Source organism: Anguilla rostrata, chromosome 5 (assembly GCF_018555375.3).
Source record: "Anguilla rostrata isolate EN2019 chromosome 5, ASM1855537v3, whole genome shotgun sequence".
In the NCBI taxonomy this organism is placed as follows: domain Eukaryota; kingdom Metazoa; phylum Chordata; class Actinopteri; order Anguilliformes; family Anguillidae; genus Anguilla; species Anguilla rostrata.
The window spans coordinates 6,076,206-6,198,101 of record NC_057937.1 but is presented as its reverse complement, the minus strand read 5'-3'; the positions used below and the strand labels follow the sequence as shown (position 1 = coordinate 6,198,101).

The 121,896-nt window shown below is 45.8% G+C and overlaps 5 protein-coding genes and 2 long non-coding RNA genes across 11 annotated transcripts; 5 read left to right on the top strand and 2 right to left on the bottom strand.

Moving 5' to 3' along the window:
* Positions 1-1,699: 1,699 nt before the first annotated feature.
* On the top strand, positions 1,700-4,071 carry LOC135254549 (uncharacterized). Its single transcript, XR_010329918.1, has 2 exons — positions 1,700-3,877; positions 3,952-4,071. It is a non-coding gene; the product is annotated as an uncharacterized LOC135254549 (long non-coding RNA).
* commd8 (COMM domain containing 8) lies at positions 3,417-13,217 on the bottom strand. Its single transcript, XM_064334800.1, has 5 exons — positions 13,060-13,217; positions 7,811-7,966; positions 7,468-7,620; positions 6,045-6,200; positions 3,417-4,250 (listed from the first exon to the last, which is right to left on the bottom strand). Exons 1-5 carry the CDS (start codon positions 13,102-13,104, stop codon positions 4,230-4,232), a joined length of 531 nt encoding a protein of 176 aa, XP_064190870.1. The 5' UTR covers positions 13,105-13,217; the 3' UTR covers positions 3,417-4,229.
* atp10d (ATPase phospholipid transporting 10D) lies at positions 12,214-40,716 on the top strand. Of its 5 annotated transcripts, none has more exons than XM_064334791.1 (23): positions 12,214-12,256; positions 17,962-18,283; positions 20,235-20,429; positions 23,498-23,702; positions 23,968-24,053; positions 24,598-24,704; positions 25,259-25,390; positions 27,605-27,723; positions 27,856-28,108; positions 28,451-28,659; positions 29,005-29,190; positions 29,997-30,624; positions 32,215-32,303; positions 32,638-32,764; positions 34,631-34,815; positions 35,218-35,488; positions 35,840-35,916; positions 36,167-36,292; positions 37,406-37,606; positions 37,736-37,816; positions 37,999-38,103; positions 38,340-38,527; positions 38,740-40,716. In XM_064334791.1, exons 1-23 carry the CDS (start codon positions 12,229-12,231, stop codon positions 38,960-38,962), a joined length of 4,143 nt encoding a protein of 1,380 aa, XP_064190861.1. In that variant the 5' UTR covers positions 12,214-12,228; the 3' UTR covers positions 38,963-40,716. The 5 variants fall into 5 exon arrangements, with proteins under 5 accessions (XP_064190861.1, XP_064190864.1, XP_064190860.1 ...); XM_064334794.1 differs by lacking the exon at positions 12,214-12,256 and adding an exon at positions 13,164-13,291; XM_064334790.1 differs by lacking the exon at positions 12,214-12,256 and adding an exon at positions 13,421-13,788.
* Positions 40,717-41,586: 870 nt separating this feature from the next.
* Positions 41,587-51,237, top strand: dapp1 (dual adaptor of phosphotyrosine and 3-phosphoinositides). The gene is made up of 9 exons (XM_064334798.1): positions 41,587-41,839; positions 45,010-45,132; positions 45,981-46,114; positions 46,577-46,707; positions 46,820-46,867; positions 47,150-47,212; positions 47,497-47,582; positions 49,309-49,396; positions 50,681-51,237. The coding sequence occupies exons 1-9, from the start codon at positions 41,769-41,771 to the stop codon at positions 50,702-50,704; spliced, it is 768 nt and encodes a 255-aa protein (XP_064190868.1). The 5' UTR covers positions 41,587-41,768; the 3' UTR covers positions 50,705-51,237.
* lamtor3 (late endosomal/lysosomal adaptor, MAPK and MTOR activator 3) lies at positions 51,234-54,306 on the bottom strand. Its single transcript, XM_064334799.1, has 7 exons — positions 54,161-54,306; positions 53,873-53,913; positions 53,344-53,378; positions 53,049-53,107; positions 52,718-52,851; positions 52,151-52,214; positions 51,234-52,015 (listed from the first exon to the last, which is right to left on the bottom strand). Exons 1-7 carry the CDS (start codon positions 54,300-54,302, stop codon positions 51,942-51,944), a joined length of 549 nt encoding a protein of 182 aa, XP_064190869.1. The 5' UTR covers positions 54,303-54,306; the 3' UTR covers positions 51,234-51,941.
* A 1,326-nt stretch (positions 54,307-55,632) lies between these two features.
* On the top strand, positions 55,633-61,641 carry rrh (retinal pigment epithelium-derived rhodopsin homolog). Its single transcript, XM_064334797.1, has 7 exons — positions 55,633-55,945; positions 57,764-57,954; positions 58,618-58,717; positions 59,156-59,309; positions 59,815-59,983; positions 60,266-60,444; positions 60,825-61,641. Exons 1-7 carry the CDS (start codon positions 55,846-55,848, stop codon positions 60,928-60,930), a joined length of 999 nt encoding a protein of 332 aa, XP_064190867.1. The 5' UTR covers positions 55,633-55,845; the 3' UTR covers positions 60,931-61,641.
* Positions 61,642-68,596: 6,955 nt separating this feature from the next.
* Positions 68,597-118,147, top strand: LOC135256077 (uncharacterized). The gene is made up of 2 exons (XR_010330363.1): positions 68,597-68,928; positions 117,669-118,147. It is a non-coding gene; the product is annotated as an uncharacterized LOC135256077 (long non-coding RNA).
* The last annotated feature ends 3,749 nt before the right edge of the window (positions 118,148-121,896 follow it).

Sequence of the window (121,896 nt, the reverse complement as noted above, 5' to 3'; positions counted from 1 at the left end):
GATGCACGCCAGGTGAAAACGCCACGGAGGCGGCGAACGTAACGGAATTTGGGCGCCCGCGTTGACCACGCTCTCTTGCAGACAAGCAGCAAGGCAATTGGAAAAAAAAGAAAAGAAAAAAAAACATTCCATGGCAGCGTCTTTCTTTTCTATTATTTCCCCAGATCACGCGTGGAAAATGCTTGCCTCGCGGCGGGGCGTTAGGTTTGGCATATTTTCGTCCCAGCGCGAGCCAGCCGCCCCACAGTGCAGCGCCTGCTCTGCCGTCCCACCAACGGCTTTCTGACATGGGCAGATGGGCGATCCAGAAGGAGAAGGGACGATCGTCGCTCAGGCGGCTAGTTCCGGAACAGTCTTCTACGACCGCTAACTCACTTATTGAAAAAAAATGTTTCTGCATCAGTGTTGTGGGAATTTTTTTTTTTTTCTCTCATTCTACCAGGGATGGCAGGCATCCCAGCCCTCGTTCCGGAAGGTTCTACGTGTAGAATGACGCTCCTGCCACTCATTGGGTGAGTGACATTCCAGTCGTCTCATCCTTCAACATTGTCCCAGCGTTGGAGGAATTATTGTATTCATAACAGGAAACAGATGCATTGTGAATGACGTAGATTCATTACTCAAATGTAAGTTCAAAGCTCACAGGCCACAGTCCGAGTCAATACGGACCTGACGGGATGCAAATCATATCAATAGATCTGTCTCTGGGGTAACTGACGGACGAAACCAGCACACTGTAACAGATCAATTAAATCTATGCTCAGCCCGCAGTGGCCTTATCAGAGAGTCTTAATTGGATCGTTACCTTGGTTTGTTTTCACCTCTTTAATTGCATGATACCATTTTAGCTCTTTAGAGGCAGCTGGGGGTCCTGGGGTCTGGTCTGCCCGGGGAAGTCTTGGAAAATAGGTCTACAGCTGCTGTATAAGCCCTGTTTTTAGAATGAGCGGACCTTCCTTTCCTGCCTGAGAGCATGTGGACCCTGAAAATAATCACTTATGATCAACAATAAAAATAACAGCCTTATGTTGAAGTCATTTGATCAATCAAAATGTTCACAGTTGTGCATAATGAGTGAAGAAGACTAAATATAACTTTTATCTGATATAAAAAGCCATTATGTACATATTACATATGAAGAATAAAATGAATTATGAAAATACCTTTTTAAAATTTTAGAATGAGACCATTAATATTACTCTGTAATAATAAAAATAATGATAATGGGCCAGTACAGCACAACTCCGGTCCTGGAGTGGTGTTCTGCATGTTGGTTTTTGTTCCAACCAATTGCCTTAGTTTTAGTTTTCTGATGGTTCTTTTAACTACGCTGTTTCAGTCCTAAACTTGAGCACAGTAAAATCTTTAGGATGCACTAGCAGTCTGTGGCTGTAGCTGGTGCTAAAACAAATGTAAGATCAAGACATGATTGAGCCAATTAAATAATTAAGAGCTGAAGTTGGCACAAAATCTTGATCAGCCCTTGTTGTGCACCCCAGTAATAAACTATGGAAGGAAAGCAGATCATCATTACAAAGACGATACTGTGTGAATCGACATTGGCCAAAGTCAGCGTTTGGATTCCACTTAACCAATTAATTGGTTCACTGAGTTCATCACCTGCCCAGGTGTTTCCAGTCAGGTGTGTAACCTATATATGCCTAAACACGTGCATTAAACTCTAGTCTGAAGGCTCTTGCTGCTGTGTGGTGGTAGGTGTTAGATAGCTAGTTTCTGGATTTGAGAGCTCCATGTTCTTATATTCTAAACTAAAGTTTTTCCCCAACATGGATTTGTCTGTTTAAGAAAAGGGTTTTTAAATGCAATGCCTCCAGTAAGCCATGTAGCTTTGAGCTTCACCCTTCCGAATGTTTAGCATTCGAGGAAGACCAGGGCTGCCAGACGGGAAGCCTCCATGCAGGTCAAAGCTCTGTGCTGTGGGAGAGCGCTCCTTTTCATGAACCTTGGGACTGTAGCTGGGCTTGGCCTGCTGCTTTTTGAACTGGCACATCTCCTGCGATGAAGACACATTATGTACACCTATGCAACGGAGTTCAGAAGTACCTTGTTTATTCCTGCTTATATTTTGCCAGTCAGTCAGACTGTCCTTGTTTATGCTGGAAAAACTGGCAGCAGTTGATTGCAGAGTTGAGAGTTGAGTAGCAGCTGGAAAATGGCAGATCCCGTGGCTCTAAAGTACCAGAGCAGCAGAACCTGCCCCCTGCACCTCCTAAACCATACCCTAGGGGGGGGGGAAATGTGCTGGCTGGGTGGCTGGAGGGGTATATTTTACCCCGAAATATGGGGATATTGAAAAGGGGAAACGAAATAAAAACCTGAGTTAAGTTTTGGTTTCCTTTTTGGTATTTTTCCATGAGCAGTGCTGATGAATACTGGACTTTAAGCAGGCTCAGGAACCACAGTCATTCTGTGTGTGCCAACAGAAAGAAAGGCTTGTGGGACATCAAAACGAACCCACAACATTCAAGTTCTGTGCCACGGATACTCGGTGCAATATTTGCTCTAAATCCAAAGAATGCTCCCTCCCGCGACAGAAGCCGATTCACACACGCGATACAGCGCGACACAAACCGCAGTCTGAACCAAGTGTTGAGCTTAGGTCCCAACTTCTCAATAAGGAAATCCTGCCAATTACTACAGGTAGCAAGACCCTTTACTCATCAATAGGCAGTTGTGTGTCTCGCTGACTAAGATTGTACTTTTTGTGTTTGTTCTCTGCTGTACCTCGTAATTGGTCGAAAGTGGACCGATCTGGGGGGGGGGTCACTGTTTTTACCTTTGGTCTGTGGCTGCAGTGATTTACCCCAGGCAGGCTGTAATAAAACGGGGCTGACAGGGTAAAATGGGGCTGTGGGGTGGGGGGGGCTTGCTGTGTCCCAGCCTCAGAGGGGCACCTTGGTTTGGGCGAAGGGGGCGGGTTCAGTTTGGGCCCGGCTCCCGAGGGGAGAGGGCTGAGTCAGACACGCCGCGGCAGGACGCTGACGTCGCTCGATAATCCGCAGTTCACCGAGCGTCGGCACGGCAACCTTCATTACCGTCACACCTGTCCTTCCCAGGCCAGTGCGCGCTGTGGAACAGACCTGTCTCACCAAACGGCCGGGCGTCGCCACAGCCCAAACCAGCTCGTCTGTAGTTCTCTACCCACTCCTGTGATTCCTGCAAGCTCACATTGAGGAAAACAGCCCACTGTCTAAAGAAAGACAGCCAAACTACCAGGGTCCACTCTGCACCCCAACTTATTTTGCCTGTACCCAAACTTTCCCTGCCTCTAACACAACTCACCATGTCTATACCAAAAGTTACTGTCTGTGTTTATCGGGTTAATTATTCTACATTACTACATTCGTGCATTTACTAATTTTAAGTATATGCTTGTGGACCAGAGCCAAGGAACGTGGATTTCAAAAACAATTTTATTAATCGCACACACATAATATGTACAGGTGTACACACACAAAAGTTAACTACAAGTGATTGCAGTTTATTAAGCTTCTTAAACAGGAATGTGTAAAAAAAAAAAAAAAAACTTTTCTTCTTGGCACGGTTCAGGTGCTGCAGTCTGATTGGCTGACACGGCGCTAGGTCAGGGCCCAGCTCCTCTGCACTCCAATAACTCTTCTCTCTGCTGGTTTTTTCTCTCTCTTTCTTTCTCTCTCTCTCTCTCACACACACTCAGGCACATTCTCTCACACTGTCTGTCTCGCAAATACACACACATTCACACATTCTCTCACACACACACTCTCTCACACACACTCCCCCTGTCTGTCTCACACAGTGTGTCTATCTCTGTCTCACACACTCATGCACATTCTCTGTCTGTCTCTCACACACGCTCACTCTCATAAACACTCAGGCTCTCTAGCTCAAACACACTCACACACGCAAGTTCTTTCACAGTCTCTCTATGTCACTCTCACACACACACAGGCTCTCTAGCTCAAACACACTCACACACACACACACGCTCTCTAGCTCAAACACACTCACACACGCACGTTCTTTCACACAATCTCTCTATGTCACTCTCACACACACACAGGCTCTCTAGCTCAAACACACTCACACGTGCACGTTCTTTCACACAGTCTCTCTATGTCTCTCTCACTCACTCCCAGGCTCTCTAAATCAAGCACACTCATGCGCTCTCTCTCTGAAATGCTGAAATGCTGCTCAGTGGCTGCTGCTGCTGATCAGCTCCATCACCCTCATTTGAGCTGGAGGACAACCTGTCAGAGAGAGCGAGAGGGAAAGAGAGGGAGGGAGATGGTGAATGGAGGACAGAAGTGGGCTAATACTTCAGGAGAGCGGGAAGGGAGGGAGGGGGTAACACCTCCTCTGCTTAGCCTTATACGCCCCTTCACTTCCCCAGGGAATTTGAGCTCCTACCCATCACCCACTACACAGTGGTACAATAAGCTCATAACCACCAGCTGACAGCTCCCCCTCCCCCCTCCTCCAAACACCAGCAGACCGCACACAGCCTTGTTACATTCACACATTTTTGTCAACGCCAGGAAAAGAAATAACTGACGAGCCACACAAGGTCTTGAGAGACGTTTATTGTTGCTGCAGGCTGACAGCTGTAACCGTGGAGACTAGCAGCGCCCCCTGGTGGCGCTCTCTCCGCACACGGAAGGCTGTGACTCTGCATTCGTCAAAAGGCAGGTTTAGGTGCCATAGCAACCAGAGGTGTGCGCCTGTGTGCAGCAACCGAGGAGCCGACCTCAGATGATCCCGGAGGTGTGTGTGTGTGTGTGTGTGTGTGTGTGTGCGTGCGTGTGAGAGTGTGTGTGTGCAGCTGACTCCAGATTAGCTCGAGCTCTGACGTCTCGTCATCTCATCAGGAGAAACCTGCAAATTTCACACGGTCGCTGTCGCAGGAACGAGTCTGTGGAACAGCACTGAGGGTGGGTGCACCAGCAACAGGGAGAGGTGAGGTGGAGAGAGGAGGTGACAGAGGGAGGAGAGGTGGAGAGAGGGGGGACAGAGGGAGGAGAGGTGGAGAGAGGGGGGGACAGAGGGAGGAGAGGTGGAGAGAAGAGAGGACAGAGGGTGGAGAGGTGGAGAGATAGAGAGAGGACGTGACTGAGGGAGGAGAGGACATGGAAGATGAATATAATGACAGTGCTGAATTTCTCAGAATAAATGATCCAGGTGTGTTTAGTGTCAGTCAGTCCCTTACAGTCAAAAGCCCAAACCCTTCACCACCCCGGGCACCCCCTCTTTAATGCTTTCAAAAGTGTTCTGGGGTTCAGGTGGAAGTGTTTTACCTCTGGGCAAATGGAGCTTTTCATTCCTGCGAATGGTTTCCTACTTTCCTCTTGAAGAGATCAATGGTGGCCATTGATATTTTGCCCATAGTAATAGCCTCCATACATCATCCCGGTCTCGCACCATCTCCCACCAAAATTCTCTCGATCTCGAACCCACCGCGCGGTAAGACCGTAATCATCACCGACGCGGTGGCAGGGCCAGGGCCGGACTGCCGGAGTCTGATGCTGTTTTTAATTGCTAGAGATGCCCAGCCAACCATCCAGCACAACTTCCTGTTCCCCACCGGGGGACTTCCTGTGCTGTGACAACAGCAAACACGGAATGTCCGTGGGAATTCTCGATCGATCTACAGCGCTCTAACGCCAGCGTAACACTCCACTACATGCATTCAGCAGACACTGGGCACTAAGACACCCATTCAACAGATGGGTTCACACAGAAATCTGTAAAGACAAGATGTGTAGCTGTTTTGTTCTGTTTCAATACCTTATTGGCCAAGTGTAACAAGACACCGTATTGATTTAGTGTAACCCAGTACCTTATTGGCCAAGTGTAACAAGATAGCATATTGATTTAGTGTAACACAGTACCTTACTGGCCGGGTGTAATAAGACACCGTATTGATTTAGTGTAACACAGTACCTTATTGGCTGAGTGTAACAAGACACTGTATTGATTTAGTGTAACACAGTACCTTATTGGCCAAGTGTAATAAGATACTGTATTGATTTAGTGTAACACAGTACCTTATTGGCTGCCTCTAAGGAGTTGATGAGGGTCTGCAGCTCCTCACGGTTCAGCTCGAGGGCCACAGGCTTGAGCACGCCTCCCTGCTTCACATCCAGACTCAGGCTCAGCAGCGCCATCTGCAGGGAGGAGATCTTGTCGCTGGACAGGGCCAACTGCAAGAGAGACAGAGTAGAGAGGTCAGTGTGTGTTCAAGAGCACAGTGTTCAGTGCCCATGTTTGTGAGCACAGCGTTCAGTGTGTGCGTTCACATGGGCACAGCGTTCAGTGTGTGTGTTCACATGGGCACAGCGTTCAGTGTGTGTGTTCTTTGACTTGGTGCAGCTTAGTTTATAGTGGGCCGCGATCTGCATGAGTAGGCCTCAGCAGAACAAATGATCGTTTATTTATAAATCGTTTTTAGAAAAAACCGTTCAGCCTCCCGGTTGTTCTGCATCAGCGACGGCACACGGAGCGCAGTGTACCGGCCCCGCGGGGCCCCAGAACGCTGTGTGAGTGAACGGGCGCTCGTCACACATGGCAAAACGTAATGAGTTTTCATTCGTTACCGCACTTCTTTGAAACCGAGCCATAAATCTCCCATAAAGCTCTAAGCCCTCTCCAAGCCTCGGCCTCTGAAATAAAAGACGCTCGCACGCACCTCCAAACAAATTAAAATGGCCACCACCCCTGAAATGAAAAAGAAATGACCGCGGCCAGGCGAGAGTCCGGCCTTGTGCCATTATGGGCACCAAAAACACCAAAAAACTCAAATTAACAGGTCCCCCTTTACCAAAGAGAACTTTTCAAACTCCTTAAAAAAAATTTAAAAAGAAACTCCCAACATCCTTCACACTAAGTGGGGAAAATCACAGCTTCTTGATGAACAGGAGAACATTAAAAAGTCAGAGGGATTCGCGGGGTTTCGCGATGGCGCGGTAATTAGCGAGGATCGGAATTCAGCTTCAGCACCAGCAGAATCCACTCTAATTAGAGTGCACCCCCCAGGCCATTTCTAAAAAGTTCACATGAGATTTCTCTCCCTCCAAAGCGCGCTACTCAAAGACAAGCCTCTCCAGCACTTGTGTAATACCCTGAATTGAACTCTGTTAATATGCCTGACCATGGCTGTGTCAAAGACAAGATGCCAATTTGTGCACCTCAGCTTCAACAGCTGATGTTAATCACATATTTGTGTGATATTCAGTTAATCTCTAAATCCGATAAACTGAGCGCACATTAGCTTGCATAAGCTTGCAGTTCATCTTGTGATAATATGGACAGCCACAGCAAACCTTATGGCCAGAGCTCCAAATAACAAATTCACGCAGATCAATTGCATTTAGCTTGCCTACAAATTGATTTTGGTGCCACTGATTTTGGGACAGCCCGGCTGTGACCCACCATGGCTAACAGGTGGGAGATGGGTGTCTGGATTGGTACCTTGATCTGCCAGTCAAAGTCCTGGAGCTGGGCAGAGGACACGGCATTGGTCCGCTCCACCAGGGCCTGCCGAAGCTCCTCCCCCCTGCCCTTCAGACACGCCAGGACAGCCTCGCGATGTCCGCCGCCCAGATCCGCCAGCGACTCCTGCACCTGTACGCACACACACGCGTGTACATGTCAACACACACACGTGTACATGTCCACGCACACACACAGGCACACAAACAGCACACGCAAGCACACACAGGCACATAGACACACACATTTTATCCTATATCCCTTGTGTGCAAAAAGGTGCTCAAAGTGTGGTATAGCGGAGACAGGAAGTGATGTAACTCACCTCTTCGTCAGAGCACTTCTTCCCCACCGCGAAGCGGAAGAACGAGGAGAGGCCGTCCAGAATCTCCATCCACTCAGTCAGGCTCCAGACGTTCCCATAATCCCCGAACCGAGGAGGGTCCCGCCCACATACCCCATCCACCACTCTGTGGAGGAACTGAGAGAGAGAGAGAACGAATGAGCGAAAGACAGAGGGAGAGCGAAAGACAGAGGTCTCCTATTTTATACCATACCATACTGTTCTATGTTGTTGAGTACTGAACTATTTCACAGGGAATAGTTGCATTTAGAATCTGCGCTTCAGTTATGTTATGCTCTTTAAAGTACCTTCTCCTTGTTATGAATCTGAAAACAGAACCCACTCCTCAGTCTCTCGCACCTGCAGCCGGTCTCCCCATCACGCCTGAACTCCCACGGGCCCGCCCCAGCAGGGTGACCCCCCTCGCCCGTCCCGCCGGATCACTCCAAATAATTCCCGGCACCTGTGCTCAGCTGCCAATCAGCCCCCTAAAGGTGCGTCTGCAAGTTCTCCTCCCATCACCCCCCTCCCGACTTTGGGACGTTTGCAGTCTCTAAGCTCAGTGACCTCAGGACGTTTACAGTCTGTAATCTCAGTGACCTTGAGAAGCTGACAGTCTCCAAGGTCAGTGATCTCGGCACATTTACTGTCTCTACGCTCAGTGACCTCAGGACGTTTACAGTCTCTAAGGTCAGCCACCTCGAGACATTTACAGTCTCCAAGCTAGGCAAAACTGGGACATTTACAGCCTCTACGCTGGGTGACCTCAGGATGTGCAGTACCCGGTCCTGCAGACAAATGAGTTTTTGTCTTTATTCCTCGTGGTCCCTCTAGCAATCAGGATGGCAAAATGACTCATCGGTTTAACCTTGTTTTTGTTTAGTGCCAAAAAAAAAAAAACAACAAGACTCCAGTAGGGAGGAGATTTGGATTACACGGCAGAGGTGTTGGCCTAAAAGGGTAACTTTTTAGTCTTAAGAAGAAAGCAAAGCATTTTCTATACCTAAATATGTATAGATATCTGGGGAACTATCTTACCATGTGATCTGAGGAATTATCTTATTGGATGATCTGATGAATGATCTTACCACATGCCCTGAGAAACCATCTTACTGTGCGATCTGAGGAAGATCATTTTTAAGCACTGGAGCCTTGAAACTACCACTAGGTCCAAGTTTTGTCATTTTTGGTCCAGCAAGGCAGTCTTGTCCCGTGACTGTAGGATCCTTTTTGGATGTGAGACAGAGAACACTCAGACATTCCTCAGAACCCAGAGATATCACTCAGAACCCTCTGATGTTACTCAAAACCTTTCCAGATTAAATGTGTCCCCAGAACCCGGATGCGAGGCTGAGCTGCGATTTAAATGCAAGGCAAACTTTGGCGCCGCGCTAAACCTCACTAATACATTACACGGCTGTCAGACCCCCTCGCGCACACTGGTGTGATATAAGGCAGCGCTGCTCTCATTAATAAACGTTAGGCGCTGCCGCCTCGCAACGACATCTGGGAATGTTTTTATGATGATTTCGAGCGCCGTTTAGCGTATGCTAATGGTGGCTACGGCCTTGCGCGCGCATCTGCCACGGCTCTAGCGCGATTCTTTATCACTGGCGTGTCACCGGCTGCTCTGAACTGGAGCCTTGTCGCCGCCCTTGGGCCATGCCGATTATCTATAACTGCACTGTAACTCACTGGGAGTGAGGGGGACACATTCGCCGTAATAAGAGACCTCGCACATTAGCGGGTTTCATTTAATAGCGGCGGCTTTCGGTTGCGATGCGGTACTGAATAGAAACGGCTGAATCGCTGCACTTGAAATGTTTATTGTTTTATTTTTCTCCTGAAACATACTTCTCGCAACATTAACATTGTTATTGAAGGTCCCCAGCTCCCCCTAGTGGTTCACCTTTCTATCACACCTCACAATGGCTCTACAATGAACTTAAAAAAGGTTCAGGCCATCTAGACCACCTGAGCACGATGGGGCTAAAGATGCCCAGGATGTTCTATGAATTTCCATTAATTTTGTGCATTACAATGGTTCCCAATTCAGTCAACGTTTTTCCTTAACATAGACTCATAATTAAATACATTTTATTTCTCCCCCCACCCACCATTCTCAACCAAGGTTTAGCTGAAGGCCAAGTTAACCATAAAAAATGAACAGTTACATTTACTCATGAGTTGAAGTTGAGAATGCACATGGTGACTACATTTCCATCAAAGCACTTGATGTAGTGATAGTGGGATGAACTGGAAAACAGCAGGGTCTCTGTGACCTGTGTTCAGAAGCACAGATCTTCTGATGTTGCAAAAACTTTTTAGTCGCTCCAAACACCCTCCAAATGAAGCCGAAAACGCCACAGTGGAGATCCATTTAACCAAACTAATGGGATGATAAATGTCTCATGAGAGTGTAAAACAGTGAGCATACTTCCCAGTAAACTATCAAGGGAAGCTACTTCATTATAAGATCCTGACTTCAAGAAAATAAACGCAATGCTACACAGGGGGATGCACTACACACACCATAAGCGAGTAATAGCCAAGCATTTTATATTCCCTGGCTGCAATGACTTAATGCCAAAATAAGCTAACAATGCTGTCAGTAGTGCCAAATAAGTAAACTGGAATCGGGGAGTCACCGCTACCACGTTTTAACTGACGCTCTGGCTGTATTCCCGAGCATCATAATCAGTATTCCACCGGAGGCTCTACTGTCCAAAGGGGATAACCTTTTATGGAAGATTTCTCCCTTCTCTGTCATGAGCACAAATGGTCCTAAATGAGGGGGAAAAAATGTCCCTGTCATTTTTGTGGCCTCCTGAAGAAGAAAAATGTTGTACTATACACCTCAAATAACGCTACACTTTCTGGCTGTGGTCACATTACTATGCACAGCAGTTGTATTCGAGGAATATAAAAATAAACATGTTCTAAGCTGGGTGTGCATGTGGGAAAATACAATCTATATATATACTCCTCAACCACTAGAGGTCCTCTGTGGTATATATTGGTCTGCAAAATACAATTTAAAAAGAAATTATATGTGCACAGCAGTTATGTTTGATAGACGTAATAAATCTGTTTCAAGTGTTGCGAGTGTGTGTGTGTGTGTGCAGGTGTGGTGTGTGGGTATATGTGTGTGTATGCTGTGTATGTGTGCGTATGCCCACGCGTTGTGTGTGTGTTTGCGTGTATGCCCGCACATTGCATGTGTGTGTGTATTTCCTCATTTTTCCCCATCAGTCTCTGCTCTGAATTACTTAACTAATGCATCAGCGTAATTAATTCACTCAACATTTTTTACATTTCGGGTGGGTATAAATCACAGGCAAAGACTGAAGTTTTGCCAACTTTCTAATAGCATATTTCCGTCTTCAAGATGTACAGGGACACAGACAGTTACAAAGGTATTGCATCATCACAAATGATTATTATTTCAGTCATTATTGCCACATTAGTCATTCATGTGAATGCTCCTCCTATTCAGAATGACCTACAATCCTGTCTCAGGGAAAAAGACTATGCCACAGAATAGAGAGTAACACGTCAGTGACAGAGTGTGTAAAACAGTGAAAGAAAAAAGTAAAGACATGCACGTATGCAAACCTATCACCACGACATTCAAATGATCCTGAGGAAACCGTGCGCTAAGCTCACAGCTGCTTGACGAAGAACACAAACGCTAGCATAAATGCACCACAGTTCAACACTGGTCTGCAACACTTCACTATACAGGTATGGGGAGGTGGGGGGGTGGGGGGGAGGTCAGCCATGAGAAAGGTATGTTACTGCCAATGGTAACTTGAACAGGTAGGCCTAAGCACAAATTATGCCAAAACGTGTCCTTAAATTTGTCTCACTGTTACTTTTCTGTGACAAAGATTTAAAAAAAAAAATTTTTAATGAGAGTAATCATCTGAAAGTCAGTGTGAAAGACTATTTTTTTTGTCTTCTAGTTGGACTGGTAGCAGGAAAGTGGGGGAGAAATCCTTCCAGTAAACCCTGCACGCCTGGTTTAAACGCCTGGCCTTCGCTGTGACTAAAATCGCTCCCGGACAGCTATGAACGGAATGAACCGTGTCTTCAGTGTCACACAGCCAGGCAAGTATGAAGTCCCTAAACCGGTTGAGTCTACCGTGGGGCGCTAAGGAACGAACGCCACACGCAGAACGGGGTCTGAGGGAACAGGTTGGGTAGCAGCCTAGCGCTAAACTCGAGAAGCCTGCTCAGCTGTACCCTTTCATAAACACCCTCATACATTCCAATAAATGATAAATGACATGAGAATTTTTGTGAGAATTGAAAGGAAACCTAGCCTGTGAAGGCTTATCATCCCGTGTGCTGTCTAGATAACATCCAGCATCGTGCCCTGCCTGATCTAGGTCATCCCAATGACTTCTCCATCTGCTTCGAATTCGGGTAAGCCAATGCATGCATTAATAACTCATTGTGAAAATAACATTAATATAATTTCTTATTATTATTATTATTGTTACTTAAGTTTATTTGTATCAGCATAACACCTAGCCTACTGAGAGAAGCCAATGAGAATAGGTGTAATGATTAGAAATACACCTTCTTTACAACTCTACCTTTGCAGAGCCTGAGAACAGCATGTTTTAAGCAGGCCTGTTTCTTCATAACAGGTTTGACACCTGAACTTATCCTTACCCGTACTTTTTTAAAGCCTATCCTTACAATGATATGATACTCCTCATTTGAGAACAGTATTCTACATGTATTCTGTGTGCTTTTTGCAGTAAAATATGTGTTCAACTTAACTAGATAATTGTTACCAGTCTCAATATTAACATATGATACTGAAAAGCATTTTATGTTACCTGCCAACCAGGTCAGCCAACAACCAATATCAAACTGTTTAGCGTTTGTTTACACATTTGTAGGTTGTTGTGGTGTATTAATTTCAAACACATTTTAGTAAAACGTGATTATTTTGCGTTCGAAATTAGCATCCATTTCTAAATAAGATTGGGGCCTCAATCAACATGCCAATACGAACCCCTTATGCACCCATCGCACATTAATATCAGCGATACCTGTTCAGCTACATTAAAGTTAAAGATCTCTTTTGTTAGATATGCTAACTAACGCCGTGAGAAAGTGTCTGCAGTTGGAAAAATCACGATCCGTGATAATCACCACTTCTGTTATGCTCAGTAAAATTACTGTATGTATATTAAAGTGCAGAACTGTGTACTTACTTTTGGACATTCCGTTACAGGCAGTTTTTCAAGTAATTTAATCATAATTCCTGTTAAATAATTCCAGCCCTTTCCGGAACATCAACAGGGAAGCTCGTGTACGTCAGCTGACAAGTACATGAAGTCATGTGATTTGGCTTCTGAGATAATTAAGAGTAGAAAGAAACTCGTAGTTCCGTTCTGTTTCACGTAGAGTTCCGGCCTGAACATAACGTTTTCTGTTCAAGATCAGGTGGGTAGCCTATAATGGAAGTAAATCTCTAGCAACGATGATAAAATATTTGGTTACGTCTTGTTGCTACGGCTGTATGGTTACAAATGTAATACAATTTGATATAGACGCATTTGTTTGTCCTTTTAATCAACCGGCGACCTGAATTTACAAAAATGATGACAATTATTTAGTGTCAGTAGGCTTACATTCAATACTAGGGTTGAATGTCTCTCCAAAATGCAATCAGACCAAGTTACTAAACTTACTAATTAAAGTACGGTCTATGTAGCGGTTTTTCTGTCTATTCCAGTAGGCTAGGAAAGATTTTGCATTTCAATAGTTTACGGATGAATAATAAAATAAAATAAACTCATGTTCATTTGAACTGATTTTAGCCTACTGGATAGATATGGCAAATAGAGCTTGTCCTTGCATCTTGCTAATTACAAGTTGTGCGATGGGCGACGTCCTCGGAACACCGAATGGTAACATGACCACTGTTTATGAGCTTTCAGGTAGGGAAACTGAGAACTGTTAGACGCGTTTTTGCAGCGCACACGTGATTTCGGTTGCAAGGAGGAGGACAGAAAGTGCAGCTTCCTTTGTTTTGCTGAACTGCTTGCTAACGTTGCATATAGCGAATTGGTGGAATTCAGTCGCGTTGCTAGGTATGGTGAAGGCGTTCGTCCAGATGGGGTTGATCGCAAGGCGCTAAATACAATCTTGATTTACATGGACATAAGGTAAGACCATATACCACGCAATAGACCAGCAGTCATCCAAAATGTTGTGATTTTTTTTTGCTTTCATAAAATTAAACCGGTTATCTGTTTCCGGTTCTGCATATATTCGCACGCGTTACGCCTGCATTTCTGAGGGTCTTCTGCGGTTGCGGTTTCAAGCGGTTACATTAAAAAATAACATTGAAAACACACGAATGAATACGCCCTGTGGAATCTCACATGTAAACTGTAAACAGACAATAAAGTGAGTTTGTTGGCTACTGTAGTACAACCATAGCTAATTCTTAATACGAGGTCCCCCATGCGGAAAGTAACACCTGTTTTCATCCGTTTAAAATTCTCAATATGTACTCCCATTTCATACGCGCAGTTTTTAATTTGAGAGGGATGTGTTCTCGACCATGTGAACTCAGTCAGTGCAGGCTGTGTAAGAGACCAGTGGGGGTTGCAGATTTTACTTAAACTGATTAGTTTGGCCACCTCCGAAAACTGTTCGAAACTGAACCGATATTTAAGATAATGGGAAAGAGGAATTTTGAGATGGCTGTTTACAAGAAAAAAAATGCCACCGGACCTGTTTGATTTCACGGGCAGCTATTTGCACAAGGGTGAAATGACCCACTAATCATTTTATTGTGCCATGATTTACCGCACTCATTGGGCTAGGTAGGCTACTGTATCATATAACTTTGAATAAGTGGTTGACCAACTGTGACCTTGTGCAACTAGAGCAACACAACTCTTTTATTAGCGTACTTACTGGTCTCAAAGTAAGTTGAGGACAGATGGGGAGGTGGTAGTTTTGTTTGTCATTATCTACACTTGTAACCTTTTAAACCAGACTTCAAAAGATATGAATGCTCTTTTGTAAGATCTGTAATATCGTATTAGTAGTGTATGAGTACTTGCATTAAGTTCCAAAGGGTCAGCAGAGGGCAAAACTATTTTGTTTACTGTCCTTGTCACTTGGAAATAGCTTTGGTCTTTTTTCCCCCCGATTTGACTCTCATAATTATGGGCAACCCGTGTTTACGCACGCATCAGTTTTTAGTGAGCACTGTGTTAAGTGTGAAGTAATGAAAGGAATTCTAAGTGCATTTGACTAGAGATGATGCAGGATCATTTGAGGTTCTCTGTGTTTTTGCACTGTAGCATTCGGCTAGGGGTGGCTGGGTGTCTGGGTTTTTGAGGTATGAGGGGTTTTTTTTAGGTCTGAGGTTTATCTCTCAAATGGCAGCCAGTTTTGGCCCTCGGAAAAAGGTCTGTGGCACTTCCTGCCTTCTGGTAAGTAAAGTTAGGCCTATGTGCTTAAATGCCACAACGCTCCACAAACAAGCAGATACTGCGACCGTCCGGTACTTGAGCCTGATACCCCTTCATTAAGTATGCAGACAGCACACATCCAAGGCTGTTCTCTCGGTAAAGACAGTCCTCAGATAGTACGCAGAGCCGAGCGCTGTTACGCGACCTTGAATGTCGTCAGCTCGGGTGAACGCTTTGGATCATGGGATCACAACGGAGTGTTTGGTAGCGTAACATAGGCCTAATTGTCAGGGCAGCGTTTTCCAAACTTTTCCCTTCCGTGGCCCGTAAAGAATGTGAGCTGTGTAAGTCATTCTAAAGAAGAGCATCTGGTAAAGGCCCACATAGTATTCTAGCCTAAACCTTAAAATGAATGGCATTCATTAAAAAAAAAACAACATCACAAACAAAATAAATACAGTTCAAGTTCCCTGAAATGCAGCTAAGTAGCCTGACCTGGTTGAAGTTGTGTACCTTTATCCAGTCTCAGAAGGCAGAAAAATTATTTGAAGGCTTAAAAGTCAAATGATAACCCAAGATTTACAGGGGAACAAAAGAAACAAGCAACATCCTTTTTCTCTATAGAACCAGTAGAAATGCTAAAATGTGCTACTGTGCGGAAGTGCCGCTGAAAGGTACTTAAAAGTGTTTTGATTGTGGCGATGCGTTTCTAAAGGAGCTGATCGTGTTCTCTGAGCAGTCTGTACCATTGCCTGGTACAGGCTGAATGTGCTGTTAGCTTCCCAGCATGCATCTCTCTTTCTCCCTCTCTCTTTCTTCCCCTCTCCCCCTGGTTAGGGTGGTATTTCACAGGAACGTTTCACCCTGGTGTGCAATTGCTGGGACCCAGATATGCCTCAACAAAGTCTCTGTGTTTGTGTGTCCTCCGTTATGCTCTCTCTCTCTCTTTCTGCCTCTCTCTCTCTCTTTCTCTATCTCTCTGTCTCTGTCTGTCTGTCTGTCTTTCTCTATCTCTCTGTCTCTGTCTGTCTGTCTGTCTGTCTCTCTCTCTGTCTCTCCCTCTCTCTGTCTTTCCCTCTCTCAAGTGTATCCTCGTATCAGTTTGTAATTTTCCAAATGAATGAAATGTGACCCTTCTGACTTTTTAATGTTTTTTTTTTGGACGTGTTTTGTAAATGCAGCCCATATTGTTACAGTTCTGCTTCTCAGAATGCTTTCTGTTTCGGTCCCCGCCCCCCCCCCCCAAAAAAAAGAGAAACAGATTAGGTTCTAAACAGAAACATTTCCTTTGCCGCATGATCGCTCACTGTTTAATGTGTTTCAGATCCTGACTGCCTTATTATTGCCTCTAAAACAATGGCTGGCCTGTTCTGGTGTATCTGTTCTTTGACTTGGTTATTTAAGAAATGTAAAATAAAAAGCACATACGTAAATGATAGCGTTTGTCCTTGCCCTATACTGGAAGCAATCTCGGCAGTTTGAAAAATCGCACCAGTACCTTGAGGGTTAATGGTTTGCGAAGTGTTAGAGAAATTCCCCTGCCGTGTTTTGCCTTCTCGTGAGACGTAGCCTTAGAGCGTACTGTAAGCCTGCCGAGAAGTGCTCTAATTTCACTTTGCCATGGCAACGGGCCTTTCTCGCTCGCGGCGTGTCACGGGGGCCCCACAGACGTCCCGCTGTCCACCGCACGAGCTCCGGTCCGGTTGCCACGGTGCCCTGACACCCGGGGCCGCATCGGTGACGGTGGGGGGGCGGGGTTGGGGGCAGCGGCTGAGACCTGTTGTGAACCGTACCCTGCTAGGCAGAGATTAGTCAGTCAAATAACCCCCCCCACACACACACCACAGGCCTTTATTTGTTGAGGCTTGCTTTTCTTCAGCCTTTCCCTGTCATCTGTTATGCAACTTCTGTGTCTCATCTAAGAACTCGATGCTTTCTAATGTGCGACAAAATGATAAAAACCAGGCTAAAACATTGAACAACATGGGTAAAGGGGTAAATGTTTCGTTTCGGTTGGCACTGGCTCTACCTATTTGTTCATGCATGGTTTTCATGAGGACAATGCAGGATTGTTCAGAAAAGGATAAACCAGGTGAATCATATCTGGAACAGGCGGACTAGCACTAGCTTAGTGATCCACATCACTGCTGCCTCGTCTAGTAATGGTGGCAGTTATGATGTTAATCGGAGATTGTGGGATTTCCGGGGGTCTGCGGTTGACGCAATAGCGAAGTACAGTCCGTTTTCCTGCCGTACGCAGAATTCTGGGCGTTGGCAGCAGTGTCCTGCCACTCTAAATAAATCCCTAAGCGTTGTGCTGTGAGATTCCTCCAGGTGTCCAGACAAAGGTGGAAGTCGGTTCCTGTCTTTTCATTAATCGCAATTTATTAAAAATGTATTATTCAGTTTTTAATTATACCGCATTGAATTTAATTAGAAGTTGTGTTTCTTTCATCCTTATTGTATTACAAGGGCACCAGTATGTTTGTTTTCTGAATTTTAGTCGTGTTTACGATAAAATTAACTAAAAGAAACTTCTCAGCAAATTTCTTCCAGAACGGTCAACTTAAATTTCCTTAACCCCCACATACGTGTGGTGGACTGGGAGAATTAAGTGTGGGTGGCAGGGGGGACGCAGGCATGTTTAAAATTTGTGTCTTTGTCTCCGCGTGGCCCTCTCAGGTGGGGAGCAGTGTGCTGAGCAGGACAGGCCAGAGGGGGGCGCTATGGAGCGACTGCGCCAGGTGCAGTGGAGGCTGCTCCCCTCGGAGTCGGGGCGTGGCTGGTACACGACCCCTCCGGTCCCCCCTAAAAGCGCGCCCGGTCCGGCGGACCCTCCGCTGCACAAGATCCCGGGCAAGCGGCGAATCGTCATCGCCCGGCACGGCCCCTACCACGACGAGTACCACGCCATCTCCAAGGGTTACCAGGGCAACGCCATCCGCACCACCAAGTACACCCTGATCAACTTCATCCCCATGAATCTGTTTGAGCAGTTCCACAGGTGAGCCCTCCATGCCTGGTGTAAGGGCCACATCAGCGCACACACACTCACTGACTCACCCAATCAGGCCAGGTGCTTGAAGGTGTGTTCCTCTCCACAGTACTGGGCAGAGACCGGGAGCACACACAGAGAGAGAAAGTTTTTGGCAGCACACTGAGAAATAAAACGCCACTCTAAAGTGGAGGAGCTGGGCAGCTCTGTTTTGCTTTCTTTTGTCTTTGTTTTTTTTATTATTTATCCCTGGAACCTGTGGAACCTGTGAGAGGAAAGGAGGAAGGGTGAAGGGGGAAGGGTGAAGGGTGTTCATTTATTTGTTTTTGTGTTGGTGTGGGTGTGCTCTCTCTCCATATGGGAAACTAGGGTGCGTACATGGAACTGCCACTTCTCCCCAAAGGCGTGACAATCAGGTTTTATTTAATATAGCGCCTTGCTGACTGTGGCACGTTTTGCATCGAGCCGAGCATGAGTCTAAAGTGACTCTGCGCGCCCTTGAACAGTGATTAAGCTGGACTGGGAAAAGTGGTGGTACTGAGAATGGAATGTCGCAAGTACACACAGAACTGGCCAAAAAAAAAAAGGTTAAGTAGATCAGCATTTTAAGTGAGACAAATTCACCCGAGTCCTCTGATCAGGGAAACGTTGACACGCCTGCCAGGCCACTCCCACCTGTATCCAGTAGCCACCTTACTGCTACCCCTACTACCTCTCCTTAAAGGGGCCTCCTCTTGAACCTGTCTCACCTGACACTGAGCATTTCACCTGGGATTATTAGCACTAGCTATGCTAAATCTACCACTGCAGCCCCTGACCCATCTGCTTCCCAATACTATTTTCCTTCTATCCATCTTACCCATAATATGGCATCTAACTTCATGTTGTAAGGTTATGAATTCACTACTATCTGTTATGACCCTGATGAATTGGCATCAGCGCTGTTTGTTGTCTAAACCTGTGTGTATGCGCTTGTGTAAGTGATTCTTGGTAAGAGCATCTGCTCTTATAAGACCTGCTCTTGTCTGCTTGTCCTGTGCCAAAATAAAGCATTTGCATGGATGCCAGGCGTTGCGCACGACTGGTCTGGTGCTCTTTAGTTCTGTCAGTATGCCAGACGGGCTGAATTTTATCAAACCTTTAAGCGCTCGAGTTCACAGATGAACAAGCTAATACTTGTCCTCAGCAGGGAAGTGCTTGTGAACAGGCCCTTTGCACTCATTTTGCTTCAGTTTTTTTATAGGTAGTTGGAACTCTGTGTCGGTTTTCATTTGCTTGCTTAAAGGGGAACATTTTTAAAAATGATCTGACAATGTTGGTTGGCAACAATTGTATCATAGGCCTCCTCCTACGTGTGATTGGTAGAGAGACCGGCACGCCTGATTGGGCGATATCATGTGTGTGCGTGATAGGTATTCTGACAACTTTATCTAACTCAAACAATCACTGTTTACCCGATTAAACGGATCAACGAAACAAAGCTGATTTCCATAGCTGCCGGTGAGAGCTTCAGATATAATCTGTAAACATAAAACATGCTCACGCACACACGCATATACACACTCACACACGCATGCCCACACATGCACATACTCGCACAGACCCATATACACACACGCGCACACACACACGCTCGCCCACATAGTTCCCATATATTTCTAGGAACATCAAGCACCAACGTGTTCTCATGAAGCAAGGGCAGAACTTGAAGTCCCATCAGTTTGGTCTGATCAATGACACCGATACAATATTAAGTCAGTTTTTTCATAAATTTCAGTCTCACTGTGTACATGTCTGTTCAACACTCAACACTCAAAACTCGAAGAGCTAATTTCTCATTTGGGGACGCCCAGTGAAGTGGATCATTTTGAGGTTCATTGAAAAAAAAAAAAAAAAAAAATCTCTACTACTGTCAGGGATCCAATTGTGTGTCTGTGTTTGGTCATGTGACCCCCCCCAGGGCAGCCAATCTGTACTTCCTGTTCCTGGTGGTGCTGAACTGGGTCCCAGTGGTGGAGGCCTTCCAGAAGGAGATCACCATGATCCCCCTGCTGGTGGTGCTCACCGTCATCGCCTTCAAGGACGCCCTGGAGGACTACCGCCGGTACCGCTTTGACAAGAAGATCAACAACCTCGTCGTCAAGGTGTACAGCGGGTGAGCCCCATTTGCCTTTCGTTTAAACAGAAGGAGCCCCCAAACTACCCCCAACCCTCCCCCCCCCCCCAAAAAAAAAACACCACTGATCCAGAATCGGTGGTATGTTACTGGTGCTTCTGTAGTCGATTGAACCATGTTGTGCTGAAAAGAGGTGACTGACCCTGGATCAGCAATGGGGCGGGGGGGGGTTGGAGGGCATCCCATAAGTGTTCCGTGAGATCAGCACTACAAGTATGCTTTATCTCGCTCACTCACAGTAAAAATGGCTGTCCCTGAACCCACAGTACTAATACGCTCGTGTTCAAAGTGAAGACAAGGCAGACGTTAGCCTTCTCAGCCAGTTCGCAGTTCATCGAACCTTGGGCGCGTGATGTCGAGGCTGTGGGGCCCAGCCTCTGTTTCTGGGAGTACCTCGTGTTTTAAGGTCAGCCTGAAATGGGTGAAGTAAAGTGGTCGCGGGCCGGTTATGTTCCCCTGGGGCGTGCTGTCCAGGCTCCTTGTTCTCTTTCTTTGCTTATTCCTCTGCTTTTTCTGAGGTGAATATTCTGCAGAGCGCTGCTTGTAAAAGTAATACACACCAAAAGGTCCAAAGATAATTAAAACGCTTATTTTAGCTGTCTCGGAGGGAAATGAGCGCTTGTTTTTTTTTCAAGATGACTGACCCTGGGAAGCTTAGTGTATTATTTACTGATCTATTTTTATGTCAGTTAAATGTCCTTCCTTCTCAGCGGGAAGTTGTAAAAGTTGGACTTTGAGTTTGTGATGCAAGAGCGTACTGTCACTGCAAGCTAAGGAGGTGGCCAGTAGGTATTCAGGCACATTAGGTAACAAGGCGTTTCAGAAGACCGAGGCTTCGTGTGAAGTGGTGGGAGGGGGCAGAATCTTAGACAGAAACCTTTTTCAGCGCTAACCTAGAAAAAGAAACACTGGCCAACGGTGAGAAAATGGTGTGGAAGCCACACGGACAACATCTGCGCTCCTTACCGGAAAAAACGAGGAGAAATGTCCACTGAATTAACGCTGCTCGTTTTTCGTGACCTCTGAGCACCACATTCTTCCAGTAAGGGGTGCGAACGGGCGCACGTCACTGTGCCTTTAAGACACGCTTATCAGGAAGCGGGCTAGCCTACCGGGACGCTCTCTGACGTTTCTCCCGTATCCTGTGCGGACTCAATTTGGGAGCTGGCTGGACTACAGGCAGGGATCCGATGGATTACATTGAGACCTCCGGAGAGGGTTTGTAGCTTTGCGCGGTGCGACCCGTTTGACACGTCGCCATGGCGTCGGCGCTGAAGCTGAACACCTGGCCCTGGCGGAGGAAGTGGCCGTTTGCCAGGGAGAGCCGGCGGAGGAAGAGGAGGCTTGTGGTCTCCTCGCTGACCGAGGACGAGGAGCTGGGGGAGGCGCTGCGCTCGTACGCCGGCAACGAGATCACCACCACCAAGTACACCCCGCTGTCCTTCGTGCCACGGAACCTGTTCGAGCAGCTCCACCGCTTCGCCAACGTCTACTTCGTCTTCCTGGCCGCGCTGAACTTCGCGCCGGTGGTGAACGCCTTCCAGCCGCAGCTCGGGGTCATCCCCGTCGTGCTCGTGCTCGCCATCACCGCCGTGAAGGACCTCTACGAGGACCTCAGGAGGCTGAAGGCGGACAGAGCCGTCAATAACCGGTTATGTGATGTCTACAGCAGGTACCCCGCGCGCTGTAGCCCTGTGCGATGCGTATACGGCAGCTATGCCGGACATCATCGCGTAGCCTAGGACAGGGTTTCTCAAACTGTGGGTCGGGATCCACAATGGGTCACGGGAGTGTATGAGGTGGGTACCAGAATGAGTCTGTAGTGCACTAGGCTGTCCTAGTAGGCCTATGTGCATCTGACTGGTCCCTGAAAGGTACTAAAGTTCTAATTTGGCTCCAGATTTTCACGAAAGTGTTTCTAATTTGGATCTCGATATTGAAAAGTGTAAGAACCAGTGGGATATGAGGTCTGTAGCATGTACATCACACGTTTATGCAATAGCCTGGTATATGAGGTCTGTAGCGGGTATACCACGCAAACGTGTCAACCTAACGCCTGTTGTATGACATTTCCGATTCCATCATGCACATTTAGCACCTAAGAATGGATGGTGCATTATAGACGTAATGTTGCATATTATTCTCTTTTTTTCAGTAGGGTTTGTTTTGTCATTTAACCAGCTGGGATTTTCAGTGCCATTTCACCCATTTCATAATGTGTGACCTCATTGTGGACCTTTTACATCAGAATAATACGTCTATTATGTTCCAAATGGAAAGATTATTTCCACCCTCCCACCCCCTGTCATGTTTTTAATATGATTGCCTTCGGTCCATGAAGAAAGTGACACGAGATGAGTGTTCCACACTTGGGGCATTGTTACTTTCATTAACCTGATTGTTAGGGGCTCTTCAGAAACAGTAGGTGACTGTAACTGAAACCTGTACATGTTAGTCAGCTCTCTGTGACTGTTCAGTAACCACGGTACAATGCTCTCCCCTGGACCCTACCATAAGCTGACTTTAAAGGGAGTTCAAAGGTCGCCAGTTATTTATAACCGTAGCGCTATTGCGGAGCTCGCTCAATCTGTTCGTGAAAAGGTCTCGTCTTTGAACCCGCGCCATCAATAACGAGAGCGTGAACGCAAGAGCGCCCGTGTGTTTGCGTTATCTGTATATTTTATGGCTTTTGACGTGTGGGGGTTGGACCCCTGGAGCCTGCGTCTCGCACCTTCGGGCCTTGACGACCGATTTGCGAACGGCTCCGCGTCGACCCCGCCAGGCGCCGTTTCGCATGCGAGTTGTCACACGCGCTCGCGGCTCGCGGCGTCACGTGACTGGACAAACGTGTGTGTGTGTGTATACGAGAGCAAGCCACACTCACCCCGAGGGTGGTGGGGGGGTGTCTGTCCAGAGACAGGCCGCCACATGCATTAGGGCCCCATCTGAATACGCTGGATGTGCGTGAAATACCGTGGTTTTCGGTCGTGTCGAAAGCGGGCTCTTTTGGGGGGGGGTAAAGTCTGTTCACCTCTCGCCTGTCGCAGGAAGCAGCAGCGCTACGTGGACCAGCGCTGGAGGGACGTGCGCGTGGGGGACTTCGTCCGCCTCTCCTGCAACGAGATCATCCCCGCCGACATGGTGCTGCTCTACACCTCCGAGCCGGAGGGCGTCTGCCACATCGAGACCTCCAACCTGGACGGCGAGACCAACCTGAAGCAGAGGCAGGTGGTCCGCGGCCTGGCGGAGCAGGTGCGTGTGAACTTTGACCCCGAGCCTGCGTTTAAGGAGACGCCCTGAGAATGAGAGTGAGATTGTATGCGTGTGTTTTTTTTTTTTTTCTGTTTACTGAATATACTGTCATTATCACTGACCTTATGTTTGACCTTGTGATGCGACCTTGGGAAACTGGGCTCTGGAAAGGCGCTATATAAATAACATTATTATTGTTGTTGTTATTATTATTATTATTATTATTATCTGTGTGCTTATTTACCCTATGTCTCATGTCCACCAGGGTTTTGAAGGGACCCCAGAAAAGTTCACCAGTAAAATTGAATGTGAAGGCCCAAACAATGACCTGAACCGATTCCGTGGTTTCATGTGAGTTGACTGATCTTTCTTGGCTCTTTAGATTTGTAATCGAACAATTCACATGAGGTTAAAGTGCCAATTATCAGCTTTTATCAAAGGGTATTTTTATACATTTTGGTTTAACCATGTAGGGATTATAGTCTTTGTTCCAAACGCTATGGAGCTCACTATGTATATATAATTTTTTTGTTTTTGCCGACAGCTCCAGGTCTTGTGCAATATTCTTTTCACCTTTTTTTGGGGGGGTTACTAAAACGCAGAGTCACCGCGGGACAATTGTTACTTCTGAATTATGCGCCAGATTATATTTTATGTATCTCAGTCATATATTTTATTATTTCTGTCAGGTGCACCAAGCTGTGTCAGGGTGTGAAACTATGATTTGTGACCTCAAGGTTTCAGGTTGTGTCCTGTGTAGATCGGCCATTCCAGTAAACATTTCATTTGATGTGTCAGATTTGATCTATGATCCCTTTTCTGTTTATGTCTGTTTATAGTGGGTATCATTTCAAGTAATCCTGTTTTTTTTTTTTCCTTTTTTTTTTTTTTATAGGGAGCATTCCAATAAAGGGCGAGTGGGTTTGCACAGTGAGAACCTGCTACTGCGGAGCTGCACCATCCGTAACACAGAGACAGTGGTGGGGATTGTGGTTTATGCAGGTGAGGCCAGTGAACGGCTGCACCTTCTGACTGAATTTCAGGCTGACAGTTTGGACCTACAGGGAAAACTCAACAAGCCACACAAATTAGCTCCTTGAAAGGTTATAGTTTTATGTGTAATAATTATTTGTTAATAATAATTTTGTTAACCTTACAAACAGGGATTTTTAATCAGTACCTACAGGAAGTCAGGTCTCCTTTCACACCGAGTACTCTGCGATTACCAGATCATAAATGTGAACACCCTCTTCAAGTTAACTGCAGTCCTGCTCATGGTCAGTAAAATGCATTGAGTAACATTTGTCCCTGTGCTTTCATTTCACCGAATCATAAATTTATTTTCAAAATCAGAATCGCTTAATGTCCTGTCTCAAAGGCTAGCCTTGCCAGCCCCAAACAAGCCAATGTGCCACATGTTGCGTGAGTGGCTGTAAGACCTAATAGAAACTTAAAGGGTAAGAGACGCAACGGGAGGCAGCAGTTTTATATGGAGGATTGCCCCGCGTCTTCCCCGATGAGACGTCCTCACGCGCTTCCTCGAAATTCCTCCGCAGGCCACGAGACCAAGGCCATGAAGAACAACGGCGGCCTGCGGTACAAGCGCAGCAAGCTGGAGCGGCGGCTGAACGCGGACGTGCTCTGGAGCGTCGGGCTGCTCTTCGCCATGTGCCTGACCGCCGCCGTAGGTCAGCTCTCCTTTCCGCGAACGCCACGCCCACACGACCTCTAATTACTCCCCCCCGCGCCTGTTTCGGTAGTGCAGTAGTTCAAAAGGATCACTTCAAACGGAAGCTGCGTATATGATACTGCTATACTGCTGCCCGATATTCGCTATAAATATAAACAGGCTGTTGCTAGCGATAAGAGACTGCTTTTATTGGCTTTATGAAATAATTAGGGGGTTGATAGCTGGCTGAGTTATATTACTGTGGAGTAAATATGCTTTTCCCCGCTGTAGATTGCTTGAGAGGACACAAACGTGTTCCCTTTAGCCTAATCTCACCGCCTTTAAACTGCCACATCCTGCAGGCTAAACATGCGCTGTCCTTACCACTGGAATTTTGTTTGTAACCTACATTACGTTCCAGTCGTTTAGCAGATGCTCTTATTCAGCGTGCCTTCCCGTGATAGAGAAGATATGTGCTGTTGACTGATCGATGTGAGCAGTAGCACCAGACCTGCCAAACAACATCCCCAAGCCAACTTCACTAAAGCACTAGCTCAAGAACGAAACTACAAATTCTGAATGCACATTACATCCATAAATAATTTAATTACGTAAAACCACAAAAATACCCACACAGTTAAAATATAACATGTCATTTCCTGTGCTCTTTCGTTCCCTGTACATGCGTTCACATCAGGATTTCTTATCTTGTGTCGCATATTTCTTTGTCGATAAGCGGCCTGAGATCGTGTGAGAGGTGAGCGAGGGAGAGGGAGTGAGCGTGCTCGGTGCATGTTTGCGTTCCCCCCCGTGCGGAATGCAGAGAGAGACTGATGTGGTTGGGCGATAGTGGCAAACTCGGGGAAAGTGATTGAGTGGCCAATCCAAGCGTAAATCAGCCCAGTGCAAGGCTGAGTGCGTGCCTGGTGCGCTCGAAAATAAATCCCCCCCCCCACCCCCCCGGGGCCTGCTTTCGACAGCGATGGGAGGGAGCAACCGTGGAAATATTAGTATCTCTACCTTCCCCCCTCCCCCATGACTGACAGGGTGAAGATCTGCTTTACAGCAGTGACACACGTCTGTTACGCTGCCGAACATGGGGGGAGAGAAACTTCAAAGCGGCCGCGCCCTGTCACCATGACAACGCTCACACCACGCGCACCGTGTGCTGTTGAAGTCTTTTTTTTTTTTTTTTTGTTTCCCCAGAAAAGCTGAAATAAATGAGACATTGCAGTTAGATTCGTCTGATAAATTATGATTGGGCTGCTTTGTTCTAAACTTCCTCCCTCATTTCGTGGAGGAATGAGCAGTTCCTGAATCCTGGTAGATTGCTGTGGCGCTCAAAATGAATGCCTCATTATCAGAAACCAGTTTTCTCGGTGTCTGCGACTGCACAGAAGCCGCAAAACGCGCGTTTGCTGGCCGGTTGCTAAGGGACAGGGAGCGGCTCAGACGTCTGAGGGGAACTGGCAGTTCCCCTTTTATTTGTGTTGTTGAGGAAACTGCAGCAGGCGGAGATTGGTCCCGCGCAGCGACCGTTTCAGTTGCCCTCCCCCTCCCCTTTCATGTCTGGGAACAAATGAACACACTTCAAATGGGATTTTTGAAAAATTTCCCTGAACAACTGTGAAGTTATGAAAATATATATGAAGATACGCACCACTGCATGCAGTAGATTTTTGTGCAGATAGTATATTTTGCAGCTTCAGGAATTACATTTTTTAAATGGTTGAGGAAGAATTTGTGTTTAAAAACTTAATTAAACTGGAAAATTTTAAAAAGTTTAAAATTAAGAACACAGTAACTATCGAAGGCAAGCTACAGACTCTCCATGCATGACAGCAAATCAGTCTTCTTCAGGACTGTTACTGTCTGAGTTCTGGTGGCACAGCACCAAGGTCTTGAACCTGCAACACTATGGCCATAACTTTTCAACAAACCGCGCATCCATCTGCACTATGACACATCCAGATTCAGCATACCGGCATGTTTGTCAGATTTATTTGTGCTGATATGAGACTTCATTTTACCAGTAAATCTGGATGGGAGTGTACAAGAATTATGAGCTCTATACTGTCAGATGTCAAGATTGCTCCAGTCTCCTTTTTATTTGTATTTTTTGCAGTGTATGGGATTTTGAAATGTGTGGTGTGTAGGATTTTTAAAGTGCCTTGTGTCCGTTATTAAAAGTACGGTGTATGGGATTTTAAAGTGCGTTGTGTGGGTTTTCTAGGACACAGCCTATGGCTAATTGGCCTGAAGAACCAGGACCCCCCCTTTATGATTCCCGATGACACCTCCCCCGTGCTTGCTGGCTTCTACATGTTCTGGACCATGATCATTGTCCTGCAGGTAGCCGGCCTCCCTGATTGGCTCACGCAGTCAGCGATTGACAGCACACGTGCAAATATCGAAATTCGGTTGGTCACGAAGCCTCACTGTCCCTCACTGATTACACCGCCGTTGTTTTACGCCCCCGGTCAGGTGCTGATTCCGATCTCGCTCTACGTGTCCATCGAGATCGTGAAGCTGGGCCAGGTGTTCTTCATCCAGAACGACGTTGAGCTGTACAGCGAGACGCTGGACTCCACCGTGCAGTGCCGGGCTCTCAACATCACCGAGGACCTGGGCCAGATCCAGCACCTGTTCTCTGACAAGACCGGCACGCTCACCGAAAACAAGATGGTGTTCCGCCGGTGCTCCGTCGCCGGCGTGGAGTACCCCCACGAGGACAACGGTAACCCATCTCAAAACGCCCTGGCCTCCTTCACAGTTAATTACAAGAAAATTCGGGAAAAAATTATAAAAAGAAATTATGAATCAGTGTTGTTTTCTCAGCGCAATAGGAATCAGTGTTGATTTCCATCAGCGCTGTATGAAGAGTGTTGTTTTCCCTCAGCGCTGTATGAATCAGCATTGTTTTCCTTAGCGCTATATGAATCAGTGTTGTTTTCCTCAGCGCTGTATGAATCAGTGTTGTTTTCCTCAGCGCTGTATGAATCAGCGTTGTTTTCTTCAGCGCTGTATGAATCAGTGTTGTTTTCCTCAGCGCTGTATGAATCAGTGTTGTTTTTCTCAGCGCGGAGGCTGGAGCTCTACGTGGAGCAGGACTGGGCTGACGGACTTTTAACGATGGGTTCACGAAAGTCGCGGTCCAGCATGCGGTCTCTGAGCTGCCACAGCACCGTCTCCCAGGACTCCATCACCCCCTGCAATCCTGAGACGGGCCACCAAGGGGAGCACCAGGACACACCCAGCCCCCGCCACACAGCGTTCAGCAGCCGGATGGTGAGTGCAGGTCATCGGTGTTTTCAGCGAGGCTCCGGAGCTGAGCTTCACCTGCACGATGTCATTCAGCACTGTAACACCACCCCAAAAATCACACCGTTTAATCAATCAATCAATCAATCAATCAATCACCCCTTTTAAGGACAGGGGTCTGCAGCTTGAACTCCTGCAATACGGTCGTAGAAAAATATGAACTGGGAGGGTACTGCAGCACAAAACGTGTGTGTGTGTGTGTGTGTGTGTTTGCGTGCGTGTGTGTGGTCGGTTTCATTTTTAAGCGATTTCGTGTTTTGCGTTCTCCCAGTGTGATAATATTTGTGTGTGTATGTGTGTGTGTGTTTCCAGGAAAAGGAGGTTCTCCCGGACCCCCTGCTCTTGCAGAAGCTGAACTCCCTCTCCTCGCCGGACCTCCCCCTGCTGGACGGAGGGGATAGTGCATCGCTGGAGATCACCTACATTGTGGACTTCTTCCTGGCGTTGGCAGTCTGCAACACCGTGGTAGTGTCTGTACCACACCAACCACGACACGCGGTGAGCTAACAATGTACACACCGTAACTATACCATTCACCCTAATTACATACACACCAACCAGCCACTACCAACCAGACAACTAACCATAACTATACCATTCACCCTAATTACATACACACCAACCAGCCACACTAACCATAACTATACCATTCACCCTAATTACATACACACCAACCAGCCACACTAACCATAACTATACCATTCACCCTAATTACATACACACCAACCAGCCACACTAACCATAACTATACCATTCGCTCTAATTACATACACACTAACCAGCCACACTAACCATAACTGTACCATTCACCCTAATTACATACACACAAACCAGCCACACTAACCATAACTATACCATTCACCCTAATTACATACACACCAGCCAGGCACACTAACTATAACTATACCATTCACCCTAATTACATACACACCTGCCAGGCACACTAACCATAACTATACCATTCACCCTAATTACATACACACCTGCCAGGCACACTAACTATAACTATACCATTCACCCTAATTACATACACACAAACCAGCCACACTAACCATAACTATACCATTCACCCTAATTACATACACACCTGCCAGGCACACTAACTATAACTATACCATTCACCCTAATTACATACACACCTGCCAGGCACACTAACTATAACTGTACCATTCACAGGTTCCCGACTCTCTGGCCTAAATTGTAGTTGTTCCAATAACCTTAATATGCACTTTTGCACGTCGCTTTGGATAAAAGCATCTGCTAAATAAATGTAATGTAAATGTAATGTCCCCCCCCCCCCCCAGCTGCAGGTGCCGGATATCTCGCGCAGCCCGCTCAAATCCCTGGAGGACGTGAAGCTGTTCTTCCAGCGGCTTGCAGTCCCGCGCTTCGCCTCCTTCTCCCCGCAAGTCCTCCCGACGTCGCCGGGCTCCGACAGCCCCGGCCGATTCGCCCAGAGGCTCTTCAGCCGGACTCCCAATGGTCCGCCCACCACCGGCGCCGCGGCGGAGGAGTCGGAGCTTGGGGTGGGTGGGGCCAAGCTGCCCAGGGACGGGGCTGAGTGGACAGAGGGCGGGGCCAAGCCACCAGTGGGCGGAGCAGAGTGTACAGGGGGCGGGGCCAAGCCGCCCGGGGGCGGGGCTGAGCGCGCGGACGAGGGGCCGGCGTACGAGGCGGAGAGCCCGGACGAGGCGGCGCTGGTCCACGCCGCGCGGGCGTACGGCTGCGTCCTCCGGGCGCGCGCGGCGGGCCAGCTGGTCGCCGAGCTCCCGGGCGTCGGCCGCCTCCCCGTCCCCCTCCTCCACGTCCTGCCCTTCGACTCCACCAGGAAGAGGATGTCCGTGGTGGTCCGCCACCCGCTCACCGGCCGGGTGGTGGTCTACACCAAAGGAGCCGATTCGGGCATCATGGACCTGCTCACTCCTCCTCAAGGTGGGTGTGTGTGCTCATTGGGGAGAGGGGAGGGGAATCCCATTTGGGGTCAGGTCCATTTCATTTCAGTCAATTCAGGTGTGAACTGACATCTGGTTGAGGGCAAATTGTGTGCTGATGTGAGGAAGTTGTTTGTATGTGCACAGAGAGGTGACAGTGTGTGGAACAGATTTCCAGGTCATCAGGCAGTGATGGAGACCCTCAGGGAATTCAAGTCCAGGCTTGAGGCCCTGACAGATAGTCACTGGATAGACCGCAGACAAACCATGAGACCAGATCAATCGCCTGATCTTGTCGTCATGTTTTGATGTTCTTATTTCTAGCCTCGCATGACCAATGGCAGACAGTGGTGTTTATTGTTCAAACTGAGGGGACCACCTCCTAAGTCTCATGTTTTGCATGTAGACAGACGTATTTTCAATGCAGTATGGAATGTTTGCGTGTGACCTTTCTGCATTTATCAGTTACATTACGTAAAAGATGCTGGAGTTTCTTTATAGCTCGAATGTTACACCATGTAATCTGTGGATGCTCGTGTTCTGAATTACGTCGGGCCAACAGCCCTCATTGGAGAGCTGTTTAGGGATAAACAGTGTTCCCTAACTGTACATTACACCATTATTTTGGTTTGGAGCACTCAAGCTACACAGAGAACTTGCTCTGGCGCATTTAATTTTATTCTCATCGCTGTCTGAGCTAACAGACGGACTGGCGGTTTAATAATGGATGTCTAGCATAGCGTCCGACTCTTTGGGGCTGAAATTGGCTCGGCTCGGTGCAGCGGGGAGGAGGATCCCCCAGGGGCCGTTTCAGTGCTGATGGGTGAGAGGACGTGTAGCGGGCGAAGCACACTCCCGCGCTGATTGGGGGTTGAGTAGGAGGCCAGAGCCCCTCTTTAATTGGTTAATCTCTGAGTGAGTGCGGATGTTCCTGGCCTCCTCCCCTGAGGGCTGTGTTTACATGACCGGGCCGCCTGCGTCGCTAGCTTTCTGCCGTCCCTACGGCAACCGAGGCTCAGTCACCTCATTACTGTCGGCCTGACGGCAGCCTGGCACTGTCCTCTGTTCTTCCTGTCTGCCCCTTTTCTGCCCCTCTGTACATCCTGTCTGCCCCTCTTCTGCCCCTCTGTACATCCTGTCTGCTCCTCTGTTCTTCCTGTCTCCCACTCTGTACATCCTGTCTGCTGCTCTGTACATCCTGTCTCCCACTCCGTACATCCTGTCTGCCCCTCTGTACATCCTGTCTGCTGCTCTGTACATCCTGTCTCCCACTCCGTACATCCTGTCTCCCACTCTGTACATCCTGTCTGCTCCTACTCTGTCTCCACCCACATCCTGTCTGCTCTCTTACATCTGTTGCCTCTTACATTCTGTCTGCTCCTTTAGCTCGCCGTGCCCTCTTCATTTCCTGTATAACCCCCCCCCCCCCCATTACTTCCTGTCTACTACCCTTTACTTCCTCTTTGCTTTTTGTCTGCCTCACCTTTACTTCCTGTCCGCTACCTTTCCTGTCTGGCCTCCCATTTAATATTTACTTCCTGTCTGCCTCCCTTTTACTTCCTGTCAGCATCGTTTTTACTTTGTGGCGCAGGTGATCCCCAGGACATCAGAGAGGAGACGCAGAGGCACTTGGACGCGTACGCCAGGGAGGGGCTGCGCACCCTGTGCGTCGCTAAAAAGGTACTTCCTGCTCATTATTGTCCCGTGCAGGAATTTCCGTTAATTTCCCGGATCATCTGAGTCGTTGTATTTTTGGAACATTACAAGTTCATGAGGTTTAATTGTGCATTATAAAGGTGAAACTTTACAATTCAAATACAATTGGGTTCTTCGTACAGGGATTTTATGACTACAAGGAAACAGTTTCCCGGGCAACTGTAGCCATAGGCCGTGACTGCTGACCTGCTGATGGCCGTGTGCGTGCGAGACTGTTGTCAAGGGGACGCGAGCGCCTGGGTTCACCACACTGGCCGGGCGGGGGAGACGTTTCTCAGGAAAACTGTGTGATTTTCAGGTTATGGAGGAGGAGGAGTACGAAACTTGGCTGAAGCGTCACGTTTTCGCGGAGACCAGCATAGAAAATAGGGAGGAGCTTCTGATGGAGTCCGCCCAGAGACTGGAGACTGGCCTGACGCTATTGGGTAAGAAGGCAATGCTGTGGGGCTTGGCCTCGTTGGGAGGATTGCGGGCATTGGCTCACTGGGATGTGTACGGGGAGTATACGGGCAGTCCCAATATGGAGGTGTGTAGGTGTGGTCTCGATTTTAGGTCTGTCGTCCTGGCCCCTTTAAAAGGTCTGAGGTCCTGACAGGACAAGGACAGCACATGTCTTTCCTTGCATACTTCACTTTACCCCTGTTTCACGGATAGATGTCCATTAATTAGTTTCTTCACAAGAACAAATAAAGTTTTAATTGCCTGTATCCTGCACGCCAACCTGGATAAAGACAAAGCGATATATATATTTGTACGGTGCAGCACAGCCTCATAGAGCTATAAGGTACTAAAGTTTAAACCCTGGATACAAAGCTACAGTACATTCTGTTTGCAGTGCATACTGTTTATAGTACATATCGCGTGATTCGGTTGTGAACTCTGTGAACTCAAAAAAACATTCCAAGAACGTTCCCTGGCATGCCTGAGATGGCCGGCAAAGAGTTTCAAATAACGCTGGCCAAATTCACGTGGAATTTTAAAAATTCAGATATAGAGACTTCTTCAGTTTGAAGTTATCAGACTGCCCGTTGGTTTCAGCTGATTTTTACTAACGGTCATTATTTAGATGTAACTTGCCCTTTTAATGTTGTATACGAACACAGAGGCAAGAGAACCTTACAGTAAATCTGAAATTATTATTTATTTTTTTACAAAGGAGCAGCCATCTTTTTTTTCAGTGTGGTGTGAAGGTAAAGCTGTCCGTCCAGTTGCCCCCCTCAGAACTCAGAGCTGTGTCAGATAGCTGACATTCAGTTCAAGTGCCTGAAATGGAACCAGGAAATGAAATGAATACCAGCCACCATGCTGGTAAAACTTTGATTTTCTATTCCAGCAGCCACTTTGTCAGGTAACCAACCATGGTTGTGTTATATTGAAAAAGGTATTATGGCTGAAAAATGTTGGGGCAAATGTGGATTTTTTTTTTTTTCAGCCCACAAACCACTCTGGCAAAAGAGGTTGGGTGGAAAAGTTAATTTCATGTCCTGAATGTAACCTTGGGCGATTGGGTCAGAGAACAGTGTGTACAATTGTACTCGCAGAAACAGGGCCAGCAGCTGTCGTTGAGAAACAGGGTTATTAAATTTGGGCGAAAGTAGACGCTGATGTAATCATTGACAGTAACTACATGCAAGCTAGTTTATCACCTGCTGGCTCCAGTAAGTGGGCTCATTCTGGCTTAACTCAATAACAATAACTCTGTTCTAAAACAGCGATGTCACGAGTCAATAAAAAAATAAACTACGCCTGAGTGTATGCATCATCCCTCTCTAGCTGTAAACCCTGTTTAGACGGCCGATTGCAAACGGCTCGTAATTCTGTCCATATTAAAAAGCTCTGCCTTCTGTAGAATTTAATTTGGAAACTCTCGTTCGCTGCCAATCAGTTCTTTGAGGCCCAGAGTGGGAGCGGTTATAGCAGCGGGGATAATGGTATATGTAGTGTGCATAAAGGTATATGTAGTGTGCATACAGGTATATGTAGTGTGCATGAAGGTATATTTAGCATGCATGAAGGTATACGTAGTGTATATAGAGATGTGTTTCCACCTTAAAAATATCCTGCAGCTTGCAGATCTTCATTGGCTGACAGTCCCAGTTACGTGATAATGAAGGGATGATTAGGTTTAAATGGGGGGAGGAAGGGTTTTTATGGAGAAAATTACTGAAGAACCGAAATGCTTCCATGATCGAAAATGGCAGTTAAATTGTTGTGGCCCTGGTCGTTGATGTTGGACTCTGGAACGTGGTCCTGACGACGGCGTTCGCGGTCGTTCCGCGGTCTCTCTCCAGGGGCGACGGGCATCGTAGACCGGCTGCAGGAGGACGTCCCGGAGACCATAGACGCCCTTCGGCGGGCGGGGATTCGGGTCTGGATCCTTACGGGGGACAAGCAGGAGACGGCGGTGAACATCGCCTGCGCCTGCCGCCTGCTGCGCCCGTCCGACCGCCTGCTCACCGCCAACTGCAGCAGCAAGGTGAGGGTCGCGGGTTCGAATCCCAGCCTGGGGACCATCGCCATGTACTGTCGAGTGATTTCCACCGATTCCAATTCCAGTTGGTTCAATTCCAACTCCAATTCCCCCTCACTTCTGGTCCTGGAGAGCTGCAGGGTCTGAGGTTTTTTTGTTTTCTCTTTAATATTAGCAGCCAATTCAGATCCAAGGAACCAGGGGGGTATTTCACGAAGCAGGATTGCTAACTGCACCGAATAAAACCCGGAACAGCTCTTTTTATTTCAGTCCATGTTCCAAATTTGGGACGGTTCTGGCTGGTTACTCAAGTGCAGTTGTCCACCTAGCTCAGTGATCCTACTTCGTCAAACTGCGCCCAGGTGTGGTATTTTGTTAAACGCTGTTATTTTGGCCTCCCACCTGTAGGAGGCGTGTGAGGTTCTGCTGGCGGCCCTGAGGGCGGAGATCGAGGCCGGAGGCGCCGGGACGGAGCCGGGGCAGGGGGAGGACGCGGGCTTCACGCTGGTGATGGACGGGCGGACGCTGGACTGGGCGCTGCAGGACGAGCTGCAGGACCCGTTTCTGGAGCTGACCCGCCAGTGCCGGGCCGTGATCTGCTGCCGCTCCACCCCCCTGCAGAAGAGCCAGGTGGTCCGGCTGGTGCGGGACAGGCTCGGGGTCACCACCTTGGCCATAGGTCAGTACCCCTTCTGCTGACGTAAAAACGTCTTCACCAACAAAATGGCGTCCCTTGCGGTCTCTCTCATTTGCATTCAGTTGGTGAAGAAGTTCCACCCTGCATGACTACCCAGCTCACAATCTGCTGAGGCGGCTTTGCTGAGACAGTCCATTGGTGGAAAAATGCTCTGATTTATGTTGTGCAAAACGGTGCTGGATCACATGACTGCGTATCAAATTAGAGAACATTTTACCAGGCGTATGACCGCATGGTTTGAGATGGTGTGTGTGTTGCCTTTGATGTGCCAATCCGTTCCCCTGTGATGCGCTGCCTTGGTGCGTTGGTGGTAACTTCCTGGCTGGCTTCCAGGTGATGGTGCCAATGATGTCAGCATGATCCAGGTGGCGGATGTGGGCGTCGGCATCTCCGGGCAGGAGGGCATGCAGGTACAGGACCCTGCCTCTCTTTGTCTGCGTCCGTCACCCTGGCCGTCCAATCAACATCCGTCCTTTACTTTTACCAATCAGTGAATGCGGGTCGAACACGTTCAGCCATCATCAAACTGAACTTCCCCCCCAAACTATCTCTGAGGACCTCTGTGAGGTCCTTTTGATGCTGCACACTTGTCTCAGATGCTTTCTTGTGAAGGTGGTCTCTTAGGGTTAGAGAAAGAGAGTAACGTGTAACTCTGGTCAGGCGGTGATGTCCAGCGACTTCGCCGTGTCCCGGTTCAAGCACCTCCGCAAGCTGCTTCTGGTCCACGGGCACTGGTGCTACACGCGTCTGGCCAACATGGTCCTCTACTTCTTCTACAAGAACGTGGTGAGTGCCCCGCGGGGCCTCTGGGCCAACGGGACGGTTTTCATGGGCATTTGCATTCTGGGAACTTTTAAGGTGAAAGATCGCAAGTATCTGATTAGAATGTTCTGAAGTGAAGGTTCTAATGCTGATGTAACAATCACCGCTGGTAACTGAAAGCAGTGGAGTTATAGAACACTGAAAAAAAAAAAAACATTCCAAAAAACCTGCTCTTCTAGGGCTAAAAGGAAATGTGCTTGAATTTGTGGAATGGGTAAGAGCAGGACTAGTCTGTAGCTGCAAATAACCATGTTGTTTTCAAACACGTAAACCCTTTTTCCTAATGACTTTTCCAAGCTGTGGACCAAACACGCCTGTGTGTTTCACAGTGTAATGGGAAATAATTAACGCAATAATTCAAGTTTCGTATTTCCTGTTAATGTGGGTTGTCCACTGAAAGCCACGCAGTCTGTAAGTGATTTACAGAGACACTATAATCAGCTGGCAGTGGACCAATTTCTGCCTCCTTGCCCGGAATAGCAGGGGTGGGATTTATCGCTGGGTTAGCCCAACCTCCCCACCCTGTTTTACACCCAGCTGTTGTATGCCAAGCCCCTCTGGTAAATTTTTTACGACCTCAGCCTGCCATCTAGTGGAGATAATGTAGCTTAGGTAGTGTTATCTTGAGTTTTCCTTTTACAGACCTCCTTTGTTAGGGTGACAGCTTACATTTGACGTTGTTCATCTGTACAGCTGTAACTATAACTACTGACACGGTTTAGGATCTGACAACGTCATCTCATACAGGATTCAGACTCGCATCCATACCCTCAAACAAACTAAGATTTTCAGTTTTTTTTACTTCTGCAGAATCAATATTGTAAAAATATTGTATTAATAATAGAGTGGGTAAATAATTGGAATGGATTCATAAACAAATAAATAAACAATCAGCTGTACCGGAGGATGCCAGTTAAATGGCACATTGGTAAAGATTGGTGTTAATTGCTGCTGCAGTGTAAGGGCTAAAAGCTCTGCGAACCAGTACCCAGAATTCAGTAGTGATGTCAGTGGATGGGGTGGAGTTTGGGCCCCGCTGACACTCCTCCCTCCCGGCTGTTCTCCGTTTTCTCGCAGACCTACGTGAACCTGCTGTTCTGGTACCAGTTCTACTGCGGCTTCTCCGGCGCCACCATGACCAACTACTGGGTCCTCATCTTCTTCAACCTGCTCTTCACCTCTGCTCCGCCCCTCGTCTACGGCGTCCTGGACAAGGACGTGTCGGCCGACACCCTCCTGCAGCTGCCGGAGCTTTACCGGGCCGGCCAGAACTCCCAGGTACGGTACCTGAGGCCCGGAGCCCACGCCCTGTTTCCCCCCCCGTCCCTTTCCTGTGCGGTGAGGGAGGTTCTGAGCGCACCGCGGTGGCGGTCTGGATAATTTTGGGCGTTTTTGTCCCGGTTGCAGGCTTACCTCCCCTCCACGTTCTGGCTCACCATGCTGGACGCCTTCTATCAGAGTCTGATCTGTTTCTTCATCCCGTACCTGGTGAGCGTGTGTGTGTGTCCGTATGCACGTGTGCGCGTGCGTGTGAGTCAGTCAGTCAGTCAGTCAGTCAGTCAGTCAGTCAGTCAGTCAGTCAGTCAGTCAGTCAGTCAGTCAGTCAGTCAGTCAGTCAGTCAGTCAGTCAGTCAGTCAGTCAGTGCCCTGATGATGTCTGTGTGCTGCAGGCGTATGCTGACTCTGATATTGGCGTGTTCTCCTTCGGAACGCCCATCAACACCTCCGCTCTGTTCATCATTCTGCTGCACCAGGTCATCGAGAGCCACACCCTGGTGAGTAACAGGAAGTGATAGAGCCACGTCCTTGTGGGTAACAGGAAGCGATAGAGCTACATCCTGGTGAGAAACAGGAAGACATAGAGCTGTGTCAGAATGATAAAAATATCCAGTTCTTGACTGTGTGCTCTGAGTTAATATATTAATATTCCCCTGACGTATGTCTGTGTGTTTGTGTGTCCCCTGTCTGTCTGTCTGTCTGTGTGTCTGTCCATCCCCTGTCTGTGCTGCAGACGTGGCTGCACGGCGTGGTCCTGGTGGGCAGTGCCCTGTTCTACTTCACCTTCACTCTGGTGTTCAGCGTTACCTGTGTCACCTGTAACTCCCCCGCTAACCCGCTGGGCATCGACGTGCGCCACATGTCCGACCCGCTCTTCTACTGTGTGTGTGCCCTCACCACCCTGCTGGCACTGCTGCCCAGGTACTGCACACAGGCACACACGCGTGTGTTTGTGTGTGTGTGTGTGTGTGTGCGCGCACACGCGTGCACACTAACACATATGCTCGCACACACTCGCACAGGCATGCACTCACACACACACACACAAATGCAAACACACAAAACATGTCTTTAAGGGAACAAGCAACACAGTCCATCCCACCCTTCACCCTGTGTCTCCCCCCCCTCCCCAGAATGCTGTACCGCTCCGTTCGGAATACCCTCTTCCCGTCCGACATCGTCAAGGCATCCCGCCTGGAAAGGCTGAGCCCCGCGGAGCGCTGTGCCAGGATCCAGAGCTGGAGGGAGGGGCCAGCAAGCCCCGCCCCCCTCCTCACCACCGCCGTGCCCGATCCCACCCTGACCGCCTCCCCTTTCACAGAGTGCCAAGCGGACACTGACTCTGTCCTGTCCTGACGGGGGAGCGCAAGGACCAATCAACTAGCACCTGAGCGTGCATAGACCAATCAACATGCGCCTGAGTGTGCATGGACCAATCGACATGTGCCTGAGAGTGCATGGACCAATCAACAAGCGCCTGAGCATACATGAACAAATCAACAAGGACCTGCGCATGGCTGGACCATTTAGCAAGGACCTGAGCATGGCTGGACCAATCAACAAGGACCTGAGTGAGATTGCTTCAGTGAACAAAGACCTGAGCCTTGCGTGGGCCAGTGAAAAAAGACCACAGCCTACCTGATCCAAAAACTTGCTTGTGCAATTAACAAGGATCTGAATGTACATCGACCAATGAAGGAGGGCCTGTGTGTGCCTAGATCAATGAGCAAAGACCTGGTGCGCACCTAGACCAATGAACAAGGAGCTGTGCATGTCTAGACCAATGAGGTGTGTGCATGTGATAGCCTCAGCGTTTGAAAGTGGTGCACGTGACACGCTGGAGAAGGCCACCCGAGGGGGGGGACTACCTGCTGTGCGGGGGTTTCCTCCTGACCCAGGGCCTGCCATGTTTACACATCCCCCTTCCCCCTCACTTCACCTTCAAACTTCATCCATGTGCTGTCACTGAGAGAGATTTATTTTTCCCTCAAGTTTTCAATCCATGCTTACAAAACTATTTTTTTGGTCAACATTATCATAATGGCATTATAAAATTATGTAGTGGTCTGTCTTAGCAGCAAATAGCAGTGTTTCAGCTTCCAGACTGAACATTTCACATAATGAAGTTCATCAGAGGTACTGCTTCCTCCGTCACAGCAAAGACATCACACCCACATCATCACGAATTCAAATGTATGTGCTCATCTTTGTTTGTCTTCATTCAGATCATGTAGATTATATGAGTCACTCTCCGTGGAAACGCACCCCACACTTCCAAATTCCAGACAATGTTTCAGCGTAACCCTCTGAAGTGTGAAAGCACAAGTGTGTGATTAGAATGTTCTCCAAGGGATTGTATTTAAAAAGTTTTTTTTTTTTTTTAAACCACGCTGGTTATTAATATTCATCGCAGCTGCATCTTCATTTCTGATCATATAATACATTTTTGTTTGCACATTTTGACATTTTGACTTTAGTGCACTCGGAACATTAAATTGGTCTCTATCTGCTGCTTAGTGATGGCTGGATGATGCTGCACTGTGTACTGTAACTCTGCATCACAATCTTAAAGGAAAAGATCTTTTAGTTTACATTAGAAAAAGGTAAAGTGAGGCAGTGCAGTTTACTGAATGTGTTTACACTGGTTTACCTAATTTAACGACCGTAGCCTTGATGTGTAAAATTAATTTTGATATCTTCCTGCAGAATGAAATTTTTTATGACCTTGGTGACATTCATGACCTAGCTTTCTAATGCAATTGCCTTAAATACCCTGTTAATAGTGCACAGACACATCACACTCTTGGCTGGTCCATATTTTAGAAAACGTATCTGCAGTATTTTCTTACTTGTTAGAGTAAATGTTCTGAAAATATTACATGGAAACACTTTTTTTTTCAAATCTATTTGCACTCCATAGGAACTTGAAGCACTTGGAGTTGTGCGTTGTGTAACATAGGTGCAATTGGTGGAGTGTGTCAAGCCGTGATTTTAAAATGGTGCCAGACGGACTTCGCACCCGTCCCCCTTAGTCTCCTTCAAAGTGGAAGTCATTGTGAAGTGTATCATTCAAAGTATTTGTGTCTGACAATAAAATATGCAACAATACATTTCCAGAGTGCAATCAAAAAGCAGTTCTGCTGTACATTTGTCTCTCTCCCTCTCTCTCTCTGTCAGTCGCTCGCTCGCTCGTATGCATGCACACACACACACACACACACACAGTTTAATGTGGATGTGCTGCATGGTAAGTACTGACTGATTTAATGTAGCATAGAGACATAAAGGGTAGTATAGTGGTTAGGGAACTGGGCTCATAACTCCAAGGTCGTGCGGGTTCAATCTTCAATCGTGGGTACAACTACTGCTGTAGAAGGTAAAGTATTTAAGCGGTACTGTCTCAGCAAATATTTAGCTGCATAAATGGATTGTAGGCAAAAAGAGTGGGAGATGTAATGTTATTTTTAGACTGTCTACATTCACCAGCACATGCTGTGCTCTATTATACTATAATTTTTCCCAAGTTGTGAAAAATTCATCCACAACTATCTGCTTATAAAGCTTTTGTATGTTTCTTAAAGAATGATAAAAGCTGATCAGAAAGTAATGCAAGTACGGAATATCAGTATCATGGAACCGATATAATGTATGGTGTGAGGGTGCAAGCTAATGAGATGCAATATGATGAACACTGGCCTTACATTTGTCCTCAACTTAGACTTAAAGGTAGGCCTTTTGAATAGACATAGAGGCTTTGATGCTGACGTAGGCTAATCATCTGTAAACACAAACAAGCATGGTGATAAGGATGTGTACTTTTATGGGTAAAATTATCGGTAGTATATAATAATATAGTAACATACTATATGCGTAAATCAGTAAGGCTGTTCAGGTCAACGCCACCTTCCTTGCAGCGTTTTTTACGCAAAGTAAAAATGGACAATTGACTGGAAGGTAGCAGTTGTGTGGGCGTTCTTGCCGCGTCCTACTTCCTCTTTTAGTGCCGACGTTTGCGCAGGCTGCTGTTTATTTCATTTTTCAGGAAGACCCGGCTTGTCTGTTGGAGTGAAGTTTATCCTATGCAGAAAGCGGAGACCGGACGTTCCCGCAAAATTGTCGCGCAGGTGGAGGGATCGGGCGTCCTGAAGTCCAGTTTCGAACCATGAACGGCAGCGGTTCATTGTACAGTGAGTGCTCCAGCCAGGAGGGACCGGATGAGCTGGATACGCTAGGGTGAGCGCTTATAGCACCTGTAGACCTGACTAACTAGTATGTTTGTTAAGAACTTCTGACTCTCTGGAACCTACTTAGCCGGCGATCGTACGATATTGGGGTTGTGTAGATAAATTGATCATTATGATTAACCTTATATAGCCTACATTTAATTCATGTATTCTGTTTAGTTTTTCTTAATGAAAGAGGAAGCTTTAAAAATAAATCCATGCTCTCAAGTGAATGGGGGAAGTACATAATTAAGATACTTTATTTTCTTTTTACACGTCACAACATTAACGCGTGTCTGTCGTTTTGGCTGAAGCTATACAAATGTATTGAGAAAATAGTCCGTGAACATCAATTGTTGCGATAATCAGTGGAGAATAGAGGATCGTTGGCTTTTCAATTGTGGTTTTAAAGAGGTTCCTCTTGAAATCCTGAAAAGTATAAGTTGGAACAATGAATTGCTTGGCAAATGGAAAGTGTGTGTATATAGACACGTTTTACTAAATTTCGTTTGCTTATTATTATTATTATTATTATTATTATTATTATTATTATTATTATTAATTGCAGCCATAAATATGTACCCTGAGAGAATCTTGCTTATCTTACTTACCAAGAAACACTGCTCCTTCTAAACAGTTTCAGCGTTTATTCATAAAATATTTGTAGACTGAGAAGTTTCAGCAACCACCTGCATATTATTTATTTACATATTACCAACAGTTGTTTGCTACAAACCTAAATGCAGCATTTTACAGTAGGCTACTGTTTCTGGTATCTGTTTAAATTTCTGATCGATACCAGTGCATTCTCTTGGACGTCCTGCTAGATCGTTAGGGCAACTTCCAGAGGCTGAGGTCATTGTGGGAGGGCTGGTGATGTGTTAGCCTCTGAAGGTAAGGTCGTAGGCACCAATGTAACTATTTTCTGAGAAATCAACACTGAAGCAACACACTGGTGTGTAACCCCAGGGGATGAACCCAAACGTCCACACAGTTCCAAGTGCAGGCTGTGTTCAGTGTGTCAACGATATCTGGGCATATAAATTCTCTTTAAGATATTTTATCTTTAATCTGATCAGCTTTTGTATAATTGTTTACACTTTGTGACACATGGTTTGTGTGTAGCCTTGTGTGCCACAATGGAAACTGAAGAGACACACACTTAGAGAGTAACATGTGATGCAGGAAAAAAGCACTTGTACACATACCTGATTTGCACATCCGAACGCAGGTTGCATCCAGAGAACCGGAACTGAATTTGGAATCAAATTCTACCCATGAATCTGGCTAACTGGCATTTGATAAGATCTGTTCATTTGTGGGGGTTTTTGCCATTTATACATTTGGTGAAAATAAAAACAATTTAGTTTTTTTGGTTTAATCAGAGACAGTTTGATCTGTCTCAGAAATAACCACCTATATTGTCACTTAAAATACCCTTATTATGAGATCTTGAGGACCAGTCCTACCTGCTGGGCATGACACTGTAAACAAGGCAGTGTGAGTAGTGCACTGCCCAGTCAGAACATGTCTTCTCAGATAGGTGAAGCAGACGATCACAATTTTGCCAAAAATGTTTTTCGTTTTGTAGAAAGTGATCGTAGTGGCCATTCGCCATTTTGGCCCCAGACAGATGCTGGCATTATGGTTGTGCTGTGCCCGCCCCCCCAGTGTACAAGAATAGTCCTGCCAGTTTAATCAGCTCCATTGCACACTCTCTTACCCTTCCTGTAGCAGATACATGCTGTAAATAGTCATATTTCTGACAACAGGAAGCCTGTTGGTGTTTAGATTTAGTGTAGGAGGGCTGCACATTCACGGCAGACGGTCTGCTCTACATAACTGTGTTACGCAGGGTGGCTTAAATGCGGAACAATAAGCCACATTTTGGGGCCTCACCTTACAGCTTTGGTATTATGTAATCTGAATAACTATTAAGGGTACGTCAGAGTACATTTATCTCACTTTACAATAAATAACAGTGTCCCACCCGAGACCAACAGAACACGGAATCCATTAAACGTGATGCCCCATTTCAGAGTTAATGTTTTGGAGAATCGCGCGAGGGAACTTGATCGTTTGTAGGGGAACTACTGTGACCTCTTCTCTCGCTGTTATGGCTCGCGAGGTCCCTGGACAGCCCTGCACTTTCCACGAATGTTGGGTGAAGGAGGGCGGCCATTTTATGGGCCGTTAAACCTCACGGGTTCCTCTGCAAACGGGCGAAGGACTGAGTGGAATGCTGGGCCCGGTGGCGGTGCTTGTGTGTAATGGACCTTGCGTTTTAAAAGCTGTGTTTTTACGGCGTCCGAAAGCTGGGTAGGGCTGATCCCAGGCCAGGCAGTGGCCGATTCGCGATGATTTCGCTTCGCGCGTGAGTTTATCCAGAAGCGCAAAACTGGACTGCGTTTTAAAAATGAGTCATTCGTTGCTTGGCTGATGGATAAAATTTTACACTCTTGCTGTTTACCTGAAATCCCCTCTAAACATGTCTTCTGTAAAGGGAGCTGTGGAAAACGTCACAATGCCTGATAAGAAAGCCAGCATTTTCTAATGCATGTCTACTGCCTGTATTAATGGAAGGAATACCTGAAATGTTTATGGCATTAGTGTGCGTGCGTGCGTGCGTGCGTGAGAGAGAGAGAAGGAGAGGGCGAGTGTGAGAGAGAGAAATACTCTCAGCAATTTTTCTTTTACCAGAGGTGGAAAATCCAGGCTCAAAAAGTAAAAGTCCTCCCCAGTATTTTGCTCCAATCACCTGGATTTGCCAAACAGCACAATTATTTGATTATTCGATTCGATTAAATTATTCAATAAAATCAGCTTTGGGGGTATTTAAAAGACTTCTACTTTCTGAACCTTGGACCTCACAACTCTGGTTTTTACCTGTGTATCTCTTTGTAACACTACAAATGCAGACTCTCCTGAACATGTATATTCAGGTATGAGCATGACCAAGCACAAAACCACTGGAAATGAATGTTATCTGCTTGGACGCACCTCTTATTTAAAAGCCATAATCTGATCAGTAATCATAATCAGTACCAGGAAGCTCCTATAGTTTGCAATTATTGTGTATAGAAGGAACTGATCATCTGGCTGCTATAGATGTTGTCTCTTTCTGTGGGAGCGTCACGCCCGGCTCCTGCTTGACCTCTGACCTTCTCGTGACCCCGCCAGTTGGTACCACTATGACCTGTCCCGGCACGCTGCGGAGGCCCTGCTCCTGTCCAACGGGAAGGACGGCAGTTACCTGCTCCGAAACAGCCACGAGGGGCCCAACTTCCTGGCACTCTCTGTACGGTGAGTCCCCTGCTGTCACGGAATGGGGTCCGAACAGGGACAGAATGCTGTTTCACACGAGGAGTGATGTCACAATGAGCTATCCCAGCATCTCCTGATTATTTAACATATGAAGACGTGAAGAGGACCTTTCGGATTTGTGATATTTTCTCTCATCTATAATTAGTTTTTTTTTTTTTTTAAATAGCTCCAGAAAAGTCATGGTAGACCAAGAACTGACAGGTTCTGGCAGTATGTGTGTGTGCGTGTGTGTGTGTGTATGTATGTGTGTGTACGTGCGTGCGTGCGTGCGTGTGTAGTAGAAGTGAAAGCAGGAAATGTACTATAAAGGATAACACTCACCTGTTCCGGCAGGAATTTCCCAGCTTTGCTTGCCCTTGGAAGTAGTTTACATTTCATAGCTGGTTTATTCATTTGAATAGGTTTGTTTACTTTCCCATGGGAATTGGCCATTTAGATATGCGATTTGGCTGCTTGAAATGGGGGATTGCTGCTATGGACAGTAACTCCTTTTGTAGTTGTAATTTGGAAGCTTGGAGAGGTGATTTACTGTAGTATATTATACTGGTGATTTTTAGACATATGATTTGGTTGTTTAGACAGGTGATTTTGGCTGGTTGTGCAGTGAGTACGGAAGGGAAAGTGCGATTTGGAGTTTATAGAGGAGGTTTTTAGTTTGGTTTTCCTCATACTTTGGTTGATGAATCCTCCTCCTGAGCTGGGAGAGATGGCTTGTTAGTTTGAAGACGGGGTGTGTTTGTTTGATGGGGTGTTTTTTGCTGGTCTACGGCAATCCTCATTTCTCTCTCTCTCTCTCTCTCTCTCTCTCTCTCTCTCTCGGCGCACAGGGCGAAGGATTCTGTGAAGCACTTCCACGTAAAGCGGGAGGGCGAGGGCTATTCTTTCGGCTTCAACGTGTATCCCTCTCTTCAGAACTTCGTGGAGCACTTTGCCAACCAGCCCCTACTGGGCAGCGATTCAGGTGTGCCCCCGTGCTGCCCCGGTCCGAGCGGTTAATGTGTGCCCTTTTACAATGCTGTTCAGGCTCAGTTTCAATAGAAGAAAATAAAAATCATTTCCAAATGCGGTTGCTTTTCTCTTGGTCTCCCTCTCTCCCTTCTTCGCTTTCGCTTCTATTAACAAAATGGGTTGTTTTCTGAAGGTTTGACATGCAAATTGAACAGCTATCATGGCAAATCTCCTTCTCTCTTTCTTCCTCGCTCTCACTCTCTCCCTCTCCTTCTCTCTCTCTACTCTATCTCTCCACCTTCTGTCTCTCTCTTGCTCCTCCCTCCCTCTCCCTCTGTCTCTTGCTCTCCCTCCCCCGCTCTTTCTCTAACCCTCCCTCTCTCTCTCTATCTCTCTAACCCTCCCTCCCTCTCAATCCTCCCTCTCTCTCTCCCTCCCTCTCACTCCTCCCTCCCTCTCTCTCTCTCTCTCTCAGGCACTCTAATCATGTTGAGATGCCCATACCCTCGGAGAGTGGAGGAGCCGTCCATCTACGAGTCCGTGCGGGTGCACACGGCCATGCAGACTGGCCGCACAGAGAAAGACCTGGTGGCCAACGCCCCCTCCGTACGTTCCTCCGGCACGCGGCCAATCAGCAGCCTTCTCCCTGATGATGCGGGCTGAATTCTCTCCAATCACCGATTGCCCTTCTCATTTACCACAATTCTTTTTCTTACAGCTGGGCACGAAAGAGGGCTATCTGGTCAAGCAGGGAGCCTTAGTCAAGGTTTGTACAGATTGGATAGCCTCCCCTTCCAAAGACCTGCCAGTGTGTGGTAACCAGTCCTCTTTGATACTGCAGAGGCCATAACACAGGATGCACAATGTCATTTAAACTACATCACGATACACACAATATCCTTTAAATACTGTCCATAATATCCTTGTATCCTTACACAGAAATTATTCAAAATTCAGTCCCGCTTGATGGTCCATATGTGAAATTAATCGAAAAAAAGTGTCAGTGTACATAGGTTGCTTTACACCAGTTCTGTTTTTACTCTTCCAGAACTGGAAAACGAGGTGGTTTACCTTAAACAGGAATGAACTCAAATACTTCAAAGACAAAACGGTGAGCCCGCTTCCTCCCCATTTCCATTTATATCATGTAGAACACAGCCAAATCAATCCCATTGAGTTAATGCAGATGCAATAGTGGTGTAACCTCATTGGAATATATCTCCTATATTCATACTGGAATGTAACTCGCAAATTTAAATTAAAAAAAAAAAATAAAATAAAAATATACCTGTCCATACAACAAACAGAGTGTGATTTTTTTTAAAAAAACAGTAACTCAGTGTGCATTTGCATGGTATGAGAACAGCGATATTTTTATCTCTGATTTCCTGTCAGTTTGATGAGCCGATTCGAACCCTGGACCTCACATCCTGCTCTGCGGTGCAATTCGACTACTCTCAGGAGAGGGTGAACTGTTTCTGGTGAGTGCGTCACAGTAATGACCCTTGCATTGACGTCTGAAGGACTTGCCTTTGCAACTGCCCATTTTTGAGGTGCTGTCGCTTTAAGAGAGATGGTCATCATATATTCTAGTGACATCACGGTGGCTTCCCACAGTGCTAAGTTTTGATTGAAGTGATGTGGAGAGGTCTACATAGGCCGCTGTGCTTTTTGTGAGGTTGCTTTTCTTTGCCTTTGGGTTCTGGAATGAGGTGCAAATGATACCTCACAATATGCAGTTTGGAACAGATTTCAGCTGTTGAATAAGTTCTTCTGTACAAGCAACGGACTTAAGTCTGTAGTGCGCAGGACATATAAAAGCAGGCCTGTTAGCTTTGTGCAGACGTGCTCAGCTGGTGGATAACCCTCTTGCGGTGCAGAGTCGGTCTAGTGTTCGGCCACCCTTGCCCAAGCGTTTCACTTCCTGTGCCGCTAGAAAACGAAATACAGCGAACGCACCTAATGCCCCAAAATATGACTGACGTCCCCCCCAGAAAGAGGAAGAGAGAAAGGAGGAGAGAAATACGAAAAGAGGAAGCCGATAACGAGCCTCGGGCCTGCACCCCTCCACCACCATTTTTTTTTTTTTTTTTTTTTTACTGCGGTTCATCTGGTTTTTCGCTTTCCGTGCGCAGAAATAAACCCAAAGCTGCGTGTGTGCGTTAATCCCCCGCCCCCCCCCCCGCCCCCACCGGAGGGGTCCTGTCTGCGTTTATCTGCGGTCGCGTTGAACCCAAAAAGTTGGCGAAGGAGACGGTGCGGTGGGACGGAGGCGCTTTGAGATTGCGGTACGGTGTCAGACAGAGAGAAGAAAGCGTGGGGCCCGCGCGATGGCCGTGTTTAAAATAGTGAAGATTGATGGCTGACCCGGCCCGATCGCGCTGTTAGTCAGCCGTTATCGGGGGGGGTTCCGTGCCCACTTGTCTGCGTGAGAGTCGTCTTTTTTTTTCTGCCTGACGGAAAGCAGGAGTAGCATTAGGGAGCTGATGGTATCTGAGCTGAGTGTTGGTCCACTCCTGACTGAGGTTCCCACACGGGGGAGAACCTGGACCCTCCCGAATTTCGATCCTGGCTCCAGCGTGCCCGCGAGTGATGGGATATGTCCTGGAAGTGGTCGGCTGAAGCGCAGCGCCCCTGATTTATGGAAACCTCCTTAAAGATGCGCTGTTTTCACAGCCTATGCGTTACCCTCGCCTCTCTCCACCCTGTTCTCCCCTGACACCTCCCCGAAACGCACCATTAACTGTTTCCTGTAACATCTGCAGCAGTCACATGACTGGTTACAGTAAGGATGGCGTTAAGAGCAGGAGGTGTGTTAAGCAACAGCGTTTTCGCAGTGTTAGCAGTGGGTGGGTTTACTGACTGCGTAAGTGAGGTGTGTTAACACAGTGTTAGCAGTAGGTTACTAGTCACAGTAACAGTGTTAAGGTCTGCTGTGCAAAGTCTCACTCTCTCTCATTCTCACACACACACACATTCTCTCTCTATCTCTCTCTCTCTCACACACACACACACATTCTCTCTCTCTCTCTCATTCTCACACACACACACATTCTCTCTCTCTCTCTCTCACACACACACACACATTCTCTCTCTCTCTCTCTCATTCTCACACACACACACATTCTCTCTCTCTCTCTCTCTCTCACACACACACACACACATTATCTCTCCCCCCCTCTCTTTCTCTCTCTCTCCCTCTCTCAGTTTGGTGTTTCCCGAGAGGACGTTTTACTTGTGCGCTAAGACCGGCGTGGAGGCGGACGAGTGGATTAAGATACTGCGCTGGAAGCTGGTAAGGGAGCGCTGGGGTGCTGCTGAGCACGACACCCAACCTGAACACTCCTTCAGTAGTTATCCAATGGTGTGACTGGAACTGGACCGTGAGCTGTGCAAATCACTCGTGATAAGAGAATCTTCTAAATGACTAAATTTAATGTGAATATAACTGTGGAAGGGAATGCCCTGCTAACCCCCCCCACGCCCCCACGCCCTCACGCCCCCACTCCCGCCCCACCTGGGGACCGCGGTGGCCAGTTGTGCACTAGTCCTCTGGGGAAGCATGGCCTCCATCAGCACTGGCCCAGATAAGGTCTCATTATAGACCGTGATGCTAATCAGTTTCATCCTGAGTGCTTTAGCTGAACTGCCGCCCAACAACCTGAAGTCTCCTGTTGTGTTAGGAGAGCAAAAGGCATCTTTTAAGAGGTTGTGCTCAGGGAAATTTGCACGCTGCAAATAAAATGGAAACTGAAAAAAATATAGAATCAAAAAGTTTATTTTTATATTGCTTTTTACAAAAGCAAGGTGCTTTCCAGAGTAACAGAAAGCCAAAAAAAATTATATATATATATTGTAATGATAAGGTATTTCCTTCCTCTTCAAAACCACTAGCTTTCGTCTATATTCTTACTTGTTGTTCCTGTTGCAGGAAATTTGCTGTAATTTATCTGGAATATTTACCTTCTGCTCTTGCGATGGTCTTTAGCCTATCTAGATACTTTAAAGATCAGTTGTTCACTGCCCGTTCTGCAATACTTTGAGGAAGTTGTTTTCTTTTTTCTTTCTTTTTTTTCTTTTTGGTGAGTGCAGCTGATTTGAGCTCCCAAAGAAGGTGGTTTGGTGAGTTGCGTCACAGTTTTCACGAGAAAAACAGATTTGTAAAGGCGACGTGCATCGTGTCAGGTTACCACTCCACACTGGGGTTCCTCTTTTACACGCAGAAGCAGAAAGCACTGTAATAATTTAATCTTGAATAAGCGCAACACCTGCTTTCTGAAATACTGGTTTATATTTGGGGACCTTTAATACAATCTGAACCAAGCCTCACTGGTGCTGGAAGCACAAATGCAGTTCTGGGGGTTAAGCGAACGAGGATTGTGGACCGGTGGAGGTCTGAGAGAGCCTCCTGGTGGGTCCTCCGCAAAACTCCGTTTTCACCCGTTTAAGAAAATGTCTCATTTCAGATAAAACTTTGTTCAGTTCACATAACTGGCTACCCTGGTAGACATTATGGTCATATAAATGCCATATTTATTTTCTAAAAAAGTAATATAGTTTTCCTCTACCGTTTTCCCAGTCACAGTTACGAAAAGGCCGGTGACAGAGCTGCGCGTGGAGGACCGTCCAGTAGAGGGCGCACCTTCACGGTTCCATGCGAATATGAGGCATTTTCCCCTCGGAGGACCCCCCTGATAAAGACGTGCCAAACCTGCCCAGTGGAAATCCCAGTCCTCTCACAGACAGACATACATGGCAAAGAAGGCCACTTGCATGGTGATGTACGTGAAAGACCACTCAGGTGGGGGGGGGGCAGATCGCTGCTGACATGTGCCTTTGGAGCAGGCCGTCGTGATGCGACGCTGATGAGGTTTGCTGATGTCAGCTGGATGAGCTGTTTGCAGATGCAGTAAGAAAATGTCATTTGATTTTAAAAATGTGAATAATTATCCTGTGATTTTCAAAACCCCAGTTTACCTTATTTCACAGCATAGGGTCTTTTACTGTTCTCTCTATGTCCTGCATGTCTCACTGCTGTATATGTGATGTATATATCTGAAATACCCAGTTCAGTTCAGGGAAAACAGTGTGCATTATCTTTCAAAAGCGTATTTAATAAAAGGAATAACAGATTTAGTTCCTTTTTTCTTTATTTTGATCTCAGGACAATACAATAGACACATAAATATCCTATAATCTCTTATTAAGCAATATATCATGGCTGTTTAATACAAAAGCAAGATCGTTGCACAGATATTCTATTCTTACTGGCCAGACATACAATGCGATTCCACCCTGTACTTCCACAACTTTGAGCTCTGGTGCCATTTGCATTGCTGTGGTAGTGTGCTGCATTGGCCATGCCCCTTCATTAATATTCACAATGAGCCAACGAATCGGATTCAGCAATGGCCATGACAGATCTTTCAACATTAAACATACGGCATTGGATATCAGCTCAGCGTATAGAAAATCTATGGTAGTAGATTACTTAAACCGTGAGTGTGCGTGTCCCGCCAGGGATTTAAAAAGATTGTTGGAATGGGCACGACAGAGAGAAGTGACAGGTTTAAATAAAGCAGCTTAGATATCAACTGCACTTGTTCCTTTGTAAAAAGTGAAAGGAGAACAGGAAAAAAACGAGCCACCACTAGATATGTATCCCATCCTTCTGCAAAAGTAATGCTTGAGAACGTGCCTGCATACATGTGTGCGCGTGTGTGTGTGTGGGGTTGAGGGAAGTAACTGCTGAGGAGCTGATTGCAGGTAGACCCAGAAACTCTGGTGCAATCCCAGAATTCCAGGGGTGTAGCTTTCCCAGAATTCCTGGCAGTTTCCTCCTATGACACCTCCACCACCTGCCTCAGCTCCTCGATCAATGGCACCAACTCCTTCTCCAGACTGATAATCAAACCTGCGGATGTGACCACAGGGGGAGACCTGTCACATCTGTTCCACTAGCGAGGACCTTAGACCGTCACATCTGTTACACTATCAGGAACTTGTTACTGATTAGGCCATTTTACCATCTCATTTGTTCATATTTTACCTGTGTTAGCACTACTGCTTGCAATGAAGCTGATCACCAACGGCAAGCGGTTAAACTGCACTATCTGGAAAGGTGACAAACAAGGAAATCAGTAATGCAACGCAATGGACCAACAACATGCGGGAGAACACAGCATTCACTTACGTTCAGCAATACACAAAAATCATTTGTACATTGAAAAGAGATACACCATCCAAATTAATCGCAAGGTATGTATGACCCAAACCCTACAGCACATTTTGTTGTACATCAGGCAGTTGACATCTTATGTCATTTAAATGTTTCTCTTGATATGAAGGGCCTTAAACATTCAGGTGTGGTTTGCTGGATATTAAAAGTGTAAATGAGACAATGTGCTGGTGAAAAATCCAACACAACAATGACCCCTGCAAGTCACTATTGTGACGACAGGCAGGGAGTAAGTGACCGGCTCAGAATTGATGTACTGTAGGGCCAAAGCCTTGCAAATTGCACAACTGAAGGCAGACTGAAGTGAACTGAAGTGAAAACGTGCATGAGCGACACACGTGTAGAGAAATGCATTAAGCAGTGCGGGTATGTGCACACCTGATACGTGTTGTAGTAGCAGATGATACTCTTGTTCTTGGACAGGCCCAGTTTGCTGCCCTGATCTGTGGCCAGAGCAAAGGTTGAGAGGAACCCTGGACGAAGGGCATATTCCGGTGCGTTGTCGTTGGCAACTGTAGAATGGGGGGGGGGGGAGGGGAGATGACAGCAATTTGTGAACTACACAACTCCCACTTTTGTTCTGACAAGGTCCAAATTGAGCCATACATCCAACACCAAATATAAATGTATGAATGCAGAAGCCAGACAAATACATGAAGCTGTCAATAGTACACAATTATAATGATATTGTCTTAAGGCAATACAATACCTTTAATTACAGGAACTCCATCTCTGTCTGTCACAACAATTGCATGCAGGCCTTCGACACTGAAAATAGATTAGGGGGGTTGGGTAAAACTGTAAAAACCGTTTCATTGTCATTAATCATAACAATATGTGAGTAAATTAACAGGATTTAACAATGCCTTTTAGCCTAATCTGTAGCTAAACATTTGACACAGCCTCGCAGAATTTTATATAAAGGGTTGTTTTCAATATGATCAATTTTCTGTTCCGAGAATTCGCCACTCTGGCTACAGCCACAAAGGAATCGCACAACCAACCTTGGTAGCTGTTTATAGAGATACCGCTTCAGTTCCTGAAATAAATAGAAAAAATAAATATAGCCTACTGATAGTGGTAACTCCGTGTACGCAGTTTCAATTCCGGGTAGCATGCATACTGGCGTTATCTTTACAGCTACATGTCCAACAATAATCACCTGCTCTGGAGCTGGTAATCAAATCGTTGTCATGCCGCAGTATATAGTACTTATTGACAGGTAATCATTTCGATAAAGCGTAAGGTTTTAGTCGATAGCGAGTAGCTAGCTAACTGTTTCTCCTGGCTTGCTTAAAGATTTTCTTGACTACGTTCAATTATTTCACAAATCAAATGAGGTTTAAACATCGGCATTAGCTAACTATTAGCTATGTGCATATTTTATAATGTTACTTGCAAGCTAGCCAAGGAAAAATAGGTTTTAACGCAGGGCTAGTAAACTACGTTAGCAGACATTGGCTAACTCAGCTGTTTGACAGCTGTGACAATTGAAATCTCGATCAGTCTAAACAGCTAACACATGCTACTTACATCGGCCATATCTGCAAATGCTGAAACTGAAGGGGAAAAACCTAGGAATAGAAACAAAATTTGGCAAAAAAACAAACCAGTGTATAATCTTATGTTTAGGATCTTTAACTTTACTTTGCTAACATTAGCTAGATAGCTGGCTAACCTAGTCAGCTTGATGGCCCTACATTCGTTTTCCAGAACAGCCAGAACCAGTTTTATTTTTACTAACAATTCACACACATACAATTTTCTAACTCCAAGGATATGCATAATGTTAATAGCCAAGTTAGTGGCTTCATTTCTTACCTTTTCTGTTTGAAAAAACCTTGTGGACAATTTCGTGGTACTTCAAATCGCCATAGGAATCACATGACTGTTTCACATGAGAGGAAGTATTTGAATGTTGCACCAGGCATGAATACACTTCCGCTATCGAACAATAAAGCATACGGAACACTTTTGTTCCGACTGTTTCAACTTTATTTAAAAAAAAACTGGAAAATGCTCAGTGGAATCAGATGTAGTTTTGACTGTCGCCAAAATTACAAAAATTGGTACCATCCAAAGTTTAATTGAACTTTGTTGGGGTTTATTAAAGGGTGCTTTTATTTCCAATAATTGTACATAAAAATATAAAACAGTTATTTCACATAGCATAAATAATTATTGGGGGAAACGGAATATACCATCCCCAATGCAACCCTTCAGCGACAGAATGTCAAATATTTAAGCATTATTATTATTATTATTGTTGTTGTTGTTGTTACTAATACGTTTTTTAGGAAGATCATTAAAGCTAATTCACTCAGTGGCCCAACACAAAAAATACAAATACAACTTGTAAAACCTCTTCATCAACACCTTGTTTTTGGATTTTTAGTTCTGCTACAGCACAACTTTTATAAAGGAACCCTATTAAAGGGTTAACATCTATGTGTTGTGCACGCTCTTTCCTCCACCTGCTCCATTCATGCAATGTAAGGATTTGAAAAGATTAGGCTTGTTTACGCTTTACTTGTTTCCCAGTGTTGCATGGTCGAGATTACGGTTTGCAATCTCTTTAAAGAATTCCTTAGTGCTATAGAAAACGTGCACGCGTTAGGTAATGAACAATGCACTGCGTAAGAGCACCACAGGCGTGGTGGGTGTCTTAACGAGGTAGGTTTGTATTTGACATGACCTCTTCTCTTTCTCGTTATTTACATCACCGTCATCATCCTCATTTTGCTGTTGTTGTTATTACTGGGTAAAACTGTGTCATGGCTCAACCGACACAACATATTGGCCCCGCAATCTTCTTCTCAGGCACAAGTTTCTTTTTTTGAAGGTAGTGGTTCAATGGTGGTTCGCATTCTCTGCAGTGACGCTGAATTTCCCCCCAGTTTCATGAGAGCGGCCCCAGCCTTTTGTTTGTGCCTCCTTGGAAAAGCACCAGGATTAGCAATTAGGGGCAATGTTGAGGGAATGGTGGAGATGTGTCCTTTCAGGGGGGAGGGCGTTGGGAGTTTGGGGGTGCCATCAGGCTTAGGTTTAGGTCTTTTCCTATGTCCTGTCACCTCATCAGAAATGTATGAAAGAAAGAATGAAAGAAAGAAAGAACTGCTCTTTTTTTTCCGCGAACTTCGGCTGGCTCCGGGCTCGAGGGGGGAAAGTGGGATTTACGCTCCTAAATGAAAAGATTCCATGTGACATGTAATCCTTTGCTGTGATCCTTCCCATGGACTGCCTGAACAACAAGGGCTTCTCTCTGCTCTGGACACGGGGGTGGGGAAGGGGGGGGGGGGGCGAGGGAAAATACAAAAAAAAATACTAATCCTTCCCAGCCCCCCACACTGGCAGAATTTGTCAGAGTGAGAAACTCGGTCTCAGTCTTTCTCCCCGAAAGCTAATAAGGCCCTGGTTCTGTATGGAAGCTCCTCTCCACCTGTAGGAGTGGAACTAATCAACAGCGGTGGTCCCCGGTTCCAACCCCGACTCTCCCTGGACGAGCGATGGAGACTGCGGTTTTAAATGCGACGGGGGACGGCGAAACGCACTCCGCGTTCACGCAGACCGAGCACAACATCGTGGCCGCCTACCTGATCACAGCAGGTGATGTGTTACTATCTCTCAGGAGCGCTAAGCTCTCTTGCTGTGTGTAAAAAAATAATGCAAACTGTGTGAGTAAGAACACTGTTCTAGAATTAGTTTTGTCTTATAGGTCATAATGGATGTGATTGGATTTAGTCTTTTAGGTCATAATGGATGTGATTGGATCTTGAACAGGGGAAGTGTGATACTAGATCCACACTCTGTGATTATGGGCTCCATTGTCTACCTGTGATGTGTTTCCTGGAACAATTTTTACCTGAAATATAATCAAGTGGATAATCAATTTTAATTTCATTGTTAAAGAGAAATGGTCTATGGGAATCATTGTTCATAACATTTTGTTTTGGGATACCTCTTTATATGGTATAAACTTCTGAAAAGTTTTATAAGGTTTTGTCTTAACTATATGCGTTTAAACAGGTTGCCTTGAACATGGATTAATTATATCCTACATTATGAAGCATCATGCAAGCATATATACATTTATTAGAAACACACTTCAGGAGAAGAATAAGAACTTTTTTTCACATTTATGGGTGAGCAGAAGTTCTGTACAACTGAGAACAAATATTTTTCTTCTTCACAACTGGGAATGAGGCATGTTTGAAGTACTTCAATCTTGTATTGGGGCAAACAAAGGAGAAAAAGAAAATAAAAGTGTTGAGCTCCAGTAACGCATAAAATCAACACTGTGAAAACACTTCATAAAAGACGGTCATAATGCCTGGATCCCCAGTCCTGGTCATGGAGAACCACGGGGTGCGCTTCTTTGATTGAATTGTTGATTCAGACATTAAAACCTCAACTGGCTTCTTGGGGGTGGATTGGTTGTGGATTTTATTGTGAAAACAAAAACCAGAAGACCCATGTTGGCTCTCCGAGACCAGGGCTGGTGACCCGTCATAATGAACCCCCGATGTCAGTCATATAGAGTCTTTTGTCATTCCTGCTGTTCTCACAGTCAGGGGTCATTAGTGCTTTGGAGGACCACAGAACTAGCCTCATAATCCACAATAAGCTTCATGTGTTCAAACTTAAACAAGCTCAGACCGGAATGAACGTCCTTTCTCTCATTATGGAGATTACCGAAGCAACAGAATTGAAATTGTAACTGATTTAATTTTTTATTGTTAAATATTGGCTCCTTAATCTTTCTGCTCCCGAGATCAAGTGCCTATATCTGCAAGCATTGAGATGTGTGTGTGTGTTGGGATTAAACCACCCTTCAGTCCCCAACCTGAGTGTTCTCTCAGAGCATTAAGATCAATGATCATAACGGCACTGCTGAAGTAACAGTGTCTCAGAAATGAGTCTCGTTATCTTTAACATGGGGTGGATCGCTATGACGATCAAGTTTGCAGAAACATAAATTGCATGTAGTAGTATGTTTCTGTTGAGCTTCCAGGGTAATTCGCATCATAAGGTATATTATCATCAACAACCGAATTAGTGACTCTGTCTCAACAACCAAAATTGTCTCCAATCCAGAATTGTCATTGTTGGTTATGAAATATAAGGATAATTCTCATTTGAGTTGAACATTATCCAAGTCTGTGATATGGTGGCAACGTCTGTGGTGTGAACTGTGTGTGTTTGTGTTAAACCCACCAAAGATCTGATAGGTTAACAGTGTCATCGTCACATGCACATGAACCAGCAGCACGACTATCCATCCTGTACTGTGAGCCTCTCAAAAAGCCTTTGTTGGGCCACGTCACTTGATTCGAAACTGTAAAATTCTTGAAAACCACAGCGGGAGAAAATGCTGACTGCGAAAAAAAAGAAACCGCTGACTTGGCATGGCTGTGTTCGCTGCAGGGGTCATCAGCCTGTTCAGCAACATCGTGGTGCTGCTCATGTTCGTCAAGTTCAAGGAGCTCCGCAACGCCACCAATGCCATCATCATCAACCTGGCCTTCACCGACATCGGCGTCGCCGGCATCGGGTACCCCATGTCGGCCGCGTCCGATCTCCACGGCAGCTGGAAGTTCGGCTACGTCGGTTGTCAGGTATGTGACCGGTGCCGTGGTAACGCGTAACTGCTAACACGGCTCGAGATGGGTCCCCCAAGTCGTGCAGAACCCATTGTTTTGTTTGCTCACTGTTAGCCTTCAAACAACTAGCAGTATGAATTCAGAGTGCTCGGGAGGATTTGCGGAAATGTCAGGAAAATCCCGGGGCTGGACTGGGGCAAGCGAACACGTGAACGTGATCGGGGTGTGTTGAAACGAGGTTGCTAAACAGGAAACGCATGTAGAAACGGTCTTCAGTGCGTTGCTCTGGGTGAGGCTGTGGGACTTTTCAGCCATTGTAACCCAAAAGAAAAAACACAATGTCCCAGCACAAAATAATTTTAATAACAGAGTTATATGGCGTGGGGGGGAATCCGTGTTGAATCTTTATATGCATGTTGCACTTGTCTTGGTCTCTAGTCTCTGCATAGTTGTGGCTGGCTATTTCAATAGTTTTTGTAGGCCTGTCTACAAAACTATTCTACAATCAGTGATCCACATTGATTTAATCTATGCTTAGAGCTGTGTACTCTCAGCTGAAATATTAATAAGTAATACTAATATTTAAGATAACATTCAGGAAGTTTTTCCAGGAGTGTACAACCAAAGGAAAGACAAATCAATAGTTTCTGTTACTAATGACGTTCTTTCCCCTGTTAGATTTATGCAGCCCTGAACATCTTCTTTGGAATGGCGAGTATTGGGCTGCTCACAGTGGTTGCTATTGACCGCTACTTGACCATCTGCAGACCAGACATAGGTACCTCCCCGTCTGACCGCCCCATGTTATGTTTTTAGAAACCCACAAATTGCTTTGACAACAAAACAAGTGTGAAATTCCCAAAACTCGTTCCTGTGCCTGAAAAATAATCCCCAAAATGGCTCATATTTTGTTCTAGACTTTTGTTCAAAACAGTTGAAAAAAAAAAATTACCGCATTTGATCGGCAAGAGTTCTTTTTTTAGGGAATTTTATGAAATATTTCAGTGGAGTTCTCTTTAAGGATGAAGACACACCCCGTTCAAAATGAAACACAGAGTGGCTAGTGAAACACTGTAATATATAACTCCATTTTATAATTTGGATCATAAATTGCAGGTGAGAGGTGGTGTACCTGGAAACCTGGCCTCAGGTGACCAGTTGTAGTCATCAGGACCGAGCAGGGCGGGGTCTGACTCCGCCTCTCTTCTCTCTGCAGGGCAGAAGATGACCGCAAAGTCTTACACCACCATGATTCTGACCGCCTGGATCAACGCTCTGTTCTGGTCCTCCATGCCCGTGTTGGGCTGGGCCAGCTATGCCCCGGATCCGACCGGGGCCACGTGCACCGTCAACTGGAGGAACAACGATGCGTGGGTCTTTACGTGACATCATTCCCTTCCTTAGCCAATCAGACGCCTCCGCCCCGGGGTAGCCTGCAACAGCAGCTAGTGTATCCTCAGCTGGTGAATTTGCATAAGTGAGCAGCATGACTTACAGGCTAATAAAGCTCTTTATTCCTCTCAGTGCAAACTCAGAAAGACCAAAAATAACCCTGACATGCTTGCCAGTGTCATCTGATTTTGTTTTATGCTCCTCTTCATTGACAGGATGGTGAGATGGCTTTATCTATTTGTAAATCAGGCTGCTTGATTATCCAGATTGGACCACAGGTTGAGATCAATGTTATATAAGCTTACATTTCCATAGACTACATACTGTATACATACAGCTTGGTATTTACAGAAGCAATGCTGGTTCAACTCTCGAGAGTACAGCAATAGTGTTTAATCTGGGATAGGAACCCACAATGTTGTGGTTGCAGTTGGAGTCCAGTTGGTGGTAATGCTTCCCTTGACACTTGTGTCTGTGTTTCAGGTCGTTTGTGTCCTTCACCATGTCTGTGATTGCGGTGAACTTCGTCATCCCCCTCTCCGTCATGTTCTACTGCTACTACAACGTGTCAGTAACCATGAAGAGGTACAAAGCTAGCAACTGCCTGGACAGCATCAACATAGATTGGTCAGACCAGATGGACGTCACCAAGGTAACGCCAAGGACAGCACCACCACTGACTTCAACCAAGATATAGTTGGGCTTCTGGTGTCAAAGCTTGACAAACAGCAGATTATCTCAGACTTCTGGTGAAGGGTCAGTGTTGGTACGGGCTGATCTTCACCTAATCAGGGTCTTGATTGAAGTCCATGATTATCCGATTCGGTTTGACCTAAGACAAACTTCCCGTATCTTTTGTTTTATGGACGGGAATATGAAGTAGTTACAGTTTCTTGATTGCCCTTTATATGTTTCTGTTATTTTTGGAAACAAGATGTCTGTAGTGATGATCGTGATGTTCCTCGTCGCTTGGTCGCCCTACTCCATTGTGTGCCTCTGGGCCTCCTTCGGTGATCCCCTAAAGATCTCCGCCCCCATGGCCATCATCGCACCCCTGTTTGCCAAGTCCTCCACCTTCTACAACCCCTGCATATATGTCATCGCCAACAAGAAGTAAGCCCCTCCCATAAACCAAATGTCTCACGTTCCCTGACCTTTGCATGTAGGGTTGGAAACCACTGAAAAAAAAAACGATTCTGCAAACCCAAAGCCACACCTTCTCATGACTCTTCATCCACAATAAGAAGTCGACCCCTCCCCAAAACCATGTCTCTGGCTCCTTCAAATACCATTCATGCGTAGAATTAATCTCCTCCCCCCAAACCCTATGTTATGCCTTCTAAAAACCCTCCATAAACAATAATCTCTAGCACGTTGTAGTTCCAACCTGTGAAATGAACAAAGAGCCAGTTGTACACCCTTGATAATAGACGATAGGCACCGACAGCAAGGCCCAGCGGTAACAGGCTGTTTCCCTGGGGTCCGGTGTTTAGGTTCAGGAGAGCCATCTCCGGAATGATGCGGTGCCAGAGCAGGCAGCGAATCACCATCAACAACCAGGTTCCCATGACGACCTCCCAGGTGCCTCTTACACAGTGAGGGATGGCGCCCCCCTCTGCTGGTGGAGAGAAGAGAGGAGAAGAGGAAAAAGGTGAAGAGAAGGTGAACAGTGATACTCTATGTGAAGAGCACTGTCTGTCCATTCTGCCCCTGCTGAACTCAGTCTCATGTTATTCCATTTTCCGTGATGACAGTTGTTTCTTTCCAGGTGTTGTTTTCAATTCAATGGTTTGAGTAATGTAATATATCTTTGGATTAGTAGCTGAATCAAAGTAACACTTAAGTGTTATTCTTTGTCCGTTCCCACAATATACCACAAGTCTTTTCTCTTATTTTGTGAAAGAAAAAAAACAAGAACTCCAAATGAACTACACAAAGTTCTATTCTTGAACCACTACTTGGAGTTAAACCAACAGCACTGCAGATGGGTTTGAATATTGGCCCAAGTTTAGAACCTGACCTGTAAGTGCAGAATGTGGGGGCCTGTGATTTGTGTTTTGTTTGTTTGCTGTGCACATCCTGTTCTTTTTGGTATTGCGCTTTCTGAAACTGAATGGGTCTAAGATTAGAACACACACATACACAATAAATGGAAATGTTATACCTGTGCAAAAAGGCAATTATTTATTATTTTTATTCTAATTCTGTGATCCCTTTTTTTCTTGAATGTCCAGTCATAGTTGTTGGCAGTTATTTGCTCTTAGGTGTGACAGAATGCACGAGTAGGATCTCAACAAACAGCCAGTGATTCAGGGGTACTTTTTAAAACCTGATACAGGCTGCTGAGCTCATTTTCATTGCACAGCGTATACTTTTTAAAAATTCTTTGCTGTTTTTTTATATCGTATTTTCCCTGTTTGGATTGTCCAATTTGTGCGAGTTCGTGTTCACAGCTAAAATCCTCTCTGCTAATCCCTTAGTGCGCAGACTTGTCACACACACTCTCCTCTAATAGCCTACGCGCAATGCCGAGTCGCTGTTTCTTTTCGCTCAGCTCGCGCAGACGAGTAAGAGCGGACGCTTCTTGTGGCATCGCCGCGACTGCAGAGGGAAGACAGATTCCCCAGAGCGAGTCACCGGTGCGAGAGCGGACACAGACTTCCTGTTGACCGCGATCTCTTCCGCTACTGGCAGTGTGCTGCCAATCACGCGCTGCCCTGCTGCGCTACCAGGCGTAGTCGGCATAGCCGGTTATTCGATAGGGACCGTGGTGGTGTGTCATATATTTTAAAAAATGGTTTGCAAACTGGTTTGTTACAAATAGAGCGGAAGGGCTCCTTTATTTTTGCCTTTGATGTCAAGTCTTCCATTTATAAACTACAGGCGCAGATAGACCCCGCATTGTCCTGGGTGATTGACAACAGCAAGTGGCCTGCCATGTTTTAAGAGCTTAATGGTCCAAATGCGCGACCCGTCACAAATGACAAAGAGGGATCTTTGTAAGAGAAGAGTGGTGGTTTGGTCTTAACAGTGACAAGTACTAAGTCCAGTCGAACGACTGCCAAAAAAAACATGGAACATGATTTATGATTCCTGAATTTCGAGCTGAAAGCCTGTCATAGACCTCTTTAACAGATTGATCCTGAACTCCCGAACATCCTGCTCATTGATTGGCACCCCCAAAGAAGTATTTTCTGTGTACCCCCACCGCCCCACCTTCCAATGTTCTTAGGAAAATTAAGTCTTAACAATTAAACAATAAAGATACCAACTCGCGTTGTTTAATGAAAATTAAGTAAGTAAAAGCAATGGGCTACGTTTCCTGTTCAGTCCAGTAGGTGGCAATGTTACTTCACTTTACGCCTGTCTGAAAAATTCTTCTTGGAATAGCGCGTGTTGGTTTAGCAGCATGGGCGTAGGAGGAAAACTATATGACAGCATGCCGTGCATTTTTGTGCACTTTGAAGGCATGCTCAGTTAGCCAAATAATGTTTTCAATGTTTTTGTAGGTTTATTGATTTTTCTGCGTTTTTTGAACATTTCCCGTACCAAGATTGCTCGTTGTTTTGCCATTCACAATGACCTCACTGCAGTGTTGTGGCAAAGTTGTAACAATGCTTTTGTGTAATGACCTTGGTATGACCCCAATAATGTTCCATAGGACACAATGTTGACACTGAAGTTCTGGGACTGTTCAAAGAATAATGAAAGATACACCTTTTGTCACCCTGAGATTAATGGCCTCTGCTGTGGGTCAAGGAAGACATGTCACAAGTTTGCACCTTGGTTATATTACATATGGATTTATATAGAGCTCTCCACAGGCCCGGAGTAACAGTTGAGAGGGAGGTGAGAGATTAGAGTGAGACCAGGGGGGGTTAGCATCACAGTACAAGACTGAAATAGCCAGACGGCATTTCTCTTCAGATCAGAAGGCGCAATACGCCGTGGGTTATCCTTATCTACGGCAGAAAATTAAAACAGTGGATAATCAGTGAGAGAGAGAGAGAGAGAGAGAGAGAGAGAGAGAAACTATGGTGTGACTGAAATGTACTTTGTCCATCAGCTGTCAAAAACTGACAGCTGATTCAAATTACAGTGCTTACCTTACTGCATTTCGCTGTAGGTATTTGCATGGTCCAGTATGATAGTCCAGCATTCCAATGCAGTTACTATAAATCACATTTCTATAGCACACCATTAAAATTAGTATATGTATTTCGCTATGTTGTCACAATGTTAATATTTATTTCAATGTAATCTCTGACAGCTCCGTTTAGAATAGAATTTCATGTGATACTTGTTTATTACAGACACGTATAAGATTAAATCAATCCAAGAAGTACTGTTCTATCAGTTAAAACCCATATGTAGGCAAATTAGCCACACTTAAAATAAAATGCAGTTAATGATTACACTGCAGTTTCATTTTATATATATTTTGCATTCCTTAATAATAAATCTCCTGTAAAATTATCAATTAATCTCATTTTTTATTAAGTCACAAATTTATTATTTCCTGGCACAAAATATGAGCAACTCTTAATTCACTAATTTGACTGTACATGCGGGAAAACAATGAGATTAAAATAAATTTTAAAAAACACAGATAGCCTATTTATATATGAATATGGATCTTTGGAAGGGCCTATGACATAATTATCTTGCCATTTGTTGAATTGATCAGATTTACGGTTGAAACCAGACCTCCCTTTCAGAACGGCATAACCAATGATGTGTTGAAAGCAGGCAGCTCAGATGACCGCTAATAATCGACCCACCGTTAATCCGTTAGATAAACCCCGGTACGCAGCGTGCCTCTTTGAAGACATGAATAATGTATATTGTGTTCCATCCCCCTTTTATCGGGCTCTTCTCCTTCGCTCTTTTAGCTTTAAACGTGCCGGCGGACTTCGCTCCGGCCTGCAGATATGCTTGACTTATTTTGCGGTGCGGCGGCTGTACTGAGAATGTTTGAAATGGCTCGGCACCTGCTGCTCTCGCGCTGTCATTAGCGGGAACGGATTTTTACGCAGTAGGCCTACTATACTTTGCACAGCACTTTAACAACTATCGCTGTTATTGCTGTGATATTATTATATTTTTCACCCTTTGTATCTCTTTATTAGTTTTGCGTTTTTGAATATATTGACGTGTAATTATGCAAAGCTCTCAGAGGGTGAGAAAAGTGTCATACCAAGTAAGAAGTATAATTATTGTGTAGTAGCACTTGTTAGGTTGTTGACGTCCCTTAGTACTCATGTAGGCCTAATACTGGTCAGTGGGTTTTATCACAGTTATTCATATGATGGAGAGGAATCACAGTTTGGGAACACCTGATCATAGCCATCGCCAATCACCCATATATTCTGGTCCTGAAATGATGGTAAAGGTGGGATGAGCATTGGGACAGGTGGGAGGGGCATTGGAACAGGTGGGAGGAGCATCAGGATCACCCAGAAAGAAAGATACCTCATTGGCCATTAGGCAAAAGGGTGGGCCAGCGCTGGGAGACCAGACACTGCAACAGTGATGTCTTAAGGGCCTAGAGCCTGGAAATGACAAAGCAGAAAAAGTCACAGAAACGGTAAATGATAGTATTTGAGCAGCCGTGAAAGTGACCATCAGTAGCCGTCGACAAGAGTGTCTGCTGGTTTCCACAAACAGCTCAGCATTTAAGTGATTAATTAAGGCACGCAATTACAAAGAGAACCGGTCTCACCTGGTTTCTTTGACGCAAATCGGAGGCAGATTTTAACAACCTGTTTCCGATCGAAAACAGAAAAACCATCAGTCATTCCCGGACCAAGGGTGGGAACTCCTGGCATAGATTTTAAGAAAATACTTTGGTTGCCAGGAGAGGGTTAGGAACCCAGACTGTTGTGCGTAATTATGATCTGTGGAAGTCAAAACATGTTTTTTTTTTTTGTTTTTTTTTTGCTGTGGTGTTTGAGAGACAGACAGTTTGACAAACTGGAACGCAACAGGTGTTTGTGACAGTTCTACAGTTCAAATTGAAGTGTACCTCCTTCTGCATGACCAATAACTGCATCGCCAAAGCACCACACACATTAATAAGTATGAATGGACAGCCGTTGTTCTCCAAGCAGTACACTGTAACCAAATGCACTCCACACTATGGGAATTTCCCATAAACATTCCTTTCCTGTTCAGAACCAGTTAGGCCAGACCATGAAATATTTGTGCAATGCTACCGAACTGGAACTAAGTGGTTCCATTTTCTTACATGGCTATTTATGTAAAGTTTGGAACCAATGTGTGGGCACAGTGAGTGTCTAAACCCTGCTTTAATATGCCTTTCTCAAATGCACCCAATTCTGTTACGTCACTGCTCTAAATCGTGCAGAACGTAGATCCCCAACTCTGGCCCTGGAGACAGGATCTGTGGTGTATTCTCTTCACAAAATTAGCTGCCAGTTTAGACACAAGAAACCAGTTCAGCTGCGTTATTAAGTACTTTAGTTGATCCCTTAATTGCTGAGTAACAATAAAAACAGGTCTACCATTGCTCCCTGTGACCAGGGTTAGCCAATCCTGAGAGAAGATATGAGGATTAACCACCAGTGGGCGCTATTGCAGTTTAATACGCTGACTTCTCGCTCAGGTTGCTGCCATATTGAGAAAGAGCTTACATTTGTTCCCGGTGCTTTGACAGGGTCTCTCACCCGAGAGAGGTAACTCGTGGGCTGAGGTCACTAAGTGGACATTTCTGGTCTAGCGTGAGGATATTGAGTCTGACTTAAATTCAAATTCAATTCATGACTCTGGCTTACTGCAGTTTGCACTCGTACTGTAAACTGGCAACAGGGCCTGGATTCAACACGTAACATCCAATCTTAATTTAGACTCGCAAGTAAATGCAAGTGGGGTTTTTGTTTTTTTTTGCCTACTCAAACACAGTGTAGTGTAGGAGGATGTTTTATTTTCATTTAAAATGCTGTGACAGACTGACAAGCACAGAAGCTTGATTCAGTCTCTAATCAGCATGTTCTTTTATGAAGAATTTACACCTGGTATAGAAATTAATTTAAAAAAATAAACATTTAAAGCAATAAGAAACTTTTTTAATATAAACAATTGCATTTGAAATTAGCAATTGCATTTAACATGGGGCTGTCTTGCCATGTTTTATTTGCACGGATTGCACATAAGGTCCCTTCAATGTACTTCAGTTTCAGCCTGGACCTGTGACATAACTTTTTTGTCAGATGTGAAAAGGATTTTCCCAAAAATCTCTCTGAATTGCACCGTTTAATTTCAGCGAAAGAGATCAATTATCTTTGTTGCTAACATTCCGATTGATTTTTTTTTTTTTTTTTTTTTGTTGCTTTGCTTAAGTGATCTATGGAGAAGGCCATGCTTCATCTGGGCAGCTCACATTCGTGCGCCGGGAATATTTACGATGCTCTTTTCAAGGGTGTTTCGCAATGGTCTCTGTGCCAAGAGAAACTTAGGAGACGGGGCCCACAAAATCAGTTGCTGTCTTTAGGATTATAGATGCAACGGCAGGTGAGGCTAACGCTACTCAGACGCCCTTTATCCCAAGGCAACGTACATATTCCCATGCAATGCATTTATACCTCTTTATTCATACCGAGCCAATGCTGCCCTACCTCGCTGAAGGGTTTACACCTGGCAATCTAACCCGTGACTTTAGGGTAACGAGTCCGTTTCCCTCACCACCGTGCTGCGCTCGCGAGCCGAGACAAGCGCACGCGACGGCGAACAGTTGGCGCTTTTCTGACCCGGGATCAGAGGTTTTTGCGTCACAAATATCCGTGGAATAACTCGGCGCGGAGGCTCCACTCTCGGTAAGCTTTTAAATAAGACGCAGAGAGAAGGGCTTGTCGCAGTCAATAAATGTGACAGGCTGCGTTTGCCAAGGGCGCCGTGAATGGCCCGCCACATGGAGATTCCAAACACACTTAAAGTGGATTAAAAGATATTCTGGATGGCTAATGCATGCTTCGAGTAGTGCTACTTGTCCACACAAGAAAGAACAATGGCTGGACTCCGGTGGTAATTGCATTTGTATCCCCAAAATGTAAATAAAAGCAGTCCCACAACACTGTATCTCCTGCATCTGAAATATGTTTTTACTCTTCTTTCTAAAAAGCAACTTTTCCAGCTGTAGAAACACATATTTTATAGGTGGCACTGACACCCATTCGCATGAACATTTAATGATAGAAGTCTCAATTTGGTGACAAAGTTGCAGGAAACTGCAATCCCATATTTTTCCTGACTGATACAGTTCTGTCGTCAGTGGAATTGTATGAACACATAACAAGCAATGTCAACTGAGGTTTTTTAAAAAAAAATCTTCTTCCAGTACAGAAAAGGAGACAAACACACATTACTTCTGCTTGACGTTGCAGTATAACATATCACAACCCCACATTCTTCCACACATTTATTTAGTGCTCTGGTGAAATATTTCAGAACTATTAATCAACCAGCCAGGAGTGAAAAAGAAGCTCGCAGCGAATGATTAGAAACGGCTCATTGCTTCCTCCGCGACAGAGAACACCTTGTTTTGATTAACGCTAGCATTAATATTGCATTTGCTCTTTCAAACATTCGTGGAGCAGATTACTCAAACGTGATTACTGTGTATAACACGATCAAGGCGTCCACGCCACACTGACAATGGGAGAGTAGGCATGGAGCACTGAGATGTGTGTGGAGAATAAAGGGGGCTTTTCTGTCAAAAGCACTGATGAGGGTTAACACTAGAGGGTTAGAACAGGATGAGACCTATTCAGGTGCCACACTGGAACACCGTAAACCAAGCCATTTAAACAAATGGAGATGGAGAGAACCTGTTTGGCACTAATGTGTAAATGGACAAAACAACATCAGAACAAACAAACACACACAAAAACATAACAAGATACCATGGGCTATGTGCAGGAACCCAGACTTTGTTGTACAAGTGGGCGGGTTGCAGGTCCAGCCAGCACTCACACAATGAGCAACAAGCTCTCCAGTAGGCCTCTGCTCCTGGCTTGTATAACCCAGGCCTCTCCCCAGGAGATTACACAGAAAGGAGCATCAAATAGGCTATGTCATAAACTGAAGCACTGAATTCCACATTGAATATTATCATATCAAACTGATATATCCCCAAGTTCCCCCCTCCCCTCCTCTCCATTTTGTATTGACCTTCTGGGTTCACCCAAATACACCCCCCCCCCCCCCCCCCCTTTAAATTGCTAAATGGTTCTGCCCGCGTTTCCTTTAGATTCCTGTATCTATAGTAACCAATTTACTGTTTGGCAGATGTTTGTTTTCCTACAGAAGTAAAATAAAACAACCACAATCGGATGTTTTACCCCTCTTAGCCTGCAATGTCCTTCACGTGTAAAGAACTCAGGTGACCGTAATGTGAAGACAAAAGACAGACGGTACGAATGAACGCTGAAGAAAATGACGTAGTCCTTCAACGGAATTCTGAATTCGCGGTAGATTTAACATAGCCAATATCCGTTACTAAAAAACAAATTAATCGTTTTTTATTAGTTTTTACACAAATATGTTTTCTTCTATCCCGGAGTAGGCCTTCAGAACACAATGGTAAGTACTTAGGCTACTTTGCCAGTCCACTGTACGTTTCTTATTAGCGCACATAAAATGGCCGCACAAAGTTAAACTTAAAATGCATTAAGCTCTGCATATATAACATAAATATTTATAGACACGGGCTGATTCATATCGCTGCGGGAGTTTGTACAGAGAATACCTCTAGCTGCAGGGTGGCATGGCCTACTACAGTAATGTCGACAGGAATATTTAGGGAAACCAGCCTCGTGGGCCTACGAAGGAGATGACGGTCCCACATCCTGTGAACACTTAACATTATAGTTGACCTTACCATAATTAAATTAGATGAATGGCAAAAGAAATGAAGAACGATGCTCGGTTTTTATTAAACTGTCAGAAATTTAAGTGGAGAGAGATGCAGAGGTAATTAAAATGAGTGATTACTGCACGAATAAACTGTTATTAGAGATAACATGAGTTCAGTCAGCTTCATATTTCTAAATAATGTATAATATATAATACATAAATATATTTCAAATACATTTCCTCTGAACTTAGAAGGGACTAATAACAGTACATCTGGCAAATTTAGACACCTCTTCATTAACAGTAAACAAATGTGATGAATGAATGACCTAATATCTTACACCTTTGATGGCCATGTATAGATAGGTTCTAGGTATGAGGCTAATGTCACGTGACTTCTGAACCTCATTCATTCATGCAGTGAATAAATCAATGAAGTTATAGTAGGACCACCTTCAGTCTTGTCTCTTCCTGAATTTTCCCCTGCTCATGAAAAAAAGTCTTCCATAAAAGTTTATTTTATAAGTCTACTTAAGTACATCAGGTATATTTTAAATATATTTTAAGCATGTTATAAAACAAAATTGGTCAATTTTAAGTATATTTAAAGTATTTCCAGGAACTATACTTTAAGTAAATCATTTATGAACGACTTGTAAACTGTGTATCCTTAATTGGTAGACATTAAGTATTTTAAACTGTCATCAAAGTTTACTTCTGGAAAGTAAAGAGGAGGTGCTATTTAAGTACACTGTCTGGAGATTAGTTCAGAAAAAATGTACCTAGGCCATGCTTTCGTAAACTTTTTTTCTTTTGGTAACGGTTTGCACGCCACTCATTTTCAGACAATATTGTGCTGTGAGGGCAGGGATAAACTCGGAGTCCGGGCCTAAACTGAAACTCGGTGCACACATATGTACTGAGTGATTAGACTCGTGCAATGCATATACATGATATGCACACGCAAACATACATACACACGCACACACACACACACAGCCGAGATGGGAACAGCAGATGCAGTTTCAGCGGAGGAAGCGCGCGTTCGGTTTTATAGGCAGTAAAAACACAGCTGTCCCTCGCGCCGCCGACCCTTTCCCGAGAGATGAGAGGAGAAGCCGCCGGGTTACGGCCAGTCGCCGTTTAACCGTAACGTTTGCCATTGGATCTGCCGGCATTCATAATGCGCCTTCTATGAGATTTAATATTCTCAGCATCTTTCCGGCTGATGCCATTTACCCGCGCGGTAAGCCGATATCGGTGAGAAGGCACCATGGCCGGACACAGACCATGTTCTGTATGTGTGGGCTCTTGGCATCTCCAAACTATAAAAAAAAATAAATAAAACACTTTACGACCCTCTTGACTGTGACACAGTTTTTGTGGGTCGGTTTTTACAGATTTTTAAAACGGAAAAAATGCTGTCCTTATGTCACAAAACATATTGGCACAATTTAACTTATTACCAGTGTCCACAGGGTAAAATTCCTGAGAAATAAAAAATAAAATAGAGCTTGTGAAATTATGCTTTAAATGTTTTTATTTTATTTTATTATGTGGACTGTAATGAACTGTAACAATGTCCATTATAATTGTATGAGCAGTGGTAAATATTGAAATTGTCTGAAAAAAATGTGTATTACACACTTTCTACAATACTACTATTACTATATGAAAATTGATATGGAGACAACTGACGTGTAATTCCAATTCCGTTCCAGTAGGAAGTGTCACAGTTCGACCAGCGAAGATGAGCGTAGGGAACAGCTATCCCCATGTTCCTGCTTTGTGTATGTACTTTATGACTGTTCATAAGCATTCCATTCATTCTGTGAATGCTCATAAGCATTCTACACACAATGCTATTGATCATAAACAGTCCCCAAAGCCTGTTACTGATCATAAGAATGTGTTACGTCCTATGAATGCGTGTAAGAAATCTACTCTCCCGATTACTGCTCATAAGCAATCTGACCACCCTATCACTGCTCATAAGCAATTCACCCACCTTCTCATTGCTCATGTGAAACACAGCATATGAGAGACCCACTTTTCTGTTATTAACACACAATAACAAGAACTTGAAACAACAATATATTTAATGTAATGAATGGAGCGAACTGTACCATGTCCTGACCGCTGTCCGGCACCTTGCAGTCAGCGAATCATACGACCCAAAGCGGGGAAACTAACTTTCTCCTGATTTCAACATCAACAGTGACCCAGTTGCGCTGCCCTCTGTTATCAAAGCGCCGCGATTAAAATCAACCCGTTTCATTTGTTCTCTTGTTCCTCTCGCGAAGCGGTTGACTAACAGATAACAGGGCTCAGTGCGCCAACCTGTGTCAAACAAGCAAGACATCAATAATCTGTAAATCTCCACTTGAACACTCTTATGCTGCCGGAGCATTAAAGTCTTAATGGCTGGATTTATACAAGAGTTCCGCGGCTCTGTTCATTAATACTGGAGTCCTACTTTATCTCCACTTGCTTTTAATCAGAGCGGTTCTGTTCCCCTCCTGCTCGCTCTGTTTCTCGCTGTCTTTTAGGCCGGTACATGCAGGACAAAGGCGAGGAGAGAGTGTTATGCTTGTAAAGCACACTGATACCAATACGCAAGAAGGCCTGCAAATCTGAAGCAAAACAGTTCCGTGTTTGCTTTGCGATTCCTCCTGAACGTTTGCGCTTCGTTTTTTTTTTTTTTTTGTCTCGTACCAGATGTGTCATTATTCTTTATATGGAATTGGATTGCGGACTTATGTGAAAACTCGGTAGATCAAAAGGTTTAAGCGAGTACACTTGTTCATTTTCTTCCTTTTTTCTTTTTTTTTTTTTTATATAAACATGGCTGGAAGTTTGAACAATGATACGATTTAGCCTGTATTACTGTTGGGTGTTATTTTTTGGGGTTTTGTTTGAAGTGTTGCCACAGGTGTAAAATTTAGAGAGAAAGCACCTTCTCAGTGCAGACTACTACAAAATGGCAGGCCTCATATGTAAACTTGAAAACCATAGAATAATTAAGGAGCACAAAAGGGGGAGAGAGGCAGTTATGTGTGAAATAATAGCAATTTCAGAAAAAAAAATCACCACGAGAAACAGTCATAGTCTCAGTATTGTTTGTGTCCTTTGATTTTTGAGCAATATTTAAATTGTTGTAGCTTTTTTCTGTCATTAATTTATTTCAATGCAGTTACACCCTCACCCGAGCTAGTCGTGTTCAAAATTGACCCAGGAAGCATGTGGTCAGTAAAGAATAAACTCTTTGAATGAAACTTGGTCTTGACTACTATTCAGTAAGACCTGACAAGAGAAGGAAAGAAAGTACTGTTTTTGCACTTTCAGAATTTTTCAGTCAAAAACACACCCAAATGTACTACATCCTGGAATATAATTGAATTGCAACATAACCTGAAAAATATCAGCAAACATTGGAAATATGTTCTAAAATATTTTAGCATTTTAACAGCATTTATTATAAATAATACTAAGGGAGTCTTATTAATGGTTAAATCTGTTTTTTTTCTGTTTTGAATTATCTTATTTCGGTACAGGGATATGCTGGTCTCAACAACTGCATGAATCTTCCCACAGTTAAAGCGTTAGTGTTTATAACTTCATCTATTATCTTGCAAAATCATATTTGTTTGTTTATTACTGTGCTGACTGTATGATTAACTTCTCAAAATGACTGAAACGCAGACGTGAAATTGCCTGGCTTTCTTTTGCTCAGTCGGAGTAATTGTTATATAAACATTCTGGCAGGTTTATGTTCGAAATACATAGAAATAGAAAGACCGTTAAAAAGCCGTATTGCTTGTTTGTTTACAAATTTGTGTTGTGGCGTTGCAGGCTGACGGATAGATCAATTTCAAATAAACCTCTGCTCTTTGACTTCTATTAAGCAGCTCGCTGACATGCAGCGATTCTTCAAGCATACTACTTACATGAGGACACAAGCTCTTCCCTTTTACGATTTACTGCATGCATCAAGATAAACAAACTGCTGTCAACTCTGTTTATTGTTCCGATGCTCTCCTGGCGACACCGAGAGTAAATCTGCGATTTGTGCGTTTTCAGTGCAAATAAACACAAATCCCAGACCAAAGATCCGCTGCCAAGATCCTCTAATCCCCCTCCGTAGAAACCCAACACTTCACACCAGAGGATGGCGACTCAGTTGTGGCTGTGAATAATCTGGCGGAAAGCCTTTAATACCGCCGGGGTGTCTTTGTCACTGAGATCTCAGTTTTTGCGTCCTGCCGGACCCCTTTTTCAGTCTAGCACAACTGCTTTGAGCCGGGGGGGGGGTCCGAATCGCCGAAGGGCCCTGGGCCAGGGTTCAAATCTCAGAGAACCGCCGCCATATGTGGGTTCGAATCGAGAGACGACCACTTTCCGAGCCGAGTTTTGAATCTCGAAAAAAACCGCTTCAGGCCAGGGGACTCAGTCTCCGAGAAGCCGCTTCGAGCGAGACTTCCCGGAGAATCCCGGAGAAAGGGCTTTAAGCAGGGGGTTGAATCGTATTTAAGTGCCACGAGCCAGAGTTTGAATCTTAGAGAATTGCTTTTGAGCTGGGATTTGAATGGCAGAAAAACTGATTTGAGCCAGGATTTGAATCTCAGAGAATCAGTTTGAACGGGGGGTTTGAATCACAGATAATATCTGTAAGCCAAGACCGGAATCTTAGGGAATCGGTTTTAAGGTGGGGTTGAGTTCGCACACCAGAAGGGGAATTTTTCCCTGTCTAAGTACAGCCACCCAGAAAGCACAGAAAGTTGGGTTGGCAGACCAGTTATGCTGGATAAACCAGTGCTCTTAGAAGTGGACTCCAAATCCCTGCAGTCGTAGCCGAAAGTGATAACTTGCTGGTTTCCATTGCCAGGAAAAAAAAGATAAATGTGGACAAGGATATTCCACATTATCTCCAAAAAGACAAACATTTGGCTATATCCTTCTGTTGGGGGGGAAAAAAGTACTCTTTAAAGGCATGGCATTCAGCTTCCAAGACCATCCACATACTCATCTGTCACAGTAAATGACCACATATTCCTGTACATCTATATAAGATTTTCTCAGAATCATCTTAATTTATTTCAGTTAATCATTGTGAAATATGTGGCATGCACACAGCCAGTCCCAGTTTCTTTGTTTTTATTGGAGAATTTTTGGGCTGAGGAATGGCACCTTTATGGAGATACAGTAGATGTATGTTCAGGACATGTTTCGAAGGTTTATTTGGAGGTGCCACTAGTAGGCGCTGTGACTTAAACATTGAGGAGGAACTTGTATGTGGTTGAGCTACGTCTGTGGGAAGAGATATGCCCGGTCCCAATTCACTTTCTAATCACTCTGCCTACACACTAATACTCATTTTTCACATTCACCAGAGCCACCATCTTCATCATCATCAGGGTTGTCCCAGAACTGAGTAAGCCAAATCTCAGCGGGGGGTAATAGCTTTCGTTCCTCCAACACTCCCTCAATTATGAGAAAATTAAAGTGCTGGCTTAAAAGTGAGGGCTGACCCAATAGGCATTGTGTTGCTTAATGTCGTTACCAGAGTCGTTAAAGCATGTAATTTTGGCTAATTAGTAAAAATTCTGGTTCATCTATAGGTTTAGCTCAATTCACCTAATTACTCAAGCTCACGTTTGCAGTGGTAGTGTGAGATTCAAACCTGTGTCATGACTTTATTGACTTTATTAACATGACTTTATCGTTGGCTTTGTTTTCAAAGCAGTGCATGATCTCAAAAGCCTTTTCTTCTTGGATAAAAGTTTACGTCTCATCATTGCTGGATTCAGCGGAGCAAAATCTTTTATCCGTTTAAAATTATATTGTATAAAATTTTGTATCTTGGGTTGTTTGTGAAAATCTGTAGTGGCACACTGGTATCGACAGGCTATTAATGCATGCATGCCTCTCTCTCCTCCTTAAAGGCAAGGTAGTAGGCAAGACAACCATGATTATTAACTGTAAGAGCTCAGGAAGACCATCTATTGTGATTGGTGGAGCTCATGAAGACCGTTTATGGCGATTGGTGAAACTTATGAGGACCATGCGCAGTGATTGGTGATTGGTGGAGCTCATGAGGACCAAGTTCAGTGATTGGTGATTGGTGGAGCTCATGAGAACCATGTGCAGTGATTGGTGGAGCTTATGAATATAGTGATTGATGGACGCCCTTTTCTGTGTTTGAAACTCGTTGTGTGTGTGTGTGGCTCAAAGTGGTTAAGGCTTGAATGTCTAATTGAATCTCTAGCTTTCCAGAAAGTTCTGTAATGAGTGGAGTTGTCTGTTATGATCCACCCCCACCCCCAGGCTACCCCCCCATCCGGAGATGCACACTGACTCCTGGGAGATGAGGCTCATCCAACACAAACAGCACAGTGACTGGATTTTGAAGAGCTAAGGCCTTTGAGCTGTAGATTTCTCATATACCAATCTATAACCAAATAAAGAGATTATTCACACTCTCTCAATATGGCTCCTCGTCAGAGAGCTTGGCTATGTTGATCTGTCTTACCTTGCAGGCATTTTTTTTTTGTGCATTTAGGTTCAGTGTAATTTGAAGTTCTGAAAAACAGACAAATCTGAAGACACTGACTTCAGTGAATGCTCCTCCTTGGCTCTCCGTGGACCATAGACAAGATGCTTAACATGTCCGTTAACATAAACTGAAGATCTAGCCTTCCTTTTCAGAAGTGCAGTTTGGTGAGGTCGATATTAATGGAAAAGGCTTTTTTTCATTGAACAAAAGTAACACTTGGATGAATTTCGTCTGTGCGCGTGTGTGTGTGATGGTACAACGTATAAGTCATAGCAATGTTTGTAATATATAATAATTGCATGTTGCATTATCTGATGTATTTTTACACATTATCAGAGTTTTGACAACATCAAACAGGTGTTGAAAACACATCTTGTTAATTGTCTGCAATCTGCTGGTTTTGCATTTATTATTTTCAAGGCATTTTGAATGTTTAGGGTCATACTTACATCCTTGTGACAAAGTTAAACTGTACTGTGTGAAGACTAAACTGGCTGGGAGTTTGATGTGGGAGGAAAACTTTTCCGAGCTGTTTTTCAAAGGTGTTCTTTCGACGAATCATAAATCATCGCTAATCGCTGACCTGACTCACCGGCGCTCGGGTACCACGCCCGTAAATAACCGCAGCCTCCTCGGCCGCTCGGCGCGGGAGCTCAGCAGGACCCCCGAAACTCTCCGGGATCTCCGCGGAACGGCAGAATTCCGTCTCCCGGGAGCGTTTGTTTAGGTTTTGGGAAAGGCGATTTGTCGACGGCGAGACCGGGCTCGGCAAAGCCGGAGGATTCTACCTGTCCGCCACATTAAAGCCTGCACGTCACGGAAGGTGTGAACGCGTCCGCGCTTTAGATTTCTTACCTGTGCGCTGCTTTTTCTGTGACGGGCTGTCCGCCCTAACCATTTATCAAACACCATGGCAGTCTTATCGGAATGGGAATAACCAGCACAAAGTGGGCAGCAAACCAGCCTAAGGCCTACAGGACTTATTTTGTGGTACTCTTCGAAAAGACTTCTTGCCGTGTGCAAGGACAATCAAATAAGATGTACTTTTATTGAACCCTGTGGGGTGATTTGTCCTCTGCATTTGCCCCTGTGAGAGGGCACTCAGCTCTTGACTCCGCCCACCCTTCCGGGGTCACTTTCTTAGCAGATAAGCCGGAAGCCAGCCAGTGAGAGTCTGTCTGCATGTGTAAACTTAATTTAACTTGATTGTCACCACCCCCCCCCCCACCCTCCAATACCCAGGCACGTCGATACAGTACAGCTATTTAATTAAAACTCTATTTTTGCATCCAGGCCTGGAATCCATTTTAGGCTCTGTAGGTGGGCTGTACACGAGTGGCCGAGTGGAGAAGCGAGCGGCTCCTCAACGTTCCTGTGACTCTGTGAGCTCGCGGGCCGCTCGCCGCGTAACTCGCGCGCTACGACAGCCGCACGAGCGGGCGATCCAGAGTCCGTCATCGGGTCGAGATGTTTATATCCAGCCGGTAGTGGATAACGGGGGCCGCTAAATCCTGGCCTGTCGCGAATCGCACATTAGACTCTTTTAGCGCTCCCGATTTTGGCAGGTAATCTTCCGGACAACGTGAAAAACTGTAATAATCTTTGCGGTGTTATGAGACGCTTAGCGCGCGAGCGCACAGCCGGGGCAAGTTTGCCAGGCTAAGCGTTAGGAAACATGGAGCACCGCCATGGAGGAAGTGTTGCCAGACCTCTCAAAGTTTATTCCTCGAAATCCCCCCACATCCTTAACTGACTCCCATGCACATTTTCGAGACTTCTTTCCCCCTCACACTTCCTCGTAACATCCCAAATCTTTCACTGATTGACAACTATACATTTTTTACCCTGAGACTCTATCCCCTTCCCATGAATTACAAATCCCCCTTTTTTGGGGGGGATGGCGGAAAATGACCCCGAGTCTGGCAACCCTACAAATGAGGCGTTGAAGAACAGATTGACATTCAGGAGAGTTGACATCCGAGAGGGAACTCGAATCCAAAGCACGAGTGCGCTGTGTGTCTCAGGAGATGCCTGCTCACTGCGAGGCAAGAGGAGAGAGAGAGGGAGGCAGACATACAGACAGACAGACAGAGAGAGAGAGAGATTTAAAGAGGTGAAGATTCTGTTCCCCCAGCCTGCTCATTTGGCCCGTTCCTGCTCCCTTGGCTTGTCTCTTTTCGTGACAGACTCGAGGCCAGCTGAAAAAACTCCCAGGGTCTGTAAAAGATGAGGCTGATTTTACCTTCAGATTAATTTAAATCTCCATATTCAAATCCCGCATTTGGAAAGAAAGACGCGCACGTTAAGTTCTTAGGTTTCAGCGGATATGCATGTCTTGCGGATAAAAGTGGTGGTTTATCACCCTGCCTGTGGGGTGACAGACAGACGTACTGACACACACATACACACACACACACACACAGTGTCTCTCTCTCTCTGTCTTGCTGTCTATCTCTCTCTCTCACACATACACACACGCTGTCTCTCTCTCTCTCTCTCTCTCTCTCTCTCTCACACACACACACACACACACACAGTCTCTCTCTCTCACACACAGACACACACACACACAGACACACACGCACACACACACACACACGCACACACGCAAACACACTGTCTGAAGCCTGCATGCCCATGTATATAAATTTGTGTACGTTTGTTAGAGTATGTGTGTGTGAGAGAGATTTTGAGTGCATACATGAGTATTTGAGTATGTACGTGTGTGTGTTTTTGTCTGTGCGTCTGTCTTTCTAAGAGAGAGTTGATTAGATTTTATTGAATATATGCATGTGTATGTTTTAATGTTTGTGGTGTAAAAGGGCGTGTTTGGTAAAATATGTGACTGTACACACGCGCACACACACACACAGTGAGTGTGATGGTTTTGTGGGGAGCGAGGAATTGGATTTAATCCTCAAATGAGGCAAGACCAACCACTAAGCCTCACACCCAAGACACAAACAGTCACAAACCTCAACTGCCGCTCCAACCAATGGGAGCCCATCAACACAAGGTCACACGTCTCTGTGGACCAATCATTCGCCAGACTTGCAAGCAGCCACAATCCCCCTCCCAGCCACTTCAGTTGGATCTGCATAAGTCCTGAGGCAAGCCTCCAAGCTCTGGTCAAAAGGAAGCAGGAAGTGGAACAAGCCTGCATTAGGGGGAAATCAGATTACTTTATATTCCAGGGGTTCCAAAACTGTGGTTCTGGACCCCTTGAGGTCCACTGAAGGTCTCCCTTGGGCTTTAAGCAAAATGAGATAAGCACTATTTTGTCCTTTTTCCAGTTTAGGAGAATGTTCACGCTGGCAGTTTAGCTTGGTGGTTATTCGTGACGTGTGTCTTTGCTATACTGGTTTGTAATCTTGCACACCAAGGGGCAATTTAGACTCTCCAATTAACCTAACCTGCATGTCTTTGGACTGCGGGAGGAAACCGGAGGAAAACCCACACAGGCACGGGGAGAACATGCAAACTCCCCACGTAAAGGCTCAGGCTGGAATTCGAATTAAGGACCTTCTCGTTCACCTGCGTTAAATATGGAAATGCTATTTAGCTATTTAATGAAAGGAAACCCCGAGCCTATGCAGTACTGGAGGTTCCATAGGAAAATAGCAGGGGATGGGTTCAGTAGCTGGAGGGGTCGCAGTGTGGGGCCCTCGGTCTGTGGAGTTTCGCAGCTGCTGTCTGTGCCCTTAGGGGTAACATGAACTCTCGTCTGGGGGACTGGGTGCGAAGCAAGGGGTTGTGGGAAAAGCTGGGGTTCTAGCAAGACTTGTCCCTCAAAGGCAGGGCAGAGGAGCCTTTTTTTTATTTATTTATCTTAAAGGGTGAGTTGATTGCAGACGGTTGGCTCACGAGTCTGTGAGGTGATTGATAGCCAGCAACTGGAATGCCTGGCTTTTCCCCACACACACGCCCTTCTGTAAACGGCTGTAAGTTAAGTGGTGAAATATAAATGCATCATTACCCGCCCAGTCATATAATTTAGATCAACGTACAGCTTACACTTTTTCTGCAGTTGCACCTTACGTATGTTATGGCGTCTTACTCCTGCTGTTAATCAATGTGCAATAGAGGTGTGCTTGAAAATCAATGTACCATTAGCAGGAAGAAAAAAAAAAAAGAAACTGAATGAGCGTCTAATGCTGGAATGATGTGAACACATGTAAATCCTTGACTGTCATGAAACGTAACATTGAGTCGACTTTATTCTTCACGATTCAGTTGCAGATCTCTCTTATCCGAAGAGCCGCAGCTCACGTTCTTTACACATGCAATCCCTTTATATACAGCTGGATGTTTTAATAACGCGGTTCGGATCATGAAGGGTACAGCGGCAGTAACGCACGCGGATACTGAACCTGCTACCTAGCGATCACAAGCCCTGCTTATTAACCGTCGCTCTAATTCGGTTTATAGCTCATAAAAGGAACTTCTTCGCGAGCCTGTCTTACGGTTTGGGACTCGCGGTCCCGCCCGGTTTTTTGGGGCCGCGCGTGTCTGTAGATGGCAGCATCAGCCCGGAGTGTTTCTGACTCGGCGGCGGGGGCAGGGAATCCGCCGCGGTCTCGGTTATTGAAGCGCCCGGGGGCCCTGGGGGGGGGGGGGGGGGATTAATGAATGCAATAAAGGCCAACAATAAAAACAAATATTATCTTCATCATCCGTTCCAATAACAGCTGTAATACTGGCCGAGGGGTGGAGGGGGTGGGGGGTGTGGTCGGGGGGGGGGAAACGGAAACACCGCGGGGCCTAATCCTCTGTAATCCGCGGATAGATGATGACGTTTCCAAAGTCTTTCCCTCCGTCCTGTTTGCGGTGGGCAGGGGGGAGAGGGAGGGGAGGGGAGGGCGGCCCAAAATGTGAGCTTGTTATTGTTTGGGGGTTCACGCCTGGGTCAGTTTGGGAGTAGTGGGTCGGTCGCACGCCACGGGGTGAGTGGCGGGTAACGCCGGCCCCCGCTCGGACTCCGGGCGCCTAGGAACCCTTCCACCAATCAGAGGGCTGGGGATGGGCAGGGGCGGGGGGCTGAGCCTCACAGACAGAGAGAACAGTATCACTCACGTCCCCCGCCCCCCCCCCACCCCCCCACCCCCTTCCCTCACTGAACTCTAGCAACCTACCCTACCTTCTGGGCAGACGATCTGTAGCAGGAAACGCTTCATATTGCGCCTTTGTGTTGCTTATTAAAACGTTTTAATATGTTTATACAGAATAGTCTTAAACTATACCTGAGCATCTTTAAGCTGTTATTACTCAAAGGTTATTATTTGGGTTGTGCTTCTTTGGAGGTGCACAGTGAACTACATCTCCTTGCTGGAGGAGTTTATGCTTTCATGCTCCACTGGATCTGGTAGGCTGCAATTACCAGATGGACCACAGGGGGCGGTGTTACACAGTGAGGCCCGGGCAATGCCCCCCCCCCCAGTTGCAGCCCTTCCTCTCTGGCCGATCGCCTGTTGCACAGCGGGGCTGCCTGCTGCAGTCGACACCGCCATTTTTAGGGGTCGATGCCAGACTCTCCGCCGTTTCCAAACACCGAAAACTGTACCTTAACCGGATGACCCACTCAGCAAGCCCTCTCAGATCACATCGTTTATATATTTTTTAAAAAAATAACAAATGAGGACGGTAATCTGTGTTAAATCAACGTTATGAGAGCTGGAGCGCGTGTGACCCCGGCCCGAGCCGGAGCGGGGGGGCGAGGGCGTTTCACGGCCTCCGTGCGAATCGGAGGGGATGAGCTCACTCCCGCGCCGCGGTTTCGTCTTTCCTCCCCGCCCGGCCCCGCCCGCCGGCCCCGGCTCCTGCGGAGATTCGGTGTCACGGAGGCGCTGACGACGCCGGGCTTCTCGCTGCAGAGCGGGAACGGCTTTTTGAGCGAAACTGCAGATGGGGGGGGGGACGGGACGGGGGACGGGGCTGGTCCCCTCGCACGCTAACGCTAACGAAGCCTTAATCGCGATCGCGTGCGCTGAGGTTCGCTTGGCGAGCGCGAGACATTCCACAGCACACGAACCTGACTGCGTGCATGACACTGATAAAAAAATAACAATAATTCAAAATTCCTCTCACATTGAATTTAGCCTTTAATGGAAACCAGAAAATAAACCTGAAAGTTGAAGTCGAATATGCAATTATTTTATGACTAATTATGTGGGACCAGAGCCAGGTATATGTTTTGAGACTGGATATTGTTCAGGATGAATATTAACCCCTAAGTGTGAAGTATCATCATATCTCACTGCCCACTGATTCTTGATACTTGACAAACTGCACATATTCACACAGCTGTAAACTCCCTTATCAGCATGTTGCCAAATAACAAAGGATCCTATTGCATGACGTTCACTTGTATATAATGTTAAGTTACATGTTTTTTTTTTGTATTTCATATATTAAATGATTTTACATTTATTTTGTATTATTGTTGGAAAAACTAGTTGCTGTCAATCGCGTGACACAAATACTGTAGCTTTAAATATCACAGCTGTTATACCAGTTAATTACAGAGGGCGCAGCCAATCAGAGCTTTTATTTACAGTCGGATATAATTACGCTCTTACCTCATGGCAGCGATCCACGGCTGACATTTAAAGAAATGGAAAATGTGTGCTTATGTTGGTTTTTTAAACGCTTTTTAATGAAATGTTATGTTTGAGTAATCACGGAGACGGGCTCCTGCAGCGTGATCACGCTCGCCGGAAAAGTTCCTCCGCTCGATTTGAGTGACATCAGTCAGGGAGCTTTGCGGATGAAGATGCCTTGCAAAGAACAATGCGCACTTTTAGTCATAAGCTCTTCCCGTGATTGCTCAACAGGGTGGGGTTCTAGCAGACGTGTCCCTCGTAAGAACCTTCACATTTTATATTAAACAAGCGCGAATCCGCAATAGTTAGCGACCGCACAGGCGCATGCATGCATCCACACACACACCCTCACACAAACACATGACCTCTTCTTTGGCTCATGACCAACCTTTCCACAAAATCTTGTGCAAATCTGTGAATCCATCTGGGAGTTATGCGCCTTTTTGTGATAGGCCACAGCCATCGCCACGCCCCATCTTGGTCAAGCCGCCTGAAAGTTACTCAGCTGTACCTTCGGTCATGACCAATCTCCATGCCAAATTTCAACCTCCTGGGATGAAGACTGTGGCCGCTACGGGGTGGGACACTTTTGTGGACCAACCGACCAACCGACAAGACAGAGCTATAGAGCTGCGGTCGCAGCTAAAAAAGGATGTAGCGACAGGTTCGACAGCACTGATCTCTTGTCCCTCTTGCTGCTGCCTTGATAAAATTAGCTTCATGTCCCGCGGCATTTCTGCCCCGCTTCTTAATGAGATGAAGCTGATTTGCGAGCCGTTGTTGCTCATACACGAGCGGATGCGAACAACCCTCCTGCCCACCCCTGTAGTCGGTCGCGTGGTTCCGCTGGGAGTGCGCCAACACACGTGCTGTTACTCGATCATGCGGTGGGCCTCATCCCAAGTGCGATTCCTTTGCGACGGGGAACGGTCGCCTTATCTAGAAATGGTTCCTTGCCGCGTGCAGTTTTCGCAGAAAAAAACCGGCCTAGAACCAACAGAACCTGTGGGAGGGAGAGCCCGAGTGTGGACGGTAGCCACCGTGGGAGATGTGAGCTTTTGATCTGAGTCTGGACAGAGCTTGGAGTAAGGGAGCGTGGGGTGGGGGTGGGGGGGCTGTGGTCCTGGGGGGGTCTACACCACCCCCGCTGATGTATAATCACGCAGAGAGGTTTATTTAAGGAGATACAGTATTATCTTGCTCGTGTTTACATTACTGTCATTTGAGAGAAATGATAATAATATCATATAATCTGCAAACATTGTTGTCATCGGGGAGCGAAAAGGCCTGTGAGGAGCCATACCATTGAGAAGGGGTGTTCCACTTTGTAGGGCCATACCATTGTACCAGGGTGTTCCACCATGAAGGGCCATTGTGATGCATCATTGAAAGTGTCATAATGGCTACTTTGGAACAGTGGAACACCCTGTAACAATGGTATGGCCATTATGATGCATTATTGAAAGTGTATTTTTTTCATCATGAAGAACAACATTAAAATATGGTTTATATGAATGGTGTGGTTTGGTCTGTTGGTCTGTGGTCTTCAGCGTTCGGAGTTTGAGAGTTCCTCCTGGGTCCAGCGAGCCAATGAGATGGCACTTAGACCGCCATCTCTGTGTGCGAGCCGCTATCTCTGTGTGCGTGACCCACGATCTGTGTGTGCGTTCTGCTGTCTGTGTGTGTGAGCCGCCATCTGTGTGTGTGTGTGTGTGTGTGTGTGTGTGTGGCCTTGTGGTCAGTCCTGCCCTTCTGACCTTTGTCTGCTCAACTTATCAGGAACATTCAGTCCTTTTTAAAGGACGCCGTCTTTGGCCCACGCCCTTGGCTCCGCCCTCCCCGGGCAGAGGTCCTGTTACTCGTCCCGGTCGCGTGCCGTCTGTGGCGTTCGCGGCGACCCTGTTCCTGGAAAGCCAGGCTCTCCCTAGCTTTAGCGAGCGTGGTTCACGCTCACGTCAAGATGCCTTCAAGTTGAGTGTCTGCATGGCATCTATGGCTGAGTGTAACTCAATTTGGGTAAACGGCAGGCAGCTGTAGTCAGTTTTAGTGGGGTTTTGTTGTTTTTTTTTAAAAAGGAAACATTTTCAGATGCTTGCATAAAACATCCAGAGCCAGCAATACCCAGAGTCACAGCACTGCACTGAAACTGAATGACTTTAAATTAAATAGAAATAAAAATAGCCTTTTGTCCTTGCTGCATAAAATTTGGTGTTATATTGATGACCTTTCTTTAGTGTTGTGGTTTCCCCTTCCTGTGTCAGATAGGCGAGCTCCACCAGAGCTTAAACTGACTGCTTCATGACCAGCGATGCTAACCACTATTCAGCCCATATAGAATTCACTATTAAGAGAGCTTATGAAGAGAAGACATCCATTCTTTCTTTCTTTCCTTTTTGTGATAGCTTATCTTTACACTTCTAGCACTATCTGTTAAGCAGTATTTACTTTTTATTACCGTTATAAATGGCCATTTTGTGCCTTCTTGGCAATCTTGTACTTTTGTATTTTTGTAACGTTATAAATGATTTCTAAGGGGATAAGGGGATATTATAAAATTTAAGAGGGAGGTCTGCATGGTTCTTTTGCCATGGAAACACAGACGTTCAGCATTCTGAATGTCCTCCCCCACGTTCCCACAATTCTGTCGGCTCTAAACTGGTCAGTTACCTGAAGCCCTACTGAGAAGCCCTGTGACTGCTCCGACCCAACCCTGCCCTTACCTTACCCCACCAGGCAATGCCTCCTGCACCACTCCTCCCCCTGCGGAAGCCCCGCCCCTTTCCACCTCAGGGCCACGCCCCCTCCCCTCAGTCCCCGCGGCTCCAAGCTGCGTGCCTTCCCGCATTCCGCCATCTGTCACCCGTCAGCCCCCGCCGGCCCCGCGCGACCTTTGACCCCCGCTGGCTCCAGTCCGGGCGGGATGCACCCCTGCAAGAGGGCGGCCTGACTGGGCCGAGGTGGGCGGAGCTAAGGGAGGCTCTGCCCACGTGGCCACGGGAAAGAGTATAACAAAACCCTGTTAATAATAATAATAATAATAATAATAATAATATTTATTATTATCATTATTATTTTATTTTATTATTTTTTGTTGATGTTCTTGCTGCCGCTATACTGTTATTGCTATTATTTCACGTTAAATAATAATAATAATAATAATAACAATAATAGTAATAATAATAATAATAATAGTAATAATAATCATAATAATAATAATAATGTGGGAGGTACATGTACAGAGCCAGGCTAAGCTTGCATGCAGATGTAGATGTGTTCATTATGTGAACCCCACCTGTGAGTTGTAATTCAGAGCACAGCACTGACTCATAACACCGCCTGTCTGCACTTATGAATATTCATGTGTTTAATTTCCACGCATGCATTACAGATGAAGCGCAAGCGGGGGAGCGGGGGGGGGGTGGGGGGGTGTGGGGGGTGGGTGTGAGCTCATTAATGTAGTGCACCACACAACAGCCTGTCCGGCAACACTCCCCTCCTGCACTAATTACTAAACTCATTTCGCTAGGCGTGTTCACGTTGCCGTGGCGACATACGGAAGCATTTCTGCGAGAGGCCGTGGTCCTGAGAAGCCACGCCAAGAACACCGGCGGTGATTTCTCGGTACCCCTCCCCCCCCCCCCTTCACCTCGGCTATCCCATCACCGAGGAATCAGGAAGTTCTGATTCTCAACTTCGGTCATTATGGTGCGCAAACACAAGAACTGAACTCGGCTGCAATGTTAACGAGTCTAGAGGGGGCGGAAGTAAGCACCCTTGACAGTACTTGTTAGTCGGAAAAGCCTTTCTAATAATAGTATATCCACAAAATGGCCGATGAGTTCTGCTGTTGCTGGAGCCACCAGCACACTGTGTTTCCAGCGCTGCCGCTCGCATTGTTCAGTATTGAAGTGAAGTTGGGAGATGTACCAGAAAATGTTTGTACAGGAAATGACGCGAGAAAGAAAACAACGTTTTCTAACACAAAGTTTGTCTTTTTGTTTGCGATGTGTTCCGCATGGAAGATCTGTCATTTGCAAATGCGTTTACTATGCAAGAAATCCATGCTTTTTTTTTTTGGCATCCTGTATATCGATCTTAAACTAGAGCATTAACGATAAAAATCAATTTCGCGAGCTGACACATCCTCGGCTCGCTGTCTGAAACGAAAACCTGGCTCGGGTCCACGACGAGCTAGAAATCTTTCAGGCCATAAAATACATTTCGTTCTCAATTTTTTCCCCCCTCTACTGTAAGGAACTGCTGGCCAGCCTTTGTGCCAGGGCTTTGAAGAGATTGCAAGGCGATTGCGGGGGGAAAAAAGACACCCCATCACCCACTAGAGAGGCTTAACAGACCTGGCCAGGTAATGCCTGCTAATTTATAAATATTTTTTTTTTCCAGCAGCCATTTCATCTTATTTTTTTTTTGAGAGAGAGCGAGAAAGAGAGAGCGAGCGAGAGAGAGGGGGTTGATGGGAAAGGAGCGCCTTTCCCCCCAAAGCGAGCCCGCGCCTCAGACGCTCGGCGATCTATTCCCCTGCAGTTTGTCCGTCAGGGGCAGCCCTGACAGCGTAATCCCGTGCTAATCCCGCGCCTTCAGCTCCGCTTGTCGGCTCTCATGCAAACCGCGCGGGCAAAGCCTCCTACCTGTCAGAGGGCTCCAGAGAGGGGAGGGCAGACGAGCTGCCAAACGCCCCCCCCCCCCACCCTCCCTACCCACTCCAACCCCCCCACACCTCCTCCCACCACCGTACGCGGGACCCCTGCAACCTTAACCCCCTGATTCCCTTCTCCGAATCTACTGTAAACAAGCGAGTCTGTGGAGCTGCTAATCAGACTGAGCGCTCAGCCCACCGTCAGCCCCCCCCCCCCCACCGTAAGAACTACAGTTTAGCTCTTTAAGAACTACAGGCCGGCCCCTGTAAGAACTGCACACCAGGTCTGTAAGGCCTTCACTTCAGCCCTGTAAAACCCGACAGTTCAGCCCTACTCATGCGTAGAGTGGAACCTCTACACGGCCTTATAGAGATACGAGCTCTTTTGGAATGGAAGGACAGAACTCATTCAGACGCTCAGACATCAAACCGCACCGAACCCTTTATCGTTCCGACGATTGGCGTAAAATTGCACGACATGACGCACAATTTGTACCCTGTGATGGGAGAGTGATTAAACGTGTTATACTCTTTTTTATCAGTTTGTGTGGAAGTCACACACAAGTCAGACCCATCGATCACGGCCTGTCAGACGGGGGGCGTCCGCTTCAGGATGTGGATTCTCGCCTTAACGGGGGCCACCTGGACCCGAATTCACATCGGACCCCTCTCAGGTTCTGTAGCAGAATCACAGCATGTCCAGCAGGATTGAAAAATAAATAAATGAAATAAATATTAGTCTGAATTGAACACAACAAAACGAGTCTACTGCAGAGTGCTTTGTCCAATGGCAAGATTTGATTTGTGAGAAATAAGTCTTTTTTTTTTAATGACTTTTTTCTCACAATATGAAATATTATTTATTTGATTTGATTTGTGATCACAAATCAAATACTATTTATTTGATATTTTAAAATAAATAAAATAGTATTTATTTATTTAGCGTGTAACATTTCTGGGGTGTGGTTTTGCGCGTTTGGACAGGGTTGTGTGGGGAGCAGTTTTGGGGTCTTGTTCTGTGGTACGTGAGCACACCTCCCCCGATTTAGCGCGGTTTATTCTGAGCCCGGCAGGACGATAGCGGCGGTGTCTCCGCGCATCGGAGATATCGGGACATCGTTTATCTGGCCCCGAGCGTTCGTGTTTTGGGCTGCAGTGCCTCTGATAGCACCATGTACGCACCAGTCCCTCTGTTCCGGAGCGAACCGTGCTCTTCGATAGGCACTCTCTTCTCATAGAGATATGACAGGAAAACAACCTTAAGTGGAATTAGGTGACAAAACAGAAAGGTACTGTTCGTTAACCATAACTATATAGTAAATATTTAATAAATCAATAAAGCAAGCATGTTAGATAATGTAGCAATTAGCATTTTGAACAAGTAGGTAGTATACATTTTTGCACAGGGACTGCAAAACTATGGAATATAGTTGATAATGTGAATACATGTTGTTGATGTTTTTATACTGTGTTGGACTTGGATGACCTGATAGGCACTGTGGCGGCTGCCCGTACATGATAAAGTGGGGATCTGACAGGTGTGGTTTCACCGAACGGAAGCAGCTCACCTGTGCTGCCGCCAGAGTCTTCCCGGTGGGGCAAACAGGTGCAACCCGAGGGAGGAGACAGAACCTTTTCCCCAGAGGGAGAGAATCCGATTGGTTCGCGGGCTGCAGCGAGAGAGCAGGGCCTCTGTGGCGAGTGGGCGGGGCTAGCCCGGTGGAAGGGGCGGGGCGACGGGGCGAGGCGCGGGCGGTCCGGGCTGTCAGCGGAGGTCTGGTTATTGTGATTCGCTGCTTGTTTCTCCTCCGCGGGACTGTGGGAAAGCTCCGCGCCAGCATGTTTGCCACTCCAAAGTGTCAGGGCCCAGATAAGGGCCCTCGGGCGGGGGCCGCGGGTAACGCCGGAGCTTGTAGTGAGGACGGGCCTGAGGGCCGCTCTCAGAAAACTATGCCCCGGTCCGATAACGAGGGGGGGGGAGGGGGAAGGGGGGAGGGGGGGCACGGCGAGGAGGGGGCCGGACGTGCCCCGGCCACAAACCGCCAAGGCGCGGTGCTAGCGGAGCGGCCGGACTCCCACACCCCGTGACCTCCGACCTCTAATGAGGGGCGGGGGGGAGGGGGGGGCGAAAAGATGTGCCACGCCCGCAGTTTCGCTCCCGACGAAACGTGAGGTGCTCGAAACAAAACGGCTCCCGATCTGCACGTCGATCGATGTGCCAGGTTTCCATGGCGATGGCAGACTGCAGGGAGAGAGCGGGGGGGAGAGAGAGAGGGAGGGAGAGAGGGAGAGAGAGAGAGAGGGAGAGAGAGAGAGAGGGAGAGAGGGAGAGAGAGAGAGAGGGAGAGAGAGAGGGACGTGATTGACAGCAGCAGGATTAGGGCTCAAAGTCCTCCCTTCAGATGGCTGGCAGCAGTACAGTCGCCCAGGCCCCACCGCTTCCCGCTCGTTTGCATTGATCTGCGATAAACCCGCGACGCGCGGACGAGTGCAGACAGGGGGAAGGAGGGAGCGCGGGAGGAAGCGGTGGAGGGAGAGAGAGAGAGAAAGACAGCTGAAACGGCAGCAGGCTTCTCTCCTCTGCCGAGCGCCTGCGTTTTTCCGCTCTAATGCCGGAACCTTCCGCGTTTTCTCCGAAGCGACGCGCGCTAGTGTCGCTAAACTGAGAACAAACAAGAATGATACGAACCTCCGTTTATTTTCCATCGATCCACGGAAACACTCGTTTTTACCCTTTATGTCTCTAAGCCATTACCAGCAGCGTAAAATGAAAAAAATATACATTCCTGTTTTTATGATTAAATGTACCGTATGTGTGTGTGTATTCATATCTAAACATGTTGAGCATGTACCACGGTTTGCCGTGTGGAGTCGCGTGCCGAAGTCTAGCGTGCGGAGATGCTGTGCGGCGCTTAGCGACACATGTAGATGATTTCAGAACATGCTAGCATTTAGCGGGCTGTGTTTGAAATGGCTGGAGGGAAAGGCGGGTTTGCGATGATGAGGTCGTGATGTGCTGTGGGATACGTGCGCATGTTCTTCTCAGCTCGTGCGGCCATTTTGAGCCGTGTGCGTGGAATGGCCAGGGATAGGTGTGTGCGTGTGTGTGTGTCTGCATGTGTGTGTGTGAATGTACTGTACGTGTGTGTCTGCTTGCCCGTGTGTGCCCTTTAGTGTGTGTGCATGTGGGCGCGCGTGTGTGTGTATATCCGTGAGAGAGAGAGAGAGTGTGTGTGTGTGGGGGTGTGTGCATGTTTATGAGAGCGCGAGTGTGAGTGTGTATGAGAACGAGACTAGGTCGCTCTGTGCTGAGAGTAGGAGCAGTGTGCTCTGGACGTGCAGGCCGTGTCCTGATTTATCCCTTCAGATCCTGAGACGCAAACAAGGCCCCCTTTTAAAGGACAGATCCTGATCCCCCGCTGCGTGCCTCTCTCTCACACACACACACACACACACACGTACACACACACGTCATGCGCACCCGCTGCCGGCTCGGGGAGATTTACGAGGCGGTTGGAGGAAAGGTTAGAAAGCGGATACTGGTCGTGTTCTGGGACAGACCCGGGCGGGGGTCATGCCCTTTTTTTGTTCAGCTCCCCCCCCCCTCAGACCCCCTTTTTAAAAGACAGAGCTGGAGAGCAGAGCAGGTTTGCCTGCTTTCAGCTGATAGACCTGCATCACCGTGTCTGCTTCTGCAAAAAAATCTGTGCGCCTGTCTCCCTGATCCACAGTTATTCTAGAGGTGCTATTTTTCATCTGATAAGAGTTTTGTGAGCGGGGAGCTTTATAGTCCAGAACATTAACTTCACAGCGACCTCGCATCAAGAAGCTGCCAAAGCAATCATTATCAAAAAGCGCATTATATCACCATTAAGCCGGTCGTGAAATATGTCATGATTTTTTATTATTTTTTTATGAGAGGTGTTTTATATTTAGACTGGCAGTGGTTTGAGTTTAATCAACATATGTCCTCAGTTTTGGTTTCAAAATAATTTTGTCTTTACAGTTTGTCAAGTTCAGTGATCACCGAGAGTAACCTGCCAAACTGTACTTAATGGGGGAAAAAACAAAGCACCGTTTCGTGCCATCTGCAAGTCAAAGTTGTCTGATGTTGCCCAAAAGCCCTTCAGTAATCACAAAAGCACTTTTTTTTAGATGAATTGTTTTCCGTCCGGAGTAACACAGAAGGGCCCCCCCTCGAGCCCCCCCGTTTAAATGCACTTTGACCATATCTGGAAAACCACTACTTCTGGCAGATGCTGCATAAAAGAATGAAATCTGTGAGTGGCTGGTTTTGATCATGCTGTTTTCAATCTTTAAGGACATTACGTTGGGGATTAGGGGGGAGGGTTCATATAATTTGGTCATCACAGTAGAACTGCTAAGTGCAGAGAAGGGTGGAGAGATTTTGTCTGAGATCACATTACTTATTTATTCATACCTACGTAGCATTAGCTCTTAGTTACACGGTCACCTGTACACCTGTACTTTATCCATTTTCATCTCTTATTCTTAATTCTTAAAATTGAGTCAGTCTTTAAACGCTACCTATTAGACTGCCTTTCTTTGAAACCGCTGCGATCAATGCTCATTTATGAATCCAGGCTCCCTTTTGGGGGGTGGGGGGGTGCAGACATGCTTTTCATCTTTGAGTCCACATTTAGACTGCCATAGCAGCTGCCTGCCAGCTGCCATAAAATACAAATTTGTTTGCTAAGCCTCTGAGCTTCCCCCCCCCCCTTTTACCCCAGTCAACAGCAGTAATCGGGGCTCGGGCATCGGGGTGGGGGGGGGTGGGGGCACCCCTGACGGTGGGGCCGATACCGGAGGGGGGGGGGGGGGGCGACGGGGGAGGCGGGGAGGGGGGGATGGGGGGGTTATATTTGGGCGAGGACACCAAAGTCCCTGATCCCTTAGGAAAACACAAGAGCAGGCGCTAATCACATCGGAGCAGTCGATATGACGGGCGGGCGCGGAGACGCGGGGCTCTGGACCGGCCCCTCCCAGCCCAGCCCGGCCCGGCCCGGCCCGGCGTGCTGTCAGTCTCGTCTGAGCGCTCGTCTCGCCCCCCCCCCCCCCCGCGTCAGCGCCATCGATTCCGGGAGAGTTACGGGCAGCTGCTCCGGATCCCGCCCGGAGGCCATTTTGTTTCCGCGGGCCCGGTGAACCTTGCCTGCCAGCGGGCCGATCGGACGCGTGTGTATATTTACCTGTGTTTGCTCAGCGGCCGATCCCACCGGGAATGCCTTACAGCGTAACAGCTATGCTGTGGGGGTGGGGGGGGGAGGGTCAGACGAACACATCCACCGTTATCCAATCAAAACAAAGCGTTAGAATGCCGCGCTGCTATAGACATGTCGTCACACACGAGTGTGGTACTCATGTAGGGGAAAGAGCGGTGGGAACAACAACACACGCAGCCTTGCTTTAAAAAACAAAGTGATAACATTATAAAAAGCACCAGCAATAAAGAGGAGCTTATAGGCCATTGAATCTAGAACAGCTGAGAGCAAAGGATGAGTTTGATTGGATAGAAATTAAGCCAGCTATAACTCCCAGCTATTTCACACAGTAGCACATGAGCTTCTTCTGGGTTTTTAAAATGTCTGTTAAAAATAATATATGCTGCTATTTAGTACTATTACAATGATTATGGTGTGATATGCAGTTTATTTTCTCTGAAAGTCTGAAGTGCCACGTTGATGAAATGTATACATTTAATAATAATATTCTGAAGGGAAAAGTATTTTTCATCATCAAGCTTAATTTTCCAAGGAAGATGAATCTCAATGAGATGTAAACATTTTTAATAAGCGAGATATAATCAGTGTAAGTCACATCAGTTCAAAATGTTCTAAATACTATCATAAATCATGCAAAAACTGGAATATAAAGTAGATACATGGGAGACAGTATGACAAACCACATATAAAATGGCATGTGAAGAATTATAAAATTGGTGAAATTAATAGTTAAAACTGAATCAGTTGCATCAGTATATAAGGTATATATGTGATCGTTAAGCTTAGAAGGTACGCTTAGAAATGAAAGCACTAGCTTCACACAGCACCTGGCTTCAGTAAGTTCTGTCAGACTGACTTTGGCTGTTCGCTCTGTTTTACTGGGCGTACGTGGGCTTTAACATCAGAAACCGCGTCCTCTGCTTATTCTCAGCCGGTGCCGCCGTGATGAATCTACACGGGCCCGCGGCCACGTTCGACCGCCTGCTCTCTCCCGACCGGCGCATCCGAAGCGCGACTCCCATAATGCCGCTGGCGCGCGGCGCTGCGGAGACGCGCCGCGGGGAGATAAATCAGCTGACCGCAGACACGGCGCTGGCGCGGGCGCGGGCGCTTTTCGCGAGCGGGACAGGCGGGAAGACGGATTCCCCCTCGCTCGGTTATGAATAGCGAGCGTGGCATGTTGCAGGCCCGCATTAAAAGCTTGCGGAATTGGTTTCAGGTGGAGATAAGTTCGCTAATGTACGGCGCATCGGTGCCGGTTATGAATTATGTGATGCGGTCATAAGTTCTCCTTCGTACTGCTTCCATAACAAATGGATGCTGGCTCTGGATAGGTCCTTATCTCTAACTCGTAATGTTTTTTTTTTTTTGGTTTTTTTTAAATGAAGGTTTTTGTACAGTGGTCCAGAAAGAACAAACATATGTTTCAGAAAATGCTCTACAGTTTGTCTGTCTCTTTTAAAAAGCAATTTAAACATTATTTTTATCCTCAGAAATTTTTTTTTTAATGCGCTTGTCTAAAAGGCATGGATGAAATAGGTGTATTTTGAAACTCCTTCACCTTACCAGGATAATGTGTGTTAGAAACGCTCTTTTCAGATGGGAGGATTTTTTGCTTACAGGACAAGATTGGCCGTCCTGGCCCACAAGGCAGTCCTTTCAAATGAGTCATTTGAAAAATATCCCATTTATTATGATATTCCCTTGTGTGGGCAAGGTAATTTCCTTGAACATTTTTAATACATACATACATACATTCTACTACTACAACCATTACTACTAGTGATGACGATGATAATAATAGTCATCATTGTTGTTGTGCTGTTAGATAGTTTGATGCCATTAAATGGCTAGATGACTGAGAGATTAGTCAGATTAATTCTGACACTGGATGGAGATCTACAACTCCCTGATCATGAAAAACCCAAGGTCCTGTACAGGAGAAAGAGAGAAGAGAGAGAGGTGGGGTGAAGGGGGTGGGGGGGGGTTGTGAACAGCAGTGATGAAGTGTTCCTTTTCCATGTTGTCTCCTGGTTCTGGGGCCCCACTTCACATCCCAGACACAGGGGAGACCTGCGGACCTGGAGGCCCGCGGGGGCTGGCCTTTATCTTCCCCCCCCCCCGCCCTCCGTGAGCCCCCCCCCCCCCCCGTCCTCCGTGAGCTACGGCCTATCAGCACGGACCTCCCGTCCAGCGCAGAACACATCATCGATCCGGCCTCAGACCAGCAGAGCTGGGCCCCGGCCTCTCTTCCCACACCGGCCTTCAGTTCATCTGCCACGGGCTGCACACCAAGGCTGAAATATTCAGTCATATCCACTGAGGATTAGCACATCCGCCCACTCAACATCTAACCAATCACCAGCCTACATCCAATCAGTCTCTACTCAACATCTATCCAATCACCAGTCTACCTCCACTCTGTCTCTACTCTGCATCTACCCAATAATGAGTCTACCTCCACTCTGTCTCTACTCTGCATCTACCCAATCACCAGTCTACCTACCTCCACTCAGTCTCTACTCAGCATCTACTCAATCACAAGTCTACCTCCAGTCAGTCTCTACTCAACATCTATCCAATCACCAGTCTAGCTCCACTCAGTCTCTACTCAGCATCTACCCAATCACAAGTCTACCTCCAATCAGTCTCTACTCAACATCTACCAATCACCAGTCTAGCTCCACTCAGTCTCTACTCAGCATCTACCCAATCACAAGTCTACCTCCAATCAGTCTCTACTCAGCATCTACCCAATCACGAGTCTACCTCCAATCAGTCTCTACTCAGCATCTACCCAATCACGAGTCTACCTCCAATCAGTCTCTACTCAACATCTATCCAATCACCAGTCTAGCTCCACTTAGTCTCTACTCTGCATCTACCCAATCATGAGTCTACCTCCAATCAGTCTCTACTCAACATCTACCAATCACAAGTCTACCTGCACTCACTCTCTGCTCTAACACTACACACACTCTACTCAGTAACTCCACACACTCTCTACTTTAACTCAACACACTCCACACTCTCTACCTCCACCCAGCCAGTATTCATGCGGATGGTCTGTTGGTGTCTGGCATGTCATTGGGTGGAACCAAAGCAGCACCATTGCTGGTCAACCTGTGAAATTTAAAACCGTCTAACAAGGCCAGTGTTGTTCCACGGTGGCTAATGGCTTCACCCAGGCTCGAACCCGTGAGGACAGGGCACAGATTACACCCGTCCCGTGGCAGCACCACGACCACCGACACAAGCCCTGGGCTACTGAGAGCAGTAAAAAGTGTGTGTTTAACATCCTTCAGTACGAGGCCAGCCTGCTGGCCTTCGTTTCACAGTGTGTCCGAGAAGAAAGATTGGGCCCGATGGAAGCCCACTGTTTGTGTACTCCTAAATCAAATTTATGGCTCGTTTCATCTTAAAGGGAATGAGTGGGGAACCGCGCGGCATTTTAAAAGGAGAATAAATCTATCCGATCTGACAGCCTCGAGTAAATACAGATATATTAATTTCATGCTCTGAGGAAAACTTATCTCGATATGCGGCCAAGCAGTGCACGTATAGTTTATCAAAATGTTATAAAAACCTGTTCGATGATATCAGGCGAAATGTAAAGTCGGAATACAGCAGTTGTTTGATTTCTCTCTCAGTTTTTTGGAGTTCCAGGGGTGGGGGAGAGCTGTTAGTGTTCTGTAGAGGTTTTACAGCCCCTGGACGGCGAAATGCATTTTTCAGAGGAGTCGCAATGCTACGCGGCAGTCCAAAGAAGCTTTTTACCTCAGGTGATTTAGGTTTGTGTCAAACCTAAACCTAACCAGGAACAGTCATTGATAAAACCAATGTGACCCATGTCTCAAGAAATATTCATCAGCTGAGCTTCCATTAGCGTGGACTTAGCGTGTTTTTTAGAATGTTGATGTTCTGTTTACATTTTGTGTCTGGCCGAATAAAAATGCAAGTTGTTTTAATTGAAAATTAAAATGAATTAACTTCAGAGAAATATGGTCATATTTGAGAAAACGTGAAGTAACTAGAACCTGTACAAATTGACATTTTGTGTACATTCACAACACCCTAGACTCTAATAGTAATGAAAATTCCACAGATCTTGTTTGAATGAGTAACAGACGATCATTAAAGCGATCATAAAGATCATGAGTAACAGAAGGTCATTAAACCTGAGTGGTTCCACTTTTCCAGATGTAAATTTTGTTAATCTTTGCCTTTTATTTGGTAAGCAAAAACAAAAGTAAATCCTGTAAATATATACAGTGAAAAGGGTCCATTATTTTTTCACACATTATAATATTTCTTGTCTTGATTTTTATTATACTCTTTGAAATGTAAACATTTACTGGAACATTATGGGGCATGGGAAACAAATCTATCTGAAAACTGAGAACAATAATGTAATTTTTCTTGCATGATGTTACATCAGAAGTCACATGCAAAAATGCCATCGTATAGTGAATTACATTAGATAATACTGAAATTTGTTTTGGCACATGAGACCACCGGGAGAAAAAAAAAGATAGCTTAATTCATCTTAATTTTTTTCCCATGGAGATGGGCCAGCACGCTGTTCAGTGTTTCAGCAAAGCCGTAATAGGGGAGGGTTTCATCAGTGTTCCCAGTCCATTTGGTTTATCTTCAGCTGAACGTATTTGGTTATTACCCTCAATGAGCATTGAGCATTCATTACACCTGGGCTTACTACAAAAATATTTTGCATATGGTGACAGAAAAAAAAGGTAAAATACTTTCCAATAAATAAACTCAAAAGAAAAATGTATTTCACTATATGCGCTGTGGAAACAACTAACTGTCCTTACTTTGGGACAGCACAAAACTACAGATAAGGATCTTGTGCGGTGGACAGAAGCAATAAACAGGCAAAATGCAGGGTCAGGGTTCAGAGGTCAGGATAATGCCAGCATCATTTTTTTTATCATCATTTTTTTATTTTACTCCCTCTAGATTCATATTTCTATAGTTTTGAATATGTGATGTGTGGTAGCATGCAGTCATAGAAGGGCAACCTAAGGAGTTGTTACCCCACATTTTTGTGAGGCAAAGTGTTCTGAAATTAGTTTCTATGGAACTTTTTTTTTTTTTCTTGGTGGAAATTATTCTTTACTCTCTCGCAAACTACTATGACCTGAGGATACCAGACACACACAAACACACACACACATAACCTCAAACATTCACTGAAGCATATATGGAAAGACAGACATAGGTGCGCATGAACACATGCATGCACACGCACACACACACACACACACACACACACACACACACACACACACACACACACACACACAGGATGGTCTGAGTCCAGTATCTCATTTCTACCATCGCTCAAGCAGCCGTAAATTTTCCGGCCTGATTTACTTAACCTTTAACACGACCCATCACACTGTCTCACATCTGCGCGAAAATTTATAGCACTTACTCCATCAGCCAACACACTCAGCACTCTGGAGCCAGCGCTGGGCTAACACCATCAGTCATTACACAGAGAGAGAGAGAGAGAGCAGGACATTACAGTACACACACACAAACACACACAGAGACACACACACACACACCCGCGCACACTCACACGCACTCACACACACACACATATGCAAACGCACGCACACACATGCGCATACACGCACACACGCGCACACATACCACTCAGGAGCCAGATTCTTGTGACAGCACTTTTTGCAGGAGAAACACTCAAACATTATGGTGTACAAGGCCTCTCCTAATGCAGTAATGGCCACGTGTTTTAACAGCGATTCCACAGCCTCGTCACACTATACCTGTGGTCACACGCAGTAGGATGAGCAAACCAACCTAAAAGCCCGAGAAAACATTCTCTACTTGTGTGTAAATACCAAAACAAGCCGTCGTGCTAAAGTGTCAATGGTACAACTTCAGTATGCAGCAGGCAGGTTCAGTTTAATCACGTTACCATCAGATGATGAGTAAAAAAAAAAAAAAGTTATCCTTCCTGTCCTATGGAAATTCCCACATAAATGGCTCTGCATGGGGCTACCCAATCATATCCGTTCTTCTGATTGACTCCATAATCCCTTCATTTCCCTGTTAGCTTCCCCCAGATTATCATTGCAAATGAGGACGGAGTTCTCAGATGACCTTCCTGATTATATGCAGTAAAGGTACATGGCAGAGAGGCTATATTTTAGTTTAATCCTGAACAAAAAAAAAAAAAGGACAGGTTTTGAAAATGGACCCCAGTTCCTAGTTTGATGGGCCAGACGAGCAGTAAAAGTCTGAGACACAAAAAAAACAGCTGACTAATGAGTTTGTGGGCCGTCCAACCAAGCCCTTTCCCTGAGTGATATGTCCCCGTAGCCCTGTTAGTAAGGAAGCTGATAAGGACGAGTGACCTGAGGTCCTATCAGTGCTCTTTCGGAGCACTCCTTCCTCGCACAAGGGGGAGGCAATAACAGGTTGTGTCTGTTACTGAGGCTTATCAGAATGTACAGTAATCCCCGGCAATTAAACAAGCAGTCTCTTATCTAATCACTGGGCTGCCCCAGCTGAAGCCGATCCCCACAGTTCAAACGCTGACCTCCCTATTTGCAACCGCGTCCCTGCAGCCACGATGCCAAAGATTAGGCACGATACTGTGTGTGTGTGTGTGTATATGTGTGTGTATATGTGTGTGCATGTATTTGTGGTGACTTGTTCAAATAGGCTACCGATTTGTGTGTACCAGTTGTACTAGTCTAATTCTGGGATATTCGCAGCACGTCTACCACACAGACCGTACTGCTCTTCACACTGTGTGAGGAGAAAACAGTTAAAGTTTGTGGAACTGCAACCATTTTTTAAAATTTAATAATGCACAAAATTTACAGGAAGAGAAAAGTTCCTATTCTAATTTGGAAAACTGCAAATCTACCACCCTTTACAATCTTTGCGACTGTATTTTTCCTAACTTTTTCCCCTCCATAATTAGGAATATCTACTCATAGTTGTTGTCTTCTCCCATTGCTGACATGTCCTCACACATTAGCACAAGCACCGCACTAAACATTCATTTGATGCGATGATTCGTTTGGTGAAAAGCAGTTCCCAGCTGTGTAGTTCTCAGAAAAGAGAAAGCATACTTATCCCCCCCCCCCCGCTGAATTTACAGACTCTGCGGCAGAGTTAAGATTGGCCTGGACTGGCGATTTCCAAATGGTGAGAAAAGAATGGAACAATTTGGGAACTTTTTTTTTTCTTCTCTAATTCCACCGTAAGGTTGTCTGTGTTCTGTGTAGCAAGCAAGACCGGTGTGAGAGAGGTGTTCGTATTTATGTAAGGTGTGTTATTCCCTGGGTGAAGTTTAGGCTTAGCGGTATTGTTAGGAACACTGTGGGGGTTATTGAGATAACACATGCGTATAGTAGCTGGTACTTGGAAGGGGTTGTTTTTTTTTGGGGGGGGGGGGGTGGGGGCTGAGGCCCACTCCTCATTTTTCACGACGTCCCAGCAGGGGGAGGGGTGTCTGCTGATAACAGGGTGCATTCCTGCTGGGTTCCAGAGGTGCCCCCCTCCACACACACACACACACACACGCACACATACCACACGCACACACACTCACATTCTCACACAGGCACTTGTATGTGCACACACGTGTGTATGTGTGTGTGTGCGCGTGTGTGTGCGTGTGTGGGCATGTGCGCGCTTGTGTGTGTGCATGCGGGTGCGTGTCTGTGTGAGCACGTGTGTGCGTGCGCGCGCGTGTGTGTGTGTAAGTAACCTCCAGTTTGACACTAACACACGCACAGTGATCATTAGCGTAAATTCCTGTTGGACAGCAGGGCCAATGCGGCAGCAGCACTGTTTTCAGCCTTATTTCCCAAAGTAGCCCAAATCACACAAACACTGCAGGATGGATGTAAACAAGCGCGCGGGACCCCGGGCGCTCTTATAAATCCCGGGATTAGCTCCGCGCCCGTCCCCTGTCCCTCCCGAACGCTCATGATGGATCGTCCTCACAAACTATCTGCAGGTCAGGTGACGCTGTCACCCAATCGGTTCAGGCATCACGGCGTTGAGCGGCGGGAAGAGAGGGGGGGGGTCACTGCGGAGCGATGCTTGGGAGGGTCAGTGGCGGTAAAGAATGCTTGCGCTCAGAGTCACTTGAGCAATGCAAGACTCGCCACTCAAGTCACTGGCAATCAGATCCGCCCACTCAGTCCCGAGCAATGCGAGACTCCGCCCACTCAGTCACTGGAGCAATGTGAGACTCCGCCCACTCAGAGTCACTGGGGCAATGCGAGACTCCGCCCACTCAGTCACTGGAGCAATGTGAGACTCCCCCGACTCTAGCTTTCCAATAAGACCTCCTGCATCGCTCAGTGGAGGAACATTTACTGATCGGGGTAATGCAGCTCAGTTTTACTTCATCCGTGTTGCGCTTTTTACAGGCACACTGTCTCAAAGACACTTTATGGGAAAAAGGGGAAAGACTGAACACCCAAAACCCCAGCAAGTAAGGTTCTTAAAATTTTTTTTAAAAAACCCAGTCCAAAGAAATCTCAGGAGGAGCCTGGCCACAGTGGAGGAAACCATCCTCTGCTGGCCAGCCCAGTGTCAATACTATGTAGTAAAATGTCCAGGGTGAATTAAACTCTAACAGAGTGCATGTGGGCCTATTCTGGACCAGAGCAGGATCATATGTACTCTGTAAAATGTCCCGTGGTAAAACAGTGTAGAATAAAGATAGAGTAAATGGCTATGTGGGAGTAATGGGGAATCCATCACAGCAAGTCATCAAAGTGGTTAGGCAGATTATGGTCTGAGGTATTAGATTTAACGGATAGAAACAGTCAATGCACACAAGTGTACGTGCGATATAGCATCGCGCCTTCCAAATGTACGGGAGAGTGAAAATTGTTGCCATTTGGATTTGAAATTAAGAAATGATCATCAGACAAAAGTGAATATATGCATCTTAAGAATGACCATTTCCAATGTCATGCAGCATAATAAATGGATGCCAATTTTGTATAAGCTTTACTTGATGCTGTAGTTATTGTGAGATAACTGATCTGCTCGAAGGGGTGCATGAAGATTTTCTCTGGAACAACTGAATTAAAGACCATTCCTGACATGTCTGTAACCCAGAATACAGACCTTAGCTCTGTCTCAAAAAAATGAGACATTCCTGACCAAAGAACGACTGAAAAAACCCTCTCCTTTTCCCCAGAACATCTTCTCGCAATTAAAATCCAGTCTGGATCATTTCCTGCTAACAGATGCTCATATTATTTCCCACTACAGCCCCCACCCCCCCCCCCCAACTCCTCTCATCTCCTGTTAAACCCCCACCCACCCAACCCCCCCATCCGGGTGTCCTGCTCCAGTCCCGCGAGGGACCAGGGCAGCGTGCGTTGGGTTGAGAACCGCGGCGTCTGCCTCTCCATTTTCGTCTTAACAGACGTGTCCTCCGCGCCGAGGAAACATTGTGACATCTGGCAACCCTGCTGACCCTGAATCACAGCCACAGCCGGGGCTGTCGTGAGATCTGGCGACCCTCCTGTCTCTGAGTCACAGTGCTGGTTATCCCCCGATGACCTCGCTCCGTTCAGGCGTATTAAACGCCCAGCCTGTGTAATCATACAGGTGTCTGGCCCGCGGCTGCCCTGGAGGCCATTCAGAGTACTAGAGCACCGGACGCCCACCTCCTCCCCCGCCCCCCAAATATTTGACTTTCCCCCCCACAGGCTTTGAATGACACAAGCTTTGGCTGTCCCACAGGTTGTGGGTGTCCCATAGGCTCAATTTGCCCCACAGGTTGTGGCTGCCCCATAGGCTCAATCTGCCCCACAGGTTTTGACTATCCCAGAGGCTGTGGCTGCCTCCCCAACTGTAACTGCCCCCCCCCTTAGGCTGTGACTGTCCCACAGACTGTGAATGCTTTTGTGAGGGCCATCCACGGCCTCCTGTGTGTTCATGAGAGACCCATCTCCAGGACAAGAGTCTCTCGCCATGGAAACACCCCCATGTTCAGAGCTCGAACCCTGGAAGGGGGTTCCTAACCTGGGGCCTGGTGAGCCCAGGGGGTTTTCCACAAAATCTAATAAATATCGCTCATATTTCCTTATTTAGTAAATTTAGCATGTTGGACTATCAGATTAAATCAACTCATGCCTGAAACCACCAACCATTCATATATCTTTAGTAATACTGATATTATTAACATGGTTTCCTTTTTTGTGTGTGTTAAAGACATTATTTTAGATCCATTATACAATGAAACAATGCCACAATTATTCCCTCGTGCATCAATGTATTAGTCCTCTAAATAGCCACTGTTTTGCTGCCTGTCCAGTGGCTGTCTAAAGGTACCGAACATTAACCCTTGCCTTACATTTAGAAACAGGGTAGTTTGAGGCCTTCAGATGGGAAGGATGAGGAGCATCCGTTCTTGGATAAAAGCGGTAAAGTGCTGTTGATCTGGCAACCTGATGGCCTCTGGGCCACATCCTGTTCATATCACTACTACGCAATGAAACTCCCTGTTTTTGGAATGCTTCAGGTATCCACAGGAAATGCTTGGGAAGGATGTGTTTTCGAGGATAAAAGGAATTTGTTTTAGATGGACCTTGCTCAGTCTCTAGTGGTGTAGGATGCACATCACAACAGGAGGTTTTACACAGTAAAAAAAAATCTCAGTAGTTTACGCAGTAAAAAAAACATAGTTTCAACTTTTAAAAAATAAATTACCAGCTTTTGTTTTTTTTGTCTTTTTGTTTGTTTTTTGGACATTTATGGCCAATTACTACTTAATTGCATATACCAAATGATGCTCTGCATGATTATTTTGTCAGTACAAAGATACTTAATGCTATTATTGCAATATGTTTTCTTTGCAAGTAATTATGAAAATATCATGTACACTCAAGCAAAAGTGTAAATGAACAAAGTCTTATAGTGTTGCCATTTGAAACATTTTGTAGCCTTGATTTTTTAGATTTTTCACACGTGTTCATCCTATCAAAAGCTATGTGTTGACGGTCGTGTCGTGTCAACACACCTGTGTCTCGGCCTTGGGCCCACCTGCTTCCTGTGGGATCTAGCCCCCTCTTGTGATCATAAGAGGCCGGTGCATCTTTAACACCATCTGACGGTTGGGAGATAAAAACGCATTTAAATCTGCGTTGGAAGGCCCAACACTTAGCGAGGCATAACCCATACATTCTGCATGCAGAGGTGGAAGTTATGTAAACTCATATATTTTCAGTTTATTTATTGTGAAATCTTCCTCTAACATTATGGAGCATTTCCCGTTGTTGAACTGAATTTGAATTCACTGCACTGAAGTGACTGAATTGAAATGGAACGGGCCTCACTCCTGATATGAATATATGAAGCAGTATATAACTCATGATCGGCGTCTGCACACGCACACGGGGCCCGTGTCGTCTCTTGGTGGGGAGTGTAAAGCTCTGAATTTCGGGGACCCCTGTGTGCGGTTGCAGAGCGGGGGTCCCGTGGAGCGCAGCCCCCCGCGGCGCATCCGTGCCGGGGCTCTGCGGATCCGCTGCGGCCCCTAATCCACCGGCTGGAGCCGCTGTCCTGGGCTGGACTTCCTGTCTTGACCTGCCCAGATGCTGCAGCTCTTCCCCGCCTCTGGCGTAAAGACTGTGCTTTCAGGGCAATGTGTGTGTGTGTGTGTGTGCGCGCCTGTCTGTGTGTGAGAGTGTGTGTGCCCTTTCTGTCTCTGAGTGTGTATGTGTGTGTGTGTGTGTGTGCCTGTCTGCGTGTGTGTGTGCCTGTCTGTTTGTGTCTGTGTGAGAGTGTGTGTGCCCTTTCTGTCTTTGTATACTGTATGTCTGTAAGTGTGCGTGTGCTTGTGTGCCCGTCTGTGTGTGTGTGTGTGTGTGTGTGTGTGTGTGTGTGTGTGTGCATGTGTGTCCATCTGTGAGTGTGTGTGTGTGTGCACCTGTCTGTGCATGTGTGTGTGTGTGTCTATGTGCCTGTCTGTGTGTGTGTGTGTGTGTGTCTATGTGCCTGTCTGTGTGTGTATGTTTGTGTGTGCGCCTGTCTGTGTGTGTGTGTGCGCCTGTGTGTGTGTGTGTGTCTATGTGTCTATGTGCCTGTCTGTGTATGTGTGTGTGTGTGTGTGTGCGTCTGTCTGTGTGTGTGTGTGTGCCTGTCTGTGTGTGTGTGTGTGTGTGTGTCTGTGTCTGTGTGTGTGTGTGCATGTGTGTGTGTGTGTCTATGTGCCTGTCTGTGTGTGTGTGTGTGTGTGAGTGTGTGTTCAGGGCGTGGTCCGCCGGTCCTCTCCCCCTTGTGCTGCGGAGGAATGATGGGATTGTGTTTGTCATGGTGGCTGAGGGCCTGGAGGTGCTGCAGGGCTGCTCTCAGAGTGAGAACAATGGCTGCTCGCTGTGTTTGCTTAAGCTGAGCTCAGAGCCTGTCACTGTTTGCCGAAGAAATCAGAAAATCTGGAGATCCTTTGCTTTTTCCCCTCCCCGCTTGGTACCTCTTTAGCTTCCAAAAAAAACACCAAGTGGAGGAAAACAACATTTTTACCCAACTTTACCCGTCGCCGTCTCTGCCACTACTTGTCCTAGCCTTCTTCTTTAAAATCTTCAGCCAAATCTGAGGTTTTTTTTTTCTTTTTTAAAATTTTATTTAGCTTGTTGTCTCAGCATGTTTTATTTAGAATCGGGTTTTGTAGTGTTATGCACTCTTGGGGTTGCTTAGATAAATCTGTTCGCATTCACTTAATTGAGGAGTCTTCCTAGTGTCAGTTGTAAACAGCTCTCTCTATTTGCTATGAAATAATGAAAAATGAATCATCAGCATGTATCTCATGCAGAATTTTACAGAATAAAAACAAAGAATAAAGCCAATGGCATCCCCATTCTGAGATGGCACACTGGGATTTTTGTCCACGCTAAAGTGCATGGCCATTACGTGTATAGGGCTACAGTGTCTATTAAAATTTCAACTCGGGTCCACTTTTTGCTGTGTAATTAACTCTTAACTGCAGATCAGCTCAGCTGTCAGCCTATTTCAGATAACAGCCTTGCGTTTCTTCGGGATAGAAGCTAATGAGCTTGTGGACAGTGTGAAATTAATTCCGACTGTACGCAATTCACACAGTACACGAGCTAATGAATACCATCCTCTCTTTAATCAGACCTTGAAGGAGAAGTCATTTAATCCTTCAGGTATTTAGTTGTTTAAAACGCCCGTACCTCCAAATATGTAATTCTCAGGAACAGGAATAACGTTTTAATAATAAGGTAGTAATGTATTAATGTTATATATATATTTTTACAGTCAACTGCATCAGCTGAAGTGCTTTGACATCAAGTCACTGACCCACTAAATATGATTTATGTATTTTGCGTTCCAACCAAAACATCAGCTGCTAGCCGTTTGGGGGTTATCTGTGGAACGGGACAAAGGTCCGGCTGTCGTCTGCTTGACGCAGTACCTGCGGTTCTGGTTCTGTGGCTGCTCAGAAAAAGCGAGCAGTCAGCAAGTTGCTCCCGGGGAAGGCGACGCGCATAGGGAAAGCTTCGGCTGCATTTGAACCGAAAGGCGACAGAGGTAGTTTGTGTGAGAGGTCACGTACGAGGGAGAGCTTAGGCCCAGCAGTTCGCCAGAGTTCTTCATGGTTTAGTCATTCCGCTGCTGTGGATAATGGAGTCATAAAGTCCAGTCCTCGCACCGTGTTTGTCCGCAGATCCACTGAAACGCTGTTCCGTTTGCACTGCGAGAGCTGCTGTCATATAGGCCTGCGAGCCCAAATAATAATGATTTGGCAGCAATTATGAATTTAATGAGGGTGTATTTACAGGTCAGCATGCACACACACACACGCACACACAAAGAAAATGCACAAATGGTCAAACCCAGGTGTGTACCAGCATGTACACATGCAAATGCGCATACATGCACAGAAACACACACACACACATGCTAGTGAGTACCTTTCACGTAGGCTTTTAACTGAATTTCAGGTTTCATTTATAAATATAAATTTTAAATTATGTGTCTAAATTCATTTAAAGGACTGTCCATATTTTGTTCATTTGTAAAGTTAAACACAGAAAAGTCATCATTTTAAGGATAGGTTCAGCAGAATACTATATTACAGGTACAAATTGTTTTTGACAAAATTACAGTATATGATTTATTATTTCCTTTATCATCTATTTCTTCAATAATAATAATAATAATAATTTGTGTTTAACAGAGGTGGAAATGATTGATTCAAAGGTTACATGTTCCTACCAACTTCAATGTTTACACAGAACAGCCGTCAAAGGTTTCAGACTTCCCCCCCCCTTTTAAAAAAATATGCATTAGGGTAATCCTCCGGTTGAATGAGTCTTTCACTGCAGCCACTCTTTGATATGAAAGCCTGGTGCTCTTCTTCGGATAAAAGGATCATTCCGCACAATAGCGCAAGTAGCCTACGTCGAGGCGTCGGCTATATTGCAGTGTTTGCTTTGGAGACAAGGGGAAAATAAAATGACAATAATAAAAATATAATAATACGCACGTTTCATAACCAATAAAAAATATGTATTCAATTAGAATCATTTCAGACTCTCTAGATTAAATGTAAAGACATTTTTTACTGGTTATACAATAGCGAATTTGCGATTTAAAAAAAAAAAAAAACACTCTTGGAATTCAATTGGATAAAAATAAACAGGTCCGGTCTTATTTCCAAACCCCAACACGTTATAGCCCACTATTCATTATATTAAGGATTCAGTTGGGTGTGTTTATTTTTTATTTTTGTATAAATGTATGAGGAAATCTATGATATATTTTCGATGCATTACACAAAACATTTTCTTCGTTAAGGCGGTATATTGATCCGAAATCACCATGAGTTTCGACTCTTTTGTTTCCGACATTTGCTCTCCGAAGTCTCTCTGTATGTGCATCTTGTTTGCCAGCAGGTGGCGCCTGGTAACTTCAGTAAATATGTCCTGTGAATTAATCCCGCAATCAGTTTCAGAGGGTAAAAAAGTTTGAACAGTTTTTACGTAATCCTCCATCGGCGAGGTCGACTATTCATCATAACAACGCAATTTATATCCACTGGCAAACAACAAAAGTAGGGCAATCTAAATTTGTGTGCCTACTGTCTCGATGAAATTCCTCCTGCGACGGGCAGCAGATCGGTTTTTACTGGACAGCACTGATCTGTTGCCGCATTCAGAGCAGCAACACTTTGTAGTGCTTCAGAAGCCTAGATTTAACGAAATGTTTTTAAAGGAAGAAATACTGCCACTTCTAATTTTCCTGAATAACTGCATGCATTTAAATTGAAGAAATTAACAGAAAGAAAGAAATTTAAAAAAAAGTAACCTTGGGGCATTCTGTGTGTCACTTTATTGTTCACTTGGGACTTTTGGTGGTGACAGGTTTTTCATAAAACTGTATAGTGTGCACTTCTGGAAATGAACAGGAATTAAATATTAGCAACATAAGGGACGCTGGGTAGCCTGAATGTACTCCCATGTTGAAATGAGGTATGCAGCGCGATGAGTTTTCACTTTTCTCCGGCCAGGAAAGTGTCAGGGGTTGTTATGCATGTGCGGTGGATGCGAGCCACTGCGGAGGATACGCACTGCAAGGAGCACATGCCTGTCAGTCAGAGCGACTCGCAGCGGGGAGCAGGCTGAGAATATCGTCCGCTGCTCAAGTTCTGAAACGCCACACATAAAAAACATTAGCAAATTTATCCAGGAATTAGGTTCCATCAATAAAGGCTTCGGTATTATTAGCAGATGTGCAAGTGAGAGTGTGTGTGTGTGTGTGTGTGTGTGAATGTGTGCATGTGTGAACGTAAATATTTGTGTGTGTATGTGTCTGTGTGTGTGTTTATGATTTTTTTTGAGTGTGTGTGTGTGTGTGTGTGTGTTTATGATTTTCCTTGAACTTGTGAGTGTGTGTGGCATGTAGTTTACACTTTGTGAACTGAACAACTGTGGACTATAAAAAGGCTCACATGATTATGAGCATATGTGGTTATGAACACTCATTAAAAAAAATAAAATAAATTAAAATTGTGGGGGGTGGGGGGGGGGGGAGTGGGGGCTTAGGGATTATGAGACACCCCACCCCTCAGCCCACACACACACCTTCTGCTTTGCCACACCTGTCGTTCTGAGCACGCTCAGTCTGGAGGGGCCTGCTCTGAGAGCCAGTCTGAGCACGCTCAGTCCACAGGGGCCTGCTCTCAGAGCCAGCCAGCCAGCCACACACTCACACTCTCTCTCTCTCTCTCTCTCTCTCTATCTGTCTCTCTGTCCCTCTCTCTTTCTCTCTCTATCTCTCTCTCTGTCCCCCTCTCTCTCTCTATCTGTCTCTCTATCCCTCTCTCTCTCTCTCTCTCTCTCTGTCTCTCTCTCTCTCTGTCCTTCTCTCTCTCTCTCTGTCCCCCCCCCCTCTCGCTCTCTCTCTTTCTCGCTCACCTCACGGCGACAGCATACTAAGTCCCTGCAGGAAAAAACTTGCCTGGGCTTAGCGGCCCCCCAGCCCCCCCCCCCCCCCCCCCCCCCCCCACCCCCACCCCCCCCCGACAACAGAGACCACACCTCGAGGAGCCCGGCGGCCGCTCTAAGTGGTGCCCGGGCCATTAGCGGCGATTACGGCTAATCAGGGGGCAATCGGGCCGCATTAGTGTCCTGAGCTGCTTTAATTGGGAGTGCATTAAGGCTTGAGCTGCGCGCAACAGCTCCCGCAAAAAAAAAGAAGAAAAAAAAACCACGTACGTAATGCGTCTTCAGTGCCCGCTAGCTGTCTCTGGGCCGTCTGGAGGGGTGGCGGGTCGTCCTGGGGGTCTAATCGATGTGGCTTAAACGCTCGCAGGCCCGCCTCGTCCTACTCCGTGGAAAGTAGAGATATGGACGCACAACGTCTTCTTCCCCCCCCCCCCCACAGTATTAATTCTTTTGTCCCAAGTGTGTGTCTGTCATCTTTTATCTTTTTTTTTTTTTTTTTTTTTACAGGCCTGTTTGACAAGCCTTGTGTTGCGCTGAATCGCTATAAATGTAGGAAAAAGTGTAGTGTTGACATTTATGACATGATTTTAGACAGAATTGGTCATTTTCCCAGCGTACTATTTCATATTTTATGATATGAGTTGAAGCCTAAGGCTAATTTGCTCTTCCTGGAGGACAATAAATACATTTTTTGTCGAATTCTATTCTGTTCTGTTCTGTTCTGTTCTGTTCAATTATTTTCTGTTCTGCTTAATTCTATAATAATTTGTCCTGTTGCAAATTTAACGATGATAAAGACATGGTGCAGACTGATTGGAAACAGATTACGTAATGCCTTTATAGAAAGGAAGTTTTAAAGTTTTTGTTTCTTTGTTGTGTTGTTCATTAAGAAGTAATGCATTAGTAGGGGCAGTAGCAGTAAATGGGTTTCATTAGGCTAATCTCTGTTTGCCTCTTAGCATCCCCTGACCCCACAAGCACAAAAATCAACAGTAGCAGCAGCACAATCCTGCAAGATCTCAACTGACGTCTAAACGTCCCAATTCTGCTCAGCGCAGTAAATTCTCCTGGTCTCAGACCGTCAGAAACAAGGATTTGCAGGAAGAGGCCCCGCCCTTACAGGAAGTTGGGCTTTCTACAGAAATTCCATTCAGAAAAACAGAAAAAAGTTTTTTTTTTTTTTTTTTTTAAATGATAATAATAAGAAAAACCCTCTAAAGGCAAGTTTATACAAAATTGCTGAAAAGCGTTTGAGCAGGGAACTTTTCAAGCAGTGTGGTTGCACAAGCAAGAAGGGCCTGTGTACTCTGGCAATCTCTCCCTTGTTACGCGCTCTCAAATTATCTGCCATTTCTCTCGTTCATTAAAGAAAAAGCATCCTGAAATAGCCAGGGAGATAACCAGGGGCTCACGTCTGAGAGCGAGCTCTGCTGCGTCAAGAATGGCAGCGGCCTTGTTTTAGGAAGAGATTGCTCCTTTAATCATATTTCTCAAAGAGTGACTGCCTTCTTATTTGGAAGAGAACGATGCCTTCACCTCTCTGCCCATATAAGGAAGTGTGTGATTATTAACTACAGTACCACCATTAAAAGCCATGAAGGGGCTTCCTGGTGATAATGGGTAGTTAAACACAGGAAATGTTCCCGTCTTTTCTACATCTGTTGTAGAGCTTTTCATATTATTTACAGGGAATTTACTTTGGATCTTCTCAGATTAAACTCTTGGTGGTAAAAGTTTTTATTTTTTCTTCTTATTTTTTTTCTTTTTCTGAATTTCCTGTTGTTAATAATGTGATTATTTTTGACGAATGTATGAATAAATTAAAGGTTCATAAAGGTTCATGGTCTGGTCTCAGAATGGGAAAAATAAAAGCATCATAATACATAAATTATATTAAGGAAGTTTATGATTGTTTTCCAAACATTTAGTTAATTTAATAATGAGTTTCTGAATAGGCATTCATAAAGAAACATAGTATAACAAACATAATAGTCTGTGTATGTGTATGTGTGTATATATATATATATATATATATATATATATATATATATATATCTGTGTGTGTGTGTGTGTGTGTGTGTGTGTGTGTGTGTGTGGTTGTATTGCATTAATTTGCGTCATTTTGTGTGTTGTTGCGTAATCGGTTTTTTTGGGACAAATTGCAAATTGTTTGGAATAAGGGGCATATCATTTCATTTAAATATACACCTTAATGATGCATTTGAAAACATATTCATATATTCAATTTTATTTTTAAGCACCTATTTCACAATGGAATTACCCATATTTCCCATATTGTGTGTTTGTGTGCAAATTCAGTTAAACTAGGCTAGTCGGGGAGGAGTTGCTTGCTCATGCTCTTACTGACGGTGTATAGTCATGTGTTTGTTCTGATGGCATACAGTCACATACAGTCATGAACACTCATATATCGTTATGCACTCATGCTGATGGTGTGCAGTCATGACCAGTCGTGAACAGTCACGTACAGTCGTGTGCTCAAGCTGACGGTGTTCAGTCGTGAGCAGTCGTGACCAGGCGCGTGCAGTCTCATGGTCAAGCTGACGGTGTTCAGTCGTGAGCAGTCGTGAGCAGTCGTGAGCAGTTGTGACCAGGCGTGTGCAGTTGCGTGCTTGTGACCTCCGCAGCGGTGGGCGAGGCAGGAGTCGGTTGGAAAGGAGAGCAGGGCGGCCAGGGTAAATAACGCTGCCGGTGTGCGGAAGCCGCAGCGCAGAGGGGGCTGCTGGGAAATGGGCCAGGCTCGGCGTCGGAATACGGCGCTACCGCCGCGGTGCCAGGCCCAGCCCGGACCCCGAGGACCCCGCCGCGGGCACGCGCACCCGGGGAGGTGCCAACCACAGCCTCGGCGCTCCTTAAAAAACGTGCCTACGTACCGTCTGCACACATTCCTGCTTGGCTGCGTAATTCCAGGCCTGTATTAAGTGGGGAAATGTTATACTTTCCCCCCCCCCCACCACCACTGGCAGTACCACCGGTACCATGGATGGATGGATGGTTGGAGGGATGGAGGGAGGGGGCCGGGGGGGGTTCATTTTCAAGATCCAGTTGGGAATGTTGAAAATGAGCAGTGTCGTCTCACGTGAGAGAGCGCAATTCTTGGTGCTGAGATTTGCCGAGGCTCAGATTGGACTTAGCCGAAACGTGTGTGGTCTGTCTGGTAAAGTTCCTTTCGCAGTTGCTTGTTTTCGCGTGATTGACAGTTCCCCGCCTTTCACGTCTTTCTCCTCTGAGATGCCTGGTGAGTTTCCGCACGGTTAGCGGAGGCAAACTGATGTTTTCCATAATGTCCAACAGGGACTTAATAATAGAGTATGAAATTACACGTACACATGCTCAAAAAGAAAAAAATACAAACACTGGTGGATTTAAAAATCCGTCATCTGCCTCTGTGTTTGCTTTCTCCTCAAAACAGCCGTTACACACCACTGACTCATGTGCTGTTGCTCAAGTCTAAGAGCCACACGTAGAAAAAAAAAAAAAAGGAAATTTTTACAGTAAAATACTGGCCACTGGGTTGCCAGAACTTTACTGTATAAATAGCAGTACTATTATGTTAAGCCTACGGTAGCAGGCTGTATATCTAACAAATGTTGAATGTGTTATGGTGTTTGACTGTAACTAATGCAGTTATTTACCATTCAGCTGTATACAGTTTCGTGCCCTTCACTATTTTATTGGCTTTTACGGTAAAATTCACATTTGTGGGTGTGGCTTTGTGTGAACTCGGTTTACCGGACCCCTTTCTACGGCCACGTTCTGTGCCGGGGCTGGCGTTAAAGAGCCAGACGTCTGAAGCCCAACGATAGCAAACCGCTCCTGGGGTTCTGAAAGAGGTCCTTGTTCTGGAGATGCTTCCCCTGGAGGTGCCTGTGTCTGGGCTGCGGGCTGAGACACAAGCTTCAGGGGAATCGTGGGCCTGGTTCCTCCACTAAAGCTCTTCACATTTTGTGCTTTGCTACTAACTGGGATTTGCCTGTTGTGCCTATATGTTAGTTACCGCATCCTACAGGCTACACAGTACTACAGGAGAGCCAGTGACTATTTTACACCCTACAGGCCATACAGTACTAAAGAAACGCCAGTGACTATTTTACACCCTACAGGCCATACACAGTACTGCAGGAAAGCCAGTGACTATTTTGTGAATGTTCTTCCCTACTGAACGATAACCGTGGCATTTTAGAGGGGACAGGCATTACTATTTTAATTTGTTTATTTTTATTTTTGCATTACTGAATTGTAAACGACACATCTTACATATTTCAATAATGTAGCTTTAAATGCAATCAAATAGATGAATGAGTATATAAAATGGAAAAATACAATGTTTATGAATACAGATTTATATCTACTATTTCTGAATATTTCAAAAAAATTAAAATGGTTTGCATGATGCAGGTTTTAAAAATCTGATAAATGCATAAAATGTGTGGCATTGAATGCAAATTTCTGCATCATGATTACATCAAAAACTAGGACTCTTTCACAGTGCGCATAATCTGCAAATATCCACATCTTTTTTTCCTCATCAAATTCCAAAAACCTTTAACGATTATAGAAAATTACAATTTAAAGATTTATTTAACTACGGCCGCTAACTACCCAGAGTGCCTTTAGCAGCTTCAGATGAGCTGTAAATGCCGGCTGACGGGGGGCTGGGCGATAAGTGGCGCTTTGGGGGTTAAAAGTGAGAATGTGGGAATCCTCTAGAACAACGGGCCTCCCGTGTGAGTTAAAAGTATATCCCGGGGTTTAGAAGCGCAGGCCTTTAAAGACGCCGCGCAGAGCCGTAAAGCTCGCCACGCCCCTCGAGAGGACCACTGTTTCAACACAACTTCTCTTTGACTTTTCACTCGATCCTGACTCACAGACGCAAGACCGTTTTATCCCACCACCCCCGCCCCCGTCCCCCCCCATCCCCCCCGTCCCCCCCCCCGTCTGGGGTGACTACCTGCCTTTTGAAATCGGTGGGGTGTTGCATAGAATCTGGAATCTGTGAATTCATGTCGGATTCAAGCACAATGCACGAAACAAGCTCTTTTTTTATTCAATTTGAAAAACAAAAATGTCACATGTATAGTATTTTCATTTATAAAACTTACTGCCACACGACATGACATCAGTCGCCTGTTTGTGCACTGAGAATGGAGAATTCTCTTTCCATGTGCGGGAACGTCTCAGAATTCGGAATGATGCACGTTTAATCTTGTTGCCTTGGGAACTCCTGCCAGAATATGAATTCCGACAGCTTATCCATGTATTCTTCAAGGGTTTCGAGCCACAGGCCCTCCACTGCTAGTCACGTTAGAGACTAATTCTGTAATCTTCTCGTTATTTGTTTTTGTATTTATTGGTTCTTTTATTATTTAACTGCTTAAATAATAATATTTGGCTCAGGGCTCGATGCCGCCGAGATTACGCGTTCTTATTTATTGCGCGTTCTTAATGTGCTTTCTATAAATTATATCGAGCAGACAGAATATTTAACATTTGCAGTGAATCTTTTCCTGCGAGGAGATCTTAGCGGCAGAACTGCGAGAAATTCATATCTACGCAGTCCCTTCACACGCTTTCTGTTCTCCTGCCACTAAAATTAGATTTATTCACGGGGCATTCTGTTCAGATTTAAAGCGCGTGTTTAGCACAGAGAGGATCTTAGCATCCGTGTCCCTTTTGACAAATTCATCTCGGGCGATTTTCTCTTCATTACGCACCAGCACATGCAGAACTGGCCCCCGTGAACGCACCGCGGTCTCCGAGCCCGGTTTCAGCGTTGATTATATTGCACCAGGGCCATTCTTCTTCTCGAGCAGGGGGGGGGGGGAGTAGCGTGTGCATGTTCGGATCAAGTCATTAAAACGACACGAGCACATCGAACTGCTCACGCTAACGCGTTTGGCTCTGTGCGAGCAGAGTGACTTTCGCACATCCTCCGTACAAATCTCGCACAATTAAATTCTTTAACGCTTAACTGACGGCCTACTTTTTCTCGCAAGAGTTGAACAAATAAATGAATGTTCTGAGGAACCGCAAATAACAACACGTTCCCAGGGGACCTTGCTGCTCACTTGATATTGGCGAACAGTGTGGAGCAGTTGCTTCAGAATATAAGAGCAATAATCCACTTTGGCCTGGGGAAAGTACTGGCATTCCTGTGTCCACATGAACACACACGCGCACACGCACACACACACACACACACGCACACACAGATATTAATAAAAGGCAGATAAATTTAGCCGTTTTCTGCCTGGCAATGCTTATATGAGAGAATAACACACAGATGGGCCAAAGACTGGACTTCCGGGGGCCTTCTTAAGACAGTGACTTTTTAGGAATGCGAGGATTAATTCAGAATGTTTTTCTCCCCTTCAGCACATTCACGTATGAAGTGTTTGCCTCTGACCAAGATCATGTGGCATGATCTTATATTGGTGTAAATGTTTTGATTGTTATCAAGAAAAGTACAAGCAATTGCAACAGTGAATTTGGACAATTGCACACACACACACACACACATACACCCACCCACTTATAATAAGGGTGACTCATTTGATTGGGCTGTTAGTCCTCTCTGTCTTATCACAACCTCATCACAGCTGTGTACATTTTTTCTAAAACTACCGTTAACTTTTGCCTCGCTTTGCTTCTTCATTAAAAAAAAAAAAAGTACCCACGAGCTCCTAGCGTATCAGCCGGGAGCGCTGAGCTTGTGCTTCTACGCAACCTCCTGTAGGGGGCGCTCTCCTCGGGGGGGCTTTCCCTCGCCTCGTAGCCTCGTCTCCATCCCTGATCATTACCATTTGCATCCGACCGACCGGGGCTTCCGCACCCTCGCTAACAGCGCCGATTTGTTGTTGCTCCCGACTAATCCCGTCCCAGAGCTTTTAAACACCCTTATCAAATCTTCCGGGCTCAGCGGAGCGAGTCTTTGCAAACCTGTCTGGAGTGCAGTTCAATCCCCGTCAGCTTAGGGCTGGGTGGGCCCCTCCCACTTTTTTTTTTTTTTTTTTTTTTCCCACCGCAAAGCAAAAAAACCCAATCACCGGAACGGAGACGCCTTTGAGTGGCGTTTCTCCACCTCACAAGACACTCTGCCTGTTCCTGTAATGAGAGTCAAAACGTGTCGCGAGGGGTGTCAAAAAATTATATTTGGGAAAAAAATTGATTTCTCTGTAAAAATTGGTATGAATATACAGATGTCTATGCTTTGCATCAGTGGTGCAAGCAATTGCCAGGCAGATGAACTTGACTGTGTCAGGATATTAAGCCAAAAGCTCAAACGCTACGCCTAAAACAGACGAAAGGTTGTGTTGTGTCCACAGAAAATCAACATTAAACTGTATTTTATAGTAATTCTACATGATATTCTCTAATCGCTATAAAACCATGTTTGTTTGCTATGATGAGCATTAGACTGCGATGAGACTTATATACTTTAGTGTTTTTAGCCATAATGATGCTCTAGTGAGCCAAACATGTCTATAAATGAATTAAATTAAGTTCATATAAAATTCTCATTATTTGCCAGAATGGTTCTTAAATTATGGTTAGCTAGGGTTAGCATATGCATTGAGAATTCCCCGGATATACGGATGTTATTTATACTTGTGAAACTGTGAAACTGTTTTTGAATTAATCCGGAATTCACACCTCAGCAATGTACGAGAAATCTGATGGCAAATTTTGGACAGGAATGGCAACAGCATCCTGATAGTTTTGGTTTAAATGTATGAAATAAATTGAGGAAACACTGTGTTGGGGCCTTTTAGAGCAAGAAGCATGTTTCGCATTGGGCATTTTCTTCGCAAGCTCATTTTGGCAATCATCAGAGAATTCACCAAACTGTGTTTGTGAGTGGAAAAATATAATTAAAAAAAAATTTGTTCAGCAAAGTCAGTTGAATCCCAAACCGTTACATTAAAGTTAAGAATGTTGATTGAATCCCACCCATTGTATTTGGCCCTCAGCTTGGTGCAGCTGGACGTAAACAAGTGCCATGTGTTTCCGCGTTTGTACTCACCCCTCCAAGCACTCAGTCAGAGCCCTCGTTTCCGTGAAAAGCACTCTACATAATCTCTTCTTTCGGTAAATTAATAATGCACTTATTGAGATGATCTGAGTAGATGTGTGAGAGAAGAAATAACACACCGCAAGATTTATTTTGAAACATTAGCAGAAACAATGCATCCGATGAAAATTTGTACTTAAACTTTACTTTAAAATTATAGTTTTTATTTCAACAATGTATACTTCTTATTGTTTGTTTTGGTGATAAACTGAATTTACCAAATTGTTTTGAAGGGAAAAAAGAACACTTGCATTTGTGTGTGAGTTGCAGTAAAGGACAGATGTTGATTGAATCCAGACTAATGTCTGCATTGAGAACCTTTGCTTTCTAGTACTTAGTGACGGTTTTCATTGTGTTCACACAACAACAGTTTTCTGATGCCAGAGAGATAGCATACGGGCTTGTCGGGGAACCAGAAACACACTTCCATCCAAATCCCTGAAGTCAAAGCCTCTTCTCTCCCAGCTTTGTCACTGAATAATTGCACATCTGCATGTAACGTTGTACAAACAGAATAACGTCTAGCTCGTACACGTTTCAGCGTGCGTGCGGTTTTCAGTCATGTGTTATGAATAAAATATAACTAGATTTTTTTTTTAGGATATAGCATAATAGAAGATTAAATGGGGCACTATGGGGAAAAATGGGATTTCGATCCAGCTAGACACCGAGTAAGTTCCATTTTGTCTGGCCATATGACGCCATAATAAATTACTCTTTATGTTAATGAACAACTTGACTGTGACGGGTTCCAAAAAAGGAAAAAAAAGAAATAAAGAGGATAAATAAAGAGGAATGATCTGTTGGCTATTTTTCTTCTGCAGCGAAAAGGAATCCGACTCTTCGTTTGGGATTAAGTCGCGATGATGAACCCTCGTCTGAATCCGCCATCGCCAGCGAGCGGCGGACGGTCGCCGGACAGCGCTCTCTCAGTCCCGCGGTGAGTCAGCGTTTCTTCTTCCTCGCCGCCGAGGTCATCGCGGCCTGTTTTTTTCCGCCACGTCGGCGATTCTCACGCAAGCGGCGAGCGACTCATCAGAAAAAGTTCGAGGCGAACTGCGACGCCAGCGCGAAGCACGACGGCCCGACGTTCGAGGGTCTCGCTGCTACGGGTCTAGCGACACTTTGCATACTGTACGTCACACAGTAGCGGACGGGGCCTCGTCCAGAATGGAGAGGAATCTTTTAAGAAACCTAGCATGGCGGACCTGATGACCAGTAGTTACGACAGTAGCAAACGTAAAAAGGTTCACGTGTTACTATGGTTATGCGTTCTGAATTCAAATCACAATGGGGTCCCATTCTTCAGTGCTGTGACACTCAAACCTATGATATGTATCCTCAGAGAGGGCAGTACCAGCTCACACATGCATTCTTCATTATATGACACTTGCCATATTGGTCTCATATTGGCACAGGCTCGGATGGCAGCTGTTGATGTATGTTTGGCCTTGGAAAAAAAAATGGAGTAGATCAACTGTCCCCTTTACAGTACATTAAAATCACAATAAAGTACAGAAATAATTTAAAAGTTAGCCTTTGATTGTGACGCATCACACTACAGTCGTTAAACAGTAAATTAAGTCTTCTCTAACAGGGTTCATGATAATATAATTATCGCTGTTAATTATGGCCTTTGATACTAGGCCGCTATCGCCAGTATATTTTGTCGTGCAGCGAAATCCGTGCGTCACGAAAACGATTTCTCTCCAATTAAGATTCAACCTTTAACTGACTGGAGTGCAGGAAGTGTGGAGCGGGGAGTGAGAGATAACTTCTTAGAGCTTTAAGTGGAAACTGCTGGCCCCTCGCCGCGTACCCGTAGCGCACATGTGCCGGAGCGATGGACCACATGTCAGAACACTGGCGCTCCGCGGGACGCCATAACGCACACGATCACTTCTTTTTTTTATTTTTTCATACGCGCATTCGCCGTATCTGAAGGCTCGAGCCATTCGGAAAAATGGCGAGGGGAGGGGGGGGTGGAGCGATTATCGAATGAAAGCGCAATTTGTAATTCTGTTGTTAACGAACTGACTCCCCGGGGGGGGGTGGGGGTGTGACGGCTGCCCCGTCAACAGAAGGGGGTGGGGGTGGGGGGTTGGAGGAAAAGATGGGAAAGGTGGAGAGAAAGCGTGAAGTCACACGTGGCAAGTTTCTTCACAGCTATTAAGGGGGTGGGGGGCTGTGGGGGGGGGGGGGGATCTGCTTTTAATCCAGCTGTTAGGAGTCCTGCCATCTCCCTCAGATTTCGCTCAGCCTTGAAAGCAGAGCTTTCTCATTACCCAGTGGCTCGCAGCCCAAGCAAACTCAGCCAGCATAAATCTTTCATTTGAGTGGCCCTTCCTGGAACCTCCCCCTCCTTAAGAAATCAGGGTGGGGGGTGGGGGGGGGTAATTTGTGCCAGCGTCTGGGCGTTGCGTCAGACGACGACGCGTTCGCTAATTCCCCCGTGAGCCCCCCGAACAATGGACCACCCACAGACGCGACGCGGACGGGCCACGCCCTGCGATCGGCCGTGGCCTGGAAATACCTGCGGATGAGTGTACCTGGAGGCGGGGGGCGGGGCTTAAACAAAGGGCGGGGCGTTGGGAGCAAACGGGCGGAAGGTCTCGGGCTAATCCGCGTGTGCTCTACGGGGAGCGGTTCTGTCTACGCGATTGCGTCAGGGAGGAGGGTCACGAATGCCTCTTACCAACACTGGCCCTCCCTTTGAAAACAATGGCAGAAAAACTGCACTCAACTGGTGCTCAGCTACAGCAGGTTTGGGGGGGGGGGTTAATTGCATTTCATTTCAGTCAATTCAGGAAATGAATTTACATTTAATTCATGAATTCGAAAACTGTCCCGGAGTGTTCCGTAATGATTTATTTATTTTTTGCCAACGAATGAATTGAATTTCATTTAATGTCCTGAGTTGAGCTGAAATTGAATTGACCTCAAACCTGACACCCGTGCTTCCGAAAAGAGAAGCAATAAAACGAACACGTTTTTTCACCCTGGTAAAGGTATTAATGTGAACATTTATACATGGCCATTTCTTATTTACTCGTTTAGTTTTGCTGGACCTGTTGATGGATGGCAGCCCTCTCCTTCTACCCCTCTGCTGCCCCCCACCCCACCCCACCCCCCACCCATTTGACAGAGGGGGTGGTGGGGGGGGGGATAAAATCTTGTACCAGATCTAATCTCAAAAAATGCATTAAACTGTCTTCAGATTACTACAGATGGATTTCCTCTAGGACAGTCGTTCCCAAACTCAGTCCTGGGGGGGTGCGGGGGGTGAGGGGGGTGGGGGGGGCGCTGTGTATGCTGGTTTTCCTTCCAGCCACAAGCACAATCCCAGAATTCTAGCAATTTTTTAATTTGGTGCTTTTCATGTTCACAGGTACCCTATTTCTGTCACATTGTGTCAGAAATGGCTATGCATGACACAAAGAATAAAAATTCCACGTTCACAAACACTTCTAACTGATCAAATGAGGTGAATCCATAGGCTCCTAATTGGTGAAAGTAAAAACTTTCCATTTGGCAGATAATGAAGAATTCAAAGACAAAGCAAATGACAATGAGCCAAATTTAAATTGGTCAGTGATTCCTTTACAACATGAATAGCACTTAGATAAGAAAAATGAATGGGTTGTTAAAAGTCCTGGGTTTGCAGTTGTATTTGGAACGAAAACCAGTGTAAAAAAAGAGCGACCCCCCCAGCACAGTGTTTGGGAGCCCCCGCTCTCGGACACGTGCGCCTCTGAGATCTGTCTCTGCTCTGAGGACCGGAGACGCTGTGTCTGACGCTGTGTTTGACACAGGTGTCCATAAGAGGGCAGGCATTAGCAACGGAGCCTACCGCGTTTCCCTGGAAATGCACAATTTACCCCCCCTCCCCACCCCCTCCTCCCATCCATCCATCTACCCACCCACCCATCCTCGCCCCCAAACCCCTCGATACCCAAAATTCTAACGTTATTATTCAAATAAAACGCTAGAACGCAAAAGCAACCTTGGAGTGGTTCAGAAAGTGGTTTAATTTACCAGAATTCCATTACAAATTGACCATATGGAACTAGTAAAGCAACTCTGATGCATCCCCGTGGTTGGAAACCAGTGACAATAACCCTTAGCTGACATGAAAAATGAATGTTAGACTTTAATTAAAAATTTAGTTAGCATGCATCCCCGATAAGCACTACATGATGCCTTCATAAGCTCGTTATAGACATTCATACATGTCGCCATACAGTGCATACTAATCGATGACATCACTGTGACATTCAGATTTAGCTATGTCATATCTGCAATGCTTATGAATGCTTTGTGCAGTTTTTGTGGGGAGCTTGTCATTGAAATTGTAACCCCGCGTATCTTTTCAATGTACCCATATCTTTTTGCTTTTCAGAAATTAAGCAGCTTACACGATAACTGCGGTAATGCTTTTCTGACACTTCACCAGAGCTTTCTCAAGATTTGTGACATTTCAGAGGAACTGTGGGTGTTTAGTTTATCACGTGTATTTAAAAATTAGGCATTGCAAATGAGATCACCGCAAATATAAACGGTCGGAATTTTTAAATATTCCCGTGGAATTCCCGGTCCTTCTACGCGGCGGTGGATCAAAGTGCACAGCGTTCACACGGGCTGTTCCCGCTTCCTTCCTACGATGCGGCCTGTTGTGGGAACGTCAGGTCTGAGAGCGGTGCGGCAGTTTATCCCGTTATGCCTATTTTCAGAAATGCGTCACGTAGCGTTCAGTTCTCTGGCATTCGGTTCAATTCGGTGTTATTTGCAGAGCTCTTTTTTTAATGGAGTCGCTGTCACAAAGGTTCTTTGCAGAGGAAACAAAAAAGATCAAATTTGGCAAAAAACCGTGCCCAAAAAGCGAGCAGCTGAGGTATAAAAAAAGCTAACAGAAGCAATACGCCCACAAGCGTGTGTACCCTCTGCCTAATGAAAATGTAGGTATGTGTGCTTGTATTATTTTATTTGCTTTTTTTGTTTGCCGTAGTCATAAAATCCGAGCATCGCTGGAAAATATCAAATGCTGCTCATTTG

Excerpts from the sequence above, each read along its gene's own strand:
- atp10d (XM_064334790.1), top strand. The coding sequence starts at position 13,683 with ATGGCAAATAGAGCTTGTCCTTGCATCTTGCTAATTACAAGTTGTGCG. Across the intron at positions 30,625-32,214 it reads CCTGCTCACTCCTCCTCAAG|GTGATCCCCAGGACATCAGA; the intron begins GTGGGTGTGTGT and ends TTTGTGGCGCAG. Across the intron at positions 32,765-34,630 it reads GACTGGCCTGACGCTATTGG|GGGCGACGGGCATCGTAGAC; the intron begins GTAAGAAGGCAA and ends GTCTCTCTCCAG.
- rrh (XM_064334797.1), top strand. The coding sequence starts at position 55,846 with ATGGAGACTGCGGTTTTAAATGCGACGGGGGACGGCGAAACGCACTCC. Across the intron at positions 55,946-57,763 it reads CGCCTACCTGATCACAGCAG|GGGTCATCAGCCTGTTCAGC; the intron begins GTGATGTGTTAC and ends TGTTCGCTGCAG. Across the intron at positions 57,955-58,617 it reads TCGGCTACGTCGGTTGTCAG|ATTTATGCAGCCCTGAACAT; the intron begins GTATGTGACCGG and ends TTCCCCTGTTAG.
- lamtor3 (XM_064334799.1), bottom strand. The coding sequence starts at position 54,302 with ATGCTTTATTGTTCGATAGCGGAAGTGTATTCATGCCTGGTGCAACAT. Across the intron at positions 53,108-53,343 it reads CTCTATAAACAGCTACCAAG|TGTCGAAGGCCTGCATGCAA; the intron begins GTTGGTTGTGCG and ends ATCTATTTTCAG. Across the intron at positions 52,215-52,717 it reads GCTACTACAACACGTATCAG|ATAGTGCAGTTTAACCGCTT; the intron begins GTGTGCACATAC and ends TCACCTTTCCAG.
- dapp1 (XM_064334798.1), top strand. The coding sequence starts at position 41,769 with ATGAACGGCAGCGGTTCATTGTACAGTGAGTGCTCCAGCCAGGAGGGA. Across the intron at positions 46,708-46,819 it reads TGGTGGCCAACGCCCCCTCC|CTGGGCACGAAAGAGGGCTA; the intron begins GTACGTTCCTCC and ends TTTTTCTTACAG. Across the intron at positions 47,583-49,308 it reads GAGAGGGTGAACTGTTTCTG|TTTGGTGTTTCCCGAGAGGA; the intron begins GTGAGTGCGTCA and ends TCCCTCTCTCAG.
- commd8 (XM_064334800.1), bottom strand. The coding sequence starts at position 13,104 with ATGATTAAATTACTTGAAAAACTGCCTGTAACGGAATGTCCAAAA. Across the intron at positions 6,201-7,467 it reads ACTTTGACTGGCAGATCAAG|TTGGCCCTGTCCAGCGACAA; the intron begins GTACCAATCCAG and ends TCTCTCTTGCAG. Across the intron at positions 4,251-6,044 it reads CCTTAGAGGCAGCCAATAAG|GTTGTCCTCCAGCTCAAATG; the intron begins GTACTGTGTTAC and ends TCTCTCTGACAG.